The sequence below is a fragment of the Podarcis melisellensis genome (genome assembly GCF_964234715.1).
Source record: "Podarcis melisellensis genome assembly, chromosome: 13".
Classification (NCBI taxonomy): Eukaryota; Metazoa; Chordata; class Lepidosauria; order Squamata; family Lacertidae; genus Podarcis; species Podarcis melisellensis.
In genome coordinates, this window is record NC_138545.1 from 35,695,723 (window position 1) to 35,816,779 (window position 121,057).

A 121,057-nucleotide genomic window follows, 5' to 3' on the forward strand; every position below is an offset into this window, starting at 1 on the left:
TGAAGTGGACGTAACATGAGGTATGACTGTATAGCCATACCTTAGAAGTCGAACGGAATCCATTCCGGAAGCTCCTGCAGCCAATCAGAAGCCGCAGAAGCAGAAGTCCAGTTTCCAAAAATAGTTCGCGAACAGGAACAGTCACTTCCAGGTTTGCAACATTCGGGAGCCAAAACGTTCGGGAAATAAGCCCTTTGACTTCCAAGGTATGACTGTATATTGAAAGCAACTCTTTACATCAGGGCCGTGTGAAATAAAGACTCTCCCTGAGAATTAGAGACAGGGGAGCCTAAAAGAAGGAAGGATGAAGAGAGACAGATCAGGGCTTCTCTCATTGTCCCCAAAGCAGACTTCCAGCAAGTCGTCTTGCAGCAGCTATTGCTCCGTTTGCACACCTTTTGCTGTATTTGGGTTGACAGACAGCTGTCGGTATTCCTTGAGGAGTGGGAATAGGCCCTGGGACTCCACTTCCTAATCCTGCACCAGCTTGACCTCTGACCCCTTCCCCCACTCCTGTAGCACCCCACCCCCAAGCCAATAAAGGTATCAGGAAAAAGGAATCCAGACCTTTTTGGCATGAATTTGTGCCCTGGGCTGCCTGGTTCTTCCTGCAAGGAAAGCACCCGCAGGGGGGTGGATGCATTTTAGGGCCAAGTACATCCTGGCAGCCTAACTCATCATGTATCATTGCTTCTCATCATTTCTCCTGCTGGCTCCTGCCTCAAGGTGGTTGCTGCCTCGGGTGATGAAAGGGCAACGATCCAGGAATACTTCACTGTGAGATGACTCAGGAGGAGTGATCCCAAGGCTGTACATGGTAACATGCCACCCCCAATCTCTGAGCAGTGTGTGATTCCGGGGGGTGGGGTTCCTGGAGCGGTTTCCTTTGGGGGAAAAAATGAGGCACAGTGCAGATTGTGGTGTCTTTGTGATACAGTGGTACCTTGGGTACCTCGGGTTACAGACGCTTCAGGTTACAGACGCTTCAGGTTACAGACTCCGCTAACCCAGAAATAGTACCTCAGGTTAAGAACTTTGCTTCAGGATCAGAACAGAAATTGCATGGCAGCAGCGGGAGGCCCCATTAGCTAAAATGGTGCCTCAGGTTATGAACAGTTTCAGGTTAAGAACGGGCCTCCAGAACGAATTAAGTTCTTAAACCGAGGTACCACTGTATATGGTTTATTTAATAATGATGATGATGATTTATTTCTACCCCACCCACCTGGCTGGGTTTCTCCAGCCACTCTGGGCAGCTCCCAACAGAATATTTAAAACACGATAAAACATCAAACATTAAAAACTTCCCTAAGCAGGGCTGCTTTGAGATGTCTGTCAAAGTCAGAAAGTTGTTTATTTCCTTGACATCTGAGGGGAGGGCGTTCCACAGTCCAAATATTCCTGTAATAAGTCCAAAAGAACAGCTCTTTACATGTACTCTTGTTGCTGGTGCAATTCCGACGGAACTCCGGCACCAAGATAACTGGATTTCAGTCTCTGTTTTGTGACTCTTCTTCTGGTTGGACCGAATAGGAACTATGCGATGGCAATTCAATTAGGGTTGCCATACGCCCAGAATTTCCCAGACATAGCCGGGATTCATTTGTTGAAAATGGCATCCGGGCTGAATTTTCTAAAAGAGGTTAAAATGTTTGGGAAAACCCAGGCATATATATGGAAGCACATATCAGAAGTTTTTGGGTGATTTTCTGGAAAAATAGCTTTAAAACATTTTTCTTTTTTCTTTTGGAGAAAACTTGACAACTTTGGCAAAAAGTCTGGATTTTCAATTCAATACTCAACCAAATAGGACAGCTCCTACTTTAGAATGGCACCTTGTTCCTCATCTGGTGGAACGCTGTCACAAGAAACTAGGGCCTTGCAGGACTTGACATTTTTCCGCATGGCCTGCAAGACGGAGCTGTTCCACCAGGCCTTTGACCAAGGCACAGTCTGACCCCCTCTCTCCTTCTGTAATCCTCATAGAACTCTAGCCCAATGGTTGCCGTTAATTTGATTCTGAACTGATTTTAGAATGAAGTGGTTTTAGAATGTATTTCAATTAATTAATTGTGATTTTATGTAAACGGCGTTATTTTTACTGTTGTCAGCTGCTCTGAGCCCTGCTTCAGCTGGGGAGGGTGGGATACATATAAAATTTTAATATTTATTATTTGAATTTTCGTATGTTACTGCTGATGAATTTTCGCAAACCACATGCAGAGATGTTTAGTTTGGGACCGAGAAGCTGTACGCCCACACAACCCACACCAATCCTGTTGTTTCTTGTCAAATGCTGGCTTTTGTTGTGTTTTTCACCCAGGAAGCTTCGGTCCTCGCTAAGAAGAGGAATGATCTAGCAGCGTTTTAAACGACTAATGTGCACACAGCCTTATTGTTTGTAGCTGAAACGTGGGTGGGTGCACTCACACACATTTGGGGGAGGGAGCTTACACAATCCCCGGCCTTGCTTGTTGGTAGAAGTTTCGACTTGTCCGTTCCTCCTCCCCCTCCCAACTCCGCACACGAGCTAGAATTCTCCAAATTTTATTGCATTCCTTTCTTCTTCCTTCCCAATAACAGCTCTCCCCTCTGGGCATGCAGTATTCAGGATGAGGCTTGCCCATCTACCTCCCATGCCCTAGATATGTCTACAGAGGGAGGAGAAGGGAGGGGACCATTTTCTTTGGGTGGGGGCTCAGCAGGGATGAGATGGGACGCCGCATGCCTTGTGTGGGGAGCTGTGTGCATTTTGTGGTGCGGCGATGGGTGGGGGAGACTTTACCACTGCTGGCAAACATGGCTTGCTCAGGTTCCTTGGGCCTTAATCAAGGTGTACGGAAGACTTTCTTCTCACAAAAGCAGATAAATCTCCGGATGTCTCACAAAGTAGAACTGAGCCCCAGAACCTGTTGAGTCAAGGATCTGGAATGTGTTGACCTGAGTGATGAAATGGCTTTTCTCAGAATGTGCAAAGTGCTTTTCTTTACTGCCGCTCAACCATGGACAGCTTGTATATATATCTGGGACTCTGTGCGGGATCTTCCAGGATGTCTTGAGCAGTGCCGGATTTACGTATAAGCTAAACAATCTATAGCTTAGGGCCCCACTCTCTTGGTCCCCCCAAAAAAAATTAAAGGAAAAGAAACCTGGATGTACATTTCCAAAATATAAGATAAAAAACAAATCAAATAAAACCTATCAAATAAATCAAATAAAAACATACAGCAACAGTGTTTTGTGTTGTGTAGGCTCCTATGATGTAAGTCATGGGCCCCACCTGCTAGCCTGCTCCCTAAAATATCACTGGTTTGCTCATTTCTATATATAGGGTGCCTACATTCTGCATGTGCAAATGTCTTTAGATACCTATGAGGTCCATAAATTACCATATAGCACATATTCAAGGCAAAAAACAGCGACAATTTGTTGTTGACAAAGGACACCTGGGCATATAAAGGGCCCCATTACCTTTAGTAGCTTAAGGCCTCATCAGACCTAAATCCAGCCGTGGTTGTGAGTTTTGGTGGCTTTCGTTGTAGAAATTAACCCCTGCTTTTACATTCAGTGCAATTGTTGCCCATCTCTTGGCTATAAAAAAAAAAGAAGGATGTGCATTTCCGAGTCACACAGAGCTCTTCATGGCTGTGACTTACCTCCAAACATCTCAGAAATTACATGAGAAATGCCTGCTGGATCAAGCCAATGGCCCATTTAGTCTCACATCCTAAGCTTGCACATCTGCTAGGCGCTATCAATCTGTACAGGCAGCAGTTTAAACTATGCCTTGTGGCCATTTGTGGCTTGTTTGGGTTCTCTAGATGGACATATTTGCATTTGCTTTGTTGCCACCGGCTATTAAGACAGCTGCAATTTCTTCCCCTTAACATCTCCAAACATCGGTCGGTCTTTTCCCCATCGCCCGTTTGTCCCATGCTTTCCTTTCATCTGGGGAAGCTGCATAAACAAAACCCAGATATACGAGGAACCATAAATATCCTGTAAATATACAGATGGAGGGGAAGATAAGAAACAGTCGCTGGAGCTGCTATGTTTCTACAGCAAAGGGATAGAGGGACGGAAGGGCGGGGTTTCTCCACCCCACCCTAAACGGCTTGGAAAGACAATTGATGAATGTCAGGCAGATGGCAGCTGCTTATGGGATCCTGAGACCGGAGGCTGGATTCACATAGATGCGCTAGCAAAGGCAAAACCTGAACTCCACATGGCTTGGTCAGCTCTCTTTCAAAGAAGGTAGTTTGCAATGGGAGAAACCAGCACTTGAAAGTCTTGCAGAGGAAAGATCATAGAACCCAAAGAGTCACCTAATCCAGCCCCTAAAAGGCAGGAATCAAAGCTAAAGGCTGTTTAGTGACTGCAGAATGTGTGTAAGCTCTTCTGCGGCAGCCTAGGCGCAGTTTTTCCTCTGATGTAGCTGCATCCCCTAGTAGAGAGGCAACATTGGAGAAGACACAAATGTACCCATAGTATTTTCTGTCATAAGTGGTGGAACTGTAAAAGAGTATTGGGAAATAATTCATAATGAATTGAAAAAATATATGTTTAAAAGTACTTCCCCCCAAAAAACAGAGTCCTTTTAAAAAGGTAAAGGACCTCTGACAGTTAAGTCCAGTTACAAACGACTCTGGGATTGCGGCACTCATCTTGTTTTACTGGCCAAGGGAGCCGGCATTTGTCTGCAGACAGTTTTTCTAGGTCATGTGGCCAGCATGACTAAGCCGCTTCTGGAGAAACCAGAGCAGCACACAGAAACGCCGTTTACCTTTCCGCCGGAGTGGTACCTATTTATCTACTTGCACCTTGACGTGCTTTCAAACTGCTAGGCTGGTAGGAGAAGGGACTGAGCAACGGGAGCTCACCCCGTCACAGGGTTTCAAACCGCCAACCTTCTGATCGGCAAGCCCTTGGCTCTGTGGTTTAGACCACAGCAGCACCCACGTCCCTAGAGTCCTATTAGTTGGGGATAATTCAGACGGATATTCCCAGGTGTCAGAAAAGGTTATTTCTGTATGCCACTACTGCGCTCCATGTTTTGTTAGCCCAAAAATGGAAAACGAGTGAAGTCCCAACTAAAGAAGAATGGTAACTTAAGCTGATGGAATATGTGCAGCTCGCGGACCTAACATATAGAATAAGAGAACAAGAAGAACATACAGTGGTACCTCAGGTTACATTCGCTTCAGGTTACATATGCTTCAGGTTACAGACTCCACTAACCCAGAAATAGTACCTCGGGTCAAGAACTTTGCTTCAGGATGAGAACAGAAATTGTGCTCCGGCGGCACGGCGGCAGCTGGAGGCCCCATTAGCTAAAGTGGTACCTCAGGTTAAGAACAGTTTCAGGATAAGAACGGACCTCTGGAATGAATTAAGTACTTAACCCGAGGTACCACTGTAAGTTTAAAGAAGATTGGAAAATGTTTATGGGGGTGGGGGTGGAATTGTGTACATTTGAATATGGACATATTCAAATTTGGATTTGGACATTTGAATATGTGGGCAGCATTTCAGGAGTGTAAATAAGTGTTGATGGATGTAATAATGGAATACTGAATGGTTTAGTTTATATAAAACATGCAGGGATTTATTTTATGCAGAATGAACCATGGAAAGAGAAGAAGGGAAGTCGTTTGTATTTTAAGGTTGTTTAAATGAATATTCTAAAATGTAAAACAGAAAAATTAATAAAAAGAAAACAAAAAAGAAAACACAAATGGGGAAATGCATCAAAATGTTGCAGAATGGAGAGCTGAGCTTCAGGGTTCCAGCCAGCCTGCCTGCCATGCAACAAACACGGGTCCGAAAGGAAATGGATGTCTTCTGACATTCTGTCTTGGACCCCAACACACAGAAGCCACCTCTCAAGAATGCCTCTGGCAGTTGGCAATCATATTGAGAAAGCACACTGGTTGTCTTTTTCAGATCAGGCTCCAAGTCAGGGAAGATGGGTCCCTATGCCACCATGGGGAACTGCTAGCACTGGTGTGGAAGCCATCAACATATTCCAGGCCTGAGCCTGGCTTTGAACCCAGATTCCTAGTGGTGGTGGTCATGGGGACCATCACAGTTCAACTGATCTCAACTTCACATCTATAGTTCAGATGGCCATGGTGCAGGAGGTCTTGGGCTCTCCAGACATCACAGGACCACAACTCCCATCATCCCTATTGGACATGCTGAAAGAGGCTGATGGGAGTTGTGGTTCAGCAGCGTCCAGAGGACCAAAGGTGCAGATATTCTGTGTGAGGAACCTCAAAGGGAAGCCACAGCTAGCAATAGGGAGGCTTGCACTGACGGAACAAACCCAGCAGATCTGCTTTTTCTCTCCTTCTGTTTTCAGCCATTGTTTTTTCTTTAGCGTAAACCCTCCCTCACCCCAACAAAACAACTTGCAACTTATCACCAGCACAGCAGGGTAGGAAGACTGACCAGCCAGGATATCCTAAAACATTTGTAGGAAACCTCGGGGTTTTCCAGTTCCTGAGAAAACTGACTCTGTGTGATCCAGGCTTTATTTCTGAGCCTCAGTCTATCGGGGCTTAGCTTCAAGCTTAGTCTTGGTGCCACTTGGGTGCCACCCAACTAGCTCAATATTGTCAACACTGGGGTTTCCCAAACTTGGGTCTCCAGCTGTTTGGGGACTACAATGCCCATCATCCCTGGCCGCTGCTCCTGCTAGCTAGGGATGGTGGAAATTGTAGTCCAAAAAGAGCTAGAGGTCCAAGTTTGGGAAACACTGGTCTTCCCCTGAGTAGCTCTGCAGGGTCTCCTGCTTCTTTCCCAGCCCTACCAGCAGATGCTGAGGATGGAACATGCCCATCCGGTCCTTTGGGGACACATTGGTTTTCAATATGAGCCAGGAGGCACCACATGTGTTTGGCATCCCCTTCCAGGACAACTAGGAGCTCAACAGCTAAAGAGTTTGGCTTGCTTCTGGATTTCCCATGTAGCCTCCCCTTCACCTCCCCATTCCCATTCTAAGTGGGAAAGCAGCATGAAGAGGGTAAATTTGAGCTGGAAGCATAGGAGCCAATTCCTAGGGGCTGAGGCTCAGCCCCACAAATGGACATTGTCATTCAATAGGGTACAATACCAATGAAGGAGGAATGGCAGACAAAACGGACAGACCAGGGATGTCCAACAGGTTGATCGCGATCTACTGGTCGATGCTCCCCTCCCCAAAAAAGCTCAACAACTTAGGCTCCCTAAAAACAACTCTGGTCAATATAATGGGATCACCACCAGTGTTTTTTTAGTGGGAGTAGTCTTTCGGAAGTTGCACATCCCTGGGATAGACTATACAGAAATGGCTCATTTGATGAGTAAACAAAGAAACCAGGATGAAAGAACTGTTAAGGAAGATTGGGAAAGTTTTGTAGAATATTTGGGGGGGGGGGAAATCATTGTAAACATTAAAATGTGAACAGGATCGGAATAAATTCAGCAGTATGAAGGAGAAATAAAACCGAAAATGAGAAAATATGGAAGGGGGGGCATAGACTATTGAACAGTAAAGGCTTAATAAAATGAACTGAGAATGGAAAGGAAGGGAAGTTGATGATATGGTTTGTATTCTGTTAAATGCTGTTGTGTAAACTTGTAAACTTGAAAATGATTTTTTAAAATGAAAGACATTGTCATTCAAATGGTGTGGAATGTGCCGTGTCATGTGATTGATTATGCGCGTGGGGCTTACCTCCCCCCCCAATATTTTAATCAAGTTGGCACCTCTGGCTGGAAGATGTGTCAGGAGAGGAAAAGGTTAAGTCGTCCTTCCTACTCACCTTTTCCCCTCTCAGACATAGCCTGCCCCCAGGCTGCTTTTGAGTTAAAGCAAAAGAACAGAACAAAACCACAGAAGAATGAGTCACCAAACTTTTAAGGCGTAGCTTGAGTTTAACAGCTTATGTAGCTCTGACCCTGATGACGAAGAACAGGGAGCCACAATTGTTTCAGGCAAAATGGCCCCGGAGGGCAGTCTTAAGAGGCAACTATTCTGCGGCGCAGTTAGGTTTTTTTTTAGGCTGCAGACATATTGCTGTTTACTCCACTGGTGTTTGAAGCAGTGCAGATAACATCAGGTGTACTCTGCTTCAAACACCAGTGGACTAAACGGCAATATGTCTGCAGCCTAAAAAAAATATCCTGTAGCTCCTTGGGGACTCCTCCTGTTTGATGTGCCTTCCCTCGCGCTAGCTTCCATGCCATTTGAAAACATGAGCTGCAATTAAGTTGAGGTGTGTACGCTTCAGGTGGCTGTTGCACATGCCCAGATGATAGCTATGAGCAGCCTGGGCAGGCTGGGTCGTCCTCTTATATACCGGCTGGGACTGACAAGGCACCTGACCCTCACCTGAATCTTGTGGGAAATAATTAGCATCACACATCATGCGATGGAAGTTGCCAAACCAATTAACTAACCAGAAGGATTACTGTTAATAGCACCAGTTTTCCTATAACTTGATATTGCTGGATAGTTTTTTTTCTCTAAAAAACATTTTTAGTTTGCATTCTGTTGCCACCATGGAACCTTTCTTCATTAGTGCCACTTTGTTTTGTATGATTCCTTGCAAATGAAGGAAAACAACTTTTCTGCTTGTATATGTTGATAATATAATTTCAGTTACTGAGGACAAACAAGATTGTACAAAAAAAGGTTGGGTGCAGGCCTAGCCAGGACAAAGGCATCCTGACTGTGACAAAGGTGACCTGTGTGCTTTGTTGATTAACAGCTGTTGGGAACTTCAAGGTCCCTGCTCTCCCTTCTTATGGGCTTTGTAGTGGACCTGGATACTCCAATAGAGAGCATTCCATGTCAAGAAGGAGGGCAAGTGGGCACCCTATCAAATGACAGGACAGGAGTTACACAGAGCAGGACCTTTTCACTGGTGGTGCCCATTGTATGGCTCGCTCTCCCCAGACCTGCTCTCTTTTGGCCTGTATTTTGGAGCTTTATAATTTAGGAAGACTTTGGAAGAACGGTCTTATCAGTCGCTGACATATGAGTGGATTTTATTTACTGCTATTCTGTGCTTTAGGTGCACCAGGGTTTACACCAGCATAATAGAGTTGGCCAGGATGCCAGAAGGGATACAATTTATGAGCTTTCTCCATTATCTGCACAGCAGGGGGTGTTCAGTCAACAGTGCAAAGGCTGAGCTGAAGCATTCCCTGCTGGTTACCTGCTTTCATCAATAGGGGTCGCTGTTTGGCAGTACCCAATTGGTTAGCTGTCAGATTCTAGAACTCCCTATTGGTGGCTCTTAGGTAATTCACAAAATACAGAGTCCATTCATAAAACACAGTGTTCATTCATAAAGCAGTAACATAAATCTCCGTTGCTACATATTGGGTGTATATTTCAGTGGTTGAACGTACAAGTTTATGGCCATGCTGTAGTGTAGTGCTTATGCGACTGTGAATAAAAGGTGGTTGGGTTCTTTGTCTTGGGGTTTGAGGGGGAAGAGGTGACAAAACTGATTTCCAATAAGTGCCCCCTTTATTTCCATAACAAGTCCTTGAGTCTGTACTCTGAATCGTGACACCAGGGACCTAGAAGGTGCATGGCTTGTCAGTCCAACCCCTGCACAGACTCATCAGGGCTGACCTTAAGGCAATTGGAGCAATTGGGCCAAATTATGCCCCACGGACTGCTCCTAAGGGGGACCCTCCACCAGGGCAATCTAGATGGACTTTATTTATATCTCTAAGATTTTGCAGACTTTGGCTGTGAACTGGGGCCCTACAAAAAAACAACCTAAAGTTGGGCCCCACTTCTTCAAATTGGGCTCCACTGGCTAGCCCTGAGTCAATAGTTGCTGTGCCTGAGTTGCCCTGCCCTTGCATGAAGTCTTGGGTTTACAATTTTGGGAGAGGGGAGACTGTGGCACTGGGGAGTGGGCCAGCTGGCCAGGCCCCCTAGATTTAGATGCCCAAGATGTCCTGCCCTCACATGAAGTCTTGAGTTTGCAATTTTGGGAGAGGGGAGACTGCCTGCTGGTGAGTGGGAGAGCTGGAGAGGCCCCCTAGATTTAGAGGCCCTAGGCTTCAGCCTACTTAGGCTATACATAAATTTGGCACTGGCTCTAAGCATGTTTGTGCAGAAGACAGCTGCTTACATGCAAAAGTTGACTTGTGAAAATCCAAAAGGAGGGGGATTTGGTGTTCTCTGCCATAATCTCCTTCTTCTTTCTTTCTTTCTTTCTTTCTTTCTTTCTTTCTTTCTTTCTTTCTTTCTTTCTTTCTTTCTTTCTTTTTTACCATTCCAGTATGTCCAGGGCCAAGGCAAGAAAATCAAATCAAGGCAGTTGTTTTAATATTTGCTGTCTTCCCACATGTGTGTCGAGCACATTTACAAATATCTGGTGTAACATAGTGGCCGAAATCCTCTTTAACTGAGAAATACTCATCTCCATACGGCATTTGTGTTTTAAGAGCTTAAACTAGGAAGTCCCTGGTGGGAATGGAAAGGTCAATCATTTTCGGTTTTCTCCATTTCTCGTTTTCCCCCAATCTTAAATTCCAATCCAGTTCCTGGCATTTTGCAGCAATTCATGACATATATGTCTATTTAATCCTTGCAAAAATTTGCCAGCGTTTCAGTGCCGATTTATCCCAATAAACACATTTTTATATGCAGTTTTAACTAATGTATGAATTCTTGCATATTTCCACCAATATTTCCACTTTCCCAATATGTGTGCATTTTTGTAAACATTTGTTTGTCGATGAGCTATATCAGAAAAAAATCAAATAAGTGCAAATCTTGAAGGATATCTGTGCTTCTGCTTTGTATTGTTTCAGAAAGAGTGGATTTGATAGGCTTGGCTCCCAATGAGATCTGAATCGAATTTTTCTCCCATGCCTGTTCCTTGCTTTGAATCTGACTCAATGGTTTTGAGAAGCTACCACCACTCATCTTTAGTTTTCCCACTGCGGGATGGAAGAAATAACACTTCATCTACCTGAGAGGGTTGTTGTAAAGATTGAAATAAAATAATGTATGTGAATAGGTCAAAAATATTTAAATGCATAATGGAAATGCCAAGTCTCACTACTATTCCTGTCATTGACCCTGGATTATTATTATAGTAGTTTTGACTCCGTGCTAGCATTCGAGTGACAAAGGAAGTAAAAGGAGGTGGATAACAATTAAGGATTTATCATGTTTTCAGAATGTATTGGAAAATTTATATAAAAAGGTTTGTTGTTTTGTGTACATTCGATTGCAAGATAAAACATATGTGAATGGACTTGACAGGAAGTCAAAATTGAAGAAAAGTTTTTGTAAGATAAAAGGGGGGGAAATATTTACTTTCATTATTATCATTTTTGTGTGTGTGTGTGTCTGTACATATGTGTGTTTTGTATGGAATGTTTGGGAGGAAATAAGATGGTAAATAACAAATAAACTAAATATTGATGTATGTACAGTAATTTTTATTTCTCAATTATATTTAGTGGTAGTATGGTTGTAATGTTTTTTGTAACATAAAATCATTCAATAAAAATTATTTTAAAAAAACGAAAAGTAACACAGCATAGATTAAACGACAGTTCTCAGTCATTCTCTGAGAGAGTCCTTTAAGAGAATCTGACAAGTCTCTTTGCAGGGAGGCAGACAGGCTTTTGTGATTGGATAAGACTGGCTGGGCAGGGGAGTTGCGTGCACTCTGCACATGCTCAGAGGCACTCTTGCCCTGTGTTCCGAAACCAGCCCAATGAACTGGCTGCTGAACCAGCGACTCCAAAGACAAATGCCAATCCCAGATCTCTAGGATTAGCAGCACTCTCTGCAGGGTGGTTTGGGGAGTGGAAAGGAAGGTGACGAGCCCTGGCTGATGATAAGCCCAGGCACGTCCTGTCCTGGGCAAGGTCCGGGCCACATCCAGCCAGAGAAGGGAAGTGACTCACGCCGGTTCCAGGGCCGTGCGTTCTGGACACAGCGTCGACTTTCCTTTTCAGGAGGAAATTTATTCATCGCCCGACATGAAAAGCAAACCGGGGCGGGGCACTGCCCTCCAAGTTGCCATGGGCAGAGGGGGGGGTCAGGGTGGATCAGAACGGATATTGAAAAGAGGCTGTTTGCACTGGCTCATCTTGGCCTGCCTGCCTGCCTGCTGGAACAAGTGCGCTGTGCTTTGTGGTGCTGCGCAAGCCCTGGCGAGAGTCCAAGGGCTGGAAGGTTCAGCTCTTCGACGTCTCCTCCGCCGCTCAGGTGCGGTTACAACCCATCCCCGCCTCCCGTTGACTTTTGAAGCGAGAGAGAGAGGGAGGGAGGGTGTGACCCACCTGTGTTTATGGCCAGGGCACAGCGAGCCAAAGTGCAGTGATATAATTACACCCGTGTATTGTCTGCACTGCAAACCGGAGGCCCAGCCATTTCGCAAGCAACCAGACTGGGCCATTTTTCAGGCTGCAGAGGAGGGCTTATGAAAACTGGTTGCTCAGCAGTACCAGAATGCACGCACATACAACTCTGCACTAATTAAATTAGCATGTCAGTGGGGCGGCCAGGCTACTGCCCTTCGGCCCGTAATGCAGTTTTATACATAAGAGGGATTTTTTAAAAAATGGTATAGGCTAGAGGCCACCTCTGCACCGTAAGCTTAAAACACTGTTATAACACTTATAAGTGTCACGGCCATAGTGATTTAACCATCAGTCCCTCTTCCTGGTGATTTTTGTGAGGGGTTGCCTACTAACAGCTCTCAGCACCCTTAACAAATGACAGCTCCCAATATTATTCGGGGAGAGCATATACTATAATAGGGAGTGAATTTTGCAACAACAAGAACAACAGAGTTCTCCAGTGGAGAATTTTCAGTTACTGACCGCAAGGGTCTTTGGATGAAGCCATGATAAATTAAACTGGTACAGTGGTACCTCAGTTTTCGAACGTAATCCATTTCGGAAGACTGTTCGACTTGCGAAACGTTCAAAAACCGAGGCGCAAAGGGCGGTCTGCAATTTCAATGGGAAAAATTGGGGGGGGGGGCTCAGCGGAAGCTGTTTGACTTCCGAAAAGCATTCAAAAAAGTGAAGCAATTACTTCTGGTTTTTCGGCGTTCAGAAACCGAAACATTCAGCTTCCAAGATGCTCAAAAACCGAGGTACCACTGTATAAATAATGTAAGATGTTCCACTCTGGAGGTCGCATGAGACTTACACCAGTTTGTAATACAGTGGTACCTTGGTTTTCAAACGCCTTGGTTCTCAAACAATTTGGATCCCAAACACTGCTGAGCTCTGTCTTTTATTTGCTATTCATTTTGCGTTTTTCTTGTTTTTGTGGCTCTTTTGGTTTTGTTGTGGTGACTGTGTGGAACCCAGTTCACCTACTGATTGATTGATTGTGTGACGGCAGTACATTGTTTATTGCTTTCATTTAATGGGCCAATGGTCTCGTTAGATAGTAAAATCCATGTTAAATTGCTGTTTTAGGGGTTGTTTTTAAAAGTCTGGAATGGATTAACCCATCTTGCATTACTTTTTATGGGAAAGTGCACCTTGCTTTAGGAACGCTTTGGTTTTGGAATGGGCTAAGTTTGAGAACCAAGATACCACTGTATTTGTGTTTATTTCCAAATTTACAAGTTGAGTGTAGGTGGGAGAACAGCATTAAATACCCCAGCAGGCACCCCAAATCCACTATTAGATCTTCACAGAGAACACGCCCCAAAGTTGTTTCAGAGTCCTTACAGCCCAGCACTTTCTTCCTTCAGTCTATCTTGGTTAGGGTGACCCACAGGGAAACATTCAAAGTCATGGTACAGTGGTACCTCGGGTTACATATGCTTCAGGTTACAGACTCCGCTAACCCAGAAATAGTACCTTGGGTTAAGAACTTTGCTTCAGGATGAGAACAGAAATCACGCAGCGGCAGTGCGGTGGCAGCGGGAGGCCCCATTAGCTAAAGTGGTACCTCAGGTTAAGAACAGTTTCAGGTTATGAACGGACCTCTGGAATGAATTAAGTTCTTAACCAGAGGTACCACTGTATTTGGCAAAACGCTGTACAAAACTACACACAATGGGAGGAATACATGTGAATTTTCATGCAAGAGCCTTCTTGTTTAAAAGGAAAATTGCAAACTAATACAGAAATGAGATAAAAACTGAAACACTGGGAAAATGAGAATCCAAAAAGGGGGAAATTGCTCATCTTCTGTAAAGGAACGAGCTGGAGTTTGAGAATAACATGTGTGGATCATTTTAAAATATTGGGCAATATTTGCTTCAGGATGAGAACAGAAATTGTGCTCCAGCAGCGTGGCAACAGCGAGAGGCCCCATTAGCTAAAGTGGTGCTTCAGGTTAAGAAAAGTTTCAGGTTAGGAACGGACCTCCAGAACGAATTAAGTATTTAACCTGAGGTACCACTGTATATATATTTAGGATTCACCTTAAATTTTGTGATCTGTAGGCCCCTCAATTCTGATGATGCTTCTTGCTTGCTTGGATGGAAGATGGAGAGGCATGTGAGGTTGTGTGTACAGATACGAAGGTAAAGTTAACATTCATTGCTTACCCTGCTTTGACTTCTGGCCCTGCCAACCTCTAGCAAGTGGCCCCTAGGAGGTTGCTGAGAAAGTTGTGTGGCCCTCAGACTCCCCACCCCTGTTCTAAGCAGAAAACATGTGCTTTGCTGTGGGGTCTTCTCTGCCATGCCAGCCCCCTACTCGCCCCACAAGTGTCCATCCTAGTCCCAGATGAAGAAATTTCTTAAATTGATTTTTCTTTTTTGCCCCATTTGTTTCCTCTCATCTTACCTTCCAGTTCCTTTTGAAAGCTTACGGAACGCCTGCGAAGGTCTGGCCCAGCCGTTTTACCCTTAACACACCCGTTGAGCCGGGCAAATATTTAGAGAGCTAATCAGAGATAAGGAAGCTCCTGGCAGCCTTCAAGGACCCTCAGGGCAGTATTGGGCCTCCTCCAGTTTGGGCTGGGCTGTATTTGCACCTATGAAATTCCTAAGATGCCGTCCCTTTGCTTCTCGTCCCCTCCAGCAACTGGGGAGAGCTCAAGGCAGACTTCTCTGGGCTCTTTTTCTGGGGGTCTGAGACAGCGCTGAATAAAACCTTAGGGTTGCCAAATTTCAAAAAGTAAAAACCAGGACACCCCGAAAAATCGTGATTTTTTTCGAGTGGCAAAGCACTGCCTTTCAGAAATCCCACCGGATGTCAATTCTGCTTTTGAAATCCCAGTAATGTCCGGGGAAATCTGGATGTACGGAAGCCCTACTGTCTCTTGGCAAGCCAATTTTGGACAGTGTTTGTTGTTGTTTTATTTTTCATTTTCATTTTGGGGGGCAATTGCATAATTGTTGCACATTACAGTGGTACCTCTGGATACAAACGGGATCCGTTCCGGAGCCCCGTTCGCATCCTGCAGCGAACGCAGCCCACGTCTGCTCGTGCATGGGTTGCGATTCGCCGCTTCCGCGCATGCGCGTGACATCATTTTGAGCGTCTGTGCATGCGTGAGTGGCGAAACCCGGAAGTAACACGCTCCGTTACTTCCGGGTCACCACGGAGCGCAACCCAAAAATCCTTAACCTGAAGCTACTTCAACCCAAGGTATGACTGTATATGTTTTAACTTAAAAAAAAAAAGCACTTGCCATTTCAGAAATCCCTAAGCAGCACACAGTGGGAACATAAGAAATTCCCTTATAGTGAGTGATGAGATTCCTGCATTGCAGGGGGTTGGACTAGATGACCATTGGGGTCCCTTCCAACTCTACAATTCTATGATTCTATGGTTCAGACCCATTGCTCCATTTTTTTAAAAAAAATATTATTTATTAAAGATTTTCTGTATTACAAAAGTATGTGCAGTGTCTCTTTTTTCAAGTTACATTGTCTACATATCAGTTTCATTTTTTGAGACATTAGTGTTACATTAGGAAGAAAAGGGGGAAAGAGATGGAGGGGACCATGGCGAGCGTCCCTAGACATCCTCAAAGCTTTTGATTGCTTAGAGTGGAAATACCTATTAGCAGTACTAATTAACATGAAATTTGGGTATACGCAACACAATAAGAAATAAAAACAAAAGAAGCTGTAAAGTGGTGGAGGGAAGTCACAGGTGTAGGAATGAGGAAAATATGTATACATAGAGATTTACATATATAGTATTGGAAACAATAATAATTTGGACTGTATTGCTAAGAATGTTAAAATGTGTAATTGAATGTAATAAAATAAAAAATATCACCCAAAAAGAAAAGAAAATTGTTACTATAATTTAAACAGAAATTCAGTCCTACTCTAACCCTAATAGGAATGTGATCTATCTCATTCTCATGGAGGGAAACTGCGATCAGGTGACCTATGTCCCTGCTCCGCTGGTACGTTGCAGGCGACTGGCAATTTCAAGACCCTTGCAAGCTAGACTTTAAACCAGGCATGAACTGGACAACACTTCAAATAATCTTTCTTGTGCAAAGTAGGATTCATGGACACCCTAGCTGGGAATGAGGAGTAAACGGGTTAAGGCAAAAGGATGCTATAAGCTTTTTCATGTGGGATGAGATTTTCTGAGGCACTCTTTTTTTTTTTTAGCCATTCTCTGTAAAGAAACCACTTAACGGAGATTTTAATCCCTTCTCTCTTCACAATGGGCATTGCTATTCAGGTGAAAGGGAAAGGTCACAAGAGGCTCTGTACAAGGATGGAAGGGGAGATTTGTACAAGGTTTAGGGCTGTAACTGACCAAGTCCTGTTTGGAGTGGACTCACAGAAATTAGTAAACCTAACTTACTCAGGCCCATCAACCTCAGTGGGTCTACTCTAGCATTGAATACAGTCCTTTGTTGCTGCTGTTTTAATTGACAGAGAATAGAAATGATAGACCCAACTGTATGAGCCATATAAACCAGATATTTATCCATACACAATCTAAAAGCAATCTGTTTGTATGTTGCCAGAGTTACATTTTCTATCTGTTGTATTAGCTTTCCAAAGAATCAATAAGCAAACTGGGAACACAGCTATCGTACAATGTTTATGCATCCTTCCAAGTTTTGCGAAGCCACACTCCACCCCCAAAATGTGCACAAAAAAGTGTACCTAGAGGAGAAATGTCCTCAAAAATGCGTATATTGGTGGGAGAAATGTACAAAAGTAATCGTTGTAGGGAGAATTGCTTGCAAAAGCATCTGTACAGTGGTACCTCGGGTTACAGACACTTCAGGTTACAGATGCTTCAGGTTACAGACTCCGCTAACCCAGAAATAGTACCTTGGGTTAAGAACTTTGCTTCAGGATGAGAACAGAAATCGCACAGTGGCAGTGCGGCGGCAGCGGGAGGCCCCATTAGCTAAAGTGGTACCTCAGGTTATGAACAGTTTCAGGTTATGAACGGACCTCTGGAACGAATTAAGTTCTTAACCCGAGGTACCACTGTATTTGGTAAAACAAAACTACACACAATGGGAGAAATACATGTGAATTTTCATGCAAGAGCCTTCTTGTTTAAAAGGAAAATTGCAAACTAATGCAGAAATGAGATAAAAACTGAAACACTGGGAAAATGAGGACCCAAAAAGGGGGAAATTGCTCATCTGCAAATAAAAACATCCTGAAGATCCCAGGCCACAGAGAGGTTAGGCTGGCCTCAACTAGAGCCAGGGCTTTCTCGGTAGGAGCTCCAACCTGGTGGAACGCTCTGTCACAAGAGACTAGGGCCCTGCGGGACCTGACATCTTACTGCAGGGCCTGCAAGACAGAGCTGTTCCACCAGGCCTTTGGTCAGGGCGCAGCCTGACCCCCTCCTCTGGCAATCTGCACAGAATTTTGCTTGATGGTTGCCATCAATTTGATTTTAATTTATTTTAATTAATTTTATAATGAATGTTTTTAGAATGTTGGATTATTTTGATTGTTGTTAGCCACCCTGAGCCCAGCTTCGGCTGGGGAGGGCGGGATATAAATAAAATTATTATTATTATTATTATTATTATTATTATTATTATTATTATTATTATTATTATTATCTTCTGTAAAGGAACGAGCTGGAGTTTGAGAATAACATGTGTGGATCATTTTAAAATATTGGGCAAGGGGGACTTATATCTGCTCTGATGCTCATAAAGCCTTTCAGCAGCTCTGGGGGAAGAAATAAACAGCTGCAAAACTTGCTCCAGGAAGGGGATTTTGCGATGGGGACGGGGGAGTAGGGAGGAAACACCCAAAGATCAATGCGACTCTCCATTTGGAAGGAGGCACACTTATCGCAGGGATTATAAAAGCCACTGTGGTTGCCCTAATGCAAACAAGATCTGTGCCTCGCAGAGGAAGGGGAGGCGGAGGTGAAGCATCACAGAAATGACACGGGCTGTTATTGCACCTGCCTGACGCCGAAAGAATTTGGCGGCTCTTCCCTCTCGCTCGGGCCTGCCAGGCTCAGAGAACGGCCCCAACTTCCTGGACCTCAGACCGCGGCTTGGCAAGGGGTGAGTCTGCAAAGAGAGAGGCGGCAAGGCTGCAGCCATGCCCCAAATTTAGCTGGGTGCACCCAGGCCGTGCACAGTGGGCGAGAGCGAGGCATTCTGTGTACACAGAGCCAGGAGGAAGAGAAGCAGTTGCGTCTCAGCGGTAGTCCCAAACAGGGAATGTTTTGGACTACAACTCCCATCAGCCCTGGCCAGCATGGTCAATGGTAGAGGATGATGGGAGTTGTAGTTCAATATTGGAGGGCACCATATTGGCTATGCCTACCTGCACAATGGGACGCGGGTGGCACTGTGGATTAAACCACAGAGCCTAGGGCTTGCCGATCAGAAGGTCAGTGGTTCGAATCCCCGCGACGGGGTGAGCTCCCATTGCTCGGTCCCTGCTCCTGCCAACCTAGCAGTTCGAAAGCACGTCAAAGTGCAAGTAGATAAATAAGTACCACTCTGGCAGGACGATAAACTTGACCCAGAAGCTGTACGCCAGCTCCCTCGCCCAATAAAGCGAGATGAGCGCCACAACCCCTAAGTCGGTCACAACTGCACCTAATGGTCAGGGGTCCCTTTACCTTTACCTTATGGAATAGGATGCCCCTATTTTCACCGGAGAAATGTTGAGGGTATGTATTCAGTCACCAGCATCTCCAGGTAGGGCCAAACTGAACAGGTTTACATTGCTTGCTGTTTTTCAAAGTCCCTAAATCAGGGGTCAGCAACGTACGGCCCATGGGCCAGAAGCAGCCCACAGAGGCCGTTTAACCGGTCCACAAGCCCCCCAGAATCAAGCTGCCTCGGCACGCTGTGCTAAACCGGCGCAGTGCAGCGCAGGGACTCGCTTCCGCGGCGCCAGAAATCACATCAGATGCTGGAAATCGCAGGCGTGCATGCGATCCAGTGCAATCTGGCCCACAGAGGGATCTCCATGGGACCGATCCTGCCCTGGCAAGGTATACCTTACTGACCCCTGCCCTAAATCCTGCAGCAGCAGCAGCAACAACAAGCCGAACAGGCAACTTAATGACATAATGAACATGCCACGCATCTTATTTGAACTCTGTGAGGAGTCATAGCTGAGTGGTGGAGCCCAGGCCCTGAATGCAGAAAGTCCTGGGTTCAAATCCTGGCATGTTCAGTTTTGAAAGTATCCGATAGCAGGTGATTGTGGTTGGGGGTTCTGCTTCAGACCTTGGAGAGCAGCTGACATGCCCATTATCCAAGTACTATGGTAGATCAGGGGTAGGGGGGGAGCCTTAGAGAGTGGTGGGAAGGCAGGGACCCTCAGTCCTTGCAACACCTGCATTGGGGCAAGACCTACTGGGAATAGTGACCACTAGGCCTGCACCATTTTGGTTTCTTTCAATAAAGAGTTAACTTCGCTGGCACCGCTGTTTTTTCAATTGCTGCCCTACACCTGACTAAGGCTCCCATCATCAGGCACCCTTCAAAAGTGATGCCTGGTGCATGCCTTTTATCCTTGGGGATTATATCCAAGTGCAAAAAAAAAAAAAAGCAACTGGTCAAAATAGTTCAAAGAGAAGTGTGGTCCAAAGTATCTTTGGCAATGAGCAGCATGCCCTGCTTTCGGATGCCGGGAAGATCCACAGGAATCCATTTACACTTACCTGGCGGAGCGCTGCTTGGGTCTTCCTTGACACTAAAAGCAATTAATGCTGTGTCCTTAATGTTATCTTGATGTAGCTTTCGCTGCACAACGGTGCTCGCTTGCCTTTATTTTATTATTCATGAGGAAACGTTTACAAGGGTGTTAGAAGTGCTAAACGTTGCAAACGTTTTGATGCCCGAGGCAGGAATTCGTAATGTTTGCCTTGAATAGGACCCACAATCCACAACCAGGAGATGTCAGGAGGTGTCAAGTCCACAGTAAGTCTTGAACCTGAAGCCATATTGGAGAAGCAGCCAAGCTTCAGCAAGCTCTGGAAGGAGCTACCAAGACTTGGAGGAGAGGGCTTTCAATGGCCTGAGCTCTGCCTCCACAGTCGGACACAGCAATGCTTCTGAACACCAGTTGCTTGAAACCCTGGGAGGGGAGAGGGCTCTTGTGTTCAAATCCTGCTTGTGGCTTCTTTTGTATAATGATGGCCATCCAGAGAAAGCTGGAGTTTTCAGCGGAAAATGTTATTCTGAACTATATACCTATTATATAAGTAATAAAGGTAAAGGTAAATGACCCCTGACCATTAGGTCCAGTCGTGGCTGACTCTGGGGTTGTGGTGCTCATCTCTCTTTACTGGCTGAGGGAGCCGGCATACAGCTTCCGGGTCATGTGGCCAGCATGGCTAAGCCACTTCTGGCGAACCAGAGCAGCGCACAGAAATGCTGTTTACCTTCCCGCCAGAGCGGTACCTATTTATCTACTTGCACCTTGACATGCTTTCGAACTGCTAGGTTGGCAGGAGCAGGGACCGAGCAATGGGAGCTAACCCCGCCATGGGGATTCGAACCACCAACCTTCCGATCAGCAAGCCCTAGGCTCTGTGGTTTAACCCACAGCGCCACCAGCATCCCTTTAAGTCCAGTCAAAAGCGACTATGGGGTTGCGGCACTCGTCTTGCTTTCAGGCCAAGGGAGCTGCCATTTGTCCACAGACGGCTTTCTGGGTCATGTGGCCAGCATGAATAAACCTCTTCTGTCACAATGGGACACCATAACAGAATCCAGAGTGCACAGAAATGCTGTTTACCTTCCTGCCACAGCAGTACCTATTTACTGGCATGCTTTTGAACTGCTAGGTTGGCAGGAGCTGGGACAGAGCAATGGGAGCTGACCCTCTCACAGGGATTTGAACCACCAACCTTCCGATCGGCAAGCCCAAGAGGCTCAGTGGTTTAGACCACAGCGCTACCCATGTCCCAACCAATTATATGGAAGCTAACAACGGGACAAAGAAAATGGATTCGACGTGCCACCACCAATAGACTGACATCGATCAACTGGAAGAATGAAGATAATAAATGCATTGACAATACGATAACACTTGCAAGTTATGAACGGACTGCTTATTAGACGTAGACTTTGTTTGGTTAAATATGACAATATTTGGAATGAGTTTATACAAAATGTAGTAGGCTATTAATATTTACACATCAATATTATTAATAATATTTACATATTAATGGGAGTGGGTGGTGCTGTGGTCTAAACCACTGAACCTCTTGGGCCTGCCAATCGGAAGGTTGACGGAGTGAGCTTCCATTCCTCTGTCCCAGCTCCTGCCAACCTAGCAGTTTGAAAGCACACCAGCGCAAGTAGATAAATAGGTACTGCTGCAGCAGTAAGGTAGGAAGCAAGGTAGGAAGCAGGAAGGTAAACAGCATTTCTGTGCGCCCTGGCTTCCATCCCATTGTGCCAGAAGCTGTTTAGTCCTGCTGGCCACATGACCCAGAAAGCTGTCTGGGGACGAACGCTGGCTCCCTCGGCCTGAAGCGAGATGAGCCGCTGCACCCCATAGCCAAGTTTGACTGGATTTAACTGTCCAGGGGGCCCTTTACATTATATAAATATTAGGATAATAATATCAAATGTATATAAGTATGTATGGGTTAGGGTATGGTTTTTAGCATATTGGGTATATGCGCATATTATTTCCTTCTACACATTTTTGTGTCTTCTTTCCTTTTTGTCTTTTTCTTTGCATCACTTTATTTCTTTAAAACGGAAACCTTTTCAAAAAATATATTAATACCAAAAAAACCCAAAAAAAGTTTAAAACAGGCACCTGGTCAGCCATTGTGAGATCAGAGGTGCTGGATTAGATGTGCCATGAGCCTGATCCATCAGCCTCTTCCTATGTTCTTATATCCCTAATTGGACCAGAAATGACTCTCTCCATTTCCCATGACAAGCCAGCTCAGTGTCAGATGAGCTAAGCATTGCAAAATTTGGGAACCATGATGCTTTCTTTCCATTGAAAGGTTGTATACACTGTAACAGATTTATGGGCAGGCAAAAAAAAAACCCCAGGGCACTTTGGCATGTGGGGTGCACCTGTCATGAACTAATCCACCCAACGATCTTCTCAACAGCTGAAATGAGTTTCACGTACAGTTTCTACGGCATGAGTGAATATAGAGTTACAGATCATAGCGTGACAGGGGTAGATCGTGCATGCAGATCGCACATCAAAGTCACGCAATGGGTTACCCCAAGGTATTGGGAATATATATATATATATTTAAAAAGCTGAACGAATGGAATGGGCAGAAGACGCTCCTCACCTGGAGGGTGTCATGAACTGGTTGGACGCAGAGGAATGATGGGAGGCTCTGTCTGGGGGAACCAGCAAGGAAAGAAAGCTCAGAAGTGGTAGGACGACGACGAGTGGACCGAAGGGAAGAGGAGGAGTTGGAAGCTGAGGAGGCAACGGGGTCTAGTGAGCAGGGGGAGTCTGTGGCAGAGAGCAGTCCAGAATCAGAGGCAGAAGCTGATACTGTGGCAATGCTAGCCATCCCCTCCCCGTATCCTTTAATAACATTGCCAACTGGGAAACACTGGCCTGCGAGCGCTCCAATTGGAGAACAGCTTTTACCAAAGGTGTCGTGGACTTTGAAGATGCTCGAACTCAGGATGAAATGGAGAAATGTGCTAAGAGGAAGGCACACTTGGCAAACCTCACCGTGATCAACTCCCACCTAGAAACCTATGTCCCCACTGTGGAAGGACATGTGGATCCAGAATTGGCCTCCACAGTCACTTACGGACTCATTTTTGAAACCATGTTTATGGAAGACAATCTTACTCGACTACAAGTGATTGCCAAAGAAGAAGAATATTCTTTAATACTAAGAGCATGTCTTTTGCATGTGGTTCTTGGCATTCTAGTAAAACCCAAGGTGGTTTGTGAGAGCCTGAAAATGGGTGGCCAGGGCCAGATGTTGGGGACTACAACTCCCACCAGCCTAGGCAGAACAGTCAATGGGCAAGGATAATGGGAGTTGTGGCCCAAAACATCTGGAAGCCACGATGTTGGCTACCCCTGAGAAAGGCCTTTGGTATGGTCCAGCAGGGCTCTTCTTAGGACTGAGAACAGAGGTCAGCAACCTAAGGCCCATGGGCTGGAAGCAGCCCATGGAGGTCATCTGACCGACCCACAAGCTGCCCCCAAACCAAGCTACCCACTCACGTGCTGCACTAAACCGGCGCACTGCAGGGACTCACTTTCGTGGCGCTGGGAATTGTTTCTGCACACATGCATATGTCAAAAATCACAGGTGTGCACGCACAGAGGGATCTCTGGGGGACCGATCCGTTACAGGCAAGATAAACTTTGCTGACCCCTGACTTAGAACGTGAAGACTGCCTTTCTTGAGGTATGTTCCCATACATGGTGATGAAGGCACAGAATTTCATTTCCAATGACCCCTGGCCAATGGCCATGATGCCGGCGACTGAGGGGAGTTGGGAGTCTAAAAATACCTGAATGGGCACAAGCTAGCCACCCCTGTTCTGGAGGGAGGACTTCTCCTTTTAGGGACCAAGAACTGAGAGAGTATCTGCGAAGAGGCTATGCATCAGAAGGAGAGAAAGAGGCGATCCGAAACATCTGAACTCACCAGGAGGGGAGAGCAAAGCTGTCTGGTAGAATTTGAGTTTGGGGTGGGAAATCAAGCTCATCTTGATTGATGCCTTGTTCACAATTCCTTCACTGCTAATGGGGAAAATCAAGGATTCTGCACCAAACCTCTGGAAGACTCCACATTTCCTCCTGCCTACATTTCCTCTTTTCTCTACTTGGAATCCCAAGATTATCAGGCAGAAAACATCCAGCAGCAATTAATGCATTCCATTCCTCAAACAGAAGAGCTTGCAATAATACGCAAGCAAATTTCCTGGGAACAACTTGTGGTTAAGAGCAGGGAAATGTAGACATTTCCCTTTTGGGTTTGAAAGTCCTTTTTTTTTTTTTTGGCCACCCAAAAAAAAGGGGGGCCTGTGTCCTATCACAGACACAACTGGAAGCTGAAGCAAATTCTTTCCCCACCCCTGAAGTTCTCTGGTGTGAATTTTGAAGTTGATTGTTCTCCAGATATTCCTCGGTTGCTCAAATATTTGCTGTCTGTATTTGCCAATATGTGGACATGTGATATGTGTCGCTGGCTGCCTTGCTCCTATCGGCATCAGTGCTGACCACAGTTTGAAACACAGAGAGCGCTGCAGTAGTCCATTCAGAATGTAACCAGTTCATGGGTCACTAGAGCTTAGAGCACCTTTCTCAACCTTGGGTCCCCAGATGTTTTTGGCCTACATCTCCCATCATCCCTGACCACTGGTCCTGTGAGCTAGGGATCGGGGGAGTTGTAGGCCAGAAACATCTGGGGACCCAAGGTTGAGAACCACTGGCTTAGAGGGAAAGCACATGTACCTATTTACCATATTTTTCGCTCTATAAGACGCACCAGGACACAAGACGCACCTAGTTTTTGGAGGAGGAAAACAAGGGGAAAAAAAATGTGAATCTCAGAAGCCAGAACAGCAAGAGGGATCGCTGCGCAGTGAAAGCAGCAATCCTTCTTGCTGTTCTGGCTTCTGGGATAGCTGTGCAGCCTCCATTCGCTCCATAAGACGCACACACATTTCCCCTTACTTTTTAGGAGGGAAAAAGTGAGTCTTATAGAGCAAAAAATATGGTATTTAACATATTTCTGTCTCGCTTTTCAGTGCAAGCCCTCACAAGGCTGCTTACAGCGGAAATGTTAAAACCCAAACAGCTGAGTGTTGGAAATGTAAAGAAGTAGAGAGCACATTTTACCGTATGTGGTGGACGTGAAAGGAGCTATGGACTCTTGGGAGATGATTTATAATGAGTTGAAAAAGATATTTAAAGCAACTATCCCCCCCAAAAACTAGAAGCTTCTTCTTCTTTTTACTAGAGATAACTGGAGCAGATATTCCCCCAAACCCAGATAAATCTATTTCTTTACACAACCACGGCAGCACGAATATTATACGCGCAAAAATGGCATTATGAGGTGCTCCCTACTGAAGAAGAATGGCAGCTGAAATTGATAGACTATGTTGACGTGCAAAATTAGAGTTCAGAAAGAGACTGGTCTTAAAGAAGATTGGAAAATATTTGCAGAATGCTTAAAAGCTCGGTGTAAAAATGTTAGAATGCAAATAGGATTTGAGTAAGAACAGCAGTGGAGGGTGAGCTTTTTGTTTTTTATGTGAGATAAGGTGAAGGTATAGAGTAACAATAATATGCAGCATAAATTGAAATTTTGAGGGAAACACGGAGGGATGGAGAGGAAGTCGTAGGTGGAATGACTGCTAAATTTGAAATGTTGTTGAATTGTTTATTTGTTGAAAATTTACAAATAAAATTATAAAAAACAAAACAATTGAACGAACATACAATAAAAGCAGCAGGTTATAAAGGTAACTTCGCAAATCAGAATGAAAACTCAATAAAAAACGGCAGCCAATGTTCTCTAACCTTCCCACAAACTTGGTGCAAACAAACCAGTATGAATGCTTAGTAAACATACAACATCTTTGAACCAACCTGCAGAGTTTATGCAAATAAACCAGAACAAATGCTCAATTAGAAGGTCACCTGGAAGTAACTTATATGTCATAATGACAAATCAGCTAAGGGGTGTGGTTTTGAAACTATGAAATCGGAAGAATACATGTGCACACACAGAGAGCACTTTGAAATACAAACATCTGAAGTGGAAAGCCATCTTATGGAGGACCAAACAGCATAGCTAGATTTTGATATATATACACACACACATTTTAAAATCTACAGGTTAGAATCACAGATTTGTAGAGTTGGAAGGCACCCTGAGAATCATCTAGTCCAGGAATAAGCAGCTGTCCCATGGGGGCATCGAACCTGCAACCTTGGCATTATCAGCACCATGCTCAAACCAACTGAGCTATTCTGAGATGTGGATGTCTGCTTGCCACATTTGAAAGCTGAGGGAGGAACCAGCCTCTCTCACACTTTAAGTTGTATGTAATTCCAGTGCAGTTTACTTGACTCCGGGAGGGCTGGCTCAGCAGGGATCAGTCCCGGAACCTCAAAACTAGAGAGCAAGTGAGGTGGAGTGGCTAGGATGTTGAACTTAGACCAGGGAGAGACAGCTCTGTTTTGCAACAAAGCTCACTGGGTGATTTTGGACCACTTTATTGCCTCCCACCCTATAGGGTTGTTGTGACAGTGGACTGGAGACAGGCAGAGAGTGAGACGAGCATCTTGGCCACGGAACAGGATAGCAATGCAATAACAAAACAGACAAACCTCACAGCACCAATGGTAGGGCTTCGCCAGGGCTGACTGAGGGAAATGCAAGGGACATCTGGTAAAATATTTTGATCCAGTGATGGTTCTGAGTCAGGCAAACTTCTGCTTCCTTTAGATAAGCCCAGCGGTTTGCCCAGGAAAGCCGGCAAGTGCGCCAGAACCGGCTCTTGTTATTCCTCGCGCGGCATCATAATAAAAACAAGGGCCCCTGAGCGCGTGCAGAGTGCATCCCCATGCCCGCTGACTAAACGCAGCGCGTCCCAATACACCTGTGATCACGGAGAGATGCGCTTCGAGGGGAAAGCGTGCGCCTGGAAACCTCCAGGCAAATCTGGGTTTTTGTACCTTTAAGGTACTTTTTTTTATAAAAGAAAAAGAAAATACTAGCAAGAATGAAATCAGTTCCCCAGCCTTTTATCTGCCCCCGTCTTTGTTTGCGCGCTGGGCAGGTGTCCAACCTGTCCGGGGCCCCTTTAAGAACCAAGCGCTTGTCACTCCTGCTCGCTCCGACTGTTTCTTTTTCCCCCGGAAGAAAAGTGTAGCCAGAGCGGCTGCTCAGACTCTGTGCAAGGTGGGGAGGGAGGTAACCAAGCAAGCACGCGCGCGCCTCGCTTGCGCGATACCAGCCACAGAACCGGCTCCATCCGAGCCTTTTGCGCGTAGGGAAGAACCGGGTGGAGAGGAAGGAATCCCCGATCGCTAAGCAGGGAGGCTGCTGCTGCGGCTACAATCTGCAACATTCGCAAAGGAGATTGGAGAGAGGAGGAGGGCAAAACTCCAGGAACTGAAAGCAACAACAACAGCAAGCCGGGTTCCCCCCCACCCAGCCCCCAGCAAAACGAGCAAGCCACCCGCAAACTCCTTTGCAGAAGGGCGCAGCAGACTCCTGGGAAGCAAAAAAAAAGAAGGAGAAAGAAATCGGCGAAACACGACATGGGCGCTAGCCAGTTCCACCTTTGCAGACCCGCAGGACGCAAGAGCCAGCTTGGGAGTCAGAAAGCGCTGCTGCTGGCATGCGCCCTGTGGATTTCCCTCTGCGCCCCGAGATGCGCGGCTTTCAACCTGGACACGAAATTTCTGATTCACAAGAAAGGCAAGACCCCGGACAGCTACTTCGGACTCTCCGTGGCTCTGCACCATCACATGGACGGGCAACGATACCTGTAAGTGAAATAGCGTCGGGACCGGGAGCGTGCACTCTCTTTCTGAACTTGAGGTTCAGGCTGGAGGCATAAAATCCGCTGCTGTAGTTAAGAGGGGAGCAGGCATTCGAATCACACAGAGCTGTCATGCAAGCAGGGATCTGAGATTTAGAGAGAGCTGTCCGATATTTAAGCTGACATCCCTTTTTGTTCCTCCCTCAGGAAGCCCCATCTGAACTCTGTGGGACTTACTTTTGAGTAGACCTATGTTATACTGAGAGGCACACTCTTTTCTTCCTGCCCATTTTTGCCTAGAACAACAGGTTGGCATAAACCCCATTTCTGCGCTCCTTCCCCCTCCTTGCCGCCAACAAAGTTTGGCAGTTCCCCAATCTGCTTTTAATTAAATGACATATTCTTGGTTCCTTCTCTTGGGAATGGAGATCTAGCATATTTTTGGGGTCTCTGGTTAGCAAAAGGGACTCTTATAATAAGTGTCTGTGAACTAATGGAGAAGTTACTTGCATCTAAACCCCCCCACCCATGCGTGCTGCAATTCACATCTGTTTGTGCCATTCAGCTTGTCAGCTTTTTGGATTTAGCTGGAATCCATCTGTTCCTAAACTCGATGCCTGTTTGCGTGTGTGTTCGAGAGCAATTTATGCCCTATTGTGTTGGGGTTGTACCACATGTGGCCTGGTGCGTCCAACATCAATTGGCCCTTTCCTTCCGAAGCGAGATGTTGATTGAAACCAGGGAAGCGGCTGCAAATGTGATGGTTAATGCTGTTTGCTGACAGAAAATATATTCAGGGTCACTGAATATTGGTGGCCACCGGTAACACAAGACCGGCGGTTGCCAACGTGCTGCTTGTGGGTGCCTATGAAGGTTTTCCCTGGTTGCCCGAAGGGTTTCTTCCACACAAATTAGGCTTGTAAGAAGCATTCCATTGTAGCCAATATCATGGGTTGCAGAGTGTGCTTGGTTGTGGTTTGCAGATATGTCCACAGACCCAGAAAGATGGCAACTCTTGCAGTTACTGTATTTTTTGCTCTATAAGACTCACTTTTTCCCTCCTAAAAAGTAAGGGGAAATGTGTGTGCGTCTTATGGAACAAATGCAGGCTGCACAGCTATCCCAGAAGCCAGAACAGCAAGAGGGATCGCTGCTTTCGCTGCACAGCGATCCCTCTTGTTGTTCTGGCTTCTGAGATTCAGAATATTTTTTTTCTTGTTTTCCTCCTCCAAAAACTAGGTGCGTCTTATGGTCTGCTGCATCTTATAGAGCGAAAAATACGGTAAATTCAAGTCTACCCAGTGGCACATTGCAACCTAATCAGAAAATGCAGTGTTAGAAACTTGGATGTATGAGCTAGGATCCAAATAGCTTCTTAAACCAAGGTTACAGTTGCCAGAACAGAATGTCTAGTTTGGGGGTAAGATGGCTCTAAAGTCTTATGATGGATGACTGACGGTGATGGATTCTCAGTTAAACATCTGGCTAGTTCAGATGACCACCTTGAGCTAGGTTAAGAGCTCTGAGAACTTAGGGAAGAAAAGTCACTTTATCCAGGGACAGTTCACATGTACAGTGGTACCTCAGGTTAAGTACTTAATTCGTTCCGGAGGTCCGTTCTTAACATGAAACTGTTCTTAACCTGAAGCACCACTTTAGCTAATGGGGCCTCCTGCTGCTGCCGCGCTGCTAGAGCACAATTTCTGTTCTCATCCTGAAGCAAAGTTCTTAACCCGAGGTACTATTTCTGGGTTAGCGGAGTCTGTAACCTGAAGCGTATGTAACCAGAAGCGTATGTAACCTGAGGTACCACTGTATATCTTCTACAAACTCTTTTTCTTAATGATGACTTCTACTGCTCAGGCTGCACAGAAAAAACATTTCGGTTCCAACAAATCATTTTGATTGTGCAGATAATATATAACTGATAGAATTACCTACAGGATGGGGGCATGAGTGTGCAAAAACAGTACAGATTCAATGATCCCCAGGCATGCACCTTCCAGATGGTGGAGATGATATTTTATGTGAATCGCCATGAGACCTTCAGGTATAGGGCGGTATGTAGAAGTTAAATAAATAAATGATAAAAATGTCAGGTGCCATCCTGGCACCAAGGCATGTCGCAAGTGGTTAAAAGTCAGGTGCAAAATGCCCCTGGCGCCTGGCTAATTTCAAACACTGACAGCACCTCTAGATACCTTACTGGGGAATAGTGCAACTTTACTGCAACATACCCTTGAGCAGAATAAAAAGGGCAAATAAGAACTGAAGGTAAAGGTAAAGGGACCCCTGACCATTAGGTCCAGTCGTGACCGACTCGGGTTGCGGCACTCATCTCACTTTATTGGCCGAGGGAGCCGGCGTACAGCTTCCGGGTCATGTGGCCAGCATGACTAAGCTGCTTCTGGCGAACCAGAGCAGCGCACAGAAACACCGTTTACCTTCCCGCCGGAGCGGTACCTATTTATCTACTTGCACTGGTGTGCTTTCGAACTGCTAGGTTGACAGGAGCAGGGACTGAGCAACGGGAGCTCACCCCATCATGGGGATCCGAACCGCCGACCTTCTGATTGGCAAGTCCTAGGCTCTGTGGTTTAATCCACAGCACCACACTTAGGGACAAATCCTTACCATCCCAAACCTGCTTAATTCAGAGCAGTGCAGTTTTGTCTGGGATATGCATGTGAGGGCGAGGCTCCCTTAGCACTCAGTGTGCGTTTCCCTGGATGAGGCTCAGCTCTTATGCCAGTGGCAGCAGATAACAGGTGCCAACCTAACCAATGCAACATGCAGGCAGCTCTGCTGGTTCACAAGAAGCCTTTCGAAACCTTATCCAGCAAGCATGCAGTACTAAATATTTAGTATGTATGCCATACCTTCTTTTTTAAAAAATGGCATCAAATGGTTGCTGGAATGTTTTTATTCATTCTAAGAAATTTATATCCCACTCAGTATTTATTTAAGTAAAAAGAAACCCAAGAAACTTCATTTTTTTAATTAAAAAAAATCCCTAAAATATTTTATGCCATTATTTCCATTTATATGCCATTATTTTCCTCTGTAAATTTGCACAAACGCAACAGTACCTCTGTTCAGAGAACTGCCCTGGTTGCCCATTTGCAATTGGGCCCAATTTAAGGTGTTATAACAATAATAATTATTATTATTATTAGTGCACTGCCCATTTGTCTGGGTTTCCCCAGCCACTTGGGGCGGCTCCCAACAGAATATTAAAAACACGATAAAACATCAAACATTAAACTTCCCTAAACAGGGCTGCCTTCAGATGTCTTTCTTCTAAAAGTCAGATAGTTTATTTCCTTGACATCTGATGGGAGGGCATTCCACAGGGTGGGGCGCCACCACTGAGAAGGCCCTCTGCCTGGTTCCCTGCAACCTCACTTCTTGCAGTGAGGGAACTGCCAGAAGGCCCTCGGTGCTGGACCTCAGTGTCTGGGCTGAATAATGGGGGTGGAGACGCTCCTTAAAGCCCTTAACAGCTTGGGACCAGTTTACTTGTGAGATCGCTTTACCCCATATAGGCCCATACGACCGCTTCAGTCTAAATAACTGGCAGTGTTACAGGTGCCACATAATACTGATTCTGAACTTGTTGTTGTTGGCAACCATCTAAATAAATCCATACACAGTGGAATTCCCTGCCTCTTGACATTAGCCAACCACCTTCGCTGCTCTTTTCAACACCTGCTTAAAAAAAAAAAATTCTAGGCAAGCCTACCCAGACAGGCAGAAATCATCGTTGAAACACCTCAGTCGATACCAGCTGGTTAAAATATATGTGCTCCACCAGGAATCTGGTGGCATTGTTGACGGGGGCAAGATCTGTCAAGATGGGCAGTTTAGAATGCACAGATGATCTCTGGCTCTGCTGGCTTAGCCAAAGATACACCAGCATCACTTAATAATAATAATGTTATCATTTATACTCCACCTGTCTAGCTGAGCTGAGGCCAGCGCAAGATACCCAAAATGGACATTCTGGGGTGTGTGGTTTGGGCAGCACTGGGGGGGAGGGAGACCCTTAGGCCGAATCCTAAGCTTGTTCTGCTCATTCAGATGATTGGCAGCCCTGCATAAAACACTATTTTAAAGGCATGTTTCCCCTCTTCCAGGCTTAGGCAGAGCAGCTGCAGCAGTTCCACAGCTGAACGGGATTTGGCTCTGGTGTACCTTTAGGGCAGTTTAACTTACGCCGGCTTGTATTATGTCAAGCTTCTTGTGTGCATAGGATTGCTTCTTATGTCTGGTCCACACTTCTCAATGTGAGGAGTTGTGGGGAGACAGCTGAAATGGGTAGTTATAAAAAATATTTAAAATAATAATATTTATTTATTTACCGCTCGTAGTTACGCAAAACTCTTACGCGGTTCACAACACAGGTTAAAACACCTTAAGTAAACAGCAAACACCAAAACAAAAAGGAGGGAATTTATACATTCGATGAACCGTAACTCAATAGAGCAGTGTTCCCCAGCCTTGGGCCTCCAGCTGTTTTTGGACTACAATTCCCATCATCCTTGACCCCTGGTCTTGCTAGCGAGGGATGATGGGAGTTGTAGTCCAAAAACAGCTGGAGGCCCAAGGTTGGGGGACACTGCAATAGAGCATCCTCGTCGGTGTCAAAATAAACATTGCCACATAAAAAAATCAGCTGCAAAAAAATGTGAGGAAAATCCATAGTAAAAGGACTAAATCCAAGCATCCTCTAAAGATCAGGCAGCAAAATAATTAACAATGAAAATGAGCTTAAAAGTATAAATTTCAGCTTTTTAAAAATAACAAACCCCAAACCTGATTAGCAATGAAGCAAAAGAAAACTGACTCATTCTTCCCCAATACCATACATCAGTCAATCAATCGATCATCCCATTAAAATCACGAAGAAAACTTAAAAACAGTCACCGTTAAGAGCCATAAAAATAAATAAATAAAAACACCGAGGCAAGAGAGATATCAGCCTAGTGGCTCAAAAGCAGGTTGCCATCGAATAATGCAAGGAGGATAGCTCAGTTAGTTAGAGCGTGGTGCCATTAAGGCCAAGGTTGCAGGTTCGATGCCCGTATGGAACAGCTGCATATTCCTGAATTCCGGAGGGTTGGACTAGATGATCCTCAGGGTCTCTTCCAACTCTGTGATTCTATATGAAGGGGCACATGCTGGATTTCCAACAGCCATCCCCTTGGGGCATGTGAATTGGAGGCTCTTGGCTCTGTTCCTGCCTCCTTTTTTGCACGTGGCACACACTGGCCTGCTTTATCCCTTTGAGTTTGTTCTTCAAAGCACATGCCTAGTCTTGCAGATGCTTCCCTGTGGTTTGCGCCTCCTCCTTCACTCACGCTGCCTGTCTGCCATGCAGAGAGAGTCATCTGGGTACCTAGTGAGTTGGTAGTTTAGGGCTGTTTGAGGAGCAGCTGATCTAAGGTTCAGATCCTACGTTTACTTACTGGGCGGAAGGGGGGGTAATGGAGGAGAAATTTGAGTCAGTACACCTTTAAAGCCAGATCTAACAGATCCATGCTTTCTGAAACAATACGAGAACTGGAACACAGCTTATCTTTGAAACGTACATTTGTCTGAATTTTCCAGCCCAAAGTATACAAAAGTGCATATGATAGTGTGCCTGAGAATGAGGATATTAGATACAGCAGCACATTCTATTCAGGAAAAATCACTTGCGAAAATGGGCACATCAGTCTAAACTGTGTATGTTCACTAGCAGAATTCTGCACTAAAATGCTAAGGACTTTTCCCCTCAGTGGAAAATTTCTGTAAATATGTGGAGAACCCGAAATGAAGATTTGAAAAATGAGAAACTGAGAGAATGGTAATGGATAGATCCTTCCAGCCCTACCTGGGAGTAAGGCTTGTTAAACTCAATGGGACTTACTTCTGAGTAGTGGTTTCTTCTTGAAACAATGCTGAGCTGAATGGACCAGTGATTTAAAGCAGTTTTCTCTGCCTTTACGATATGAAACACCGCAGAGTAAAGTATTGGCTGGCAAACCTTACTGACTATCTGAAGCTGGCATCGAAAAATCTGAATTTTTCCTCCAGCTTTCCTAAGCCGTCTGTCCCTCTGGCTTTTGTTACCTGTCACCCACATATTGTGTGTGTGTGTAAATTCACTTACAAAGCACTGAGACAAATTCCAGCCATGTGCAAAAGGTTAAATGGAAAGGTATTGCCCTAATGCACAAAGTACCTATGCAAAGTTGAGGGTGGAAAGTGAAATCAATGGAAATTCTTCCCCCCACAGAAGTCAATTTTCATATGCATTAATTATGCTTTTGTTTCACGCGGCTCGGCTCAGGATCAGCCAGAGAGCTTCATGGCTCAGAAAGATTCAGATCTGAGGCTTTGCAGTCCTTAACTGATCTGCTTGCTGTCTGGCGTGCTGTTTCCAAATCATTCTTGGAAAACCCCAAGCAGTTGTAGTTCCAGGAGCCCTAGAGCACAGCTCCCCCCCCTCTCCCCATAGCCCGTCTCCCTTTCCTTCTAACTCTGGGTGTAGAAACCACTGTCTCCAAGAGGGAAGAAACAGGCAAATAAGCAACAATCGCTCCTACTAACACTCACTTACCGTATTGGCCCGAATATAAGCCACACCCGCAAATAAGCCACACCTTTAAAATTCAAAGGGGGGGGGGAGAGAATACCCAAATATAAGCCGCTCCCTTAAAATTGGGTTACAGGCTGAAAGTCGCTGCGGTTGGTAGAATTTTAACTCGGAGCCAATTTAAGCCTTTGATTTTCCAAGCCTGCAAAAGTTACCGTACAATCGCTGAAATCGCAAATCGCTACTCAATTGGCTACAATTTCCACAGGCACTCACACCCGTAAATGGCACATGAACAGTCTCAAGCTCGCAAATCGACAATAAAACATTTGCCGTATGTCTGTTTCAGCGGCGATATCGTAAAAAGGCCAATTTTTGTAAGGTCGCGAATTTAAGCCGCACTTTAACTTTTCACGGTTGGAATTTGGGAAAAAAGGGAACCTTATATTCAAGCCAATACAGTAATTTCATGGAAGTTCAGCAGAAGTTTAGTGGACATTTCCCCTAACTGACACACAATTGTGTGCAATTTTGCCTAAGACAAGCATTTCTGCAAGGTGATTTCCCCGAATGTGATGCATTATTATTATTGCATGACCTCGTCACTAGTATACACACCCAGGGTTGCCATATGTCCTCTTTTTCCAGGACATGTTCTCCTTTTCATGGGTAGAGTCGTCATAGCGATCCATAGTTAAAAGTTGAAGTTGGCCCAGGTGTCCTCTTTTTTGCTCTTCAAAATATGGCAACCCTATTTTCTTTAACACTTCCCAATGGCAAATGCCCCTCTGTACTTATTAGTTTGCTGGAAAACTACGTTGCAAAATCCGGAGAGGTGTAAATTTTGAAAGACGGCCATGGTTCAGGCCTCGTAGTGTTTCAGGAAGAGTGAATTGTGTAGTTTTGCCTTTAAATGTGGACCATATTGAATTGGTCTCCACTCCCTAATGGAATAACCTTGAGTCTTTTCTGATTTTGATTTGACATTCCCTCCTCCCCGCCAGCCAATTTGAATGTTTTGACCCAGAACGATGGCCCAAGAGTATTTCTTAGGCCCAAGAGTATCTCTTCATCCAGACCCGGCCATGAATTGTTCATTTACAAACAGAGGCCTATCCTAGACCAGTCTCATCCTTGAGGGTCAAGGTGTGAGGTTCCCATGGACCTGTTAACATTCTTGTAGTTCTTTGTTGGATTGGATAAATTCTACGGTGCTTTACAAAAGACCTTTTCAAACCACCGGATTTTTCCTCTTGATTAACTAACTCTCTCTCTTAGCTCAGGCCTCCGTTCCCATGGAGACGTGTATTATGTTGTTTAAGAGGCAGGGTTTTTTCCACACACCCCCTTCCTTACTTAGCCTTGGTATAAATCACGGCTACTTGCACTAATTCTAAATGTACTGATCTTCTAGATTGCGTTTCAGCCGGAGATCTGTTTGTGTTCTTCTGTTCTTACTGGGGCTGCGCAAGGATGGGCGAATCTGTCTGTTTCAGTTTTTGTTTTTTTCATTTTTCCAATCTTAAATTCAGCTTTCCACATTTGCACATAGGTTGGCGATTTTTTTTATTTTTTATTGCAAAAGGATTTCTCTTCATAGGCACATTCTTGTAGGCAATTTTGCCTGAAATAAACCTTTCGGGAAAGAGATTCCCCTTACTAGAATGCAGGAAAATGTATTTTATTTTCAGTAATATATGTATTTTTAGGTGCCCTTTGCCAGGGCCGGCCCACACATGAGGTAACATGAAGCAACTGCCTCAGGCGGCCGGATCCACAGGGTCAGCAGAACCCAATGTAGATCTTTATTCCACCCCACCCCCATTCCTGATGTAGATCTTCACTCACCCCTTCTTCCCCGGCAGGGAGTGGGGACGCCATTTTGTGGTTTACCTCAGGTGCCAAAATGTCTTGGGCTAGCACTGCCCTTTACGCTAGCATAGCTAGTTCCTGGACCCACTTCTAATCTGAACATACATTTGGGGACCTATTTCTTAACCTTTTACCACATATTTGCATGATGGTAGCGCTCCTGTTGTGACTCACCGTGGATCAGGCCGCAATCCAGTAGTTGAAGACGAGCACGCTTGTAAGTGCAGTGCACTTTCTTTGGCTAGAGAACTGCAATTCAAAATTCAGAGAAGTGCCGATCTCAAAAAATGGCTGCGTTTTGGTTTGCATATTGTTTCAGAAAGAGAAAATTAGGTAAGTTCGTTTTTAAAGGCGATCTAAATCTATGCCATATTTGGTGGGGAGTCCTGTTCCTCTTAGGGACAGCGGCTGGCGCTGTGGGTAAAACCTCAGTGCCTAGGACTTGCCGATCGCATGGTCGGCGGTTCAAATCCCCGCGGCGGGGTGAGCTCCCGTCGTTCGGTCCCAGCTCCTACCCACCTAGCAGTTCGAAACCACCCCTAAGTGCAAGTAGATAAATAGGGACCGCTTTATAGTGGGAAGGTAAACGGCGTTTCCATGTGCTGCGCTGGTGTTGGCTCGCCAGAGCAGCTTCGTCACGCTGGCCACGTGACCCGGAAGTGTCTGTGGACAGCGCTGGTCCCCGGCCTCTTAAGTGAGATGGGCGCACAACCCTAGAGTCGGACATGACTGGCCCGTACGGGCCAGTTCCTCTGCCTTTAACAGTGGTCTTCCAGGCAAGCATTTAATAAAGCTTTTCCTGATGATATTATTATTATTAGTAGTAGTAGTAGTAGTAGTACTTTGTCCATATGCCTGGGTTGCCCCAGCCACTCTGGGCAGCTTCCAACATAAACAAACATCAACAGAACAGGACATTACAAGCGCCTTGATACAGGGCAGCCTTCAGATGTCTACAGGCAATCGTATAATTATTTATCTCTTTGACATCTGATGGAAGGGCTTTCATGGGGCGAGAAGGCCCTTTGCCTGGTTCCCTGTAACTTTGCTTCTCACAGTGAGGGAACCTCAGTGTCTGGGCTGAACGATGGGGGTGGAGACGCTCCTTCAGGTATACAGGACCGAGGCTGTTTAAGGCTTTAGAGGTCAGCATCAACACTTTGAATTGTGCTCGGAAACGTACTGGGAGGGGGAAGATGGAGAAAGATGTCACAAATTTCTGTGCACCAGGTGTTAAAAAGATCTGAAAAAGAAAGAATGTTTTATTAGACATCTGGCAGTTAGGGGGCGGGGCATTTCCTCCGTGCACTTATTCTGAATCAGTTCGGTAGCAGTTTAATTCTGCAAAGTGCTCCATGGCCATAATTTCTTTCGGCCTTGTGACTCTGTTCCAATTTTGCGTAGGAAGCTACCTTATATCAAACCAGACCGTTAGTCAGCCCAACTCAAGATTGGCTGCTGCCCTCTCCAGGTTTTCATTTTTTTAAAAAAAGATATTTATTAAAGTTTCAAAGGTTATACAAAAAAAACAATAATAAAAACAAAACACAAACACAAAAAATAACAAATACAGAAAAATACAAAACTAAAAACTATTTAAAAACAAGTAAAGTTTCATTCCCTTATTTTCTTATAACTTACTTCCCCGACCTCCTCATACCTCCCCTTTTTGTATTCCAATTTCTAATTATTAATTCAGCAAATCTTCTCCCTTAGTTTTCATTTAATTTTCAACCTTTCTTTCCTTTTTACTTAATCATTACAGCTGAAAACCACTTAATTTCTAAACCAACATCGTTCTAACATTCATTAATTTTGCAATATTTCCCAAGATAGTCCTTGAATTTCTTCCAATCTTCTTCCGCCGTCTCTCTTTCCTGGTCTCGGATTCTGCCAGTCATTTCTGCCAGTCCCATATAGTCTATCACCTTCATCTGCCATTCTTCCAAAGTGGGTAGATCTTGTGTCTTCCAGTACTTTGCGATGAGTATTCTTGCTGCTGTTGTTGCGTAGATAGATAATACTTTATTCGGCTATAAGCCCACAAGACTGTTGTTGCGTACATAAAGAATGTTCTGTCCTTCTTTGGCACCAATTGGCCGGCCATGCCCAGAAGAAAGGCCTCTGGTTTCTTCAGGAGGGTATATTTAAATACCTTTTTCATTTCATTATATATCATTTCCCAGAAAGTCTTAATCCTTGGGCACGTCCACCAAAGGTGAAAGAATGTACCTTCATTTTCTTTACATTTCCAACATTTATTATCAGGCAAGTGGTAGATTTTTGCGAGCTTGACTGGGGTCATGTACCACCTGTAAATCATTTTCATAATATTCTCTCTTAGGGCATTACATGCCGTAAATTTCATACCGGTGGTCCACAACTGTTCCCAGTCAGCAAACATAATGTTATGACCAATATCTTGTGCCCACTTAATCATAGCTGATTTAACCATTTCATCCTGCGTGTTCCATTTCAACAGCAAGTTATACATCTTGCCCTCTCCAGGTTTTCAGACTGGGTTCCCAACTCCACCCTGGAGAATGAATATGGGATCTTCTGCATTCAAAGCAGCAGCGTGCGGTGAAATTTTTCATAGGGGAACAGTTAGGCCAGAAGCGCCAGCTTGTGAGGGTGATGGGGGAGAGGGTGACATCATGTGTGTGATGTCTCGATGTCCTGACATCAGAAACACGAGCATCACACCTTCCTCCCTATAATAATAATAATAATTATTATTTATACCCCCCTCCCATCTGGGTGGGTTTCCCCAGCCACTCTAGGCGACTCCCAACAGAATATTAAAAACACAATAAAACCTCAAACATTAGAAACTTCCCTAAACAGGGCTGCCTTCAGATGTCTTCTAAAAGTCAGAGAATTGTTTATTTCCTTGACATCTGATGGGAGGGCGTTCCACAGGGTGGGAGCCACCACTGAGAAGGCCCTATGCCTGGTTCTATGTAACCTCACTTCTTGCAGTGAGGGAACCACCAGAAGGGCCCTAGGCGCTGAACCTCAGTGTCGGGGCTGAACGATGGGGGTGGAGACGCTCCTTCAGGTATACTGGGCCGAGTCCATTTAAGGCTCACTAAGCTGGGCAAAAGCTTCCTGGGCTTTGGGAAGGAGAAGGCAAGGCTCTGACAGGATGCTGAAGCCCCCTGCCTCCTTCCCAAAGCCAGGTGGGCACTGGGAAGGTGGTGGGAGGGCTCATGGACCCATGGGGGCATCACGCCTCCCTCCCTAAGACCGACAGAAGCTTTTCAGGGCTTTGGGAAGGTGGTACCAGGGGAACATTTATGGGGCTAGCCTAGTCTTCCTAGTCCACTGACCTCACAGCACTGGTTCAAAGCATGTGTTCTACTACTAATCTGTGAACTTTCTCGAAATGGATGGAGCAGTGCGGCTGGACATTCATGGCTCGCTCAAAATATGTGGATTGTTATTGAATCTGTTGCTGCTGCAGTTTAGTTCCAGGATTAAGCCATGAAATGGTCAATGAGGGGCTTGCAGCCTTCCGGATTTTGCTGGAACACATAAAATCCTAACGGCGCTTCTGAGCGTATGCAAAGCGCCTTTCCGAGGCCACTGAAGCAAGCGCAGCCAGGCTCTGTGCATCTGGAATGAGCAGCGAAGCCTTCCAAGCCACATGGCAAGATGTCTAAAGAGCTGCGAGCTCCGGTCACCTCTCAGACGTGAATTTTGCAATAGGCCTTGTTTGTTCATGCTGTGGTACCTACTTAAAAAATAACAAACATATTAACACCACCAGGGCAAAAACAGTGGGAGAGTGGGGGGGGGGAATGAGAGGAGAGCCAGACTTCTTGGCTTTCGCATTTCTGAGACAGCTGGAGGGTCTCCCTCGCTCTCCTACCCCTTTGACAAGGATGTCTTGTGCCCTGGAGAGGATTTCTGACGGCAGCAGCTGCACGGCTCGGAAAGCATCTGTGGAGACATTCCAAAGATTCATTTGCAAAGCTCTTGATGAAGTAGAGGGCTTCTCTGTCGAAGGCAATGGGCAATTCTGGTTTCCCCCCCCTCGTTTTCCCTCCAAGAACAGCAGACCCCCCCACCCTCACCCCACAGCCTTTAGGTGAAAAGGGGGGGAGAGGCAGCTGGGCGCTGGGGAGCATGTGTCTGCATGTGCAAACACTGTGAGAAAGTTTGGGGATTTGATCTGCGAGTGGTGTTTTAGGAAAGGGGCAGCCCCAGAGTTGAATTTCACCCATAGCTCACCCTTGAAGTCAATTTTGAATGCACGGAGGTTTTGCTTTCTCCTAAAAATGCACAGCAAAGGGGCTTAGAACCCTAGAATCATAGACTTGTGGAGCAACCCTGAGGATCAACTCATTCAACCCCCCCCCCCCGGTGGCATCTCTAAAGGCTTACAAATTTATTGAAATCCATCCTTTACTAAAGGACTAGCGACAAGGGATATTTTGACGACGGATAAAAATGATGGACTTAACCTATAGCTAAGGATAGGGGGAGAAATGTGATTCCATTCCCATTTAATAAAACCATATAATCATAAAATTGTAGTGTTGGAAGGGCTGTCTGGTCCAACCCCCCAGCAATGCAAACTTAGCCCATTCACGCTTCCCAAATTGAAACACATAGGCCATCCTTTGAATTTTGCACTTCTCCGAATTTTGTAATGCCCTTCTTCAGGCAAAAGTATCATGTGTGTATAAGTTAGTGGAATGTGTGCCTTTAAATGCATGTAACTAGTGAAATAACATACAAAAGCACATTTTGTTAGGGGAAATTGCTTTGCAAAAAAAGAAGAAGTGCAGATCAAGAGCAATTCACTGACGAATTTTGATGAGGACTTTACAAAACAGAGTATCAAACAGATGTGGAGATGTGCAGAACTGAATGTGAGACTGGAGAAATGAGAAACTGAGAGGAAGGGAAGCAGACATTTCTGCCCTTCCCTACTGAGCATGCTCTGCCAAACAGGTGATTGCTGGGAGATGAAGTTCCTTCTGGGTATTCGTAAAGGACTCTCCCCACCCTTGAGAAATGTAAAGTCCAAAGGGTAAGTAGGTTTGTTTGGAGAGTGCTGCTCTGCATCTGTCCTTTGCTCCCTCCTCCCACCCACTCCACAAATAATGCCTTTTCACCTTTGAGAAAGGGCTAAGGATGCTTCCTAAAGGCAGATCTTCCCTAAAGCTAGGGCCGGCCCACCCATGAGGCAAAGTGAGGCAAGTGCCTCAGGTGGCAGGATCCGCAGGGGTAGCAGATTTGACCTTCAAATAATGCATCGCCGGCTGCTGTCGCTGCTGTGGCGGCAACAATGTCTGCAGTCCACTCCTTGGAGGACAGATCTACTGTCTCTTGGGCAGCCCCGCCCCCCAGTGGCATAGCATGGATTGCCAGCACCTGGGGTCACACAGAGGGGGTGGGAGGGAAGCGGACGCAGTACCCATGGACATTCAACTGCCTAATGGCGCTTGCGTCACCCAGGAGATCGCAGCCACAGAGATGAGAAAAGAAGAGTCGTTCCGTTGTCTGCAGAGGTCACTTCCTGGTCCGCATGGAGAAGCCGTTTTCAATAGAGCCCAGCGACAGAAGCACACAGCTATATTGAGGCAGCACTGGGCGTTGAAATTTTGTGCCCCCTAACAATTTTGCGCCTGGGGCAACCGTCCCTGTGCCCCCGTGATATGCCTCCTCCCCAGTTTTGCATCTACAAAGGCCTCTTGAAGGTGTTGGTGGTCTCTTCCCACCCCAAGGGAGAAAATGTCAAGGGCTTCCCTTGGGAGTCTCCTGGGATCTGCAACCACCTGGTTTGATTCAGAGCAGTACCCCCCTCTCAGTGATAGCCTTTGATTCCCTCTTCAGCCATTTGGTAAGGATGATCTGACTGCCCCCCTCCATTATTCCCGATGTAGATATGTATTCCCCCTTGTTCCTGATGTAGAACTTCCCTCACCCCTTTTCCCCTGGTGGGCGGGGTTCGCCTCAGGTGCCAAAATGTCTTGGGCTGGCCTTGCCTACACCTGTGTGCCCAGGTGCGTGACGGCGCTCGTGTCTTCAACTGGACCAAGTGAATGGAGATCCATTGTGCGCATTTTTAAAGATAGCTATCCTGAATTCTGAACCTCGAAGCAGAATAGGGTTGGGTGATATATCAATATATCATCCAAAACCGGTTTGAAGACGTGATATTGGTTTCATCATTTTTGACCTAACAATATATCGCAAATCATGACATATGTATGTGTGCGTGCGCTATGCGAAAATCACAATGTGGGGGAAACCGTGAAGCCAGCCAGTGCCTCTACATATCTCCATCCTTATTTCAGACATCATGCTATATCGGTATACCACAATATTCAGCTGGTGATCTGTCGTGATGTTGAAAACCAGATATCGCCCAGCCCCTAAAGCAGAACTTGAAATCCTCCACTTTTTGAACAGATTCCTGAAAATTTCAGCTTTTGCGTACAGCAGGTCAGGAGCAACAACCATAACATCTCTGGCACTATATAAGGTAGGGGTTCGAAATCTATGGTGCTTCAGATGTAGTTGGACAGTGATGAATGGATTTCTAATGCAGGAACACCTGAAGGGCAAATGGTTCCTCTCCTCTGGTATGATGAGTGTATTGATTTCCTGTTCTAAACAGCACTGAGCACATTGGGGCTGCTGATTAAACAAGGGGGTACAGTTCGAAAACAGGGGGTGGAGCACAAATTTGCAGAGGCTGTGGCTTTTGCAGCATGTCTACGCAAAACCATGCCAGCTTTAAAGGCTAGACATTGTTGTAAGGGGAAGCTTTTACGAGCGAGGATGGAACCGCATGGCGGCCTGCATGACTGCAGAGTTTTTTTCTCCTTCCAAAAACATTTATAGCTCCTGTAGCAGCAGCAGCAATTGTTGGATAACTTTAGGAAGCACATCTTGGGCTCCTTTGAGAAGATGTTTGCACTGACCTTTGCAAAATTGACAGAAACTTTCTGCTGATTTATTTTTTTTTTAAAAAGGTGCATCCTTCCTTGTTACGCTTCTTGGAAGAGGTCCCAGGTCAGAGAAAAAACAAAGGGAACAGGTGTTTGGGGTGGGGGGAAAAGGCTTCTGCAATGCAGCTTTGGATTGATGATAAAAGCCAATAAATGGGTGGCTTTTTTTAGTTGCTGTGATTGCTGGAAAGAGAGCTTTAAAGAGAAACTCCCTCGACCCAAATCACCACCACAACGCTTTCCACCTTAAGGAGGAGACTAGATTAGGGTTTTCGGATGACAGGGGATGGGGAGTGAAGCCTTGATCAAAGTTCAGGTGTGCTGGCTAAAATTTCGAAATTCAAGAGGCTTAGCTGGCCTTGAAGTCTTCCCCCAGGTTGGAATAGGGGTGGCTATTCCTTTCACTTTGGAACTTCTTTTTAACCCATAATTCCGTTCTGTTTCTGCATTAATCTGTGATTTATTTCTTTTGTTTAAAAACCCTGTTTGAATGCATATTCAAATGCTTCTTTTGCTGCATTTGAGCCATCAACACCTGAGCAACATTCACAGAGGTGTGAAATCAGATGAGACAGCTAGGTTTTCCAGTCACGCATTAGTCCGTGACATGCAGATCGGGTGTGTGTGTGTGTAGGAATTTGTAAATATCAAGTTTCTTAATCCTCCCAATTGAAACATCTACCCTGCACATCTCCTTGCCTATTTCTCATGACTATGAATCACTGCTTGCCCTTTGCATCCCTTCTTCTTCTTTTAAATATTTTTTATTAGTTTTTTAACAACGAGAACAACAAATGTCACAATTCCAAAATAGGAGCTGTAAAACACCCAAATTGGAATGTTCATAATAGTAGGATACACAATAACCGATTTGGTGTTCTGCCAATATAATATAGCAAAGGTAAAGTGACCCCTGACCATTAGGTCCTGTCGCGACCGACGCTGGGGTTGCGGCGCTCATCTCGCTTTATTGGCCAAGGGAGCCGGCGTACAGCTTCCGGGTCATGTGGTCAGCATGACTAACCAGAGCAGCGCAAGGAAATGCCATTTACCTTCCCGCCGGAGCGGTACCTATTTATCTACTTGCACTTTGATGTGCTTTCGAATTGCTAGGTTGGCAGGAGCAGGGACCAAGTAACGGGAGCTCATCCTGTCACGGGGATTCGAACCGCCGACCTTCTGATCAGCAAGTTCTAGGCTCTGTGGTGTAACCCACAGTGCCATCCATGTCCCTACCCAATATAATATACACAATAATAAAAAGATTTCATCAAAGTTCTCAAACTACAAATAATATATGCTAAATCGCTAACATAGTACATACATTTAGAGCATAGTGCTAAACATAGTACGGCCCTCAACCAATCTGGAGGGCACCACGTTGGCAAAGGCTGCCATAGTATCTCTTCCCTCCATTATTAACCAGGACCCCCCACCAGCCTCGATATGGCCCAGTTTCTTGACTGCTCAGTTGGGCCACTGTTTCATGTCAATTTCACATCCGTACTGCGGCAAAACAGACAGCACATCTGGCTGTTTGAAAGTGGCATTGACCTCGACGTGAATCTCGCTGGCTTCTTTTGACGCAGAATATTAGATTTAGGTTTGTTCCATTTGTAGCTTTGAATATGAACCAGGGTTTCAGTAGTCCTTTTGCAACACACACCTGGTTTGTCTTAATTGAACCAGCGGAGGGGAGCTTCGACCAACTTCAGCAACTAAGCCCTGACAAAGCTCACCTTGGCTGGACTCAACAGCCCATACTGTTGTGCTTTTTTGCACTTTTGTACCTTTGCTTATCTTAATTTATTTACGGCGCAATCTAGCCCAGGTGAAGAGCTCTTATTCCCCCAGGTTTCAAGGAGAGATTTAAACCTGCACGTTAAGAGGATTAAAAAATGCTTATCTTTGGACAGTTCACGCGCTTGCAGAGCAGCTCTTGCAAAACATACCAAGTCAGCTGATCAGCTGGATCTACCATTTTCTGCACATGTGCATGGGCAAATGACTTGGAGTGCTCCAATATCTTCTTTTGGAGTAATAATAATAATAATAATAATAATTATTATTTATACCCCGTCCATCTGGCTGGGTTTCCCCAGCCACTCTGGGCGACTCCCAAAATATTAAAAACACGATAAAACATTAAAAACTTCCCTAAACAGATGTCTTTTAAAAGTCAGATAGCTGTTTATTTCTTTGACATCTGATGGGAGGGCATTCCACAGGCCGGGCGCCACCACTGAGAAGGCCCTCTGCCTGGTTCCCTGTAGCCTCACTTCTCGCAGGGAGGGAACCGCCAGAAGGCCCTCGGTGCTGGACCTCAGCGTCTGGGCAGAATGATGGGGGTGGAGATGCTCCTTCAGGTATACTGGGCCAAGGTGGTTTAGGGCTTCAAAGGTCAGCACCAACACTTTAATTGTGCTCAGAAACATACTGAGAGCCAATGTAGGTCTTTCAGGGCCAGTGTTATACGGCCTCAGTGGCTGCTCCCGGTCACCAGTCTAGCTACCGCATTGTGTTTTCCTTGAAGTATGTTGCAGAAGTTGCACACTGTTTTCTTGAAACTGAAGCAGCCTTTCTGCTTTCAATGTTCCTAAATGTGCAGCTTTGGAGCATACAGAAACACTCCTCCTTGGTTTTCTCCTCATGCGCTTTCTTTGGAGTGACCCCAGGAGCCAATCCTGGGTGGCTGACTCTCTTTTCACTCTGATTGGCTCTAATCAGCAGAAACGGCGAGAAGGCTTACTCTCAGTGGCAAAAAGGATCCCTTTGCTTGCTCATTGGGCGGCACTTAGATGCTGGAGACAGTGGCGTATCGGTGGTTGTCTGTCTCCGGGGCAGGTGGGCGCACAACAGACAAGGGGCGCCAGCCCAGGCCTTGTTGCTGATGCCACTGGAACAACCCCACCGCCACCACAGCAAACTGGGGCAGTGCTGAGCCAGGCAGGGAGGAGCTCGGCAGACAGAGAGGAGCACCGGGCCAGGACACGCTGGGGGCGCCTGGTTCGTGCCCCCTCAAAAAATGTGCACTGTGGGCCACACACACACACACCCCGACGCATGTGCGCACACACACAAACACACACCAATGCTATGCCCCCTGGCTAGAGACTGGGACCCTGCAGGAGAAATAGTCATGGGTGTTGACCCCAGGCAACCCCGTACCACTGCACCTATAGAACCAACCCTAATGCTTGGCGTGTTTAATGATATATGCATATGTCTTGAGGTAGAAGCTGACGCTGCCCACAGTCCAAATGTGTGTGGGATTCTAAGAACGTAGACACAATAATAACTTTTCTTAATGTCCCTCCAAAATCTGTTTGACCCACTCCCTCTCCCCAACAAATCTTCCCCTCCCCAAATCCTCGCTCATCTTCCTTAGTAAATATACATATATTCGGCCTGGTGCTGTTTAGTTTACTTGAGTTTATTTATATGTCAGTTTTCTCCTTTGGAATGTGCTCAAAGGCGCTCGCCGTCGACCTCAAATAAACATCCACCCAACGTTTGGAAAACAATTCAATTAACAATTCATAATAGCATGTCAAACAAATGGAAATGAAGTCATCAATTCAATAAACATACCATAAATGTAATATTTACAAGGATGACATACAGTCCACTGCCTCATTTTATTTTTTTTAGTTCATGTTTACCTCACTTTCCCTCCATGGGCTTCAAAGAGACGTATGTGCCCCTTCATTTTATTCTCACAACAGCCCTGAGAGTAGGATAGACTGAGAGATAACGAGTGAACCCGGTAGGCTTTGAAGCTCTAATTTGCATTTCATTAATATTTAGCAATTGGATACAAAACGAAGATCCAAATTAGCAGCAATAAAATAAAATAGCAAAACCAATCCTTACTGCCGTTGCCGGTTTGGGGATACTTCAGCAGCCTGGATTTAAATACAGTTTGGGATCTTGCGAGGTGGGGGTCACACTGGGCTAAATCAGGCCTCTCTAATTCTGGTGCCCCTCCAAACATTTTGGACCATAACTCCCACCAGTCAGCTAGATGGTTCACAGCTGGCTCCATCAACACTCTTCCAAGGAGGCATTTCATCAGATCCTGTTGGTGTTCCAGCCCAGTGCAGGTGGTCTGCCAATTATCCTGGTAGCATTCCCATTAATCCGCCATGATCCAATTGCAGGACTCAATGGCCAGCTGGCATGTTATCAGGCAGTATCAAGCAGAGATCCTGATTCTTGAGGGAGTTCATGCAGGGACACGACAGTTCCACCAGAGATGAGGAATCTTCCCATCTCATTCGGAAAATCATTGTGTCAGGTGTGCATGCAGGACCCAGGCCCTGTGACCAATAGGACTTTGCAGGACTGGGGCCTTCCTAAGTTTGTTCTGAAGAGGCAAGGCGCGGCTGCACAGGTGAGGCCGCTTGGTAACTCGCTGCACCTGGTGGCAAGAGCTGGGAAGGGATATAAGGTCAGCATTTCCCTTTGGCTCTTTGCCACAGCAACACGCTTCATGCCTTGTTGACTTTGGCTTCTTGCTTCCTGATCCTTGAACCTCGGCTTCTTGACTCCTTGCTTCCTGACCCTCGGACTCTTGGCTTCTCGACTCCTGGCTCTCTGACCCCCAGACTCTTGGCTCCTTGACTCCTGGGTTCTGGACCCCCGTTCCTGCTCCCACCCCGCCATCTTGCCCCCGGTCCTGACATCCCCCGCCGGGACTTCGATCGCCCATGAACGGGACTGTGAAACCTTGGTTCTTCCAGACATCTGAATGTGGCCCTTGATGATGGGGCCAAGACAACAGGTCAGCAGGATAGCATGGATCTTGGGTAGAAATAGGAAGTGGCCTTGCAAGAAGCAGATAACTGGTCCACCGAGCTCAGCATTGTCTGTAACCGGAGTGAGGAACCTCAGAGAGTATGTGGTCCTCAGATGTTGTTGGACTGGAACTCCCACCATCCCTAGTTCGCAGGACCAGTGGTCAGGTATGATGGTAGTTATAGTCCATCTGGAGACCCAAATTTGAGAAGCACTGTCCTCCATCTCTGGTCTGCATATGGTATGGCTGGTGGTATCACCCCAAAGTTTCAGCCAGGACCTTTTCAAAACGTACCTGGAGATGCCAGGGATCAAATCTCTGCAAAGCATCAAAGTGCACGCTCTACTACTCAACTATGACCCAACCTAGTTGTTTTAAGTCACAAAACTTGTTGGGCTTGGAGCACCATTGGCAGCTGATACCCATTGAGACTGGTGGGATAGGAAGCACGGATCCCAACAGCAGGTGGCGCTGGAAGGAAAAGAAGAGTTTCGATTTGATATCCCGCTTTATCACTACCCTGAGGAGTCTCAAAGCAGCTCACAATCTCCTTTTCCCTTCCTCCCCCACAACAAACACTCTGTGAGGTGAGTGGGGCTGAGAGACTTCAGAGAAGTGTGACTAGCCCAAGGTCACCCAGCAGCTGCATGTGGAGGAGCGGGGAAGCGAACTCAGTTCACCAGATTACGAGTCCACCGCTCTTAACCACTACACCACAGTGGCTCTAGAGCCAATGGCGGGTGGAACCAACTAATTCTATTTTTGCCCCCATTCTCCTGCAGTACAAGGAGAACACTGAGGCTGAGGGCAAGGAAGCAGACAGCTGCAGCCACTCTCTGAACCTGTTGTAAGTATGAAAACAGGTGGTCTTAGAGGAATCAAGATGGAAGTTGGTTGAGCAGTACCCCATTTGTCCTAATGGACTAGCCTCCACTGCCTTGCAGGTCTTTTGCCGGCTGTCATTCTTCCGAGGAATCAGCTGCCTCCTATGGGGCAGCCCAGAATCAGGGAAGCAATATGAGTTCTTACCAAGCAATTGATTCAATAATTCACAGAGAATGATGAAGGAAAGCAGCCTTCCTAAAAATGGCACTGCTCCAACTGAGCTCCTTTCCCCTCCCTTCCTAGCAACAGCACTTCCCATTACGGTGACAACCAGGGGCTAATTGTCTCTGAGTCCTTTGCTCTTCCACTTTCAACGCACGCTGGGTTCTGGGAGAAGGGGGGTCAGAAATGCTCTCCCCAGTGATAACATGTCAGCTGGCTGCTCAAACTCTGTCTCCCTATTCTCTTCTCCCAGCACCTCCTATTCACCTGTCTCTGAGCTATGACCTTCCTCAAACCCCTGCTGTAATTCAGTACAGTGGTACCTCGGGTTACAGACGCTTCAAGTTACAGACTCTGCTAACCCAGAAATAGTACCTTGAGTTAAGAACTTTACCTCAGGATGAGAACAGAAATCGCACAGAGGTGGCAGCAGGAGGCCCCATTAGCTAAAATGGTACCTCAGGTTAAGAATAGTTTCAGGTTCAGAACAGACCTCCAGAACAAATTAAGTTCTTAACCCGAGGTACCACTGTACTGCCTTCCTCTTCTCTGGGAAGTTCAGGAGGAGGGGCGTCAGTCTCCACCATTCCTCCTCAGTCTTGTCCCCCTCAGTCCAGTCCCTGACACCGGCTTTCTGTGAATGTCTTCTTCCTTTTACAGTCATGCCTCAGGTTACAGGTTGCATTTTTTTGGGTTACGGACTGCTGAAACCCGGAAGTACCAGAACAGGTTACTTCCGGGTTTCAGCGGTCATGCATGCGCAGAAGCACTAAATCATGCTTTGCGCAGAAGTGCCGAATCGCAACCTGCACTTGCGCAGACACGCCGCTGTGGGTTGCGAACGCTGTGCGTTGTGAACATGGATCACCGATCATGTTCACAAACCGAGTGTCCACTGTATGTTTCTTTACTGTGCTTCCTCCCTGCTTGGAAGTTCTAGGTAATGGTTTCTTTCTGACCTGTGAGCTCACCTGCTTGCACATGCCCGGGGAAACAGGTATCATTCCACTTCATTACTCTTAGGCTCCTTATTCATCATCATGACACACAGAGCAGCACAGGCGCCAGGCAAGAACGCTTCCAGCTTCAAGTTCCTTGGCAACCGCCGTGAGGCTCTTGGCTCAGAACTGCAGCGTCAGCTGCTACTTATCATTGCTGGGTAGCAACACGGGCCGCTGACACAGGTACCTGTTGAATTGGCCAGAGATTACCCATTTTACCTCACAACCCAAAGCCAGGCTTTGCTGAGTGGCAGGGCCACATCCACAGAGCACGCCAGCCGGGTGTTGAAGGTGGCAGAGGGGCAGGCAAATTGCTGTACACACCTGAAGCCCGTTTGGGGGCTGCCCCCAATGCAGATCTCACCCGTGCTACTTCCACATGCCTGGATTTTTTGGGTGGGTGGAGCACCCCAACACAAAGATGCTCCAAGGAAAACCCCGGAGACAAATTCCCACTCGGCAATGCTTGCAGTAAGTCTTCCACCTTTATGTGTTAGCACAAAGGGCACTGGGGTCCAGCTCCGAGGGCCTTCTGGCAGTTCCCTCCCTGCGAGAAGTGAGGTTGCAGAGAACCAGGCAGAGGGCCTTCTCGGTGGTGGCGCCCGCCCTGTGGAACACCCTCCCACCAGATGTCAAGGAAATAAACAACTGCCTGACTTTTAGGAGACATCTGAAGGCAGCCCTGTTTGGGGAAGTTTTTAATGTTTGATGTTTTATTGTGTTTTAAATATTCTGTTGGGAGCTGCCCAGAGTGGCTGGGGAAACGCAGCCAGATGGGTGGGGTATAAATAATAGATTATTATTAATTATTATAAAGGGGGCTGCTAATATGGCACCCTGAGTGAGGAAAGCATTTGGCACTCCCACCCACAACCGCACTAAATATTTCTTATTTTCACAAAAAATCCTTTTGGTACAGTTGCTGTTTAAATGAATCTTCTCAGTAGGTAACCGTATAAATATGGGTATTATTATTATTATTATTATTATTATTATTATTATTATTATTAGTGCTCCCTCAGCTCAGAGCCCTGCCCGCACTGCCCTAAATACAGTGCTATAATGACTTTGTGAGGGACTCCCTCATGAAGGGACTGTGTATTAATTCATTCTCTTCCAAATGTGGTGAGCCAGTCCTGTTGAATTTTGAAAGGGCTTTCCTCTTCATTCTGCTGAGTGGGAGCTCCCCCAGTGTCCCAGCCTACCCGCGTCCCAAATTAGATTTCAGGTTATTTTAGTGATTTTTTGTGCTCTTTTTTTTAAAAAAATAATTTTTATTCATTTTTCAAACACATAATAAAAAACAAACAAAACACAAGACAAAAACATACAAAACATTTAAATCATAGTCTTATTTTCATGCATCTTCTTTCCTCCGACTTCCCCATACCTCCCTTTCGCTGCATCCTTGTTTTGCAGTTCTTTAGCAACCCATTAGTCAGTTTATCTACTAGTTCCCTTTCATTAAATTTCCTTAAACTTATTAGTTACAGCTGTAATTCTCTACTTCTTACCCCTTGACATCTTAACACTCCTCAATTTTACAACAGTTTTTAAGATATGTTTTAAATTTCTTCCAATCCTCTTCCACTGTCTCTTTCCCCTGGTCACGGATTCTGCCGGTCATCTCTGCCAGTCCCATGAAGTCTGTCACCTTTGTCTGCCATTCTTCCAGAGTAGGTAGTTCTTGCGATTTTTTGTGCTCTTAGCCATCTTACGGCTTCCACTTCATTTGCGTCCGGTCATGTGAAGATTACTTTATCTACCTATCATCCAGCAATCTTTCCATCTCTGCATCCGCCTATCTCAGGTTTCACATAGCTTGGCCTTTGCTTCCTGAGGAAACCACAGCCAAACCAAATTTAAAGCTCTCTAGAGTGCCTAAGCATTAGCATCATAGAAGGGACCCCAAGGGTCATCTAGTCCAAACCCTGCAATGCAGGAATCTCAGCTAAAGCACCCATGGCAGATGGCCACCCAACCTCTGCTTAAAAACCTCCAAAGAGTCCACAACCTCCCGAGGGAGACGGTTCCACTGTCAAACAGCTCCTACTGCCAGAAAGTTCTTCCTGGAATCTCCTTTCTTGTAACTTGAAGCCATGGGTTCGAGTCCTACCCTCCAGAACAGGAGAAAACAAGCCTGTTCCCTCTTCCACTTACGTCCCTTAAGATATTTGAAGATAACTATCATATCTCCATATTAGATTAGGAGCACCACCTGTGTAGGGTGTGTGACCAGGGTAAAGATGTATGCAGCTGTACATAATTTTAGCATTGAGCCTTGTACTTGCTGTGGTTTGGCCAGACACATGCATGTGGGTTAGAGAGAGATGCACAAACCTTTCACCTGCACCCTCTGGTCTCTCACTGCATCTTCCCGCTTCCTTTCTTGATGTGCTGCAGCAAGCCACAGAACTCTACAGCTGAGTGTAGTTTCTCATTATGAGCAAATTGGGGGGGCGGGGGGCGGGCACATGCTGTGGTTGCCATGTCAGAACACAGCATCTTAAACCACTGTCTGAAAACCTTTTTAAAGGGTCTGGATCATTCTAAGGCTAATAATACAGTCGCACCTTGGATCCCAAACGTCTTGCGAGTCAAACGTTTTGGCTCCCGAACGCTGCAAACCCGGAAGTGAATGTTCCAGTTCTATGGAGCCTGAACGTCCGATGTGGCTTGGAAGCCGCGCCTTGGTTTCCAAAGGTTTTGGAAGTTGAATGGAACGGATTCTGCTTGACTTCCAAGGTACCACTGTAATAGCACCAATAGCAGCAGCAGCAGCAGCAGCAACAACAATTTTATTATTTATACCCCGCTCATCTGGCTGGGTTTCCCCAACCACTCTGGGAGGCTTACAACATATCTAAAAACATAATAAAAACACCAGTTCTTAAAAACTTCCCTAAACAGGGCTGCCTTCAGATTAGCAATAATAATTTATAACAATAACAGTAACCAGGGCAGGCTCCAGAAGGTGGACATTTGCCCAGGCCCTAAGACCAGTAGAAACTCAATTGTCCTAACAGTCCTTTTCAAATTGCATAGGGAATACAGGAAGATCAGATGCAGCCTCAGAGATTTCTCAGTTTGCCTCTCCCACCTCTTCCAGATTTCGGGGAGCACTGGGGACCCCCAAAATCTTGGAGCCAGGACTGCCAGTAACCATTATTTTCCAGCTTGGATATAACCAGAGGCACTGCTGGTAGTTAAAATATTTAAAATACCTACCGTAGTTATTTAAAATATTTGGGCTATGGGGCTATAGACAGAAATTTGCATCTATTCAAATAAATTAGCATCTGCATAGCTTATGCAAATTTAAAATAGTAAAATTTAAACTTTGCAGAAGCCAAGCCCACAAAATTCCCATTCAAGTCACCCCAGATTAAGTCTTCCTTTAACTTTTACCACACCCTAGATCAATTCCCCTTCAATTAATTCTCTCCAAATTAATTTCCTAATAGGTCCTGCTTCAGATCAGTTCCCCTTCAGCTACCTGCTGTCACCACCATCAAATCATTGATACATAAAGCCATGTGAAATTAATTTATTTTCCTCCAAATTAATATCCCACCAGCAACCCAGATCTCTCTCCCTCTCTTTCACACACACCTCATTCAATTATCCTCAAATGCATTAGCAACCCAGAACAACTTGATAGGCTTCAAAATATATTTCTGCATTTTGCCCACCCTGGCAACAGCCCTCTAAACCAGTGTTTCCCAACCTTTTTTGGGCAAAGGCACACTTGTTTCATGAAAAAAATCTCGAGGCACACCACCATGCCAGATGGGGAAAGGTCACTTTTTACTTATGTAAAAAAAAATAAAAAAATAGTAACAGCATAGAAGGTAATGGTTATCTCTTTGATGTCTGATGGGAGGGCATTCCACAGGGCGGGCGCCACTACTGAGAAGGCCCTCTGCCTGGTTCCCTGTAACCTCACTTTTCACAGTGAGGGAATTGCCAGAAGGCCCTTGGCACTGGATCTCAGTGTCTGGGCTGAACAATGGTGGCGGAGACGCTACTTCAGGTATACTGGACCGAAACTGCTTAGGGCTTTAAAGGTCAGCACCAACACTTTGAATTGTGCTCGGAAAGGTACTGGGAGCCAATGTAGGTCTTTCAAGACTGTCGTTACGTGGTCTCAGCGGCAGGTAGCAGCGCTCACAGCTTACGGACTGCACCGTGTAACAGGTGTCTGGCCCAGCAGCCTAAGGCGGACAAGCCACTGAAACAGGCATTCAGAATCCATTCATTTCATAAAACCTGCAGGGCTCAATCTCTGTGTTTGTGTATGTGTGTGTTTCTGTTTTGCCCAAGGGTCTGGGGGTGGGAGAGAGCTCTTTAGCATGATGCTTTTAAAACAATTAAATTATCAACAAACAAACCTGATGATACGAATAGCAACGTCAGGTGCTACCGGGGGGGGGGGAAGGGGGCCTACTCGGAAGTAAATACTGCGTCCAGGCGCAATTAGCGCTGATTTAAGGTGCACCAAGACTGCCTAAAAACCTCACCAAAGATATGCAACAAAGCGCTTCGTTGCAGAGGGGAGAGTTTGTGCACCGTGGAGGCTGGAGGGCTTCTATTCTACATGCGGGGGTTGGGGGGCGAGGAAAATGTGCTCCGTGGGGGGGGCGGGGAAGGCAAGAAAAGGAGCTGAGCTCTAACTATAGGCTCCCACGCTTGAGCACGCCCGACTCGGTGGGGCGGACCACCCTCTCTCCTGGAGGAGGAGGAGGAAGAGGAGGAGATTCCCATCCACGGCGTGGCCTCCCGCGCTCCTGAACGGGAAATCTCTGCAGCCCAAGACTCTCCGCGAGGCAGCTCCTCCCTTCCTGCCTTGAGCCGCCGCCAGCCGCGCCCCCCTCCCCAGTTATCTGCTGCCTGCCAAGCCCCGCCCCTCTTCATTGTCCTCCCCTTCTGTTTATTCCCCTTCCTCCATCCCTCGCTTTTTTCCCTCTCTTTCCTTTTTTAAAAAAAATATTTTCTCTTCCCCTTCTTTTTTCCCCACCCTTTCTTTTTTCTCTTTCTCCCCCCCCTCCCCGCCCTCCTGGGTTAAAGGATTTGAGCAATGGGTCTGGAGGTGGAGCTCGTCGGAGGATTAGCCCGACTCGCCCGCCTCCCTCCCACGGCACACTAGGCAACGTCCGGCGGCACACTAGTGTGCCGCGGAACACCGGTTGGGAAACACTGCTCTAAACCATGGTCAGTTGAAGGCTTTTGTGGTTAGCTATAGTGCACTGGGGAAGGAGGAAGGGGTTGATGTGCCCTAGCAAAAGGCTCGTTCATATTTTGATATATTAAGACAATTTTCTGAATGCATCAATGTCTTCTCCTCTGGATCAACCATGGATAAAAATATTGAAGCTTCCGTGTACAGCAGTGAGTGGCCAAGAATGGAGATATCATTAATCTACCCACCCCCCTCTTTACTAAAGCAGTTTTCTCAATGCTTAAAATTGATTCTAGGTAAAGATAAAGGTAAAGGTAAAGGGACCCCTAACCATTAGGTCCAGTCGTGACTGACTCTGTGGTTGCGGCGCTCATCTCGCTTTATTGGCTGAGGGAGCCAGCGTACAGCTTCCGGGTCATGTGGCCAGCATGACTAAGTCGCTTCTGGCAAACCAGAGCAGCGCACGGAAACACCATTTACCTTCCCGCCAGAGTAGTACCTATTTATCTACTTGCACTTTGACGTGCTTTTGAACTGCTAGGTTGGCAGGAGCTGGGACTGAGCAACGGGAGCTCACCCCGTCGCTGCGATTCGAACCACCGACCTTTTGATCGGCAAGTCCTTGGCTCCGTGGTTCAACCCACTGCACCACCCACGTCCCTAAAATTGATTCTACTACTTAATATTTCTAAGGGAAAAAAATAGGGTGGGGTAAGTTGCACAAGTTCTGAGCTCTTGGGTGCCCCATGCAAACCAAGTGAGTGACAGCATTCACAGATGAGTAGAGACTTTGGTGGTTGGTTGTGAGAGTTCATGTGTGTGTTAGGGAGGGAGAGAACTGTCCATTTCTGTTTCTCTCCATTTCTCATTTCCCCCCAATCTTAAATTCAGTTCTCCACACTCCTGTAGCAATTGACAATAAAAAAAATCAATAAATTGTCCTGAAAATTCACCAGCATTTTAGGGTGAATTTCTCCTAGAATTCAAGGCTGGATCTAGACAGAAAGAAGCATTTCAGGAAAACACTTCCTCAAACTCGGCCCTCCAGATGTTTTGAGACTACAATTCCCATCATCCCTGACCACTGGTCCTGCTAGCTAGGGATCATGGGAGTTGTAGGCCAAAAACATCTGGAGGGCCGAGGTTGAGGAAGCCTGTTGAAAACTTTGTATGAGAAATCACGTTGGCAAAAGTGGAACTCCACAGCGCCGTCTGAGGTCACAGTGTTATAATGCATCTACAACGCATATAAAACACTTTTTCCAATCTAGCTGAGTCCCAGGTTTGTATACAATTCTGCCTAATATGCACTCTCTCTTTTTTCCGCAAAGCCATTTCCCCTAAAATAATGCATTTTTGTGTGCTCCTTTCACAAACACATGCATTTTAATGCACACTTTGCAGCGATATATATGCATTTTGGCACATGTAGAGAACTGCATTGCAAAATTCAGAGGAGCGTGAATTTCAGAGTTGATGTATTGTTTCAGAAAGTGTGGATCTGGCAGATTCACCTTTCAGTAGGAACTGGATTGGATTTCTTCCCCCATCCCATGTGTGTGCCAGACACACAGAGGAAGATCATTCCCATTTTGACCAATGAAAAACTGAGGCTGCAAAGAAGCAGTTTGCCCAAGGCCACCTTGCAAGTCCTTGACAGAGATGGCATTTGAAAACAGGTCCTTCACGTACCAGGAGACATCGTGTACACTCACACTGGTGGGACACGCTGCCTTCTCCTAGATTTTGCAGATTGAGGATGGGGAAAACATGAATCTTCTTGCCATTGTGGTGGGGACATTTGGAACCCCTCTCTCAACCCACAAACGAATAGGGGCAGGGGTTGTGATTCAGAGAGGCTGCTGGGTAGACCGAGTCCACTTTGTACCTGCACAGCTTAAGATCTCCCTTACATCTCATTCCCTTTGTTCTTCGGTCTTGCCCCTTTAGTCTGAACCGTGGGTGGTCCAGCTGGACAAGGAGTGCAAAGCCATAAAGGCACAGAGTTCTCTGGGAAGGAGCTAACGTGGAATGAAGCCAGCCTGCTGGTGCCAGCAGCCCAGAGCTGCTAATCTGGGGAAAGGAGGGAGCAACTCGGCTTTTCCCAGCTTTAGACCTTCGCAAGCAAGAAGAGCCTCCGTTGTCTCTTCTGTGTTGAGCATTGCTTCCCTCACCGTGAAGGTTCACTTCCTTTCCTTTTTTAAAAAAATAATAATTTTTGTTTGATTTTACAAATATAAAATTATAACAATCCAAACTACATATCCATATTTAGAGATTCCTGCGAATCTCCGGACTTCCCGCCTTCCCCTCCATGGATTCTATTGTACACCTTCTCAGCTGCATATTATTTCGTAATCCATATATTATATCTATCCATATTGTCCATAATACAGTCATACCTCATGTTACGTTTGCTTCAGGTTGCGCGTTTTCAGATTGCGTCCCGCGGCGACCCGGAAGTAACGGAACGGGTTACTTCCAGGTTTCGCCACTCATGCATGCGCAGACACGCAAAATGACATCAAGCGCATGCGCAAACGTGGCGAATCGTGCCCTGCGCACACGCAGAAGGAGGTTGCGTTCTGTTAAGGTTGCAAACGGGCCTCCGGAACGGATCCTGTTTGCAAACAGAGGTACCACTGTATTTGCTACATTACAAGTGTTATTAAAGGTAAAGGTAAAGGTACCCCTGACCATTAGGTCCAGTCGTGGACGACTCTGGGGTTGCGGCACTCATCTCGCTTTATTGGCCGAGGGAGCCGGAGTTTGTCCACAAACAGCTTCCGGGTCATGTGGCCAGCAGGACTAAGCCGCTTCTGGCGAACCAGAGCAGCGCACGGAAACACCGTTTACCTTCCCGCCAGAGTGGTACCTATTTATCTACTTGCACTTTGATGTGTTTTTGAACTGCTAGGTTGGCAGGAGCAGGGACTGAGCAACGGGAGCTCACCCCGTTGTGGGGATTTGATCCGCCGACCTTCTGATTGGCAAGTCCTAGGCTCAGTGGTTTAACCCACAGCGCCACCAGCGTCCCATACAAGTGTTATTAGAATCCTGCTAATGTTTTCATCTGCTTACAGTGGTCTCCTAGATAAATTATAATCTCTCCCCCCCCCCCCTCAATTCTTTATTGATGTTTTTATCTTCTTGGTTCCTGAGCTTTCCGGTCAGTTTTGTCATTTCAGCATAGGCCAACATCTTGGTTTGCCATTCCTCTCTGGTCAGGACTTGGTCTCCTTTCCATCTCTGGGCTAGTAGCACCCAGGCGGTTGTCGTCACATACATAAAAAGTTCACTTCCAAGCAGTTCGCCACCTAGCAGCTGAGGTTTAGCAAAGTACAGACAAGCTGAAAATAGCCTTGCAAAAGTGCTTTGTTTAGATCTGGCATGTTTGAAAGCTACTGAAGCTGCTGATGGGAGGTGACTTCAACACAGCTTTCTGCATGGCTAGGCTCTGCGAGCAGCTTCCCCATGGGGAACTCAGCCCCACAGCCAAATCTCTACCTGCCTCTCTCCTGACATCAGTCGTGGGACAGGTGGGCATGGTTTGGCAATATAGCCTTGTGGACCACGTTGGGCCATGTGCCTGGTCAATTTTTTTTTAAAAAATTCATTTATTGACTTTTTATCTCACCTTTCCTTCTAAAGAGTTCAAGGCAGTGTGCACAGTTCTCCTCCTCCCCATTTCCTGCTCACAACAACCTTGTGAGGTAGGTTAGGCCGAGAGACAGTGACTGGCCCAAGGTCATCCAGTGAGCTTCATGGCTGTGTGGGGATTCGAACCCCGGTCTCCCAGGTGCTACCTCAGCACTCCAACTATTACGCCACACAGGCCGCAGACTGGGGGCTCCCCACCTCTGCCCTAAACAGAGCTAGGCAAGAGACCTTCTTGAGGTGCTGACTGGCCTGATGTATAGTAGTAGTAGTAGTAATAATAATAATAATAATAATAATAATAATAATAATAATAATTTATTAATTATACCCCACCCATATGGCCAGCCTTCCCCAGCCACTCTGGGTGGCTTCCAACAAAATATTAAAATACAGTAATGCATCAAACATTAAAAGCTTCCCTAAACAGGGCTGCCTTCAGATGTCTTCTAAAAGTCTGGTAGTTGTTGTGTTTGACATCTGGTGGGAGGGCGTTCCACAGGGCGGGTGCCACTACCGAGAAGGCCCTCTGCTTGGTTCCTTGTAACTTGGCTTTTCGCAGTGAGGGAACCACCAGAAAGCCCTCAGCGCTGGACCTCAGTGTCCACGTAGAACAATGGGAGTGGAGACGTTCCTTCAGATATACAGTGGTACCTCGGGTTACATACGCTTCAGGTTACAGACTCCTCTAACCCACAAATAGTACCTCGGGTTAAGAATTTTGCTTCAGGATGAGAACAGAAATCGCGTGGCAGCAGCACATTGGCAGGCCCCATTAGCTAAAGTGGTGCTTCAGGTTAAGAACAGTTTCAGGTTAAGAACGGACCTCTAGAACAAATTGAGTACTTAACCTGAGGTACCACTGTACTGGACCGAGGACATTTAGGGCTTTAAAGGTCAGCACCAACACTTGGAATTGTGCTCGGAAACGTACTGGGAGCCAATGTAGGTCGTTCAAGACTGGTGTTATGTGGTCTTGGTGGCCGCTCCCATTCACCAATCTAGCTGCCACATTCTGGATTAGTTGCATTTCTGGGTCTCCTTCAAAGGTAAGGCCTCTTCCCATCTTCCCACCTCAGAGCACCTGGGATTGGGGTCCAGGCAGAAGCTGCTGCTTTCAGGAGAACCCAAAAACTCCTCTCTCTCCACAAACTGAGCCCTGTTTTAACTCGACTGCCCAGCCTCAAAAGGGATTATTCTAGGCAGGATTTTGGGTCTCATTCAACAGAGGTCTGAAGGTTTAAATGAAATCTAGCAGGGCTCCTGTTTTTCAGCCTCCCTACCCTCATTCATTGGGACGTGGGTGGTGCTGTGGGTTAAACCACAGAGCCTAGGACTTGCCGATCAGAAGGTCGGCGGTTCGAAACCCAGCGACGGGTTGAGCTCCCGTTGCTCGGTCCCTGCTCCTGCCAACCTAGCAGTTCGAAAGCATGTCAAAGTGCAAGTATATAAATAGGTACCGCTCCGGCGGGAAGGTAAACAGCGTTTCCGTGCACTACTCTGGTTTTGCCAAAAGAGGCTCAGTCATGCTGGCCTCATGACCCGGAATCTGTACGCCGGCTCCCCCAGCCAATAAAGCGAGATGAGCACTGCAATCCCAGAGTCGGCCACGACTGGACCTAATGGTTTGGGGTCCCTTTACCTTTACCCTAGTTCATGCCATGCCCATGTCCCAGGGCAGGACTTGGTGTATGGATCAATGAGAGTCAAGAGTGCAAGAAGGACTCTGCTAGGACTTGGGCACCAGTTTCTACTCTGTCCAGCCTGTCTTGTTCTGAAGAGCAGGTGCGGGGAGAGTTGAGGGGAAGAAGCAGTGCTGAACTGCTACCCTAAGGGTTCTTCAAGTCCTGGAAGGGGACTGAGCTCTCATCCTTCTGGACTTCTGGCAAAGAAGGGGCTTTTCCTGCTCCTGTGGGTGGACTAAGGAAGGTTCTCTTCGCTGCTTTCTATCCGATTAAAGTGGTAGTGTTGAGCCTGCCCTGCTCTCCCTTTCCAGTCTCCTGCCTGTAATCTCTGTTTCGATCTTTCCTCCATTCCCCCTTAGCCAGAGCCAAGCTGCCTCTTTAAGCAGATAGACTAATGGGAAATGACATTTGCCCAGAGTTTGGCTCTCTGAATGCCCGCCATCTCTCCCTCCCTCCCTCTCTTTCTCTCTCTCGACGCAACTCCCTGGCTGTGTTTACACTTGGCTTCTCTGGCACCAGTGCGGATCCCTTTTGGACTAGCTTTACAATCTCTGCCACTGCTGGCGCCAGGGGAAGAGGTGCCCATGGGGGGGGCACAGAGGACATCCTTCCCCCCCCCTTTCCTCCAGTCTGTCCTCCTGGTGCATTTTTGTGAGCGCTGAGCAAAACTTTGCCTAAAGGCAGGAGAGTAGAAATATATATACTCTGTATATATATATATGAAGGTGATGGTGGTGGAAATGAGAGCATGTAAGTAACCTAGACAGCATCTTAAAATGCAGAGACATCACCTTGCCAACAAAGGTCCATATAGTTAAAGCTATGGTTTTCCCAGTAGTGATATATGGAAGTGAGAGCTGGACCATCAAGAAGGCTGATCGCCAAAGAAGTGATGCTTTTGAATTATGGTGCTGGAGGAGACTCTTGAGAGTCCCATGGACTGCAAGAAGATCAAACGTATCCATTCTGAAGGAAATCAGCCCTGAGTGCTCACTGGAAGGACAGATCCTGAAGCTGAGGCTCCAATACTTTGGCCACTTCATAAGAAGAGAAGACTCCCTGGAAAAGACCCTGATGTTGGGAAAGATGGAGGGCACAAGGAGAAGGGGACGACAGAGGACGAGATGGTTGGACAGTGTTCTCGAAGCTACCAGCATGAGTTTGACCAAACTGTGGGAGGCAGTGGAAGACAGGAGTGCCTGGCGTGCTCTGGTCCATGGGGTCACGAAGAGTCGGAGACGACTAAATGACTAAACAACAACGAAAGTAACCACACCCTGCAAAATCACACCCTCGTTCAAAAAAAGGACAAGCAGAGGGAAGTGAATTTTGGAAGAGTAGGACATCTCTGTCCCCAGCCCCAAAGACCACAGTGCATTCGAGAGGCTGCAGGGAGGCTGGAGGGGAAATTCAACTGCCTTGCACTTCCATCGCTTCCACTGCCCAATCGCTTCCACTGCTCCTGGCTTATATCATTACATCCACTTATAGCTTTCCTTTCCTGTGTGTGTGAGGAGGAGGTTCTCTCCATGGGGCAGTGCTTTCAAAGAAAAGGAAGAAATCTCACATCTTTGCCAAGCTCAGGCATTCTGCAAGATTATAATCTTGTGTGCTGGATTTTAAATTCCACAGCATCAGAGTCAGTGCAATGGGAACTAAAGGCCATCTCAGTGTACTCCCTGTTAGGAAGGAGGACTACACACACACACACAAACACCACCTGCACTGTACTTTTAAAGCACTATGATGCCACTTCATACAGTCGTGGCTGTTAAGTTGTGGATGAACCTATCAGACGACACAGTGATTCTTCAGACAGCTCTTGTTTATTCACAGGCCAGAACAGAACTGAACTGAAGGTTTCAGCCAACCTGCTTATATAGAGCTCAACTACAAAGCAACAGTAACAACTTTCTGTAGCTATCCAATCACTGAAGGTCACTTTCAATTCCTTATTTGCATATGTGGACCTGAGTGAAAACTATCTACAGTATCCCCCTGCTGGCCCAGGGTGAGAACTTCAGTACATAACAGTGGCTCCCCCAAAGAGTTCTGGGAAGTGCAGTTTGTTGAGGGTGCTGAGAATTGTTAGGAGACCCCTATCCCCACTCCCGGAGCTACAGTTTCCAGAGTGGTTTAACAATCAACCCCTCTTCCCAGGGAACCATAGTTCTGCAGGGGCATCAGACTGCCTCTGTGGGGCAAATGGGGAGCAGAGCTTGCCCCACCAGCTCTGCAGCAACAGTCCAGCCCCACCAGCCCTCCCCCCCTGTAGCCATTCCACCAGTCTGCCTCAGTGGGAAGCAGGCCTCTTTCCATCAGCTTTGCCGAAAGCTGTGTCAGGTGCCTCCTACCCCTGAACTGAGCCATTTGGCCAGTAGAAGAACAACGGCTTAGGAATCGGTGCCTGAGTTTGAGGTTTTCCTCCTCCCTCCGTGTCCCTTTCCCCTTGTGTGTGTGTCTGTCTGTTTGTTTTATGCCCGTAGGCAGGGACTGTCTTCTTCACATTGTAAGCCACTCTACATATAAGTGCCTTTTTGGCTGACTAGTGGGTTACAAATGCTCTAAGTTGGGATGCAGAATGAGAAATTCTAAATGTGGCGCTAGCAGCATGGACCCTGGGGGCTATTTTCTTACAGTGCTGCAAGCGAGTGGCACTGTGTCTGTTCTGAATTAGCCACCCCTGAAGCCTGTCTCCTGATTTAGCACCAGGGAATTTTATTGATGGGAAATCCATTTTATCCTGTTCTTTGTCTTTTAGCTGTAGCAACCCTCAGTAGTGAAAGTGGAAGGAGAGAGGATCAGTTTTAGCTGGCTGCTGGCAAATTTCCAGACACTAAGGACTTTGTTAGGAGGTATCCCAGGGGCCTGCAACTTAGAAGAGGGCTTGTCGTTGTCATTTGCACTGGGCCTAGATTCCCCTGCTCCTTTCACCCCTTTTCAAATGTACAAACTTTAAAAAAAAAAATTGCTCCCAGTTTGTCTTGATGCAAACCACAGCACCCTAGCGTGCAAAGCAGAAACTAGGGTTGGTGGGAGTCATATAGTACGGTGGTTATTGTTAAGTTGTGGGTGAACATATCAGATGACACAGCGATTCTTCAGGCAGCTCTTGTTTATTCACAGGCCAGAACAGAACTGAACTGAAGGGTTCAGCCAACCTGCTTATATAGAGCTCCTCTACAACGCAACAGTAACCACTTTCTGTAACTATCCAATCACTGAAAGTCACTTTCAATTCCTTATTTGCATATGTGGACCTGAGTGAAAACTATCTACAGCATCCCCCTGCTGGCCCAGGGTGAGAACTTCAGCACATAACAGTTATAAGGTTGAACTAGGACCTTAGTGACCCAGGTTCAAATCCCTCACTTGGCCATGAAGCTCACTGGTGAGTGTGGACCAGTCGCTGCCTCTCAGCCCAACCTACCTCACAAGGTTGTTGTGGGGATTAAAGGAGGAGGCGAATCATGCACACACACCCCAAAAGCCCCCAAATCTGGAGGGCACTAGATTGGTGAAGGCATCTCTGGAGAATGCTGCAGGGTTTTCCTCTTTCTTTCTTTCTATTTCTTTTAAAAATTTGATTATTATTACTTGACATCCATACACAATTTAAGAAAAGGTAAAATACAATAGAAATACAATACAAAGAAAATGATAGTAATAACAACTTTAAATAATTATACCGTTAAATATTGATTTAAACTTGTACTTGCACATGCTCTTTTCTTATAATCTCTAGCTAAACAAAAATAAACCAAAGTAAAAATCCAATAAACTAAATTATATCAAAACAGACTTCCCGTCATTCCTGATGTAAGTTACAACATTGAATGTACTTATCCTTCTTACCTTACTCTTACTATAATTTCTAGTACTTTCTTATAACATATCGTGCCGTTTTTCCTTATTTAATAGTATTTGATTTACACAAGGGTCGTTCAAACGCTTCCCTAGATGTTATATCATTGGTATATTTTTTGTAGGTATTTCTTGAACATACCCCATTTTTGCGTAAATGATTGGTTTGTATTTCCCCTTAACCTATTTGTCAATTGAGCCATTTCTGCGTAGTCTAATAACTTATTCTGCCATTCCCTTACTGTTGGTACTTTCCCCCCTTTCCAGTTTGATGCAGTTAATGCCTGGAAGCTTGGGGCTCTGTTCTGGGTTAAGCTGACATTTGAGGCCTCTGTTGTACTTCCACAGCCCCCTCTTTCCTTTGCAAGTCTCTCTGCGATGCACAAAAAGCCACATTTTTGACCCTGCAGCCACAGAAGCCCGAGGGCTGCTGATATATAAACGGAGGCAGGAGGAGGAGGAGAAAAAGTCCCTCTCCCTGATTCTGGCCTTGGGATTTTCATCTCCCTCCCCCTTCTTCCTCTTCCTTAACAGGGTGGGTTGGTACTATTGCTGGCACTCGCTCAAAGCCATTGTGTTTTGTCCCAATGACTTCCTTGTCATGCCAGTTGGACTTCCTGGAGCTGCCAGATTGATTGAGAGCAGAAAGCTGGGCTTGCCGAGAGACCAAAGGCTTAATAAAAAGATACTATGTCCACTTATAGGTAAAGGTAAAGGGACCCCTGACCATTAGGTCCAGTTGTGGCCGACTCTGGGGTCGCGGCACTCATCTCGCTTTATTGGCCGAGGGAGCCAGCGTACAGCTTCCAGGTCATGTGGCCAGCATGACTAAGCCGCTTCTGGTGAACCAGACCAGCGCATGGAAATGCTGTTTACCTTCCCACCGGAGTGGTACCTATTTATCTACTTGCACTTTGAGGTGCTTTCGAACTGCTAGGTTGGCAGGAGCAGGGACAGAGCAATGGGAGCTCACCCCGTCGCGGGGATTCGAACCGCCAACCTTCTGATCAGCAAGTCCTAGGCTCTGTGGTTTAACCCACAGCGCCACCCGTGTCCCAATGTCCACTTACAGTACTCTGGCAAACAAGTGGTTATTTCCCGATCCTAACTAAAATACAAGCCTAACACTTTGTCAGTGTCCTTCTGGAACGTGTCCAGAGGAGGGCAACCAAAATGGTCAAAGGCCTGGAAACGATGCCTAATGAGGAACGACTAAGGGAGCTGGGCATGTGTAGCCTGGAGAAGAGGAGGTTAAGGGGTGATATGATAGCCATGTTCAAATATATAAAAGGATGTCACATGGAGGAGGGAGAAAGGTTGTTTTCTGCTTCTCCAGAGAAGCGGACACGGAGCAATGGATCCAAACTACAAGAAAGAAGATTCCACCTAAACATTAGGAAGAACTTCCTGACAGTAAGAGCTGTTCGACAGTGGAATCTGCTGCCAAGGAGTGTGGTGGAGTCTCCTTCTTTGGAGGTCTTTAAGCAGAGGCTTGACTACCATATGTCAGGAGTGCTCTGATGGTGTTTCCTGCTTGGCAGGGGGTTGGACTCAATGGCCCTTGTGGTCTCTTCCAACTCTATGATTCTATGGTTCAAGCTGCTTTCGCATGTTCCGAATATTACTTTGTGTCCAGTCTGCTGGATACAAGCCATGATCAATTGCCGCATTCTCTGCAGCTAATCCAAATCCCATTGGATTTATCACCCCGGTTGAGAGTCACAGAACTGTCTCACGCAACACCTAGCCTACAGTTCTATAGCCTGACTGACAGCATGAAGCAGCTTTGCCCCTGAATCTCCCCAAAGTGGCTTGGTGTAGGCTAAGTGTGAGCCAGTGAGAGCCAGTGTGGTGTAGTGGCTAAGAGTGGTAGTCTCGTAATCTGGGGAACCGGGTTCGCTTCCCTGCTCCTCCACATGCAGCTGCTGGGTGACCTTGGGCTAGTCACACTTCCCCCGAAGTCTCTCAGCCCAACTCACCTCACAGAGTGTTTGTTGTGGGGGAGGAAGGGAAAGGAGAATGTTAGCCACTTTGAGACTCCTTCGGGTAGTGATAAAGCGGGATATCAAATCCAAACTCTTCTTCTCTCTTCTTCAATTGATCATGGCTTGCAGTGGCACCCGCCCTGTGGAATGCCCTCCCATCAGATGTCAAGGAAATAAGCAACTATCTGACTTTTAGAAGACATCTGAAGGCAGCCCTGTTTAGGGAAGTTTTTAATGTTTGATGTTTTATCATGTTTTTAATACAGTGGTACCTCAGGTTACAAACCCCTCAGGTTACAAACACTTTGGGTTACAGATTCCGCTAACCCGGAAGTAGTACCTCAGGTTAAGAACTTTGCCCAAGAATGAGAACAGAAATCATGCAGCGGCGGCGGCAGGGGGAGGCCCCATTAGCTAAAGTGGTACCTCAGGTTAAGAAAGGTTTCAGGTTAAGAATGGACCTCCGGAACAAATTTAGTTCATAGCCAGAGGTACCACTGTATTCTGTTTGCAGCTGCCCAGAGTCCAGCCAGATGGGCAGGAATAAATAAATTGTTGTTGTTGTTGTTGTTGTTGTTGTTGTTGTTATCCATGCTTCCACTTGTCCTGCTGCTTTTCCGTGTGGGAGAACCATTGTTTAGCGCTCAACTGGAGCCAAGCACACTGGCTTGACCCCCGCGATTGAGGAGGCTGACATGAACTGCACTTATGACAGAAGCACATCGCACGGTGTGTTCACGTCCCTCGCATGTGACGTGCAATGTGTGGACGTGCACGCCACATGGTTTGCAGGCATGACATGAGCAGACTGCGTGGCACGCACAAGTGACATGAGTGTGCTGTGTGACGTCCTTGCATCAGTCACCGCAGAAGATTGAAGGGGGCCCAGTCCCCTCCTTCAAATTCTAAGGGCCCTTTTCCCTGGGCAAGCAGACAACCAAGGAAAATATGGACGAGCTATTAGAGAGCAGCAGGGGAAAGAGACCGGTTCAAATGTCCACCTGGCTCACCTTGGGGATGTTGCATTTTTTTCAGCCTAACTCAAATCTCTCTGCCTAAGCCACTGGCCTGCTTTGAGCTTGAAAGGAATGACACCGCCACCGCCACACAGGGACACACACACACAACCTTCTTGGAGGAAGGGCGTGACAGAAATGTGAAAGGGTGTGAAAGAAATGTGACAAAGGGCGCTTCCTGTCTGTCACGTCCCGGAGCTCGATAGCAGAACAATTTGTCTTAATAAAACAGTTTGTCTTGGCGCGGGGTCCGTTTTGACATCAAAGGATCCCAGTCTGATGACGGCCATCTTTGAGGGAGGGGCCCATAGTTTGGTGGCAGCAGAGCAAATGCTCTGCATTGCAGAACGTCCTGGGTTTGAATTCTGCCATCTTCAGGCAGGGCTGAGAATTATCCCTGCCTAAGACCCTGGAGAAGGGACGCGGGTGGCGCTGTGGGTTAAACCACAGAGTCTAGGGCTTGCTGATCAGAAGGTCGGCGGTTCGAATCCCCGCGATGGGGTGAGCTCCCATTGCTCGGTCCCTGCTCCTGCCAACCTAGCAGTTCGAAAGCACGTCAAAGTGCAAGTAGATAAATAGGTACCGCTCCAGAAGCTCCTGCAGCCAATCAGAATCCATGGAAGCCGCGTCAGACGTTTGGGTTCCAAAGAATGTTCACAAAACGGAAGACACACTTCCAGGTTTGCGGCGGTTGGGAGCCAAAAAGTTCGACTCATAAGGCATTCGGTATCCAAGATACGACTATACTACTAATTGTGGTGCAAACGGATTTGAACACCCCCCCCCCAAAAAAAACCCCAAATGCACTTCAAATGGCTGCACCTGTGCTCCCCTCCCAGCTGAAGGAAGCAGCAGTTTTTAGCACTGAGAGATACGCTGGGCAGACGTGTGATAAAATTATGACCTAAAGGCACTCTCTCTTACACACACAGTCAGGATATAAGAGAGCAAATTCCTAAGCGCTGGCAGGAGCAGGAGGGGAAGTTGCCGCTTGCAAATGATTCACGGATTGAGTCAGGACAGGTGAGAGATGCCTGCTGCTCAGCTTCCGTTTCTTACCCATTCATTGTTGGGGGGCTAGGCTGGCTGGATGTGGCGTCCCTGCGGGAAGCCGAAAAGCATGCTTCATCTGATGACTCATGCACCTTTTATCTGGGAGGCAAAATATTTCCCGCACAAATCACATCTCTCGCGCACAAAGGGCATGATGAGTCACAGAGGCAACATCCGTATGTCAAGAGGTCTCTTGGCAAAGCTCGCCAGAGCCATGCCGGGGGGGGGTCTGCATTAATCCAAGGGCATGGGCTTCCCTGCCCTTATGTTTTGCCCTCTCTTTTACACGATCCTGTTTTTATACGTGCAGCTTGAGTGCATATAATGATCTCGGTTTCATGATTATGACCTGACGATATATTGTTCATCGTGATAGCTGGTTTTGTTGTTGTTGTTTAGTCGTTTAGTCGTGTCCAACTCTTCGTGAGCCCATGGACCAGAGCACGCCAGGCACTTCTGTCTTCCACTGCCTCCCACAGTTTGGTCAAACTCGTGCTGGTAGCTTCAAGAACACTGTCCAACTGTCTCGTCCTCTGCCATCCCCTTCTCCTTGTGCCCTCCGTCTTTCCCACCATGAGGTGGCCAAAGTCTTGGAGCCTCAGCTTCAGGATCTGTCCTTCCAGTGAGCACTCAGGGCTGATTTCCTTCAGAATGGATAGGTTTGATCTTCTTGCAGTCCATGGGACTCTCAAGAGTCTCCTCCAGCACCATAATTCAAAAGCATCAATTCTTCAGCGATCAGCCTTCTTTATGGTCCAGCTCTCGATAGCTGGTTTAGCTGGTGATATATCACAATGTTGAAAATCAGATATCATTCAGATATTGTTGGGCACTGAGCAGGTTCCTTTCCCATCGCAGTGAGAACATCATCCCTCTGTCATTGCTCCAGCTCCCCAATACTCTCTGCCTCCACTTTCTAGCCTAGCCCTTCAATTCTAATCTCTCACATGTGAGCACTGGCACAAAAACACTCTTTCAATCTGCAGAGGTGACCATTTGTAGAAACATCTCAGCCCATCTTCTGCCCCATCAGCTCCACATGACCTTAGGGGCAAGTCCACAAATGACTAAGGAATTTCTAAGGAAATTTCTAAGGAAAGGCTGATTTGTATCCCAAATAAGGGGATGTTTCCTAAACTGAAAACAGTGATGATGGTATTTTCCGGGTTCTTGAGGTGGTGACGTCAGAAATCCTTATTTGGCAACTTTCCTACACTGCCCCTTTCAACAAGTCAGGGATAGATAGCTGAGTTGGTAGAGCGTAAGACTCTTAATCTCAGGATTGTGGGTTGGAGATTCCTGCATTGCAGGGGGTTGGACTACATGACCCTGGTGGTCCCTTCCAACTCTATGATTCGGTGAATGCCTATTTTGTCCTTGTAGATGCAGGTTGGCAGTAGGTACTGAACCTGTACCTAACAATGGAGCATCTAGTTGTACCTATTTACCTGGCAATATATTTTGCTCAGTTTGGCATGCAGACCAGGCCGTTGAGTTCCACAGTTAAACTGGGAGAATAAATACTGCTTGCTTATACAGTGGTAAAGGTAAAGGGACCCCTGACCATTAGGTCCAGTCATGGCTGACTCTGGGGTTGCGGCACTCATCTCGCTTTATTGGCCAAGGGAGCCGGCGTACAGCTTCTGGGTCATGTGGCCAGCATGACTAAGCCGCTTCTGGCGAACCAGAGCAGCGCACGGAAACGCCGTTTACCTTCCCGCCGGAGTGGTACCTATTTATCTACTTGCACTTTGAGGTGCTTTCGAACTGCTAGGTTGGCAGGAGCTGGGACCGAGCAACGGGAACTCACCCCATTGTGGGGATTCGAACTCCCACCCTTCTGATTGCCAAGTCCTAGGCTCTGTGGTTTAACCCACAGCACCACCCACGTCCCTATACAGTGGTACCTCGGGTTAAGAACTTCATTTGTTCCGGAGGTCTGTTCTTAACCTGAATCTGTTCTTAACCTGAGGTACCACTTTAGCTAATGGGGCCTCCCGCTGCTGCTGCGCCGCTGACATGGGATTTCTGTTCTCACCCTGAAGCAAAGTTCTTAACCTGAGGTAATATTTCTGGGTTAGCGGAGTCTGTAACCTGAAGCGTCTGTAACCCGAGGTACCACTGTATATTGTTGCTGTCCCCAAGTAGTGATACATTCCGGAGATCTGGGAATTTGTTCCCTGTGGATAAGAGAGCACTGGAGAATTAAGAGGCCTTTGCAATGTACATTTACAAGAATAGCCGACATGGAGGCATAAGGCAATTTGGGGACCCTATAGCAGATCCCCACAGAACAGGGAGCCCATATTCAGCATCTCCCACCTCTCACCTTCCGATGTGCATTAATGCTGCAGTGCAGTTACCTGTGCGCCTTCATGCAGCAGTTCATACCCTCTCTAGTTCATGCACATACGTTCCATCCATCCATGGCTTTTGCGCTTAATGTTTTCCTCCCGCCTGCCACCTGCCACTGTGAAATGTTCCCTTGGCGCGTTCTTTTGCTTTCTTTCCTTTGTCTAGCGCGAGAGGCGCCTTGCCCACAACATTGAAAAAATACAGCTGTGTTTTTAGAGTGCAGTGGAACGCACGCCCCAGCTGCCTCTGTGCCAGGATGGAAGTAATATTTTGCTGGAATGGAAGAAGCCTCTCCTCACAGAGGACTAGCTACTTTGACAGGCTAGCTGCTGATGCTGCTGTAGTTTCATGCCTGATCAAATTAGATATGAGTTTAAAGATTGAGGTGGGCAACCTCCGTCCCATGGGCCAAATACAGCCCTCCAAGACGTCTCCCTCTGGTACCTCAGGACTCTCCTCAACAGCCTCCCCTCAGTTACATCTCTTACCATTCCTGCTTCTCACCCTTCGTGAATGTTTTTTTGCCTGACTGGAATGTGGGTTGCTTTTAGAGCTGATGTGTTTTCAATTTTGCGTTAGGGTTATTTTTTTTTTACTTCCCTTACGAGCCACCTGGAGCTTTACCAAAGATCAGGAGGGATTAAAATGTTCTTTTTAAAAACAAATGCGGGGAGGAAGGAAGAGCAGGCAAAGCGTGCTGCTCCAAATGGAGGCGGTTTGGAGGTCAAGTTGCTGGTGTGAAGTGGTATTTAATTTCCAAAATAAGAAGTGCTGAGTTTCAACTTGCTTGGAAGTTCCGCTTTCTGAGCCAGGTGCTCTTTCCTGGAAACACCAATCACGGACCAGCAAGGAGGGAAAGGCACTCTGCTCATACCCAAAAACACTCTCGTCTCTCTCAAAACATGAACTGAGGTGGAATAGACCTAGCATTAAAAAAAACCCGAGATTTTGTTGTGATGAGCAGTTGCCCAAACTGGGCCCCACAGTGAGCAGGTGTCTGGAGAAACCATTTTATGACTCTCCCTGGTTCGGCCACAGCGCTCTGGAAAAAGACAAACTTCTGCATCATGGACTGCCTTTTCCTTGCAGGTTTTTAAAGCAGAGACTGAACAGCCATGCGGCAGGGATGTTATTTTCCATTTAATATTATACATTCACATCACCATTATCCACTTTGCCGCCCTGGCTCTCTAGAGCCTATCAACTTCCTTCCCTCCCGCCTCATAGCTTTTGAACGGAACCTTTATAACATTGCATTTTGTACGTTTTCCAGTTCTAATTGCACTCATTACAGAATGGATCAAAATTTAAATAAAGATAGAAAGATAGAAAATTTCTCATTACAGGTCTTCAGACAACCCTGCTAGTGATGTTAATTGCTTACAATAATCAATAATCAGATATCATATAAATTTATAGAATAACAATTTATTATTTATACCCCACCCATCTGGCTGAGTTTCCTCAGCCACTCTGGGTGGCTCCCAATCGAGTGTTAAAAACAATACAGCATTAAATATTAAAAACCTCCCTAAACAGGGCTGCCTTCAGATGTCTTATAAAGATAGGATAACTGCTTATTTCCTTCACATCTGAAGGGAGGGCATTCCACAGGGCAGGTGCCACTACTGAGAAGGCCCTCTGCCTGGTTCCCTGTAACCTCACTTCTCACAATGAGGGAACCACCAGAAGGCCCTCGGCGCTGGACCTCAGTGTCTGGGCTGAACGATGGGGGGTGGAGACGCTTCTTCAGGTATACAGGACCAAGGCCGTTTAGGGCTTTAAAGGTCAGCACCAACACTTTGAATTGTGCTCAGAAACGTACTGGGAGCCAATGCAGATCTCTCAGGACCGGTGTTATGTGGTCCCGGTGGCCGCTCCCAGTCACTAGTCTAGCTGCCGCATTCTGGATTAATTGCAGTTTCTGGGTTACCTTCAAAGGCAGCGCATTGCAGTAGTCCAAGTGGGTGATAACTAGGGAGATAATTTACTCCAATCCTTTTGGAATACTTGATCGTGCTGGTTTTGGATTTTTTCTATCAGCTTCCCCAGTTCTGCAAAGTCCATCATCTTCATCTGCCACTCTTCTTTCATCGTTACTTTTTGTTGTTTCCATTTTGGGGCTAAAAGAATTCTTGCCGCAGTTGTTGCATACATAAACAGTCTTTTATCTTCCCATGTTATCGCTTCACCCACTATACCCAGTAAAAAGGCTTCTGGTTTTTTAACAAAAGTGGGGTTTTTTTTAAGTATTTTGTTAAAAAAATACTTTTGTTAAAAAACCCAACTCTACAATTCTATGATTCTGTGAAGTATTTTCCCCCAAGACGGGAATGAGCATACCATCTCTTCCAAATTATGTTGCAGCCGTGGTTTCTCATTGTGAGCAACTGCTCCCCTTCCACCGACTCTAATTCAATAATTATTATTCTTTATTCTCACTTTCTTCAGGCTGCTTGCTGGAGCTCCTCGCGATACGGCTACAGGGATGGAGAACGCCACGCGAATGGGTGCTATGTATGCTTGCCCTCTGACAGCGGCCACTGATGACTGCGAGAGGGTGGACATCAAGGTGAAAAGTACGTGGGCATGTGCAAAGGAGAGCCCCTCACTAGGGCAGGTTGCAAAGTTTCGGGAAGGACAGAGGGACTGGGCTAGAGATCTCATGGTGCATCCACAATCTGTTAGATTGCAGAGCGAGGTGTTTTTTGGGGGCTCTCACCACCCGCAGGAAAGACAGCACAAACTCTTCTGTCTCTAATTTTGGAGAGCCTTTATTAGGAGATGGACCAACCTGAATGTCGCAGAACTGTGTCCAGCTTTTGGTTCTCCATCAGGCGAAATGTTCTAGGATGAGGAGACTAGGAAAAGTTTTTTTAAAAAAAGAGGACAGAGAAAAGTACAGAAATTAGACCGGATGTTGTAGCCGTGAGATCAGCTTGTAGACTCGGTTCCAAGATGGACATTGCAGATTGGCTATACAGAATGGGTGGATCTGGCTGGTGTAGTAGGCAAAAAAGGGTAAATTGAAGCCAATCTGTATCATATTAGATATTGTTTGGAGAGATGCAACTCTCAAAATGTAAAGTGCAGAAGAGGGCTTTCTCTGTGGCAGCCCCCGAACAGGGGGGCTCACTCCCTGTAGAAGTGCACCTGACATCACCATTATCCAACTTTTCTCTCTTCACCCCGGCCTTTGACAGCTGAAAACTATTTTTGGTGAAACGATTTCCTTTTGTGGAAATGGTTAATTAATGTATTTTTTTTCTATTTACGTACTGTTGTTTTTATTTGGTTTTAAACTGCATTACTGGTGGCATTGTAACCTACACTGAGACTTTCGGGTGAAATATGAGTAATAAATCTAATAAAATGATGATGAAGAAGAAGATCATGATGATGATGATGGTGATGGATATATTTTTCAGCTACAGTCTTTCCACATAGGGAAGGCTTCTGTTCCCCATTTATATAGCAAGCATCTCAGGTATCTCGCAGGGAAGTTGTGAGGGCAAATGCAAAGCAAACAGCAGAACATTATTTATTATTATTATTATTATTATTATTATTATTATTATTATTATTATTTTCTGGAAATGTTTAGGGGTACTCTCATTTTCCTACTCATGTTGAAATACTTCCCCTCAGTGAGGCCAAACTTAGATTCACAAAATGTTTAGGGGTATGAGTACCCCTGCATCCCCCCAGAAAAAACCCTGATTATCATTATTGCAAATGAAGTGATAAACAGCAAGCCCTGATTATTCCTCTGTTGGTTCCTGTTAGGTTTCCAGATAAAACTTGCTTGAAGTTGCTTATCAATTATCAGGATATCTCTTTGCTCTGTAGTGCCTAAAGCTTTGATTACTGATTTCAAACAAGATCCATTCATATGTGATTTTTATCTTCCTTCCTTCCTTCCTTCCTTCCTTCCTTCCTTCCTTCCTTCCTTCCTTCCTTCCTTCCTTCCTTCCTTCCTTCCTTCCTTCCTTCTCTTATATACTGCTTATATTCCAGAACAACTTCCAAGTGATTTATAACTATTAAATTAATCCGTAATTAAACTATACAATAGTATCTGTCTTTCTGCAGCTATGAAATCTGCATTCTGTTTTTTGTGTGAAGCCTAGGTCTGAAGAACTTGTAGCCCTTCAGATGTTGGACCACAGTTTCCATGCTGGCTAGGGGGGGTTGGAATCCCTGCAGCATCTGGGTGGCCACAGATTCCCCACCTGTGCCTTAAAGGACCTGGCAATAATCCTTTGCCCATTTATGGGGGAGGAAGTCCTATTCCACTCAACGGGACTTACTTCTGAGTAGGATTGCATGGCAGGGGTGTTTGGAACATGGTGGGAAGGTGGCTCGTGTCCTAACTGCATTTCTCCCTCTTCCTTTTGCCCTCTGTTCTCCCCGCAGGCGACCCACACAGTAATATTGTTGAAGACATGTGGTTGGGGGTGACGATAGCAAGCCAGAGAGAGTCTTCAGGGAGAGTGATGGTGAGTAGTTTGTATTTATGGGGCAGGGAGCATTTCCATGGCAGGGATGGGGAACCCGGTGCTGCCTGGATGTTGTGGAGCTTCTTCTTTGGTGATCACTCGTAGCCGAGTAAGATTGTCTTCCATAAACACAGTTTTAAAAGTGAGTCCGTAAGTGACTGTGGAGGCCAATTCTGGATCCATACATCCTTCCACAATTGGGACATAGGTCTGGGCGGGAGTTGATCACGGTGTGGATTTGCCAAGTGTGCTTTTCTCTTAGCGCATTTCTCCCTTTCGTCCTGAATTCAAGCATCTTCAAAGCCCATGACACCTTTGGTAAAGGCTGTTCTCCAATTGGAGCGTTTGCAGGCCAGTGTTTCCCAGTTGTCAGTTTTTATACTACATTTTTAAGATTTGCCTTGAAAGAGACTTTAAACCTCTTTTGTTGACCTCCAGCATTAACGCTTACCATTTTAAAGTTTGGAGTAGAGCAGTTGTTTTGGAAGACGATAATCAGGTATCCCTACAACATGACCAGTCCAAAGAAGTTGAAGTTTGACACTGGTGACCTTTCCTTCTTCCAGTACACCTCCTAGGTGATGTGCAAAATACCATCCATCTGTTAAAATGCTGTGTTAGGATGGCATGCCCAGTCCAAGGTGGGTCAGAAGCTTTTGGCAAAACTACATGTTACACTTGGCATGGCCCACCAAATCCAGTTCCTTTCCTCTCCCCTGTTAAAATGATGGATGACCCCTGTTGGCATTCATTTTTCTCCCATATTTGCTCCATTGCCTTGGTTCTCATGGGCATTATAGCTCTAAGGGTGGATTCAAAATGGTAACACTGTTTTCAGAGTTGGTAGAATCATAGGCTATAACATCCATGACAGAGGGCCATGGCATGTCTGCACATTCGTGGCTCAGGATGGGAGTTGGCACATCAACTGCATTAAATATTCCTCTTATTGATTTCAAATTGCATTTTTAAAAAATATTGTATTTTATTTCTTTTCTTTTCTTTTTTTAATTTTAATTTTATTATTAGTTTTATTGAATATTACAAGGTAAATAGAAAAGAAAAATCAAAACAAAGTCCATACATAACAATATAAACACAACCGTCTACATATTTACCAAATATGTAAAGAAGAAGAAAAAGAAAAGATAAAAGAAAAGAAAAAGAAAGGGGGGGAACTACTTTCCATAATCAATAGTACCAAATTTATACTTTAAACATTACATTTAAAAAATCCCAGTTAAAATATTATGAAAGACTTCCACCGCATTTACCACACGTCTCTTAATTTCTAGTTCACCTTTACATCTGTTCTTCAGTCACTTCCTTTCCTTAAGTTCTTTTATAGCCAATCAGTTCTTTGTATTCTTTACATTCTTCACAAGGGTAGTCTAAGCACAAGCAAACTTTCGTATTTGAGCCCTGCTTGCTTAATATTCGTTTAGACAATCCCATAAAGATATAATAATAATAATAATAATAATAATAATAATAATAATAATAATAATAATAATGCTGCAGTGGTACCTCGGGTTACATACGCTTCAGGTTACACACTCTGCTAACCCAGAAACAGTACCTCGGGTTAAGAACTTTGCTTCAGGATGAGAACAGAAATCGTGCAGCAGTGGGAGGCCCCATTAGCTAAAGTGGTGCTTCAGGTTAAGAACAGTTTCAGGTTAAGAAAGGACCTCCGGAACGAATTAAGTACTTAACCTGAGGTACCACTGTAATAAATATTGTATTGTATTTCATTGTATTGCGGTATACAACATATATACAATGCTGCACAATATACATGAAATAAAAGATGCAACCATAATACAACAACAACAACAAAATACAGCAACTAGCTCAGTGCATTACAAATTCCACAAGAGATGGGAAAATCAATAAGTGGTCCACCAAGACCCTCTGTAATTTCCAAGTGGTCTGAGTGGGGGAGTTTGGGAACCAGTGGGTCGGACCCACTAAGAACCCCACTTTTCTTTCCTGCTCCTTCCCAAAGATTGCAAGCAGGAAAAAGCTGCCACTATGCACATTCATAAGATCTTCAGAAACCTGCTACTAACTGGCCCTCCATTTCCTGGTACATCTTAGATAACATCCTCCCGACTTCTGCCCCAAAGCCCTTCGCATCCTTGAATCTCTCCCGGTAGCTATTTTGATCCTCTGCCACATCAGCGCCTTTAAATGGTTTAAAAACAAACATAAAAACCCCCACCAATCTCCACTGGCATTTGCTGAAATTCAAGAAATAGCTTTGGGCAGTGGCAGCCAGACGGCCAGGCACCTTGGAGATCAGAATCCAGGTGCCAGTTCTTTTTTTCTTTATAAGAAAATGCCAGCGGTAATTCCTTTTCAGGTGGGTTTAAGTTTCTTGAGAAGCTTGCTGCTTCTGTTCCATTCCTTTCCCTGGCTTATTGGAGACGTTACTAGTTTTGTCATCCACTGTCTCCATTGTGGTCCCTTGCAGCTAATTTTGTCCTGGGTTAGGCCAGGAATTTGTTTTCCTTGCCAATCACAAGTCCCAGAATACTCAATGCAAGGAAGGTTAAAGTTTCTCTGAGCATGTACGGAGCGCTCTTGACAGTATCGTGGAATTAGAAAGCATCCAGCAAAGAGCTTAATTTGAGCACAGGGTTCAACCAGAATTAGCCTGTTTGCAATACCAGCAGTCAGCTTGGTAACATACAATGAGAGAAGAGAGAACCTGTAAGCATGCACAGAGTGCCTACCCCTCGCTACTGAATAATCACAGCCAGCTCAGGATGGGAGTTGGAAGTGATGGCCAGAGCCGTTCGATGGTCGGATTCCCTTGGAAGGTAGTGGGCTCTGGAGCTGTGAATAATAATAATAATAATAATAATAATAATAATAATAATAATAAATATTTATACCCCGCCCTCCCCAGCCAAGACCAGACCCAGGGTGGCTAACACCCAATAGTAAAAACAAGGTGAATGAATACAACTTATAAACTAGATTATAATACAACATTAAAACATTAAAATGACTATCAGCCTTTGAAAAGCTGGTTTCACTGAATCAAGTTCATAAACTTGTTGAATTAATTAAACTAATGTCACAGCTTCAGAGAATCCTATCCCTTCCCACGGTGGGATGCCAAGAAGCAACAACAACAACAACAACAGGAGTTCTTACCAAGTGGTTTATTCAATATTCACAGAGAGAGATGAAGGAATGCAGTCTCTCTTAGATAATGGTGTTGCTCAAAGTAAAGTCCCACCACCTCCATCTCACCTAATCTACATCACCCTTGTTTTGGCTGATCTGTGTTTTCTGCCTCTGAGCTTTCTCTTCTACTACCCTCAATGCCCGCCTGGTCCTGGGAGAAGGGGGGTCAGGAATGTTCTCTAAGAACACTGAGTCTGTCGGCTTTCTCTCCCCTGGTGCCTTTTCTTCCTGCTGTTCCTCTTCCAATATTTCTAAGCTCCTCCCCTCTGCAGCCTCTGAACTATGCCCTTCCACAGACCGCTGTTCTAAATCTATACTGTCCTCCTCTTCCCAGGAAGTTGCAGGAAGAAGAGAGGAGGGCAGGTCCCACCATTCCTCCTCAATCTAGCCCCTGACAACTAAATACAGTGGTACCTCGAGTTACATACGCTTCAGGTTACACATGCTTCAGGTTACAGACTCCCTTAACCCAGAAATAGTACCTTGGGTTAAGAACTTCGCTTCAGGATGAGAACAGAAATTGTGCTCTGGTGGTGCAGCAGCAGCAGGAGGCCCCATTGGCTAAAGTGGTGCTTCAGGTTAAGAACAGTTTCAGGTTAAGAACGGATGTCTGGAACGAATTAAGTACTTAACCCAAGGTACCACTGTAGTCCTAAAAAATAGTGTCAACATTTAGGGGGCGTCTTATGCACGGATAGAGTCTCCTCTCTCCCCATTTTCTTAAATCTGAGTCCCCCAAATTAGGGGGCATCTTATACATGGGGTGTCTTAAAGACGAAAAAATACAGTAATTACTCCAGCTTTGAATTTTGTTGTGTCGTTATCTTCTTTAGTGAGTTGTGCAAACCGCTGTTCTGAATGATGCTCTTTATAGGGTAGGGGCCACTGGGAATGAATTTAGGGAACTAAGGACATGGTGACCCAAAAATGTTTGGGAACCTTAGGCTACGGAAAGATTTTCAGTGCTAAAGCTGAGTATGCACGGACCATACATACATATCTCCAAAGTACCTGGAATCATGGGTATGGCATACCCTTCAACCGTCCCTATTTTCCTGGGAGATTTCCGGAATTACAGGAGCCATCCAGGCTTCTGATTTGATCCCAGAATGTCCTGGGTAATGAGCTAGAGCTTGCAGCAGTGCCATGATCTTGCGTGAGCCAGCTGACTCGCATGGCCCCGACAGAAACACATCCCAATTGCAGTCAGGAGAATGATGAAGGCTATGGAATGGACTTAGAAAGGCAGAAAGTGTCAGGAGTTCAGCCTACACTCAGGTAGGACCCTGGCAGAGACACATGCCCGACTGGCACGTTCTCTCCCTCCTGGCCGATCTTTCAGGAGCTTCAAGAGCTTTCTTCAGCCCGAACATCACAGCGATCGATGCCAACCGACACCAGCACACTTAGGGATCTGCAGAGTTTGCACAACTTGTGGGACAGACCTCAGCAACTCAGCATTTTGGCTAATCTACTTTATTTACATATAAACACACACGGAGCACTGCAACATGGCTCCCTCTCTCTCTAGCATCAGACAAAAAGAGAAGAACAAAGGACAATAGACCCACTTCACGGAACACAGTAACACAATCTTCCTGTCTTCGTCACTTCCCACTCTGTGGAGTTCAAACATATACCGTCATGTGAATGACAACAATCCCATGACTGTAATCATGGAGCAGGAATTCTAACAGAAAGCGTGCCTTCAAGGAAAGGCTGGAGCATCACCCCACCCCGTTTTGGCGCAAACTAAAGCTTTGTCTGCTTGACTTTGCTAGGCTTGTGCCCACCGGTACACCCGAGTCTTGTGGGCTGGCAACGAAGACCAGAGGCGCATGGTTGGGAAATGCTACGTCCACGGAAACAACCTACAACTTCAGGAGCAGGATGAATGGCAGCATTTCCACAATGAGATGTGCAACACCAACAGCGACTCGGATGTAACGGGCATGTGTCAGATGGGCATCAGCGGCGGCTTCACCGCCAACAGCATTTATTTCGGAGCCCCCGGTGCTTTCAACTGGCAAGGTTTGTAACACTTCCTCAGCCCCTCCTTCCTGTGTCGCCATGTAAATGTGTGTCTTAATGGGTTAATTCAGCCAGAGACGAAACCAAGCAGGTGGGAAATTGCCAAAAGCACATTAATTCGCAGGCCGTACACAGTCATACCTCGGAAGTCGAACAGGATCCCTTCTGGAAGTCCGTTCGACTTCTGAAACGTTTGACTTCCAAAGCGCAGCTTCTGATTGGCTGCTGGAAGCCAATCACCCCACACCTTGCAGAGATGGGCCGATGCTGCCGACAGACCCTGAATCCCTTGGCAACATCCAAAGGCCCTGATCCACTAGGTGCTGGGGTGGATTGCACCCTGCGCCTTGCAGAGTCAAGCCCAGGCTGCCAGCGGGCCCAGCAGTGACAGCAGCAACAAGCAGCTCTGGCTCGCCCAGACCTACCCATTGCTATTCCACCACCGCACTTACCTGACCTAGGAGTTCTGGATCACAGGCTCTGCTGATCAAAGTAGAGCCCTCTCCCACCAGAAACAAACCAGGACTGCTCCAAGAAAACGCACATTTGTGATTGACTAGGCAGATAGCCAGCCATTGGGGGGGCATTTCCCCCCTTCACTTCTCACTACCCTCTGTGGCCCCCTGACCTTGTGCTATAGCCCCCCATTTACACACTTTTCACCTGTGGCCCCCTTGGAATATCCTGGGGCCCCCAGGGGTAATAATAATAATAATAATAATAATAATAATAATAATAATAATAATAATATAATGATTTATTATTTGTACCCCACGCATCTGGCTGGGTTTACCCAGCCACTCTGGGCGGCTTCCACAGAGACCAAAAATACACTAATATGTCATACATTAAAAACTTCCCTGAACATGGCTGCTTTCAGATGTCTTCTAAAAGTCAGGTAGTTGTTTATCTCTTTCACATCTGATGGGAGGGCGTTCCACAGGGCAGGCGCCACTACCGAGAAGGCCCTGTGCCTAGTTCCCTGTAGCTTTGCTTCTCGCAATGAGGGAACCGCCAGAAGGCCCTCAGAGCTGGACCTCGGCATCCGGGCAGAACAATGGGGGTGGAGATGCTCCTTCAGGTATACTGGGCCGAACACTGAACTAGACTGTTTTTTGGACTACAGTTCCCATCATCCCTGACCACTGGTCCTGCTAGCTAGGGACAGTGGGAGTTGTAGTCCAAAAAAACAGCTGCAGACTCAGGTTTGGGAAACTCTGAACTAGAGATTTGTTTATTTTTTTAATGAGAAGCAGACAAACTGAAGCGGACAGAATCGCCCATCCCTAAATAAGCCCTGTCCCATCGCATCTCTTCCTTCTGGTCAATGACCGGTGTTAAATAAGCCCCATTAAATTTAGTGGGATTTACTTCTGGGTGGACGAGGTCAGGAATGCAGCCTTACCTGGTAAACTAAATGATGAAATAAAAGCGGCCGAGCAGAGCCCAGTTGAGGGGAAGACATGCGCTCTCCTTTTCTTCTGTGCTTAGAGCCCCTGAACCTCCACACACACGTCTGGGTTCTGAAACACAGGGAATAGTATCCAGGCAGGATTCAAACCCAGGACCTCTCTCTCTGGAAAAGCAAGTGGCTCGATAGACACCGGCCAGAAGGGAGCAGTGGGTCTCTTTGTCTGGTTTGAGTTAAAATGTCGCAACTTTCCTCTTTCTGGCATAGGAACCGATTACATGATCCTTCGAGGGGACCGAGAATGGGACCAGCAGGATTACTCGTATCCAGATCAGAAGTACAGCTACAGCTATTTGGGTAACTGCAACTGATATGGTTTTTCCTGGTCCGCTGCCCTGTTTGCCTGCCTACATCTCCCTTCTTTCCTCACTCGCATACAAACATGGTGATGGGATCACCCCCCCAACCTAGCTAAGATTTCTTAACGCACAGTTGCGTAGCGTGGGGGGTGCAGGGGCCGCACCGGGCGCAACATCTGGGGGTTAGGGGGCGCAAATCCACGGGTTAGGGGGTGCAAATTACTTGCCTTGCCCCGGGTGCTGACAACCCAAGCTACGCCACTGTTAACGCAGGAGTTTCCTGCAGCCAATCAGAAGCCGTGCTTTGGTTTCTGAACGTTTTGGAAGTCAAACGGACTTCCGGAATAGATTCTATTTGACATCCAAGGCATAGGACTGGAAGACAGTGAGTGAGAATTATGCTTTTGGAAAGGGGGTGATCAGGATAAGAAGGAACTCATGCACTTCCCCTTGTATCTATAGGCTACACAGTCGAAGCAAGAACTGAAGTTCTGCGCAAAAACGAGACCACCTTAGTCAGTGGGGCACCTCGGTTTAACCACACGGGAGCCGTCTTCCTGATGGCAGCGGACAGTGGCACAACTCTTCAGGGGAAACTGATTATCTTCGGGGAACAAGTGGGCTCCTATTTTGGCAGTTCCATTGCTCTGGCTGACCTCAACAATGACGGGTGAGTCTGCTGGCCGGCAAAGCTGGTGGGAAGCAATGTCTCATTTGCCCAGCAGAGGCACTGTGATCACACCTTCCTTCCTCTCTCTCTCTCTGTCTCTCTCTCTCTTCCTTTTGGTAGGTGGCAGGACTTGATTGTCGGAGCACCCTACTACTTCGACCGGAAAGAGGAGAAGGGTGGGGCCGTCTACGTGTACATGAACCTGGGGGGAACGTTCCACAGCAGCCCCAACATCACACTGACAGGGCCCAGCAGCTCTGCCTTTGGCTTCGCCGTGGCCAACATCGGAGACGTCGATAAGGATGATTTCCAAGGTGGGGAGGGGGCTTTCTCCTCCGACTGTTGCCCCCATGCATACATTACTGGAAATGCATTCTGTTAGGGGACATTGCTTTGCAACAATGTGCATTTTGGGGGGAAATGCATATAAAATGTATTTATACAGTGGTACGGTGGCGCTGTGGGTTAAACCACAGAGCCTAGGGCTTGCCGATCAGAAGGTCGGCGGTTCGAATCCCTGCAACGGGGTGAGCTCCCGTTGCTCAGTCCCTGCTCCTGCCAACCTAGCAGTTTGAAAGCACCTCAAAGTGCAAGTAGATAAATAGGTACCCCTCTGGCGGGAAGGTAAATGGCATTTCTGTGTGCTGCTCTGGTTCGCCAGAAGCAGCTTAGTCATGCTGGCCACATGACCCGGAAGCTGTACGCCGGCTCCCTCGGCCAATAAAGCGAGATGAGTGCGCAACCCCAGAGTCGGCCACGACTGGACCTAATGGTCAGGGGTCCCTTTACCTTTTACCTTGGTTCTCGAACGTAATCCGTTCCAGGAGTCCATTTGACTCCCAAAACAGTTCGGAAACCAAGGCGCAGCTTCTGATTGGCTGCAGGAAGTACCTGCACTCAAGCAGAAGCAGTATCAGACGTCTGGCTTCTGGAAAACATTCGCAAAACGCAACACTTATTTCCGGGTTTGTGGAATTCGGGAGCCAATTTGTTCGGCTACTAAGCCGTTGGGGAATCAAGGACCACTGTAATTAGGAGGGAATCGTGGACATGGAGAACTGTAATCATAGAGAAAAGGTTTAGCTTAGCCTTCTCTCTGTTGTTCTCATTTTCTACATCCAGAAAGAGTTTGTGAAATTGTTGTTGTTGTTTGGCCTAAGGAGAATATAGTTCTACACTTTGGAGGCTGTTGCTGGCAATGGGAGATTTTAGCGAGATTTGTTTTGAAGAGCAGCTGTAGGTTTCTTTTAGATGCCTCCTTTGGGAAGCCGACAAACGAATCCACCTGACCCTTACCCTCCCTCCTTTCCTCCATAGATATTGCAGTTGGAGCTCCTTTTGAAGGTTCAGGGAAGGTCTACATCTACCACAGTGGTGCAGGAGGGCTTATTGATAAGCCCCAGCAGGTAAGCTCACCTTGCTTGTTCCTCTTCATAATTTTTCTCCTCCATGCTAGGCAAGGAAACTGCCTCTGATCGCATGCAATGCCTTCCCCACATTTTGCAGCTAATGCAGCAAGCCTGCAGGCACTAGGAAGTCAGGGACTGGGTTTCAGCAGAGCTTGGCCCCACAACATAGATCCACTGGGGGAGGGCTGCACTTCTAGGCTAAGTGCCCATCATGGATCTGCACCATCCCCAGCTACAGAAGGGTCATAGCTCAGTGGTAGAGGACATGTTTTGCATGCAGAAGGCTGTGAGTTCAATTCCCGGCATCTCCAGATAGGCCTGGGAAATAAGAACCATATATTTTTTGTACCCCACACACCTGACTGTGTTGCTCCAGCCACTCTGGATGGCTTCCAACAGAATATCCCAAAACACAACCTGTCTTTAAACAAAATCCCTATCTAAAATTCTGGAGAGCTGTTTGTGTAGACCACTGTTGTTCGATCCAGGTTCCCCAGATGCTGTTGGACTACAACTCCCATCATCCTTGACTACGCTGGCTGGGGTTGTTGGGAGTTGTAGTCCAACAGGGTGTGGATGAAGAACACTGGTTGCAGGCAATCTCCGTTTGAAAGCAAGGTATAGCCTGGTGACATCAGTGGCAGTCCTGCTCTCTCCCACACCAACCCAACCTGCTTGGCCAAGACCATCAACCTTGAGGAGCAGCTCACAACATAGATCTTTCTCCTTTTGATGGCTGCCATTCCTCCTCCCTCATTTGCTCCTCCTCTGCAGGTTATCAGCGGCGAAGACGTCGGACCCGGAATCAAGACCTTTGGCTACTCCTTCAGTGGCGGAATGGATGTGGACGGGAACGCCTACCCCGATCTCTTGGTGGGCACACTCTCAGAAAACATCCTACTGCTCAGGTGAGAGGAGACTTAAAGAGGGACAGTTAATGTACCCCTGAGGGTCTGCAGAATTCTTTCCCCTCATGGCTGATTTGTTCAAAGCCACTGCTGATGTTGGGGACTATTTGGGTTTATTATTGTGTAGTAATATCCACCTTCCTTCTGTGAGGAAGTCAGAATGGCATGAATATTGCATAATAATAATAATAATAATAATAATAATAATAATAATAATAATAATAATTTATTATTTATACCCCGCCAATCTGGCCGAGCTTCCCCATCCACTCTGGATGGCTTCCAACAAAATATTAAAATACAATAATGCATCAAACATTAAAAGCTTCCCTAAACAGGGCTGTCTTCAGATGTCTTCTAAAAGTCTGGTAGTTGTTGTTCTCTTTGACAACTGGTGGGAGGGCGTTCCACAGGACGGGTGCCACTACCAAGAAGGCCCTCTGCCTGGTTCCCTGTAACTTGGCTTCTCTCGGTGAGGGAACCGCCAGAAGGCCCTCAGCGCTGTACCTCGGTGTCCAGGTAGAACGATGGGGGTGGAGACGCTCCTTCAGATATACTGGACCGAGGCTGTTTAAGGCTTTAAAGGTCAGCACCAACACTCAATGAGGTGAGCTTCTTTTTTTTACTATTTCCACTAAAACAGTAATTGCATTTTATATGCATTATTGCACACATGATTGTACGTACTATAGGGACATGAGTGGCGCTGTGGTCTAAACCACTGAGCCTCTTGGGCTTGCTGATCAGAAGTTGGCAGTTCGAATCCCCACAACGGGGTAAGCTCCCATTGCTCTATCCCAGCTCCTGCCAACCTAGCAGTTCAAAAGCACACCAGTTCAAGTAGATAAATGGTACCTCTGCAGCGGGAAGGTAAACAGTGTTTCCATGCACCAGAAGCGGTTTAGTCCTGCTGGCCACATGACCCGGAAAGCTGCCTACAGACAAATGCCGGTTCCCTTGGCCTAAAAGTGAGATGAGCACCGCAACCCCTTTGACTGGACTTAACCTTCCAGGGGTCCTTTGCCTTTACCTTTTTACCTTATGTATGATATTACGCATGGATACATTCCAGGTTTCCTAAAGTAACCAGCATATAAACATATATGTACTATAACCACTTAGAAGCCAAACAAGAAACAAAACAAAACAAAACAAAACAAAATAAAAAAATAACTGTATTAAAAATACTTATGCTTTGCTACTTATATCATTTTGCCAAATGTATATAGTACTGCATGGGACTTGATCTTTGTTATACAGTGGTACCTCGGGTTAAGTAATTCATTCCGGAGGTTCGTTCTTAATCTGAAACTGTTCTTAACCTGAAGCACCACTTTAGCTAATGGGGCCTCCCGCTGCTGCCGCACCGCCACAACACGATTTCTGTTCTCATCCTAAAGCAAAGTTCTTTACCTGAGGTACTATTTCTGGGTTAGTGGATTCTGTAACCTGAAGCGTCTGTAACCTGAAGGGTATGTAACCTGAGGTACCACTGTATATACTATATATGTTTATAATATTTGCATATAGTTAATCAGGCTGCTTTTTAAAACACTTGCCGATGTGCAAACGTCAAGTTACAAGAATTTGACGAAACATCAAGAAAAACCTTCTGACAGTAGGAGCTGTTTGACAGTGGAATGCAGACTCGCCTTCCTTGGAAGCCTTTAAGCAGAGGTTGGGTAGCATCTGTCATGGATGCTTTAGCTGAGATTCCTGATTTTCAGGGGGGTTGGACTTGATGACCCTGGGGTTCCCTTCCAATGCTACAGTCCTACGATGTGCTTGATGCAAATGGCAGTCCAGTGCAACCAAAGCTCAATTCGTTCAGAGCCACCAAATTCCATGTAAAATGGACCCCGCCTCAATCCATATGAACCTACCTGGACCCTGAGATCATCTTCTTCATGTGGCTCCTCCTTGAAAGGTACGGAGGGCGGCAACACAAGAACAGGGCCTTCTCTGCAGTGGCTCCCAGTCTGTGGAATGCTCTCCCCAGGGAAGTTCACCTGGCGCCTTCATTGTACACCTTTAGGCACAAGACAAAAACATTCCTTTTTACCCAGGCCTTTGCTTGATCTGATTTACATCCTATGCCCTTTTAAGATGTGTTTTGTTGGGGGGGGGCGCTATTGGGTTGTTGTTTTAATTTTTGTTGTGGATTTTGTGGTTTTATATCTTGATTTTATTCTGTGAACCACCCTGAGACCTCCGGATATATGGCAGTAAAGGTAAAGGGACCCCTGACCATTAGGTCCAGTTGTGACCGACTCTGGGGTTGCGGTGCTCATCTCACTGAGGGAACCGGCATACAGCTTCCAGGTCATGTGGCCAGCATGACAAAGCCACTTCTGGCAAACCAGAGCAGTGCACAGAAACGCTGTTTATTTTCCTGCCAGAGTGGTACCTATTTATCTACTTGTACTTTGATGTGCTTTCAAACTGCTTGGTGGACAGGAGCAGGGACCGAGCAACGGGAGCTAACCCCATTGCAGAGATTCGAACCGCCAACCTTCTGATCGGCAAGTCCTAGGCTCTGTGGTTTAACCCACAGCACCACCCGCGCCCCTATAGGGCAGTACATGAATTCAATTAATAATAATAATAATATCTTTAAACAGTACCCCACTCATTTCCCTTTTGTCTCATATCTCTTTGCAGAGCCCGTCCAGTGATCAACATCTTAGACAAGTCGTTCACGGTTACACCGACCACATTGGACCCAAACAGCTGTACCGAAGACTCTTGGTAAAAGCTTCCTTCTATGTTTTCTCCTCACAGGTCTTTCTCCTGACCCGCCTGCCCGGGTTCCAGGGCTCTTTGAAAGGCGTGTGACGGCAGAAATGCGATGGAACTGGTTATATTTAGCCTAAGGAAAGGAAGATGAAAGGGGAGCACGCTGCCAATTTTCAGCTTGTTTAAGGGGATGTCGGAAAGAATCAGGAGAACAATTGTTTGCCCTCCCCGCCGAGTGTGGGACAAGAAGTAGGAGTGTTTACACAAGAAAGGGCGGGATTCAGATTAAATGTGAATGAAGAAAACATCTGTCGCTAAGAGCAGTATAGCGCACTGGAGCAAGCTTTATAGAGATGTGGCAGAGTCGCCTCCTTTGGATGATTTCAATAATAATTAATAATAATAATAATAAATAATAATAATTTGTATACCACCCTTTATCCGAAGATCACAGTCGACAACATAAAAATACAGAATGAAAACACAAAATACCTAATAGAGCAAAAACAAACCAATAACACCCTTTGTCCCACAAACACATTTAAAAGATAATCATCATCAACATCATCATCATTTATACCCCACCCACCTGGCTGGTTTCCCCAGCCATTCTGGGTGGCTCCCAACAGAATTAATGATAATGATAATGATGATAATGATGTCATAAAACATCAAACATTAAAAACTTTCCTGAACATAACTTGTTCAATCAGGCAAAGGCCTGGTTATAGAGAAACGTTTTTGCCTGGCACCTAAAGATATGCAATGAAGGAAAGGGGGTGGATTGTGGATTAATAATAATAATAATAATAATAATAATAATAATGGAGTTCCCTCTCCTGCGGGGGAGAACTCCTGCTCTTTCAAAGAAAACTCCATGCCCCCGAAATACCACTTGCTGCTCAAGAAAATTCATCACAGCCCTATAACAAGAGCATCCGAGGAATGCATTTCAATACAAAACATCTTTAGGCTGCCATTGTACACTGGGCGTTTAGAGTAGAGCCTTCCAAGGCTGGTTGCTGTGGCTTCAGAATAGGTTTGTGCTTCTGCGCCGCCCTTTAAAAAGTGATCACTGCTCTGTTTTGGTTTGCCTGGAAGGAGTAGCAAACTGAGAAGTGCAGGGTTCCTTCCTAAGAGTCACAACCGCACCCCTTCTAAAATAATGCAATAATCTTATGGTTATGCAATAATAATAATAATAATAATAATTTGCAATGCAAAATAAATGCAAATCTCCATGTGCTCAGAAAACATCCTACTGCTCAGGTGAGAGGAGACTTAAAGAGGGACAGATAATGTACCCCCAAGCGTCTGCAGAATTCTTTCCCCTCAAGGCTGACTTATCCAAAGCCACTGCTGGTGTTTGGGATTATTTGGGTTTTTATTATTATTGTGTATGAATATCCACCTTCCTTCTGTGAGGAACTCAGAATGGCATGCATACTGCTCCATAATAATAATAATTTATTATTTATACCCCGCCCATCTGGCTGGGCTTCCCCAGCCACTCTGGTTGGCTCCCAACAAAATATTAAAATACAATAATGCATCAAACATTAAAAGCTTCCCTAAACAGGGCTGTCTTCAGATGTCTTCTAAAAGTCTGGTAGTTGTTTATCTCTTTCACATCTGGTGGGAAGGTGTTCCACAGGGCAGGCACCACTACCAAGAAGGCCCTGTGCCTAGTTCCCTGTAGCTTTGCTTCTCGCAATGAGGGAACCGCCAGAAGGCCCTCAGAGCTGGACCTCAATGTCCGGGCTGAACGATGGGGATGAAGATGCTCCTTCAGGTATACAGGACCGAGGCTGTTTAAGGCTTTAAAGGTCAGCACCAACACTTTGAATTGTGCTCAGAAACGTACTGGGAGCCAATGTAGGTCTTTCAAGACCGGTGTTATGTGGTCTACACCCCTGCCTGGAGGAATCTGTGTTTACTCCCATCTCATCCTGTTCCAAGATTTCCAGGTCAATCACATTTCTCTCTTTCTTTCTCTCTCCTTTCCCTCCCTACCTCCTCGACTAACAGCATCAAGGTGCAGCTCTGCTTCTCCTATTCCCAAAGCGCGGGAAACCCAACATACAAGGAAACCATAAGTGAGTAGAAGTTCCATTTGAGAGGGATTTTATTTTTCAGAAAAGAAGATCGGGGGCTCATCCTCTGGCAGCTGCACAAGACCTGAGCTTGAACTGTCGCTCCTAAATGAATGTGGGCATTCTGGATATGCCCAGAGGCACCTTCCTCTTTCAGTCTTGCCTTTTCCCGAGTTCAGGTTAAACCGTTACCAGCACTGCTTCGGGAGGAAGAGCAGGGCAGAAATTGAATAGATAGATAAATAAATAAATAAATAAATAAATAAATCGCACCGAGAGCTCATTTTCTCTTCTGGGGCTTTCTCAGAACTTCAACTTGAACCCAGCCCTTACCAGGGGCTTAGCCCCAGAATACAACAGCCGAGCTGAGGTGGAGGCAGGGCCGCCCCATCCAGGAGGCAGAGTGAAGCAGATGCCTCGGGCGGCAGAATCCCATAGGGCACCGACCCCGCAGGCACACGGCCCGCCCCTGCTTCCACTGGGGTCACGTGACAGCGATGGCTGCAGTTTCTGGCGAGATCTCGTGAGAGTTCTGTGAGATCTCACGAGATGTCGCCAGAAGCTGCCAAGTGATGGAGAAAACAATAATTTCATAAACTGTATCATTTTGGTTATTCCATTTTCTTTTCTACCGCTCACACTGAAAAGGCCTGTGCCTGCTTACTTTTTACAGTACAGAACTAGTTGTTTTCAGGCACTGTATGTCCCTCCCAGAACACAGAAAAAACATAAACGTTTAGAATCTATGGCGGCCGTTGTACGCAAGAGAAGGGAATCGTCTAGGCATGGTCGTTGTGATTAATCTTGAATTGCCAACAAAAGAGGATAGTGGGAGACATTTAATGAACAGGAAAATGAGCCATAGTCCTATTAAAGACATTGAAAAAATGATTTTAATCACAGGATGTTATTAAAGACATTGAAAAATGATTTTAATCACAGGATGTTACAACCTGCAGACTAAAATGATTTTGGTTGGTTCAGCATGGTAACATTTGGTGGCAACTGCTGAGATTGCTATAATCCTTTGACTGGTGAAATGAAATCACCAAGGGTGTAAGAAACATTGCTTTGGGTGCTATTCTTCGCCACCACCTCCTTATTTTCGAGGCTGTCCCTCTGCCTGTTTGTATTTCAATAAACGCTTCTGTTTTCACTCGAAGCCTGCATCCTTTTCCATTGGGTTTCTGGGAGGGATACCTCCATAGAGGAACTCCTTTTTTAATTTATCCATCACATGCTCCCCCGGTAAGCGAGGATTCGGCAGGATGGCGGGTGGAGACGACGGGAGCAGCGCTCTCCTGTTTTGCCTCAGGCAGCAAAATGGGACAGGCTGCTTCTGGGTGGAGAGAGTGGGGTGCACATGTGCCTCAGTTTGCCTGCTGAGTCTTGGCAGTGCCTCCGGCCTGTTTTCCCCACCCTGTCACTTCCCCTTCGCATCTCATTTCAGAGTTGAACTACATGGTGGAAGCTGACCGGGACCGCCGTCCACCTCGGGTATATTTTGCCAGGACCCAGTCCGCAGTCTACAAGGGACAGTTTTCCATGCCAAGGGAGAAGTGTCAGACCCTGGAAGTCCTCTTGCGGGTAAGGCGAGGGCAGTGGGCAATTTAAGCGATGCATTTGAATGGCTGGGAGTGAGCGAAACATGGCCTAATAATAATAATAATAATAATAATAATAATAATAATAATAATAATTTATTATTTATACCCGGCCCATCTGGCTGGGTTTCCCCAGCCACTCTGGGCTTAGTGGTGCATTGCGCCAGGGCGCCGGCCTCTCAGGGGCACCTCAGCAAGTGGGGGAGCTGGGTGCCTTTGCCGGCGCCCTCCCCTTTCCCTGCACGCCCCCCAGCTGCACCCCGCCAACCATAAGGCTGGCGGGCATGCAGCTTCCCTCCCAAGCCTCCTCAGGAGGAGATCGATATGGCTGGCAGGTGCGCGTTAGTGACCATGTGATGATTTTAGCTTATGAATTTTATTGTTTAATGTTTTTATTTGTACATGGGGGTACTTTTATAGCTCTGTGTAGAGTACGCAATGTTTTAATAATATAAATGTTTTAAGTCTTTTTTATCAATTCAGTATATTTTCTTTTAATTGTCAAATAATTCTGTGTACATTGCGGCAGCTTTTGGCTATGTGCAATAAAACTGACTGAGACTGAGACTGAGACTCTCCTCCTGAGGAGGCTTGGGAGGGGCGCAACCTCACTCCCAAGACTCTGTGGGGATTGCGCTCTCTCACAGTGGTGTGGGGGAGACTTGCGCCCCCCAATGGCTGGCAGTGCGGAGCTACGGCCACCCCAACACTATCCGTGATAATTTGGAGGCACTGGGCAGATATTTGCACCCCGGCGCTGCATCTGCTAAAGACGGCCCTGGAGATGACCCTCTGAGCTTTCAAATTCCTTGACAGAGTACAATCACTCAGAACTGGGTGGAGGGCTTTCTGCAATGAACTCTTCCCTTGCCCTGCAGGCTGATATGCGAGACAAGCTGCACCCCATTGCGTTCTCCATGAACTATTCCCTTGCCGAGAAGCCCATGCGCTTCCAGTTGGGCCTGCGCTCGCTCGATGCGTTTCCTGTCTTGAACGAGGATCAGTCCCGTGAGAATCAGACTGAGGTGAGCGCTATGCAGTAATCCAAAGCATTTCCCCTCCCCCACTTTGCGCAAGCTCATTCGCTGTTCAATTTCTTTGTCTCCTCCCCCTGCCTTCTGCCTTCTGCTGGGTTGCTCAGTGTGACGGGACAGCTCGGTTTTCCCATACTGCTCTTCTTTCTGCCCCTAGGATCTCCCCACTTTCTGCTAATTGCACCGACCTTTCAGTTATGCCGCAGGCGCTGCTCTATTTGCCAACGTTCTTTTTTTAAAAAAAATGTATTTATTTATTTATTTAAATAATACAGAAAAAAGAGAACATCAACAGAAAAAAAGAAATTTACAAAGAAGAAAAAAAACAGTTCAAAAACTTTGAAAACAAATACACTTGTTGTACAGTATTCCCCACCCACCCACCCGCAGCTTCGCTCCGCCACAGTTCGACTTCTTTAAATCTTTATCTCCACATTTATCCTTGCATTCTCCAAATATATCGTTATTTGTCCTTCTTTTATCTCTTTTCTTTTCCATTTCACACATATACTTTACATTTTTATTCTAAGCATATTAGCATATCTTTCTGAGAACAATACTTTAACGTATAATCTTCGAAACATTTCCATTCCTTTTTAAATTTTTGATTTGACTGATATCTTACAATTGATGTGAGCTTTGCCAGTTCTATTTGCCAACATTCCTTTTGCTGGCTCCTTCTCCCGCATCAGTTAGAATGTCTGTGCATATTCCTAAATTTGGTCCAGCAGCTTAAGTTTAAGCAAACTGCAGGTCGGGGTCTCTTGCAAACGGGTAACACATGCACACTAAGGTGAGTTATGTGCATGCACACCCATATGTACAAACCCATACAAATATCTGTGAGAAATCGTCTCTGGTTTCTCATCATCAGCCTTCATAGATCCAGCATCCAATTTGCCCTCTGGCACCATCTGGTGGGAAAGCCTGTTCACCATCATTTTAAAGACAAAATCAAATAACATCCTGAAAAATGAGTTGCCGGTGGACTAGTTTGCTGTGATGCTGGCATTTGTGCAGTCGTCGTGCGATGACTTTGACATGTGCTCATGTTTCGCATCAAATATGTCAAGTGGGCCAGCCAAAATTTGGGAGACCCTTCACAGCGCAATATTTATTTTGTTTGGATGGTTTATATCCCGCCATTCAGTTCACTGATCTTCAAGATGGCTTGCAAGTAAGCTTAGGGCCCCACTCTCTTGGGAGCCCCAAAAAAATGTAAAGGAAAAAACCTGGGTATACATTTCCAAAACAAATAAAATGAAACCTACATATAGCAACAGTGTTTTGTGTTGTGTAGATTCCTGTGATGTAAGTAATGGGCCTCACCTGCTAGCCTGCTCCCTAAAATATCACTGGTTTCCTCATTTCTATATATAGGGTGCCTACATTCTCCATAGGCTGGCTGCATGGCAACATGTGCAAATGGCTTGAGATATCTATTAGGTCCATAAATTACCATAGAGCATATATTCAGCACAAAAAGCAGTGACAATTTGTTGTTGACAAAAGACATATAAAGGGCCCCATTACCTTCAGTAGCTTAGGGCCTCATCAAACCTCAGTCCGGCCCTGCTTGCAACATATTGCCATTTACACCACCCACACATCCCAGCAGCTCTTAGTTCTCTCGATGATTGATGGGGTCACAGTGGCCATCACGACTACTCTAGGTGAATCCTGGCTTTGGAGAGACTGGCTGGCTTGCTCCAAAATAACATGGTGGTTTCATTCAGTGATGCACCTCTCACCTCTGTGGCACACATACAAACCTTCTTACCTAAAGATTGAGAAATAGTTTTTGTTGCCCTTTGTACGTTTGGATGTAATGGTTAAGCCAAGATGGGGCTTAGCTCCGGGTAGTTCAGGGGCAGCAATTTTTCCTCTCTGTCCCCAAACACCTACTCGCTCCTTTGTTCATGCTTAGTGATGGTTTGGCTTAGTGTTATGTGTGAACCAGGGAGCCAACCAGGGACTAATCTACACCGGTTAGTTAAAACGTTAAAATGCGTTATAAAAATGTAACACCAGAGGGTGCTGTGGAGCAGCGATTGATCATCAATGTAAAGTTGCATTGAGAACTAGACTACTTTATATATATATATCGCTTTCCAGATCATAGTAGATCCAGCCCAGGGTGGTGGGACTGCATGGGAAGCATCTTACGCCAGCTGGTTAGATCAGCTACACCATGCCGGTGTGCCTTGTTCACATAAAGCAATGGAGCAAGTCGAAATATTGTGGTAGTACAAGTGGCACGTTGGTTGTCAAACTTAATCCGTTCCTGGAGTCCATTCGACTCCCGGAACCATTCGAAAACCAAGGTGTGGCTTCTGATTGGCTGCAGGAGCTTTCTGGACTTAATTGTAAGCTGCGTCAAACGTTCAACTTCCAAAAAACGTTCGCAAACCGGAACACTCACTTCCAGGTTTGCAGCGTTCAGAAGTCGATTTGTTCGGGAGTCAAGCCATTTGACAACCAAGGTACCACTGTATATAGATTATTATTGTATGTATAGGTACTAGTTTGATACTTTCTGTGGTTTACTGGTATATAATTGTTGGTACAGAAATAAAAAAAAACCCCAAATTGATTGTAACAATAGCAACAACTCTACCGCTTTCAGATTCAGTTCAAGAAGCAATGTGGAACAGACAACAAATGCAACAGCAACCTGAAGATTAAGGCTGTCTTTTTAAATGACCAGAACCAGAAGTTGCCCAGGTGAGAAATGCGTTCCCTTTGCACCCTCACTGGCTCGCCACTAGGGGCAGCAGCACACAGACTTTGCACATCTGACGTTCTTTCCCTGGCACCTCCAGAGAGATAACTAGGATGTGGGTGGGTGGACAGCCCTGCTCTGCCTCAGGCCACCCCCTCCCATCTGTGCCATCTCCCCCGATGCAGGCGGAATGGGATGCAGGTGTTGCAGTACAGCCGGGATGTCAAGAAGCTGAACCTGGGCATCAGCGTCACAAATATACCGTCGTCACCCACGAATGGAGAAGATGCTCATGAGGCTTTCCTCAACATCACGTTCCCGCCCTCTCTGCTGCCTTCCTCTGTCCGGCCGGTGAGAGACTTCACCCCCTCCCCTTTTTATATAAAAATAAGGAGAATATATATGTGATTTTTCAAAAAACAAATCAATTACAAAGCAATAAAGTGATTCAAAAAGAAAAAAGTACACGAAACACTGTAAAGAGGAATATATATATGGGACGCGGGTGGCGCTGTGGGTAAAACCTCAGCGCCTAGGACTTGCCGATCGTCAGGTCGGCGGTTCGAATCCCCGCGGCGGGGTGTGCTCCCGTTGCTCGGTCCCAGTTCCTGCCAACCTAGCAGTTCGAAAGCACCCCCGGGTGCAAGTAGATAAATAGGGACCGCTTACTAGCAGGAAGGTAAACGGCGTTTCCGTGTGCTGCGCTGGCTCACCAGATGCAGCTTGTCACACTGGCCACGGGACCCGGAAGTGTCTTGTAAGTGAGATGGGTGCACAACCCTAGAGTCGGACACGACTGGCCCATACGGGCAGGGGTACCTTTACACACACACACACACACACATATATATAAATCTACGAAATCTACACACACACACACACACACATATAAATCTACGAAAGCAAATATATATATATATATATATGAATGAATATATACAAAGATGCTCTAATCCAGGCATAGGCAATAGGCAATAGGCAAACTCGGCCCTCCAGATGTTTTGGGACTACAACTCCCATCATCCCTGGCTAACAGGACCAGTGGTGAGTGGTATAGAATAATAGTATTCAGTTGTTAGGTAGGTTCATCTGGCAACCTGTCTAAGACCATCCAAGGACTGGGAAGGAGGATTTGGATTGGGGTAAGTGGGGAAAACCTTGGACCTTCCATTTGTTGCCCCATAAACTTTGATCACGGCTTGATGGGAGTCGTGAATGAGCCAGCTCCCAGGAACGGTTTGCAGCCAGCTGAAGAAAGCAGCCAGGAACAGAGAGGGTTAACGGCCATGCAGGATGAGCATTGGCTAGTGCCAGCTCCCCCACCCCCTTGGAATGCCAGCTGATAAGGGAATGGCCGAGAGCAGGCTAGAACGCATTCAAAGAACAAACAGGCGGGAAAGAGACAGCCTCTCAGAGAATGGGGAAGAGGCGGGAGCTGACCCACTGAGTCCGAGGTTTCGCCGAATGGGAGGGCTGCAAGATAGGAAGCAAAACAAAAGACGTATGAAGCAAAAGTTCAGTTGCTTCTGGTCATGCCGGAAGCAGTCTTCAGAACGGTCATCTTGATTGATGATGGCGGACGCTTTGTTAAAGGCATCCAGAGCTATCTGTTTGCTTTGACAATAAAGCATCCTGTTTAGTTAACTATGCTCACTGTATTATCAAGCCGGGAACTGGACTCCCGACAATGGGGCTGGTGGAAGTTGCCCCTGTCTGAGAGCAACATTTGCTGCACCACATCGAGTCTGCTTTTGTACAGAAGCGTCAAATTGCTGACGAAATAAGGCAATATTCAGCAAGGTGGCCTTTTCTTTCTTCAGAGCGGCGCCTGCAGGTTCGAGGAGACGGTGATATGTGAGCTCGGCAACCCTTTCAAAATGGACCAGCGGGTGAGTTGTTTGGGGTCCAGGTGCTCCAGAAAGGCAGGGGTTCCAAAGTGGGAGACCCAAACTGTGATATCTCATCCAGCACAAAAGATGTGTTCAGGCCTTGGCCCCCTTAGTGACCCTTGGGACTTGGAAATAACAAAACACTGGAACCTTTGACCTGCTCCCAGCCTGCATTCACATTTAAAGCGCTCTCTCGCCCACACAGAGAATCCCAGGAACTGTGGTTTGCTAAGGGGGCTGGGGAATCATATTTTCCGTGAGGGGTAAACTACGTTTCTTAGAATCCTTTGAATGGGAAGCCCTGTGCTCTAAATGGTTGTTCAATGTTTTCTCAATGTATGGTGTGGGTGTTCATATTTTCTGGGGTAAACGACAATTTCCAGGATTCTTGGCAGGAGGGGGGTGTCTTTTAAATGTATCGTGTGTACGCAGCCCCAGTGTGCCATTGAGGAAGAGCAGACATACGGTACATGTAATTATTCCTCAGGAATGATCTTTGTAGACGGGGAATATGCAGAAGAAACAATTTTGAGGAGATATGGAAGGTGTTTGTAGAATTTGTACTGCTAAAACGGAAAGGGTTCAAGCCATCGCAAGAGGTGTTGAAATGTTGGGAGGTTGGATACTTACAATGGAATGGTCTCAGTGGTGGGGTGCACATTTTTATTTTATTTATGTGGTTGTGTTTTTTTAAAGGAATGGTTTTCGTTTGTTCCCACAACATTTTTGCACCTTACCCATCCGATTAAAAAAGCACAATAGTTAAAAACCTATCAAATCCCATCAAAGTATCACCCATCAGTGGTAACAGAGTACTATACCACACAATGGGTAAAATAAAAACATTTCCCTTTTATATTTAAAGAGTGCTGCTGGGGAAAATAAATGAATATTTACTAAGAGGGAGTTCCATATGTAGGGTGTTGCTGCTGCAGTGTTAGGTTTATATCCCCTTATTTGATCAGTATTTTAAATGCTGGTTCTTCTGATTTGCTTCTGCAACCTGCAGCAAAGCATGCTGGGTAACCAACTTGTGCACTCTTGCCTCCTTTCCAGGCAGAGCTGACTATCACGTTTGAAGTTACTGGAGTTACGCTAAACACTCAAGATGTCACCGTGCAGGTGGAGCCTTCCACGTGAGTCTTCTCCCCAGAGCTAAATAGTTGTGGTTGGAAATGGGAACGTGCATCAGGAAGCCCAGTCAGTACTAGTGTACTTTGGTATAGCAGTTCGAAAGCACACCAGTGCAAGTAGATAAATAGGTACCGCCGTGGCAGGAAGGCAAACGGCGTTTCCATGAGCTCTGGTTTCCGTCACAGTGTTCCATTGCGCCAGAAGTGGTTTAGTCATGCTGGCCACATGACCCGGAAAGCTGTCTGTGGACAAACGCTGGCTCCCTCAGCCTGAAAGCGAAATGAGTGCCACAACCCCATACTCGCCTTTAACTGGACTTAACCGTCCAGGGGTCCTTCACCTTTACCTTTTACTTGGGTATTGACTGAAGGGCTGCAGGGCCAGTCCACCCATGTGGCAAGGTGAGGCGACCGCCTTGGGCGGCAAAATCCACATGAGCCACACAAGGAACGCATCGCCCACTGTTGCTCCATTGCTATGGTGGCAGCAACGGCTTTGGTGCACTCCTTGGAGGCTGGATCTGTCACCTCCTCAGCAACCCCCAAAATACAGAAGATTCTTGGAGAATAGGAGGTGCTTCCAGTCTTCTCCTAAATGGCAGGGGGTGTCCTCTGGGGTCTCCTAGGGTCTGCACCCACCTGACATGATTCAGGGTGGGTCCCTTTCCCTGCAACAACCTTTGAGTCCCACTCCAAACATCTGGGAAGGTTGAGTTGATTCCCCGACTTGTTCCCAATGTAGCTCTTCACTCACTCCTTCTTCCCTGGTGGGTAGGATGCCATTTTGTGGTTTGCCTCAGGTGCCGCAAAGTCTTGGGCCAACCCTAGAAGGACTGGCGTGGGTAGGGACCTCTGTGTGGACTCACCCCACATGGCCTGGGGCTTCTCGCGTGACTCTACTGAGGACGGAAGGGACACTGTTTTGGTTGACTGTTAAGCATCCCATCTGAGAGGCTCCGACTGACCTCTCTGAATGATGTATTGTCTCTCATAGGATCAGCTATCAAGAAGATCTCGCACCCGTGTCAGCAGTCCTGTTGGTAGACTACACCATTGATGCTTCCCTGAGCATGTGCGTATCCACCGCAATGTTTGACGTGGGTTTAAAAAAGAAGCGATACAATCAAATCTTGGTTCTGGAACGTAATCTGTTCTGGAAGACCGTTCGACTTCCAAAACATTCGACAACCGAAAAATGAAAGCGGAAGCCTCAATACAATAGGGAAACTCAAAACGGATGCCGCGTCCGACAGTCGGCTTCCGAAAATCATTCAAAAACCGGAACAGTTACTTCCAGGTTTTTGGCGTTCAGGAGCCAAAACGTACAATAACGGAGGCATTTGGGAACCAAGGTTTGAGTGTATACAAATGCCTCTCAAGATGAGATTGTAAAGTGGGATGTGTGTTATGCTGAGACCTCTACCTCCTTATAACAAACCCAGGGAGCTTCCAGACTGCCGCAATTACCCATGCCATCAAACTCACTTCGGACACACACACACACACACACACACAAATAAGTTGTGTAGTTCTTCATCTTCCTTGACATCTGATGGGAGGGTGTTCCACAGGGTGGGTGCCACTACCAAGAAGGCCCTCTGCCACTCTGGGTGGCTCCCAACAGATTATTAAAAACATGGTAAAACATCAAACATTAAAAACTTCCCTAAACAGGGCTGCCTTCAGATGTTTTCTAAAAGTCAGATAGCTGTTTATTTCCTTGACAACTGATGGGAGGGCGTTCCACAGGGTGGGTGCCACTACCAAGAAGGCCCTCTGCCTGGTTCCCTGCAGTGAGGGAACCGCCAGAAGGCCCTCAGCGCTGGACCTCAGTGTCTGGGTTGAACGATGGGGGTGGAGAAGCTCCTTCAGGTATACTGGACCGAGGCCATTTAGGGCTTTAAGGTCAGCACCAACACTTTGAATTGTGCTCAGAAATGTATTGGGCACCTACTCTTATGCTTCCCCATATTGTTTTATGATGTTGCTTGAGTTCCCAGGATTCCACGATTAGCAGATTTGGTAGTGGAATAGGCCTGACAGCAGTATAAATCTACATTGCAGACATTTCCTAAATGAATTCTAACAGGTTACACTTCCCATTGACTAAATTAGGAAAGTGTGACCCGCTCATCCAAGTTGTGAACAGAGCCTGGTTCCTCTCTTTGTAAACTTTTCCATCCTTCTCACCTCTCACTGTGTTCCTCTCTCCATGGCAGAGTCAACCGCTGGCTCCAGACACATTTCAGTGGGACAGTCATGGGTGAGTCAGCCATGAAGCATGAGGAAGACGTAGGCAGTCCCATCGAATTTGACTTCCAGGTAAGGTTCTTCCTTGAGAGGTGAGGCTAATACTCTTAAAAATTGAAGCATAGAATCATAAAGTTGGAAGGGACCACAAGGATCATCTAGTCCTGGAATCTCATCTTCTGCCAACTGAGGTATCCCAGAATTGATTCTGAGTCTCTTCATGGTTAAAACCCACATGGGCTTGTTTACTTGAGCTGGATTCCATAGGGGGCCATTGATCCCTTGTCTAGAAAGCAACTAAGACACAATCCAGGATTGAATCCATCCCAATGCGATTTGTTAATTTGTAGAGTTGAGAGTACAAGCACAAGACAGAGGGTTCCCGAAGGGCATGTGTGTCGGCTTATTTCTCCCAGTGCAAAATGTTAAGCCAAATATTTGAAAAGATCTCTTACCTTCCTATTTGTGCCTGAAACAGAAGGTTGAAATGGATTCTTGACATTTCCCCCCCAAATCTGTTCTTCCAAGATACTTTGGGAAGGGCAATAGATCAGTGGTTGAGAATCAGTCCTGCATGCGACCTATATAGGGCACTATATAAATTTAATAAATAGTAATAAAATAATAATAATCCTTGACATCTCCAGGTAGGGATAGGATAGACCTCAATCTGAAAACCTGAAGAATGGTTGCCAGTCAGTCTGGACTGAACTGGATTCACCAACTCAGTATAAGGCAAATTCCTATATGCTCTTATACCTTGACCTTGTTTTTTGAAACTGTTGTATTGGCACTGATTTATTACACCTTGTCTTCCCAAATATGTTTGGCTCTTTTATCTCTTATTTTGGCTGTCGGTTTTGCCATTTCTGGATAGTCCATTTATTTTTGAAGCTTACCTCCTTGGTTGGTACTTATCCTTCTTTCCATTTCTGAGTGTACAGGATTCTGGCTGGTGTTGCCACACAGACACACCAACAGTTTAACTCTCTTTTTAGCTGAAATTGAATAATCTTGACACCGAGTGTGTTTTATAAACTCCTGTCCCGTCCCCACGCTTTTGCCTAGGGTTTTCTTCAGGGCGACCTCTGCTCCGCTGCTCTCGAGTTGTCCTTTGTACTGTTTCTACCACAACCAGAGGTTGAAAAGGGGCTTCAGCTTGTCCCCTGGCCTGTGTCTTTTAGGTGACCACGAAAGGCGAGTCTTTAGGATCCTCGGGAACAATCACACTAGGCTTCGAATGGCCTTATGAGGCCAGCAATGGGAAATGGCTGCTGTACCCAACTCAGATCCTGGTGAAAAGGAGTGGGAACGAGAGTTGGCTCTGCGTACCCCCCGGGGAAGTCATCAACAACCGCAACCTCACAGTGAGTCTGATCTCCAGCGCGAGCCCTTTCTCCCTTCTGCATTCTCTCTCTTTTTCTTTGTACCCTTTTCAATGGGCTACACTTTCCACCTTGGCCTGCCACCATGTACTGTGTGTAGCTATTTCTACTAGCTATACCAGGGATGCAGGTGGATCTGTGGTCTAAACCACTGAGCCTCGTGGACTTGCCGATCAGAAGGTCAGCAGTTCGAATCCCCACGACAGGGTGAGCTCCCATTGCTCTGTACCAGCTCCTGCCAACCTAGCAGTTCTAAAGCACACTAGTGCAAGTAGATAAATAGATATTGCTGTGGCGGGAAGGTAAACGGCATTTCCGTGAGCTCTGGTTTCCGTCACAGTGTTCTGTTGTGCCAGAACCAGTTTAGTCATGCTGGCCACACGACCCGAAAAGCTGTCTGTGGACAAACGGCAGCTCCCTTGGCCTGTAAGCGAGATGAGCGCTGCAACCCCATAGTCACCTTTGACTGGACTTAACCGTCCAGGGATCCTTTACCTTTACTAGCTATACCAGTGGTTCTCAAGTTGTGTTGTGCGACAGGAGAGGATAGTCTTCTTGAGCACATGCTTTTTCAGGAAGAGAAAGCTGACCAGTTCTTCTCCTTTCCCAGCTACACGACTGGAGCAGGACCTCAGCACGGAGGAAGCGTGATCTGCAAACATCTCCAAAGCGTGAGCTTCCCGTCACCTTGCCAGCTTCCAAAAAAGCCAAGTCAGAAACGTTACTGGTGAGCATTTTGGCCATCTTGTGTCATTTCCACTTCTGCTCAGGAGGGCTTTTCAGGAGCAGGTATGTCCCAACCTGGAAACTATGGTTAAACAGCTTCAGAAACAAGCCATATTCTGGAGCCATTAACCATTGTTTCCTCATTTGGGCAATACAAGAAACCATGGTTAGCTGAAGACTTCCTGGTTTGTTTGCTCAGCCAGCATGAAGAGAGGGGTGAGTCAGCTGCATCCATGGGCACAAATCTTTGTCAGATCAGAACTTATTAAATCAAGTTATGACCATCCAAATCTAGCCAGTGAGTGGTTGGATGGGAGTGGTACATTTTTTCAGGCAGGAAATAGCTTAGTAGTTCTAGGGATCTGGGCACCCTTTTCACCTCTGGACTATTTTCAGATATAATCTTCAATTGGACTATATCCCCATGTCCTATAGGGCAACTGGGGGAAAAAATGCAAATGTTTCAGATTGTACCTATGGGAAGGCCCCCAAATTAATAACCGGCCATTTATTCCTGCACCATACCTCCAGATCATAGAATCATAGTGTTATGTATTTGGTGGGTCCTGTGTTTGCCTGAGTCTGGACTAAGGATTATGAGCCCCTCTATTCCGATTCAATACATTAGATCCAATCACAGAACATTTCAGGATTTGGGCCTCTGCCATTGGCCCTTAAACTCTAAGTCATGATTGGAAGCTTGGAAGTTTAGACAGCCAATCACGTTGGGAGTGGGAGTGGCCCAGGCCTTCAGGAATGTATATATGCAGTTGCTTTGCCCCTGTTGTCCAGTTCTGTTAGTTCAATAAAGGTTCTTGCTGTTATCTCTGTGTGTTGCCTTGTGGGAACCCACCTACATATTACATAGAATTGTAGAGTTGGAAAGGAACACAAGTCATCTAGTCCAACCCCCTGCAATGCAGGAATCTTTTTCCCAATGTAGGGCTCACACCCCTGACCCTGAGATTAAGAGTCTCAACCTCTACCATCTGAGCTACTGCATTTGGTTTAGGAAGAAAGGTGGGGGGACCTAAGAGAGATGTACAAAAGTGCCCCTGGTGGTGTGGAGAGACTTGTAGTTTTCCTGGGCTGTAGCTCAGTGGTAATGTTCCCAGGTCCAATCCCCGCTGTCATCTCCTGGTAGGGCTGGGATTGTCACCTGTCTGAAATATCCACCCCTCTTCCTTTGTTTCCAGAGCTGTTCCAAAGGAACATGTCGCTGTATTTGGTTCGAGTGCCCCTTGTGGGATGCTGCAGATGTGACAAACGTGATCGTTCGTGCCCGGGTCTGGAACAGCACGTTCATCGAGGTAAATGCTTGTTCTGTCCCCTTGCAAGGATTTTCTCTGGTTAACGAGAGAGGGGATGTTCTTGTCAGGCAACTGCCCCCCCGGCAGTTGATAAGAGATCAAATGAAAGAACGCCTTACCAGTTAGAATCTTTAATAATCACAGCTAGAGAACAAAGACCTCCTAGAAATGGTGGTGCTCCCAATTAAGGATCACACTCCCCCCATCCCTATTAATCTACGTCACTTTTGTCTTGTAATCTGAGTTTGTAGCCTCTGCACTTTCTGTTCTGACACTTTCTGAGCTCTCTGGGAGTTTGGGGGAGGCGGGTGGATTCTGTCCAGAGACTGTGAATCTGTTAACTCTCTCTCTCCCAGTCTTTCTTCTCCTAGCTGTTCCCCATCCAGTATTTCCCAGCTTCTGCCTTCTGAACTATGCCCCTCTGCAAACCACTGTTCCAAATCTATACTGTCCTCCTGCTCCTGGGAATATTCAGGATCAGGATCAGGGGAGTGGGAGATTCCCACTATTCTTCCTCAGTGCAGCCCTCTTCTTCATGGTCCCTGACAGTTCTGGAACATTCCAGAACATCCACTTTGCCCAATTTAAAGTGGGTGAAAAGGCATCCTTCTCCCTAGTACAACAAACCCACTATGAAAAAACACACAAACTGAGACTTGTTGTGGCTTGGAAAGTGACTGGGATGAACGAATGATGGGATGGGAAGATTCATAAAAGCAAATCGGGTTGAATGCAGGATGGATGCTGGTTGCCGTATAACTGCCCTGTAAACAAACCGAAACAAATTTCTCAATAACGACAGAATGTAATCTAACCTCCATGTGAGCTGTTTGTCAGCAAATCAGGATGTTCAATGAAAGGGTCTCTCATTCGAAGGCATCTTCCTGTGTTCAGTGAGTGGGAGTACATTGAAAAAAAGAGTTTATGTTGCTGCTTTTTGATATGCCCGCTCTTTCCTATCCACCCCCCCCCCATGGAAATGTAGGACTACAACAACTTTGACCGCGTGAAGGTGGATGGGAAAGCCACGCTGTTTCTCAGGACAAACTCCTCCACCATCAACATGAAAAATGACACTGTGTGGGTGAGTGAGACTGGATTTGTTGGGTGAGGAAACTTCAGAAAGTCCCGAGGTCCAACTGTCAATCCCAATGGAAGGCCTCCCAGTCGCCATTCCTTTCTCTCTCCCAGTTAAACCCCCATAATTAGCAAACTCCGTCAGTTCTTCTTGAGCAGCAGCTTTGTTAATTCAAATGAAATCGATTTATTTTCAAAGCAAACAAAGCTGCCCTCACATCCCCATCTGTAAACTCAGGCCTAGGCATGGGATGGTTTGCCCAATGTTGATGAATTAATCAACCCAGATGAGAATACGAGGCCTGAGCTAGGAGCATTTGAATCCCACTGTCTACCTCAGGTGTGGCCATGTTGATCTCCACACACCAGGTTGATGACGTTTTAGGGGGTGAAACTTAATTTTTGCACATTTCTTCAGTGGGGATGGGAACCTTAAAAATATATTTTTGGGCATGAGGAATTCAAATCTGCCATTGTTTTTATGACTGGACAACAATCAGCTTGGTAAATCAACATTTGATGAAGGAGCACATGAACTGCTCTCGGGAAAACCAAAGAATTTCCCCTTCTGACAATTCAGGTAATGCTAAATAATAACAGTACAGTAATAAATAATAATATCAGTACAGTGGTACCTCAGGTTACATACGCTTCAGGTTACACACTCCGCTAACCCAGAAATATTACCTCAGGTTAAGAACTTTGCTTCAGGATGAGAACAGAAATCGTGCTCCAGCGACGTGGCGGCAGCAGGAGGCCCCATTAGCTAAAGTGGTCTTCAGGTTAAGAACAGTTTCAGGTTAAGAACGGACCTCCACAACGAATTAAGTACTTAACCCAAGGTACCACTGTACATCATATAACTGCAAGTACTTGGCAATCATTTTTTTAAAATGATTTCTGTGCAACTTGACACACATTCTACTTACCAAGCAAAAGTAAATTATACTCATTTAAACCAAAATACCTTTCGAATTCCCAAGTCACGTTACACCCCTCGTTTGGGGAAGTTGAAAGTTGAAAAATTCAGCGCTGAGTCAGTGTCCCCTCCATTCTGCCCTTCCTCCCTTGAGGCAAACTCATATCTCCCCCTTTTCCCCCCCTTCCTTCAGTTCTCGGTGACCATCGACTCTGAGCTGATCGAGGAGCAACCAACCGAGATTGAGCTCTGGCTGGTGCTGGTTGCCGTGGCAGCCGGGCTTCTGCTTTTGGGCGTCATCGTCTTACTGCTGTGGAAGGTGAGAAGAGGAGGTTTTTTGAAATTGGGGAGCAAGGGTTGACAGGCTAGAAACAGCAGCTCCTTCCTTTCCTCTCTCTGGGCCCCTATATTTGTAGAGAGACACTCTCAAAACTGCTTCTGCAAAGCCAACCCGGGCTGCACAAAAGAGAATAAATCGCGCAGCAACCCACACAATTTTCTGTGGCAAGCTCAAATGCCTTAGCAGTATTTTCGGGGCTGATATAAATATGCTATAGGCGGGCTGGCCTCGCTGGAGAACAAAATGTTCAGGCATTCAGCCATCGCAGAAAAAACAAACAAACTAGCCAAGCCAGTTTGAAATGGACCAGGCAGGAAGTTAACTGCTTCCCGCCCCAGCTTTATCCAGAAGTGAAGTAATCTGCTCTGACTTGGGTGCTTGCATTTAGCTTGTGCAGTTAATATTGGAGAACAGCCAAGCAGCTCATTGTATCTGTGGGATGCTTGCTATAGCCCTTTTTGTCACCGCAGAGAAACCGGTTGGACTGGGAGGAAAACTATATTTAGAACCTGATTAACCAAGGCATCAGCTGAGTATTTGGGATTCTTTGGTGCATACCTCAAGATAAGATAACAGTAGTCATCTGTATTATGGTCGGTCCTTCACCAACTCATTGAGAGATTAGATAGATAGATAGATAGATAGATAGATAGATAGATAGATGATAGATAGATAGATAGATAGATAGATAGATAGATAGATAGATAGAGATAGAGATAGATAGATGATAGATAGATGATAGATAGATGATAGATAGATAGATAGATAGATAGATAGATAGATAGATAGATATAGATAGATAGATATAGATAGATGATAGATAGATAGATAGATAGATAGATAGATAGATAGATAGATAGATAGATGATAGATGATAGATGATAGATAGATAGATAGATGATAGATAGATGATAGATAGATAGATAGATAGATAGATAGATAGATAGATGATAGATAGATAGATAGATGATATAGATAGATGATAGATAGATAGATAGATAGATAGATAGATGATAGATAGATAGATAGATAGAGATAGATGATAGATAGATAGATAGATAGATAGATAGATAGATAGATAGATAGATGATAGATATGATTTTTAAAAACATAAACATACGGCAAAAAACAATTCAAGATCCAAATATCAAGATTGCTCTGAATATCTTAACTTCCCCCCATCCCCTCCATGGGTCCTAGTGGTAATATTTACAACTGCATATCAGTACTATCCAAGTTTTATCCTTCCAAATTATCCATACTTTTGTTAGTTTACAAGTGTGGTTAAAATCCTGCTAATGTTTTAACCTGCTTACAATGATCTTGTAAATAGATTGTAAACTTTTCCCATTTTTAAAAAAGTTCTTGTCCTCTTGATTACTGAGCTTCCCAGTTAATTTTGCCATTTCAGCATAGTCCATCAACTTGGTTTGCCATTCTTCTCTGGTCGGGGTTGTTTCTTGCTTCCATCTCTGGGCTAATAGCATCCATGCGGCTGTAGTTGCGTACATAAACAGTCTTTTTTGGTCCTTTGGTATCTCGGTACCTGTAATTCCTAATAAGAAGGCTTCTGGTTTTTTAACAAAAGTTATTTTAAATATTTTTTTCATTTCATTATATGTCATCTCCCAGAATTTTTTTATTATTTTACACGCCCACCACATATGATAATAGGTACCGTCTTTTTCTTTACATGTCCAGAGGGTATCTGAACTTGTTCTTAAGCAGTTTACTTCGTTGTTGCTTGGAGCATGCTGTGTAGTGCCTGTGTGCCTGACCCTTTTCAGAAATCCCTTAGTTGTTGGCATCCGTCTGTCTCAGGAGACAATGGAGTGCACCTCCAGGGGTGAAGTCAATCTGCTGCATTAGCAGTACCAAAATGACCTTCCCGGGTCGCAAGCCTAAATTGGTCTGTTTTTCCAGAGCAATTCCAACCATTACCTTGTCATTGAGGGAATGTGTGTTTTCAAGCCTCCCTCTGCTTGTATTGGTTCCCAGAAAGAAAGGAAAAAGGATTCATACCTCCTGTTCCTAGAGTACCAAATGCAGATTAAAAATGTGGAGGCAGTCGTGGCTTGCAGAGCACTTCCAAAGCTAAGTTCTGTGTTGCATTCCAACTCCCAGAAATAACTGGCCATATTCAAGTGGGGAGTTTCACCAGCCCAGCTGAAGTGGCAAAAAGCATCTCATTTACTCTAGTGACAATTGAACGCAGGAAAACAACCACCGCCCGAGAGGATGTTTTCCTGCTCCTCCCTATGGCTCAGTATCTTTGTGTGCTGCAAATTCAGCATCCAAAATGCTCAAAATATAGAAAGTGAATCCTGGAAGTGCTCTCCAACTCTGGTTGCCTGTATTGGCTGCTGGGGAAAGCTCTCCTCCAGAAGATCACTACAGGCAAGATGGGTTGTGAATATACCTGCACCTTTCTTAAGAGGGTAGCATGGAAGTTGACCTTTAGTTCTGTGCAGGTGAATTCAAGGGCACGCTTGAAGTTCTGACCTAAGCGTGTGGCATCCTTGCGGCACCAGATTCGCCATTTTCTCAGTGGTGTCGGCCCACTTCTTATCAATTCTCCTTGATATTTTTTTGCCTTGGAACTGTAGCCTTGCGGAGGAGCCCACAGCAGCCCCAGATTGTGTGCATTTGGCAACCCCCAAAACTATCACTCCTGGCGCCTGGCAATAAAATGAGACCAATCCCGTCTGCATGTTGAAAGTTATACCCTTTGCAACAAAGGGGCTGGAACGCATGAGCTGGTCGTCTCCCCAACCCATTGCGCATTGTTTCCTTGTTGTGCTTGACCTTTGACCCCCTGCTTCCTCATAGTGCGGCTTCTTCCGGCGGGCAAGCACACGAGCCATGTACGAGGCCAAGGGCCAGAAAGCCATGATGAAGATCCAGCCATCTGAAACTAAGCGGCTGACCGACAGCTACTAGCTCCTGTCTCAGGGGGAGGGGAAACTGCCCACCCCTTTGCCCTGTCTCTTGGTAAATCAAGCTCTTGCAGCAGGTCTACTCCTCTTGTTCGCTGTCTCTGTCAACCTCTCCACTTCTTAATCTTTCCCACAAGACCATGGCGTTGAGAGCTGTGTCCCAGTCCAGGTTCAGGGAAAGTGGACTTTATACTGTTTGAGTTACAGTCAAACCTCGGTTCTTGAAAGGCACCGTTTTTGAACGTTTCGGCTCCTGAACGGTGAAAACCTGGAAGTAAATGCTCCGGTTTTTGAACATTTTTTGGAACCCGAACGCTGGCATGGCTTCTGCTTGAGTGCAGGAAGCTCTTGCGATCAATTGGAAGCCGTGCCTTGGTTGTCGAACGGGCTTCCTCAACAGATTACCATATTTTTCGCTCTATAGGATGCACCTGACCATAGGACGCACCTTGTTTTAGAGGGGGAGAACAAGAAAAAAAAATCTCCCCCTCTCTGCTCAGTGCCCCTTCAGCGAAGCAGCAGGAGAAACAGAGCCCCTTCCATTTCTCCTCCCGCTTAGCTGAAGGGGTGCTACGCAGCTGTCCCTCTCTGCTGAAGCCAGGAGAGTCTTGCTCTCCCGGCTTCAGCAAAAGGAACTCGAAGCCTTCGGAGTGCAGCGCGAGTTCCTGCTGTGCTCCAAAGGCTTCAGGCGGCTATCCCTGAAGCCTGGAGAGCGAGAGGGGTCAGTGCACACTGACCCCTCTCGCTCTCCAGGCTTCAGGGAAAGCAACGTGAAGCCTCCGGAGCGTGGAGGGAGCACTCCCTCTGCGCTTCGGAGGCTTTGCGTTGCTATCACTGAAGCCAAGGAGCCTGCATTCGCTCCATAGGATGCACACACATTTCCCCTTAATTTTTGGAGGGGGGAAAGTGCATCCTATAGAGCGAAAAATACGGTACGTTTGACAACCGAAGTTTGACTGTATATGGGACTAAGCGCTGGCTCATTTAAACGAACGGGCAGGACCAACGTACGTCTGCTCCACTCACAGAGCACAACTAATAACCACAATAATCACTATTCTTAGCCACTCCCCACCTGGGGGCAAGTGGGGCTGTGTTGTACCTCCTGCCCACCAACACAGGGGGGAGCCCAGTTGGCCAAAGTGGCCCTTGCCAGATGAATCCCTTGCCCATCTCCCTCCATCCACTCTCGCTCACAGTCTGGGGAGTGCACCTAGCAGCCAGGCCAAGCTGGGGCCCAGAGACCCCCGGCGGTTGGCAGGGAAGAATTGGGATCTGGGAACAGCAATCCCCCTGATGTGTCTGGGCAGGATGGGTGTAGGGGTGCCTGGTTCGCGCCCCTTCAAAATTGTGTGCCAGGGGCTACAGCCCCCTTGGCCGCCCACTACATTATGCCCCTGTATGGGGAGGAATGGTTAAGCATCTCCACCACACCTCTGCTGCTCTGATCAAATTCAGAGATGCCCCTGCCTCTTTTTAAAGCTTTTTTTTTAAAAGGGAAATCTGATTATGACTCTCCTGTGTGACTGGGCCCTAAGCCTTGGCTTTATTCTAATGAGCTACTATGGGTGCTCCTGCTTCAGAGCCCTCTTTTGGCACAGGAGGAAATGCAGGTGTCAACACAGAGCCTTGCGATTGGGAGGTAGTACAAAGCCCCTGGATTGGCTGCGCCCAGTAGGAAAACCAAGAGCCTATCCTTGTTGTCTATGGGGCAGAGAATTCTGCCAGTTCCTTTCCCACCTCCCAACTCTGACTATCGAAGGCAAGGACCCTGAGATAAGAGTCTGGATTTGCAGGTGGCAGAGAAGCACATCTGGCCTCAGCCCTTGTCTGGACATTTCTCTCAGCATCCAACATCTGAGGTGTCCAGATTTCCAAAACCCTCTCAATACCAGTTAGCACCAGGCATTGCAAGCCCTCCCTCTCAAGTTGTCTTCAAGGCATGTTCCTCACACATTGCGCTTAATGCTCTCCCCCAGGTGTCCCAGGTGTCATGTCTGCTGACCTCTTTGTTTTACCTGTCCGTCTCACTAACCCAAATGTGTTTCTTTTCCTAGACTTTAAGAACCACCTAAGTTTCAGGTGGCTTCTGAGGTGGCTCATCCTACTCTCACAAGGGACTTTCCTCTTTCTCTCTCTTTACCTTCAATCTTCTTTCTGTTCACTGGGCCATTCATTCCAATGACCGATCTGAGGTGGTGCTGAGTCGGCGACACTAGCGGGGGTTGACTTTGATACAGGAGTCAGTCTAGAGAACACTCTAATACAGGGTTTCCCCAAGCTTCGGTCTCTATCCGTTTTTGGACTACAACTCCCATCATCCCTAGCTAGCAGGACCAGTGGTCATGGATGATGGGAATTGTAGTCCAGAAACAGCTGGCGACCCAAGTTTGGGAAACCGTGCTCTAATATGTACCCTGATTGGCAGCTCACCCTCACATATTTTGAGTTGCTACACACACACACATTTCGCTACAGAATCATGGCAGGTGTCAAAGATCAGTGGCCAATCCCAGTGTTAAACCATTTAATCCATTGTGCCTCCTCCAAACCACGGCTGAAGGACAACATAAAAAAGAATTAACAAAACTTTGAACCAAAGTTCGAGCCAACCAAGTTTTGAACCAATTTTGAACCAACCTCTTGGTTGCTGAGTCGGCATTTTGTTGGCTCTCACTCAGAAAACAACATGGCGGGCCATGTCACTGCCGCCTTTTCCTCCCCAAGCTGCAAAAATAGTCTTACCTTAGGGCCGTCTATGGCAGACAACTACTCCCAACACATGAGAGGGGATAATGAGATCATTCTTTTTCACAATTTTGATTGAAGCTGGTTTAAAGGTAAAAAAGGGTAAAGGACCCCTGGGTGGTTGAGTCCAGTCAAAGGCGACTATGGGGTTGTGGCGCTCATCTCACTTTCAGGCCGAGGGAGCCAGCATTTGTCCACAGACAGCTTTCTGGGTCATGCGACCAGCATGACTAAACCGCTTCTGGCGCAATAGGACACTGTGACGGAAACCAGAGCGCACGGAAACACCATTTACTTTCCTGCCACAGTGCTACCTATCTATCTACTTGCACTGGCGTGCTTTCAAACTGCTAGGTTGGCAGGAGCTGGGACAGAGCAACGGGAGCTCACTCCGTCGCAGGGATTCAAACCGCCGACCTTCTGATCGGCAAGCCCAAGAGGCTCAGTGGTTAGACCACAGCGCTACCCACATTTGGGGCAGAGGTTTGGTTTGGGGCAGAGGGACACATCAAAATGCAACCTTTCATAAGAACCGACAAAATAGATACAGGTTGTGATGAATACTGTGTGCACACCACTTCCCAAACCACTGGAGGCAGAGTAGATTTTCTCCGTTTTAGAACCAATATGGAGCCTTTTCAGCCTTTCAGCCACCACAGGAAATTGGTCCAATGAACCGGCCTTCTCCGCTACCTCCCCACTTCCTCTCTCGCCTTCTCTTTCACCCTGCCTCTACTCTCCCTAGCATCCCTTTGCTCAAATTCCCAACTTCGGTCAACGTGCCCTGCCACTAATATGTCTCTTTCCCCCCCTCCCTCTCTCCCCGCACAGTGCAACTTTTTCAAGCGGACCCGCTACTACCGAATCATGCCCAAATACCACGCAATCCGGATCCGGCAGGAGGAGCGCTACCAGCCGGCCGGCGGCTTCCTGGCTCCGAGGCACAAGAAGCAGTGGGTCACAAGCTGGCAGGAGACAAGGAGTTACTACTGACGCTTGCCTTCCTCTCCCCCATCCCCTCCACCCTCGCCGGCTGCTTCACTCCCTTCTGGACTTGGCGTTGAACCAACGACAAAACTGCTATTGAAACCCTAAGTGATGTGACTCAGGTCGGTGACCACGACCCAAGAGCTTTCTCCAGATGCAGCGATCTTAGGGAGGGGGTGTCCCCTGCTGGGATGAGGGGTGGAGAAGCTTTTTCAGCCTTTGTGGGGCAGCCTGATGGCGGCCGAGGCAAAAAATGGACAGAGCGACAGGTGCGATTCTCACCTTTGTGCAACAGGCTGTGTTCCAGCCAAGCTGGAAGCCTCCTAACTCTCCATCCTGGTTCAAGGACATCTGCCAGCTAGGAAAGGGACTGAGATGAGGGAGGCTGTGTCCCGGTGAAAGTCTGGAGGGGTCTGCATTTGGCACCTGGGCTTGAGTCCCTTTACCCTCACCCCCCTGAAATACAAAGCTCAAAGGGGCAGCTTTTTCACTTACACCAGTTATTTATTTCCCCACCCACAACCACCACCACCAGGGTCCTGAGGACTGCATTTCTGTGAGGTATGACAATCAGCTTAGCTTCATTCTGGACAGATTGACCCAAGTCAGCTGTGTTGAAGTTGTCTTGGTGACTGAAACACAAAGACATCTCTCTCTCTCTCTCTCTCTCTCTCTCTCTCTCGGCTTCTCAGATGCCCTTGTTGTTTCACACGCCCACTGCTTCTTGCATTTACACTCCGCTTTCCCTCTGGAAGGGACGCAGGTGGCGCTGTGGGTTAAACCACAGAGCCTAGGACTTGCTGATCAGAAGGTCGGCGGTTCGAATCCCCGCGACGGGGTGAGCTCCTGTTCCTCCTCTGTGCCAGCTCCTGCCAACCTAGCAGTTTGAAAGCACGTCAAAGTGCAAGTAGATAAATAGGTACTGCTCTGGCAGTAAGGTAAATGGCGTTTCCGTGCACTGCTCTGGTTTGCCAGAAGTGGCTTAGTCATGCTGGGCACATGACCCGGAAGCTGTACTCTGGCTCCCTCGGCCAATAAAGCGAGATGAGCGCCGCAACCCCAGAGTCGGCCACGACTGGACCTAATGGCCAGGGGTCCCTTTACCTTTACCTTCCCTCCAGAAGGCACGGAGCAATTTCCAAACGGCTCTTAGTCCGCCTCCCATCAGAGGTGTACCTAGGGGTTGGTGAAAGCAGCCCCGCCAGGAATGCAGGCCCAGGGTCGCCCTGCAAAAACCACCTATGAGACTAGACTGTGTGATGTATATGTGACGGACTGTCACTGTTGCCGTGAGATCAAACGCAGGAGAAGATCCCCATGCTTCATGTAGAACAAAGGCTTACAATTATTATAAGTTTTGCCCTTCCTCCTCTTATTGCCCTCACTCCAGACGCTTTTGAGTACTTGGGTTGCTAAAATGTAGCAATTTCTAATGTGGCAATTCCTTTAAAGTCATTTATTTTTCTCTCACGGGGGGGAGCGGATACACCGACACAGCTCCTTGTCGAGGGCGCAAGGGGTCCCAGGTACACTTCTGCCTCCCATCCCGGCAGCTTACAGAGTCATGCCAGCTTCGTGGCGAGACTGTCTCATAGAATCGTAGAATTGGTACCCCGGGGGGTCATCTAGTCCAACCCCTCCAGTGCAGGAATCTTTTGTCCAGTGTGGGGTCCTGAGATCGAGCGTCTCATGCTCTACCAGCTGTTCTCTGGGCAGCCAGAAGGTTCCTCTTATGCAAACTTTGGGAACATAGGAAGCTGCCTTGTATTGAGTCAGATCCTCAGGCTATCTAGGTCTGTATTGTCTACACTGACTGGCAGCAGCTGCCCGGAGTTTCAGAGAAGCGTCTTTCTCAACTGCACCTGGAGGTGAGGGCTGAACCAGGCACTTTCTGCAGACACTTGTGCAAAACCTCTTGTGCATGGAGAGCTGCGTGTGCCATGGTGTCAGTTGGCTTGGCTAATGCAGATGCGAACAAGCAAGCTTTCATGTACGTTCCCCCGATAGCATTATCTTTGATGTTTACACTTTCTTTCTCCCCCACCTTTGGTTCATTTTTTTTTATCGCTGACAAACCAGGGATTCCGACATCCTTCCTTTGGGGCCTTGCTAAAGATGACACCCTTCTATCTTAATTCTCTTCCCACCAACACACACACACATGTACCCAGGGCCTTGTTATAGACATTACACTGAACGCAAGCCATTTTGGCACATGTACAAGTGTTTGTGTGAAAGACTGGACGCAACTTCTTGATTTGTACAGCTCAGCTGTTGCACGCATAGACTGCAGGGGGGTGGGTGCCAAGTTGAATACAATATTGTGGGCGCCTAGGTGCACGCACCTCATTTGAATGGGAATGCCAATCAACTTTGCAGGGGCCCGCCCCCCCCCCATATATTTTATTGTGGGGACCGAAGCTCCACGGCCCCTAGCAATTGGCTCCAATGACAGATAGTACATTTACTGAATGTGAGTAACTATGAATGTACAAGTCAGCTACTTACGTACACAGATTGTACACTTGTTGGATGTAATGTGGGAACGACCCTAGACTAAGCATAATTTGGAGAGAAAGTTGAACGGACTTCAGTCCTTGTGCTATGGCTTCAGATGCCTCCTTCCCCAACCCCATATTGCTATACCGCAAAAACACTGGATGTCTTGCCACTGGAGCTCTGACTATGCCAAAAACTACTGATCCTTTCTTAGTCACTGTGTCGTTTCTTGTATCCCCTCCACGATTCTTCGGAGGGAGAGAAAGTGGTTTTTACTACTTACTGCGGTCCAGCTTCTTAAGGAGCGCAAAGAAGACTTCTGAGCTTGAAATGTGGGGAGTGGGCAGAAATATTATAATGATTCCTTTCGAAACCCCTTTCTGCTCATTCTGTCGGAAAAGATGTGAAGCCACTTTCTGCACTTTGGGGAATGCCAGGTCAGGCTTTGTGTCTGAGGAGGCCCTGGGCAATGTACTCTTTGGTGGGTTCTCTCCTCGATCTGCGAGCCCCCGTTGGCTTACCTCTGGGGCAGGGATTGTTCTCAAGCCAGTGGACCAGATCCTGGGTTCCCCCACTCCTGCCAACCCACTCAGACAGGTGGGTGAGGCCGCTAACCTGTCAGTCACCTGCTATCACCATGGCATCGGGTGACCCGTTTTTCCTTCCTAGCATGGCTTGTGTTCGAGTTACACTGCCAGGGAAGACCCAAGCAGGGCTTGATGTCACAGCCGATCAGCTGGTTTCAAGTCATGCTTCCTGCAGGGATCTGCTGTGCTGTGGAGTTCAGGCTTGGTCAGTAGCACCTAGCAAGCCCCGCAGCAAAGCTCATCCCAGTGCGCTTGAAGTCAGCACCTGGCAGCTGATCGGCGCTGGCAGCAACCACCCCTTGCCAAGGTGCTACTGGGAGCACACTTCAATGCACCTCTATTATGTCATCAGGGGTGCGGCTGGTGGGCATAGTTTTTTTTGGGGGGGCAAATTGGGACCCAAGCTGGACCGAGTTAGGCCCAGGAAGTTGCCCACCCCTAGTTTACTTCTGGGCGACCGTGCTACAAGTACCCTATTTTTCGCTCTATAGGACACACTTTTTCCCCTCCAAAAATTAAGGGGAAATGTGTGTGCATCCTATGGAGCGAATGCAGGCTCCTTGGCTTCAGTGATAGCAACGCGAAGCCTCCAAAGCGCAGAGGGAGCGCTCCCTCCGCGCTCCGGAGTCTCTGTGTTGCTTTCACTGAAGCCTGGAGAGCGAGAGGGGTTGGTGCGCACTGACCCCTCTCGCTCTCCAGGCTTCAGGGATAGCCACCTGAAGCCTTTAAAGCACAGTGGGAATTCGCGCTGTGCTCCAAAGGCTTCAGGTTCCTTTTGCTGAAGCCGGGAGAGCAAGACTCTCCTGGCTTCAGCAGAGAGGGAGAGCTGTGCAGCGCCCCTTCAGCGAAGCGGGAGGAGAAATGGAAGGGGCTCCGTTTCTCCTGCTGCTTCGCTGAAGGGGCGCTAAGCAGAGAAGGGGAGAATTTTTTTTTCTTGTTCTCCCCCTCTAAAACAAGATGCATCCTATGGTCGGGTGCGTCCTATAGAGTGAAAAATACGGTAATATGGGGAACTAGGTCTAGCCACCAACTTAATTCCTCACAGTGCCCTACAGGAACACAATGCCATGAATATTATGTGAAGTGAAAATGTTAACTAGAGCTGCTTCGAGCGCCTGGTCAAGTTTTTTGTTTAATGAAGAGTTCCAGAGGAAGTGTCATTCATGGCCCTACTGAGGTGCTATCTGCCCCAGGATGCTGGTGGTCTTGGCCAAAACAATTGGCCCTGGAAAGTGTGTTAGTAATAAAGGTGTCTCTCTCTCAAAACTGACCAGCTGCAGCCAGTTCATGGGGATGAGGCGGTTGTGAGTGCCAAGAATGGGCAGGCTTAAAGTTCCTGTTTCAGACATTACTCAGCGCTTGTGAAGAAAGGATGGGATGGTAGGGACAGCCTGCATTTCAGTGGAATACAGCAAGGCAGAATGAGACTTGCTCCCCGCTTCTCCCCCACTGCCCAGCCGCCATTTTGAATCCTGAGGAAAAGTTGGCCTCGTGTGCTCCACGTTCCACAGCAGAAAGGGGTGGGGTTTGAGGGCAACTGCTTCTGCGATTGGGCAGCACAGCCGCCCGTCTTGCCAAGAAGTAGATGCCCATGGCACCTCAGTCCGCGATGCTTTCATTTCAAAACGTCCCTTGCCTGTGTCTGATTCGGAGAACTTACTGAAGCTGGATTTGGGGTTCTTTATAAAAGCATGTTTCCATTTTCAGGTTTTGTATCTAAATATCCAAAGTGTTGACCTGTTCGTAAGACACAGTTCCTCACTGTTTTACAAGTGTGGTTGGCACCAATGGACAATACTGATCTGGGCTGCAAAAAAGGGGGGAGAAAATCTGAAAGTTCCCCTCCCACACATCACAGTTAAGGAAACTATGGTTGTGTTGAATATCAGAGAATGAGCACACGCCTTTGCCCTCTGCCCACCTTCCTCATTTCCCAGCTGTATATTAAATTATTAAGAATGTACTTAACTATAGCTATGTGTATATAAATATATATATATATATTTGTTGCTCACTGGAATTTACCACTGTTTATGGTACTGGAGGTCTGGAATCATTGTGCCTTGGTTGTAAATAAGCTTGAGTGGCTATTTTATTTTATGAATAAAAAAATGACTCTGATTTGTAACTTGCAGCTTCCGGTTTTTGTTTTAATTTAATGAATGAGAATCCCCAAGCTCACCTCAGCAGCCTCTGATTTATGTTTGCGCATTTGAAGGAGGGCAGGGTCTGTTGAAAAAGTGTGGCTTTGCCAGCGATGGCTCGAGGTACACAGAAGTATTCCATGAATGCAGGATAACACCCCTGACTTGAGTTGATCGCCTCTAAACAGGGGCTCCCAGTGAGAAGACAATTTGGACAAAGGGCTTAGCCAATCCGTATAGCCCAGCCAACACACCCAGATCAAATAGAACCAGGGTAAACAATCCCAGCTCTCCCTGTACGTCTGGGAAATGGTAACGGTCTTTAGCACTTAGGTAAAAAAAGGTAAAGGACCCCTGAACGGTTAAGTCCACTCAAAGGAAACTATGGGGTTGTGACGCTCATCTTGCTTCCAGGCCGAGGCAGCCAGCATTTGTCCACAGGCAGCTTTTCTCAATTTTGATTGAAGCTGGTTTAGAAAAGGGCAAAAGACCCCCCGGGCGGTTAAGTCCAATCAAAGGGGACTATGGAGTTGTGGTGCTCATCTCGCTTTCAGGCCGAGGGAGCCGGCGTTTGTCCACAGACAGCTTTCCGGGTCATGCGGCCAGCATGACTAAATCGCTTCTGGTGCAACGGGACACCGTGGTGGAAACCAGAGCACACGGAAATGCTGTTTACTTTCCCGCTGCAGCAGTACCTATCTATCTATTTGCACTGGTGTGCTTTTGAACTGCTAGGTTGGCAGGAGCTGGGACAGAGCAACGGGAGCTCACCCCGCTGTGGGGATTCAAACCGCCGACCTTCCGATCGGCAAGCCCAAGAAGCTCAGCATTTTAGACCACAGCACCACCAACGTCCCTTTAGCACTAAAGCCTGGGATCAAGAGTTCCATTCCTAAGAAGAGGATTATTCCACATTATACAAAAGAGAGAAGTCCCATGTTTCTGATGTTACATCTCTAAAGTCAGATTTTATACGCAATGGCCCAGCTATATATGATTAAAGAATGCCAGTGGCTGCTGTAGGCCAAAGGTTGTTGAAGTAATGTGGACTTATTCCATGAACAGAAGTTAGCACAATTTTTCTCATTCATTGTAGTCTTCCCATACATTCCAGGTTTCACAGACAGAATTGTAGACCCTAAGCTACAGCAGCTTGTTTAGCTTATATGTAAATCTGGCACTGATTATATTGTATGTATTTTATGGAATTACAATTTGAATTCCAAAGAACTCAGATTGTAAGTGTTCTTGGCCAACACCCTATGGTCCACTTGAATGAAACTTGAGGAACACTGCTGGGCTGTGGACCGCGGTTTGGGAACCCACCTGGGCGAGATAATTATGCAGACTGGTAGTTTTTGAAAGCTTATTTGCTAAGGCTAGGCAAGAGCTCCGTCTCGGTCACAGATCGCCTGCCCAAGAGAAATACCAGCTTTGCTATTGATAAGCAAAAGCTTTGTAAGTGCACTTTGTGAAGGCTACCATCACAGAATCATAGGAAGAGTAGGAAGGAACCCTGAGGATTGTCCAGTGGCGTAGCGTGGGTTGTCAGCACCCGGGGCAAGGCAAGTTAGCACAATTTTTCTCATTCATTGTAGTCTTCCCATACATTCCAGGTTTCACAGATAGAATTGTAGACTCTTAGAGCTAGAAGGGACCCTGAGGATCATCTAGTCCAACCCCCTGCAATGCAGGAATATGCAACTGCCCCATATGGGGACTGAGCCAGCAATACCTTGGTGATATCAGCACCACACTTGAACCAGGCTAGGCTATCCAGGCTGCCTTGTTTACCAGTAATACTTGTGCACAGGCCCCGGCAGTCCAGGACACAGCAAGCCACCGACTTCACAAGCAGAAATAAAGGGGGCGCTACTCAAATAGCAAAGAAGGTGGAATATGTGAGCTCTGACCAAAGTGCAATTAATGAAATATCACCTGATCTCAGCGAATGGATAGTCTTGTGAGCCACACAGCGCACATGATGTAACTCATGGATTTATCAGAGGTGGGAAGAGGGAGTGTAGGACAAAGTTTGGTAAACTAAGAGGAAAGAAGGAGCTGACACTCAGACCAATCATGTCTGTGTTTTACTCAGAAGTAACTCTTGCTAAACCTTAATGCAGGCTTCCTCAACCTTGGCCCTCCAGATGTTTTGAGACTACAATTCCCATCATCCCTGACCACTGGTCCTGCTAGCTAGGGATCATGGGAGTTGTGGGCCAAAAACATCTGGAGGGCTGAGGTTGAGGAAGCCTGCCTTAATGATCAATTATTGATTTATTAATTATCAATTAGTACATAGTGTAGTATTTTATTCTGGAAGCTGCTTTTTGCTTTGGAGTCGCAGCACAGAAAAGTTACGAGTGCATCCAGTCTTCCTAGCTTCTAGCTCACTTGGTTAGAGTACGGTGCTGATAAAGCCAAGGTTGCAGGTTCGATCCCTGTATGGGGCAACAGCTGCATATTCCTGCATTGCAGTGGGTTGGATGAGA

At 46.5% G+C, this 121,057-nt stretch overlaps 1 protein-coding gene across 2 annotated transcripts; it reads left to right on the forward strand.

Moving 5' to 3' along the window:
• The first annotated feature begins 27,283 nt into the window (after positions 1-27,283).
• On the forward strand, positions 27,284-113,826 carry ITGA3 (integrin subunit alpha 3). 2 transcript variants are annotated; one of them, XR_014162165.1, is made up of 26 exons: positions 27,284-27,904; positions 73,410-73,537; positions 75,375-75,457; positions 80,437-80,686; positions 82,365-82,454; positions 82,919-83,126; positions 83,247-83,440; positions 84,444-84,532; positions 85,310-85,443; positions 88,105-88,191; positions 90,208-90,275; positions 91,723-91,859; positions 92,755-92,901; positions 95,537-95,634; positions 95,818-95,983; positions 97,453-97,521; positions 98,578-98,657; positions 99,649-99,726; positions 100,874-100,976; positions 102,089-102,271; positions 102,900-103,016; positions 104,212-104,325; positions 105,311-105,409; positions 106,515-106,640; positions 109,491-109,652; positions 113,177-113,316. XR_014162165.1 is itself a non-coding variant. In XM_081883862.1 (25 exons), exons 1-25 carry the CDS (start codon positions 27,675-27,677, stop codon positions 113,336-113,338), a joined length of 3,240 nt encoding a protein of 1,079 aa, XP_081739988.1. In that variant the 5' UTR covers positions 27,284-27,674; the 3' UTR covers positions 113,339-113,826. The 2 variants fall into 2 exon arrangements, 1 of the variants encoding a protein (XP_081739988.1); XM_081883862.1 differs by lacking the exon at positions 109,491-109,652 and having other exon boundaries at positions 113,177-113,826.
• Positions 113,827-121,057: the final 7,231 nt, after the last annotated feature.

Excerpts from the sequence above, each read along its gene's own strand:
- ITGA3 (XM_081883862.1), top strand. The coding sequence starts at position 27,675 with ATGGGCGCTAGCCAGTTCCACCTTTGCAGACCCGCAGGACGCAAGAGC. Across the intron at positions 88,192-90,207 it reads AGCTGTACCGAAGACTCTTG|CATCAAGGTGCAGCTCTGCT; the intron begins GTAAAAGCTTCC and ends CTCGACTAACAG. Across the intron at positions 100,977-102,088 it reads CCATCGAATTTGACTTCCAG|GTGACCACGAAAGGCGAGTC; the intron begins GTAAGGTTCTTC and ends TGTGTCTTTTAG.